General features: G+C 51.3%; 13 protein-coding genes and 1 long non-coding RNA gene across 17 annotated transcripts; 7 read left to right on the forward strand and 7 right to left on the reverse strand.

The window, feature by feature from the left end:
- Nucleotides 1-1,505: 1,505 nt before the first annotated feature.
- TNFSF9 (TNF superfamily member 9) lies at nucleotides 1,506-4,538 on the reverse strand. The gene is made up of 3 exons (XM_081076220.1): nucleotides 3,896-4,538; nucleotides 3,325-3,361; nucleotides 1,506-2,609 (listed from the first exon to the last, which is right to left on the reverse strand). Exons 1-3 carry the CDS (start codon nucleotides 4,142-4,144, stop codon nucleotides 2,149-2,151), a joined length of 747 nt encoding a protein of 248 aa, XP_080932346.1. The 5' UTR covers nucleotides 4,145-4,538; the 3' UTR covers nucleotides 1,506-2,148.
- Nucleotides 4,539-19,291: 14,753 nt separating this feature from the next.
- Nucleotides 19,292-23,182, forward strand: TUBB4A (tubulin beta 4A class IVa). The gene is made up of 4 exons (XM_081076153.1): nucleotides 19,292-19,708; nucleotides 20,244-20,352; nucleotides 20,461-20,571; nucleotides 21,494-23,182. Exons 1-4 carry the CDS (start codon nucleotides 19,337-19,339, stop codon nucleotides 22,549-22,551), a joined length of 1,650 nt encoding a protein of 549 aa, XP_080932279.1. The 5' UTR covers nucleotides 19,292-19,336; the 3' UTR covers nucleotides 22,552-23,182.
- A 625-nt stretch (nucleotides 23,183-23,807) lies between these two features.
- LOC308508868 lies at nucleotides 23,808-30,770 on the reverse strand. The gene is made up of 3 exons (XR_013995090.1): nucleotides 29,568-30,770; nucleotides 27,372-27,450; nucleotides 23,808-24,848 (listed from the first exon to the last, which is right to left on the reverse strand). It is a non-coding gene; the product is annotated as an uncharacterized lncRNA (long non-coding RNA).
- On the forward strand, nucleotides 27,750-36,344 carry DENND1C (DENN domain containing 1C). The gene is made up of 23 exons (XM_081076064.1): nucleotides 27,750-27,864; nucleotides 28,925-28,989; nucleotides 29,071-29,114; nucleotides 29,248-29,297; nucleotides 29,519-29,638; nucleotides 29,716-29,785; nucleotides 29,968-30,042; nucleotides 30,137-30,202; nucleotides 30,291-30,344; nucleotides 30,452-30,562; nucleotides 31,362-31,462; nucleotides 31,568-31,613; nucleotides 31,746-31,847; nucleotides 31,937-32,062; nucleotides 32,863-32,967; nucleotides 33,626-33,716; nucleotides 33,808-33,848; nucleotides 34,063-34,134; nucleotides 34,735-34,779; nucleotides 34,845-34,952; nucleotides 35,147-35,214; nucleotides 35,364-35,571; nucleotides 35,665-36,344. Exons 1-23 carry the CDS (start codon nucleotides 27,848-27,850, stop codon nucleotides 36,286-36,288), a joined length of 2,409 nt encoding a protein of 802 aa, XP_080932190.1. The 5' UTR covers nucleotides 27,750-27,847; the 3' UTR covers nucleotides 36,289-36,344.
- Nucleotides 34,345-40,876, reverse strand: CRB3 (crumbs cell polarity complex component 3). 2 transcript variants are annotated; one of them, XM_081076251.1, is made up of 6 exons: nucleotides 39,918-40,876; nucleotides 39,049-39,705; nucleotides 38,647-38,829; nucleotides 37,840-37,904; nucleotides 37,197-37,340; nucleotides 34,345-36,869 (listed from the first exon to the last, which is right to left on the reverse strand). In XM_081076251.1, the coding sequence occupies exons 3-6, from the start codon at nucleotides 38,726-38,728 to the stop codon at nucleotides 36,798-36,800; spliced, it is 363 nt and encodes a 120-aa protein (XP_080932377.1). In that variant the 5' UTR covers nucleotides 38,729-38,829; nucleotides 39,049-39,705; nucleotides 39,918-40,876; the 3' UTR covers nucleotides 34,345-36,797. The 2 variants fall into 2 exon arrangements, with proteins under 2 accessions (XP_080932377.1, XP_080932376.1); XM_081076250.1 differs by having other exon boundaries at nucleotides 39,049-40,867.
- A 594-nt stretch (nucleotides 40,877-41,470) lies between these two features.
- SLC25A23 (solute carrier family 25 member 23) lies at nucleotides 41,471-53,280 on the forward strand. The gene is made up of 11 exons (XM_081076170.1): nucleotides 41,471-41,779; nucleotides 42,877-43,003; nucleotides 43,561-43,648; nucleotides 43,935-44,046; nucleotides 44,620-44,778; nucleotides 44,864-45,016; nucleotides 45,189-45,296; nucleotides 46,301-46,468; nucleotides 50,157-50,307; nucleotides 51,337-51,517; nucleotides 52,167-53,280. Exons 1-11 carry the CDS (start codon nucleotides 41,624-41,626, stop codon nucleotides 52,333-52,335), a joined length of 1,572 nt encoding a protein of 523 aa, XP_080932296.1. The 5' UTR covers nucleotides 41,471-41,623; the 3' UTR covers nucleotides 52,336-53,280.
- Nucleotides 53,281-58,645: 5,365 nt separating this feature from the next.
- On the forward strand, nucleotides 58,646-63,769 carry SLC25A41 (solute carrier family 25 member 41; the record flags this gene model as incomplete). The annotated part of the gene is made up of 7 exons (XM_081076197.1): nucleotides 58,646-58,837; nucleotides 59,053-59,208; nucleotides 59,745-59,897; nucleotides 60,089-60,196; nucleotides 62,262-62,429; nucleotides 62,513-62,660; nucleotides 63,496-63,769. 7 exons carry the CDS (start codon nucleotides 58,646-58,648, stop codon nucleotides 63,666-63,668), a joined length of 1,098 nt encoding a protein of 365 aa, XP_080932323.1. The 3' UTR covers nucleotides 63,669-63,769.
- A 1,463-nt stretch (nucleotides 63,770-65,232) lies between these two features.
- Nucleotides 65,233-75,900, forward strand: KHSRP (KH-type splicing regulatory protein; the record flags this gene model as incomplete). Of its 2 annotated transcripts, XM_081076067.1 has the most annotated exons (20): nucleotides 65,233-65,493; nucleotides 67,117-67,213; nucleotides 67,865-67,903; nucleotides 68,190-68,229; nucleotides 69,101-69,150; nucleotides 69,411-69,482; nucleotides 70,247-70,304; nucleotides 70,543-70,717; nucleotides 70,887-70,985; nucleotides 71,357-71,455; nucleotides 71,593-71,695; nucleotides 72,373-72,473; nucleotides 72,569-72,713; nucleotides 72,798-72,958; nucleotides 73,041-73,150; nucleotides 73,540-73,628; nucleotides 73,724-73,924; nucleotides 74,007-74,084; nucleotides 74,362-74,522; nucleotides 75,573-75,900. In XM_081076067.1, the coding sequence occupies 20 exons, from the start codon at nucleotides 65,233-65,235 to the stop codon at nucleotides 75,579-75,581; spliced, it is 2,148 nt and encodes a 715-aa protein (XP_080932193.1). In that variant the 3' UTR covers nucleotides 75,582-75,900. The 2 variants fall into 2 exon arrangements, with proteins under 2 accessions (XP_080932193.1, XP_080932192.1); XM_081076066.1 differs by lacking the exon at nucleotides 75,573-75,900 and having other exon boundaries at nucleotides 74,362-74,778.
- A 420-nt stretch (nucleotides 75,901-76,320) lies between these two features.
- LOC308508834 (adenylate kinase isoenzyme 1-like) lies at nucleotides 76,321-89,401 on the reverse strand. Its single transcript, XM_081076227.1, has 5 exons — nucleotides 89,100-89,401; nucleotides 87,788-87,987; nucleotides 87,046-87,159; nucleotides 78,249-78,443; nucleotides 76,321-77,519 (listed from the first exon to the last, which is right to left on the reverse strand). Exons 1-5 carry the CDS (start codon nucleotides 89,269-89,271, stop codon nucleotides 77,451-77,453), a joined length of 750 nt encoding a protein of 249 aa, XP_080932353.1. The 5' UTR covers nucleotides 89,272-89,401; the 3' UTR covers nucleotides 76,321-77,450.
- Nucleotides 89,402-89,473: 72 nt separating this feature from the next.
- GTF2F1 (general transcription factor IIF subunit 1) lies at nucleotides 89,474-95,664 on the forward strand. 2 transcript variants are annotated; one of them, XM_081076171.1, is made up of 12 exons: nucleotides 89,474-89,954; nucleotides 90,036-90,082; nucleotides 90,665-90,737; nucleotides 92,113-92,306; nucleotides 92,704-92,874; nucleotides 93,434-93,618; nucleotides 94,165-94,318; nucleotides 94,395-94,573; nucleotides 94,687-94,760; nucleotides 94,846-94,984; nucleotides 95,197-95,314; nucleotides 95,403-95,664. In XM_081076171.1, the coding sequence occupies exons 1-12, from the start codon at nucleotides 89,943-89,945 to the stop codon at nucleotides 95,605-95,607; spliced, it is 1,551 nt and encodes a 516-aa protein (XP_080932297.1). In that variant the 5' UTR covers nucleotides 89,474-89,942; the 3' UTR covers nucleotides 95,608-95,664. The 2 variants fall into 2 exon arrangements, with proteins under 2 accessions (XP_080932297.1, XP_080932298.1); XM_081076172.1 differs by having other exon boundaries at nucleotides 89,487-89,954; nucleotides 94,398-94,573; nucleotides 95,403-95,656.
- A 2,727-nt stretch (nucleotides 95,665-98,391) lies between these two features.
- On the forward strand, nucleotides 98,392-98,940 carry PSPN (persephin; the record flags this gene model as incomplete). The annotated part of the gene is made up of 2 exons (XM_081076248.1): nucleotides 98,392-98,545; nucleotides 98,633-98,940. The coding sequence occupies 2 exons, from the start codon at nucleotides 98,392-98,394 to the stop codon at nucleotides 98,938-98,940; spliced, it is 462 nt and encodes a 153-aa protein (XP_080932374.1).
- A 40-nt stretch (nucleotides 98,941-98,980) lies between these two features.
- Nucleotides 98,981-100,871, reverse strand: ALKBH7 (alkB homolog 7). The gene is made up of 4 exons (XM_081076226.1): nucleotides 100,550-100,871; nucleotides 99,806-99,979; nucleotides 99,585-99,709; nucleotides 98,981-99,421 (listed from the first exon to the last, which is right to left on the reverse strand). The coding sequence occupies exons 1-4, from the start codon at nucleotides 100,751-100,753 to the stop codon at nucleotides 99,259-99,261; spliced, it is 666 nt and encodes a 221-aa protein (XP_080932352.1). The 5' UTR covers nucleotides 100,754-100,871; the 3' UTR covers nucleotides 98,981-99,258.
- Nucleotides 100,872-103,325: 2,454 nt separating this feature from the next.
- Nucleotides 103,326-107,963, reverse strand: CLPP (caseinolytic mitochondrial matrix peptidase proteolytic subunit). Its single transcript, XM_081076207.1, has 6 exons — nucleotides 107,730-107,963; nucleotides 107,571-107,642; nucleotides 106,947-107,043; nucleotides 105,913-106,100; nucleotides 105,029-105,134; nucleotides 103,326-103,680 (listed from the first exon to the last, which is right to left on the reverse strand). The coding sequence occupies exons 1-6, from the start codon at nucleotides 107,913-107,915 to the stop codon at nucleotides 103,508-103,510; spliced, it is 822 nt and encodes a 273-aa protein (XP_080932333.1). The 5' UTR covers nucleotides 107,916-107,963; the 3' UTR covers nucleotides 103,326-103,507.
- An 11,730-nt stretch (nucleotides 107,964-119,693) lies between these two features.
- Nucleotides 119,694-121,264, reverse strand: LOC308509434 (limb region 1 protein homolog; the record flags this gene model as incomplete). Its single annotated transcript, XM_081077399.1, is given in 4 exon segments — nucleotides 119,694-120,611; nucleotides 120,614-121,088; nucleotides 121,090-121,210; nucleotides 121,213-121,264. Coding segments are annotated over 4 exon segments (1,566 nt in total).
- Between the last annotated feature and the right edge of the window lie 9,570 nt (nucleotides 121,265-130,834).

The following is a 130,834-nucleotide window of genomic DNA, read 5'->3' on the forward strand; positions in this document are numbered from 1 at the left end:
TCCATGCTTCTCTCTCAAGTACAGTTTCTGATTCCTAGCCTGCCCACTTTCTGCAGAGATCTGATTGGCCCAGCTTGAATCACGCATTCACCCAGGCCCAATCGTCTGTGCCAGAGGAGAGGCATCACCTGGTGCCAAGGGTGCTATTCAAAATAGACAACAACCAGTGTAGCCAGATGCTGACTAATCAGATTTGACTCTGGCCCCTGGACCAACAATTCTGGGTGTGCACCAAGTGTTAAGGTTTTGGATGCTGGGTCGCAAAGGCCATCCTAGGGGTCCAGAGGAAACCTCCAGGAATGGGAACTGGGAGTAACAGGCACTTGCCAACCAGTATGGAACTGGTCTAATATAATTTAATGACTGGCATGGTCATATTCATGAGTGTCACCTCAGTGTCAGTTGTGCCCACTCAGGAAGGTCAAATCCTTCGAGAAGGGGTAGAGATGGGTCAGGCAGATGGCATTTACCACCACTTCCATATCTTAGCTGCCATCCCACACCCTCCTGTCTGGCCACTGAAGGCCACTCGCCCACCTCTGCCTCACTCACCCCCATCTCTCCTCTTAAGGCCCATCAAGGTCACCTGCTCCAGGGACTTCTCTGTCCACCCCAATCCCTTTTGTCCCAGGTCTAGTAGGGAGAACCAAAGTTTAGCTGGTTTATATGGTCCAGTGGGCGTAAGACCTACATGGTGGTGAAAATTATGGGGTTGGGGGAACTGGCCAGGTGTGGAGAGAAAGAGGGATGCTGGAAACACGTGTGCTGGCACATGTTTAACAAGCAGCTCTCCAGAGGGGGGACATGACATTGTGTATTTATTATCAATTTTACTGGCATAAGTGATTGTGAAACACACCATTTACAAATAAAACAGGAGGAATACTCTTCATTGAAAATTCTATATAGTCAGTTGATTCTTACAGAATGCCTTACTGTTTCCTGCTCTTGTTCCCATAGCCAACCTATGCATGCAAGTGACAAGTGAATGTAGGTTGATATTTTCCTTTAAAGACTAAGATAAAATGGAATGACAAAGGCCACACTTCACCTGCCTGGCCAAGAGCAACTTCCTTGCTAAATCAGATCATGGTTTGAAAACACTAAACGAAGACTTCGTTGGTTTTTATGTGCGACATTCACAATGTAACAGGCACAAATATGACACACTTTTAAGTCTAATCTACAGGCTTAACCTCCTTTCCCCCAGCACTTTATACGTCTAGATAATTAACAGAAACTAAAGCAAGCCCTAACTTATAGCATTTGCTGATTCCTGTGGCTGATTTTAAGTTTCCCGTGTGAGGTCACTGAACAGAGTTGGCAAGTAATGTCCTGCAGAACTACATTATATAGTATTTCCACCACACGTTTACAACAGATGGAAAAAACCTCAAGAGCATAGATAAACTGGAAATAATAAAATCCTTAAAGCATAGGGTGGTTGTGAGTCTCAAATAACACACTGTCTGGCATCCAGTAAATGCTCAATACACAGTAGAGATGAAGTTTATAAATATTTTATTTTGTGGTACCACATACCATCTCACACTCTTCCCCATGCCCCAGTCACACTGAGTCACAGACAGTCCTAGGTAGTGTCAAGCCTGACTCTTAGATGTCAGCTTAGCAAAGACTGAGGTTTGGGTCTGTCTTGTTCACAGCTGTGTCCCCAACACCTAAAACAGTGCCTGACACATAGTTGATGATCAATAAAAGTTGCGTGAATGAATGATGCTCACACAACAAAGAGTTCCGCAGACCTCCCAATAGCTACTAGCCCTTCAAATCCCATTGGGGGCGGGGCTAGGAGTGAGTCTTTATATCTCACATACTAATATAAATAAGGATTCTTTTTCGGTCTGCTTTGCTTGATGATGTTTTCCTATCCTTACAAAGGATCTGACTCAATAAATATTAGTTCATTTATGAAAAAGTGCACTATCTGAGCTCAGGCTCATAATAAATACCAAGGGTTTGGGCAGAGCAGAAATGGTCGTGGGACCTAGGAATCCTCCAGGAGGGGTTCAGCAGCTGGGAACCCTGCCCAGCCTGGTGAGGTAGAGAAGCTGGGACCCATACCCATAGCTCCCAACTAGGCAAGGCAGGGTTCAGTCTCCCTCCAGGAGGTTGCAACCAGGCTGTGCTTCATGAGGGCTGTGGGGAGGGGAGTGCAGCGGGGACCTTGGTAGCCACTCGATAGAGGCCCAAGACCGTGGCACCTTGTGCAAGCTGCCAGGCCAGGCGTGCCGCTGCCTCCGCGCTCAGGCGAACACCCAGGCGCTGGCCAGCACCCAGATGCATCAGGCCACCCCGGAAACCAGCCACTGAGTCACGGGCTTCTGAGGATAGAGGAGGCAGGTTCAAGGTCAGGGCCAGAGCTTCGGCCCCTGCACCCAGTGGCTGCAGATGCAGGGCAATGGAGACCCAGCCAGAGCCAGCACTGGCCACCACGCGTCGCAGTTCCAAGTGCAAGAAGACATAGTAGATGCCAGCCTCATCTACTACCAGCTCCCGCGTGTGCTCATCATAGCTCACACCGGGTGCCAGGAACACGCCTTTCAGGCCTGGGTTGCTGTACCAGTGCAGGAGCCCTTCGGTCAGCAGTGCTAAGGGAGGAAGAGGGGGATGCTCAGCATGGCTGTGGGCAGGGACACAGCCCTACGAAGTGGGTGGCAGGACTGAGGAAAGGGTAAGGGGCCTCTGAGGGAGGCAAGAGGTTCCCAGAGGGAGGTGGGGCTGGGGGGATGGAAGGGAGGAAGAAACTCGGAGGGAGGGGTGAGGGTAGAGAGTGAAAAATTTTTAGGAACAAACAACAAGCAGGAAGAGAAGGAACTGGGACGCAAAAGAGGATGAGGGAAGGGAACAGCAGACTTTCAGAGATAGAAGGAAGGGGTTTAGAGAGGGAGGCGAAGGAAATGGGGGAGATAGAAGGAAGGAGGGGAGAGGGGATGAAGAAGAGTGGGCGGGGGTTTCAGGAAGGATGAGGAGAAGAAGAGAAGAAAGAAAAGGGGTAGGGAGGAGAGTCTAAGGAAGGAGGGAAGGGAAGTGAACGGGAAGGAGGGTCTGGACCTCCTAGAGCCTAGAGGGAGAGACCAGACCAGGCTGGGATTTGAGGATCCAGTCCCAGCTCTGAGAGGGCAGGTTTTAGTTGGGCACAGGTGGGGGTCAGCTGAGAAGGCACCTAGAGGTCAGAAAGAGGGACAGCTTTCAGAGAAGGGAGGGGAAGAGGGTCAGATTGAGTCAAAGACCCCTCTGGCTCCTCAGACCCCTCCTCCTTATTGTCCTCCTCCCAGGGAGACAGGGAAGGCGCAGGACACTCACCATCTCGGGCCACCAGCTGTGCGAACACGCCCAAGCCCTGCGGAGGAAAGGCAGAAAGTGGGCAGAGGTTCTCCCTCCGCAGCCCTCTGAAAAGGGGAGCTTTGAGCTCTCCTTCCTCCTGCGCCAGAAGAATACACCAAAACACACGCACACCCGAAGTTGGGGTCTCAACCTGACCCAACCCGTGCGGTCTGCAAAAGGACAGCACCCGCAGGGTTCGAGAGAAAGCGGGACACCCCGAGGGTACGGGAAAAAGTCGAGGGTTTCCGGGAGCTGGAAAAGGAAGTGGGGGTCCCCTGAATGGTTTGGCATAAAGAAGTGTCCCTCTGGGTCCGCGATGGTGAAAAGGTCCCGCCCTGGGGCGCTGAATGCAGACAGGCTCATACCGGGGGAGGAGATGCGAAGGGGTACCCCCGAAGTCCTGGATAAAGAAGGGGTGCCTTCAGGAGTCCGAGAGGAACGGACCGTCGGCCTGGGGTGTACAAGGGATCGCCTAGGGGGTGCGGGTGAAGAAGGAGTCCCAGAGCGGGGTCGGGGTCTCCCCCCGGGGCGGAAGCCGGGCGCATCTCACCTGCGGGGAGTCGCCGAGGCCGGCGCGGGCGTCCGGCGGGAGCTCGGGGACCTCTGGGAGTCTGGAGCTGGGCGCGAGGTTGGGGCACTGGACCAAAGCCCAGGCGCGCACCGCGCAGACGGCGCAGACCGAGGCGAGCAGCAGCAGCACGGCGCTCAGCGCCCAGGGCAGCAGGTGGCAGGCGCGGCCCCGGGGCGCGGGCGGCCGTGGGGCCTCGGGGTCCGGGACGGCGTCCGAGGAAGACTGCATGGCCGGCGACGAGCGGCTACAGCGAGGGCGCAGGGCTCCGCGCTTTATACGGAATCCGGAAGCCCCCCCGCTTTCCGGGGCGGAGTGGGTTGGGGACCTTGGCGCCCCACCCCCGTCCCTATGGGGCCAAACTTTCCCTAACTTTCTTTTCTCCGGATTTCTTTTCTCTCCTTCGCCCTTCAGCCTCGGCCCCACCTGATTCTTCTTCCTCTCTCTGCTTCTCTGGGCGCCTGTTTGTATCTCTCCTTTTCTCTGTGTGTCTCTCACTGTTTGTCCATGTCCCTGTTGATTGTCCTGAACTGGACCGCAAGGGATTCTTTGGTCCCTCTTTCTTTCCGTGTCTCTCTCTGTCTCTGACTGTCGCTGTCTGTCTCTAATTTTCTCTGTCTCTGGGGCTCTCACTTTCTGAGTCTCGGTGACGCTTTGGCTCTTTCCCCTCCTTCCTGTCACGCCCACCAAGGCCCCCTCAGGGATCCGCCAAAGCCAGCACTTCTGCAAAGCGTTCAGAGGACAGTCAGGCCTCATCCCCTTTCTCCTCTGGAGCATAAACACCCCCCCCCCCCGTGGAGCCCTGAGTGCCATGCTCAGCCCTTCCCCCACCCTCCCTCACCTTCCCCAGGATCACTGGGCCTTCCCTGGCCTGCCCCCACCCACCCACCTAGACCTGCTTCCTGTCAGGAGCCCCCCCCATGGACCCCACAAACAGAAGGCTGGAGAATCCAGGTAGAGAAATTCCCCTGGTAGGAAAAGGACACTTGACTGAGGCAGAGGAAATTCAAATTTCCCATTCACTCAGGCGGGGGCGGGAGGAGAAGCAGACGAGCAGTTAAACTTGGCCCAAAAGAGGAAGCAACTCCGGATTGAAAGATGGGAACAAAAGCCCTGGGCTGCACTAGAAGCCTTGCTCTGCCCAGACAACCCGGGTAGACACGCCAAGCCCCTGACCCACTCCCAGGCCCGACTTCCCTGTGTAAAGCGGGAGATTGGATGGCGCCGTTAGTTTCAGGCTTCCGCCAGCAGTTGGGGAATTTTAGTATCCGATGCCTGCCATGTGCTTGATCTTGCACTGACCCACTCCCAGGCCTGACCTTCCCTGTGTAAAGCGGGAGATTGGATGGCGCCGTTAGTTTCAGGCTTCCGCCAGCAGTTGGGGAATTTTAGTATCCGATGCCTGCCATGTGCTTGATCTTGCACTGGGCCTGGGTGGGGAATTACGGGTAGAAAACCATAACGAGACTGGCTGGTGTTGCTGCACAGGTGCTAATTGCTTCCGTTACGTGAGTGGTTTATAAAGTGTGATGGCCAAACAAACAACAGCAGTGTCACCTGGGGAGTTGTAACTATGCAAAATTCTAGCACCTCAATCTGCTGATACTGTGGGACAGGACGAAGCCGGCAATCAGCGTCTTGATGAGCCCTCCAGAAAATTCTGATGCTTGCCCAAGCTGGAGAACCCAGGTTGTTCCTCCGCACCTGCAGTACCTCTGCCTGGAATGTTCTTTCCCCAGATCTGCAGCCAGCAGACATCTTCTTGCCATTCAAGCCCCGTTTCCAACTGTCCTGGGTAAAGATGACACATGGAACACCAGCCTCTACTTTCACTCTCCTAAAACCCCAGTGCAATGACCGTTCAGTGACTGTTTTAAACCTGAAACAAAATTGTAAGCCAGCAGGTGGAAAGCTAAATATAATTTCCCTCACAGAATTTCATCATCACCATCCGCCAAGGCTGTTGTTATTGAGGACTCCTGACAACTCTGAAAGAGAGTGTGCACGTAAAATAGAAGTTTCGTGAAAGTAAATTTCCTAGAAGAGACATCCACTTTTCTCCTGTTAAGCTAAAAATAAAAGGCTTTTCAAAGCAAGAAGCAACAAATGTTTATTTAAGATCGATAAGAATAGCTCTTCAGCAAGCTTAACTGATTCAGGCAGAAGCCCAAATAGTGTCTCCAATTCGGAGACAAAGGCAAGGGGTATTTATAAAAAGGGGAAGGGAATAATTATATAAATAGAAGGAAGGTGTTTCTATTGGTGTAGATAACATAACAGTGATGTTAATTCTAAATAATGATTTTAATTTTCAGTTCAGGAGTCCTCATTCTGTAATCATTGTATCTGCTTTCTTGTTATCCTTGCAAACAGTTGTTTGGGACACAATATTGATTTAGGCCCAGTCCAAAGGATATTTTGCCATGTTTTAACACTCCAACGGTTTGAGGCACCAGACGTGCAAGGCAGTTCCTCTGGGACGGAAGCTCCAAAACTCCATTTTAAAATGGCTCCATTTATTTATACGTATATATAATTTTTCTCTTTTTTTTTTTTTTTAACACTACCCATCAGGGTGGAAAAGTAGCTGGGTTTTTTTCCTCCAGAGAACGGAAATGGCAGAGTTTCTAGTCAAAGGAACGCAACGGCAGTCAACTGTAAAAAAAATCACTCTGAACACAGGAATATTAAGCAAACCTGTGAATTTGAATGTGGGAGCTGAAACTTCCCCACCCTCAACCCTCGCCCCTACTCAGCATCCGGGACCCAGAAGATAGGATGGTGAAATACCCATCTCTGAGGAATATGACCAACCAGGAAGAAAGATTTAAAGATGCTGAGGCCAAAGGGCCCTCTTCCATATCATCGCCCTGCCAAGGAGCTCACCGGCCACCGTGGGCCTAGCCCTAGCCCATAGCAGGTAAAAGCCAAAAAGAACAAAAAGAGGAAGTCAGAATACTCCAAAGTTCACCATCTCAAACAACCGAAATGAAAGTTCTCTTTCTCAGGCCTGATTACGTCACCCATCAAATTTCCTTACTAGCCAGTTCAGCCATCTGGAATATTCTTGTTTGTTTGTTTAGTTGCTTACAATTATTTTTCTCCATAAAATTGTTATCTTCTGAAGAGGAGTATCTTCGTCTGCTTTGTTTCCATTCTACCTCCAGTACCTAGAAAACTGCAGGCCTCAATAATATTTATTAAATGAGTGAATGAATGAATGAATTATAGCATAACAATTAATAGCATGGGCTCTCAGAGGTCCACAAACTACAATCTGCAAACTATGAAATTCTTGTTTGATTGTTTTTGTTTTTCAGTGGCTGGAAAAAGTCAAAAGAAGGAGAATACTTCCTAACATGTGCAAATTATATGAATTCAAATTTCAGTATCCACAAATAAAGTTTTTTGGCACTTAGCCATGCTCATTCACATGCATATTGTCTATGGTGGCTTTTGCCAACAGTACAGCAGAGCTGAGTAGTTGTGACAGAGACTGGCCCACAAAACCCAAAATATTTACTCTCTCTGGTCAATTTCAGGAAAAAAATTACTCTGCTCAAGCCTCTGCTCTGGAGTCTTGAATTTCAGCTCTCAAATTTCTTGCTGTGTGATCTTGGGCAAGCAACTTCACCTCTATGAGCCTCATTTTTCACATCTGTGAAAATGGGAATCGTAGATTTCCAAGGGCAGCTGAGAGCTTCTGTGAGCAGTGCAAGGCACATTGTAAAGGCTCAGAAAAAGTGAACTGGCATGATCACTGCATCTTTTCTACAACTCTGGTACACCATCATCCCCAATGCGTGGATACAGAAACCAAGGCTTCACAAGTTGAAATCTTTTAGCCAAGGACTCACAGTGAGTGTTCTGAATTCCTCTCCATGCCGAGGGGCTTGACATAGTTCTGTATACCCACTTCAGGGAGGGCAAACAAAGTCTGGCAGCCTGAGGAAGGCTCAGGCCACAGCCAAGGAGCACCATGACGTGTAGCTGTGGTTGGGACATCTGAGCCAGCAAGCCCCGCCCACCATGGAGCTGTCAGCATTACCCTCCTAGCACCTCTGTGTTCAGCTGTCTCCCTGAGGTGAGCGTGGGCCCATTTTCCTCATCTTTAGAGGAAGGACCTGAATTCTCATGCTCACCATCATAGGGCTCAAGGGAGCAATTGGGCAGGAAGCAGTTGGAGGGGGAAGCACCGCTCTTCCACGTCGGAGGCCCAATGAACAGGCACCTCCTCCAGGAGGTGTGCCTTGATTTTTCCTAGAAAAACTCATCTTTGTTTCTCTGGGTTCTCCGTTGACCCCCATCCCCTGCATATGGCCCTCCCAGTGTCAGCTTTAGCTAGCCTGGATCCTCTGTCTCCCTCAGGGCAGGGCAAAGCCTAACAGAGAATATTAGTGATGTTTGCTGAGTAAGAGCACAAGCAAGTGAGCAAAAGACAAAATGGGGGGGCGGGGAGGTTGTGATGTGAATTGAGGAAAAAACAAAAGGGGGAAGGAAAGCATGGAGTGAAGTCGATGGGAGTGTTAACACGTGTTGAAGGAGGAAAGAGGCACAGAGAGGAGGATTTCGTTGCCCACATTAGCCACGTCTCTGAAAAAGCTGGGTCATGGATGGGTGCAGCATGTGAGTGTGTGCACCTACATAGTATTGGGTAAATGCGCCAAACAAGGTGGTGCAAAGCAAGGGAGCTTTGTGGAGTTAGGGTGCACAGCCGGCTACTCTGGACTTGTATTTCCAATGTGATAATGCATTCTCAGAGACGGGGTGGTGGAGTCTATGCATTTCATGGGTGTGTTCCTAGTTGAGGAACAACAAATAGCACAAGGTCCAAACTGGTTGGCTTCAAATCCCAGCTCTGCGTCTTGCTAGTTGTATAACATTGAGGAAATTCCTTCACCTCTCTGTGCCTCGCTTTCCTACCTGGGAAATGTGGCTAACACCAGTGACCGCCTTGTAGGATCAGTGTCCAGAACAGCACCTGGCATACAGTAGGTGCTCTGTAGGGTTAGCCGTCATGGCTGCGGATGTGGCTGACAGTCTAGCATCTCTGTGTGACTGTACGCAGTTGTTGAACTTGCGAACAAACACCCAGGGTCCAAAGATTAGTGCAGACATCTGTTGCAAAAGTATTCAATGAAAAGAGTAAAACTGGTCATAAAAAGCAAAATGGTCAGATTGTTTGTAGAATTGGTTCTCTAATCACAGGTGTGAAAGTTGAGTCATCTCTGGATTCCATAGAAATCTCTAAGGGTTGAAGAAATAGTTTCAGGGTGCTACATTCAGGGTTGGTTTCAAAGCAGAGACATTAATTACACAATGAATTTCTGGAAGGTACACGAACAGTGGGGGATTTGGGGCTGAGTTAATTTGGGCCTTCCACTATACATGCTTTTGCCCATTTGCATTTTCCACGTGTTACTGTTTTGCTTTGCTTATTCCTTTTTTTTTTTTTTGTGCAAAATCGTGGTCAAGTACACACACACAAAGAAAGAAACCAGTGGCCTGAGCTGTTTGGAAGGGAAAATTTAGTACCGGTGACATCAAAGACAGGAAATCGTGTTTCCCTGCAAAGGACAGTGGAGTAATATAGAGATGGGGAACACCCAAGCAGACCAAGGTAGGGCCCAGGCAGCTCAAAGGGGCCCCGTTTGAGAAGCCAGCTCATTCTGCTGGGAAGCAAGCCAGCCTGCCCCAAGAAGGAAGTCTCAGCGGGGGCTACCACCTGGAAGGGACTCTCCAACTTGCCTGGGAAGCAGCTCTCACACAGACAGGTACAAGACACCCCTACGCAGGCAATACACAATTATACAAAGCAAAGCAGACACACTACACAGACATACACATTCTCTCTCTGTATCTCTCTCTCTCTCTCACACACACACACACACACACACACACACATATTGAGACACATTCTAACAGGCACACACAAGGACACAGAGGGACACAAAAGATATTTCTTTTCATTTCAGGGCATATACCATCAAGCACACGGAGAACAGAACAGTCGCACACACAAAGACACACATACCAAAACAGACTTGGGGATACACAACACAGACATACGCAGTCACACACTGAGACAGACGCCCAGAGACACGATCAGATACAGAAGATCAGTCACCCAAGCTAGCCAACAGCACACAGAAGGACACACCCGTGGCCATGGTCACACACACCCACTAACACACAGCCTCAGAGAGACTCAAATACTCTGGGATAGGCAATCAGGGACACACAGTATCAGACACCCTGAGACAACCAAAGGCACACAAATCACACTCGTATGCAGGCAGACCTGGAGAGACCAGCAAGACACACTTGAAACAAAACACAAGGAACTACAACCAAACGAGCCCAGGCCTCTCCCCCAGTGGAGACCCAGGCTCCATCCTTCAAACCGCTCAAAGCCCACCACCTCCGAGAGGGGACCGAGGCTCTCCTTCTGGGGGCCTGTCCCTCCCTCCAGGAAGCTCTGGGTGTAGGCCGCGGGCGCCACCTGGTGGACCAAACATCTCAGCACAGAGCTACACGGAGTTGGTGGCGAGAGGGTCTGAAAGGAAAAGGTGCTTTAGGTCTTCCACCTCAAAAGCAAAGCCCGCAGAGGAAAGAGCGTGGCGACGAGGGAGTGGGGAGACAGTCGGCAAAAGCCGGATCAGGTAGGGCCTTAGCAGGAGTGGGATGGAAGACCCTCACCAGCCCCCACTCCAAGCAGCTCCGCGCCCTAGCGGAGCCTGGCGGATGCTGCTGGGACCGTGGAAGACGGTGAACCCGGAGACGGATCCCCATTGGTGGGTGCCCGACCAATGAAACGCGGCGAGGGCACCCGGCGGGGCGACCGTTGACAGAGGGAAAGGTTCTCGCCGGCTTATCCATGGCTCTCAGCCAGCAGATGACCACCAGGGAATGGCCCAAGATGTGGACTGCCTATTCAAGGAGACTGTGGGTCCAGCAGGATTATCACGAGACTGTGACCCTCAGAACCTTGAAAAAGGTGGGTCCGCCCCTTCCAGGGCTGACCCGGGTCTTCCAAACCCTGCCCACTCCCCAGCCCCAACCACACCCCTGTCAATCTCCCTAGGCCCCGCCCACTCCCGAGCCATCAGCTTCCCAGGCCCCACCCACTCGAAAGTCACGCCCACTTCCCCGGGACGTTCTCCCTGGGCCCCGCCCAGTTCCCCAGCCATCAGCCACCCAACCTTGCCCACTTCCCTGTCATTCTCCCTAGGCCCCACCCACTTCCCTGCAATTACCTGCCCGGGTCTTCCCCACTCCCCAGCCATCAGCCTCAGGTCTTGCCCACTCTCCTGCCTCACCCACTTTTCTACATTTCTTAGTCCCACACCACCTTCTCCCCAGGCTACGCCCTTCTATCGTCTCCTATCTAAAATCCTCGCTCCTTTCTTGGGTTCCACCTTTCCAGAGCTCTGCGCCCCTTCCTAGTCCAAGCATTCAATCCATCCCCATCTGTAGTCTGACCTCCCTGGGGACTTTGAGGCCTGTGGATCTGACCATTTTGTCTTATTCCTTTAGGCCCCGCCCCTTTTGTGCCGCCCTATCTTCTTCCAGGCCCCACCCACACTGTAAAGACCCTACCTCAACACTGTCAAGTCCCTGGTGGGGGATGGGGACTCTCCGTAAGGAGCAAGAGAAGCCTCAGTTTCCCCGACCCCGCCCTTCCTCGGGAAGCTCTCTCCCGATTGGCCGATTGGCCGTCTAAGGTCGCCCTACAATGGGGGGCCCTGTCCCTGCGCGCTGTGGTCTTCCTCACCCCCCATGGAGTCCGTAAATGTACTACATATGATCATGGCCTTGCCCAAGCTGGTTGCCCCGTACCAGTGCCCGTGGCGCGGGTCCCACGCAGGTCACTCCTGTCCCATCCGCTGCCGCACTCCTGCACCACCAAAATGTTGGTGGCTTTGGACATGTTCTGTCTGCTGCTGGGTGAGCACCCTTCCCACCCGTCTTGAGCCTCACATCCAGACACCCGAGAGGCGGTGGGGCGGGATGTCTGCCTGTCTGCCTTTATCTGAGGGTGCTTAGACTGGGCGCCCTGGTGTGCGTAGTTGGCCCATGTATCTTCACATCCGTCTGTTTATCAGCATATTTCTGGGGTGTCTGGGTCAATATCTGCCTATATGAATGGGGAGAAAGGGACTCTCCGCAAGTGTGACTTGTATATTTACCTGTCTTCCTGAGTCTGGGTGCTGGAGTCAGTATCTGGCTGTGTGCGTTTTTTTTGTTTTGTTTTTCGTGGGGTTTTTTTTAGTCTTTCATGACTTTATCTTCTCCCTTCAACCATTTATTTTTTCAGCCTTTGCTATGATTTTATTTGCTGTATGTCTTTTTGAGTTGTGCGTGTGGGTCTATGTGTGTGTCTGGGAGTGGTCTGTGTTGTGTTTACATCTGTGTGTGCATGTATTTCTATGTGTGTGCCTGTGTGTGTGTGCGCATGCACCTAGGTCTGGCTGTGTCTGTACTGGATTCTGGGTGTAGAGCATATCTGCAACTGTGTATTGTATGTTTGTGTCTCTTGGGTCTCTGTGTTGTGTGTTGTGTTGTGTTGTGTTGGGGAAGGTGTGTTTATTATGAGTGACTTCTATGCATGCGCTTGGGACCTCTGACTGTTCATCTGGGTTGGGGGGTAGATCCAATGGTATTTGTGTAGCCGGGTGTGTGTCTGGGTCCATATGGGCCTATGTATATTGTGAATATATTGTTATATTGTGTGTATATCGGAATCTGTACTCATATGTCTGGGTTAGACTGTGTGGTTGTATTATATATGTCAGACTCTGTGTATGCACATATCTGTGCATATGCCAGCCCCCCAACTCCTCAGTGGGCAAAACCAGTAACTAAAGCCCCCTCATTGGGCCAGGCTGGGACATTAGCTTTGCCCTCCCAGCCCAGGAAGGGAAGTGGGGGCTGTGGGAGGCTGCGTTCCAGCTACCTGGCTCCACCAGACTTCAGTGGGCAACAGAATGACATGGTCAAAAGAAGGGTGGGAGGCCTGGAGGCAGATTCATAGAGTGGGCAGGCCTGACAGAGAGCCTGGCACCTGCTGGAGACAGACCCCCCCCCCGCCCTTCCTGAATTCAGGCAGTGCTAGGTGAGGGGCTCTAGGTCCTGCTCGCACACAACACCCACACCAATATCTCCCAGCTCGGTCGGTTACAGAGCCATAGGCATAGGCATGAAAACACACAGAGACCCCGGATATAGCCACACACACACACACACACACACACCCATGGATACGCATGCATCCTCTCACACACACAGACTAGACAGGAGCACACACACACACACACACACAGGCACCCATATGCACCACAAACACCTATTTACACCTCTTCACACCACACATATATATGATGCATGATATGTGCACATCCCAAGACACACACATCTGCATTCATGTACATCCCCAAGCACACAGGCACACATGCCAAGACATACCACATACACATGCCTCCAAAAACACATAGTCACATACGAGATGTGATCAAACAATACGGTGAATGTTTAAATTTTTTAATGTATTACAGTGAAAACCACATTGCCATTAATCCCCCTCCAAATACTCCCCCGCACTTCAAACACACTTATCCCATCGTTCTTGCCACTTTCTGAAGCGCTTTTGGAAGTCCCTTTTCGTGAGTGTCTTTACTTGCACTGTCATGGCTACTTCGATATCCTGAATCGAAGAGCCGGAAGTCGCACGGTGCCAGATCCAGTGAATAAGGCGGATGAGAACACACCGTAATGTTTTTATTTGACAGAAATTGTCATATAACTGAAACGATGTGTAACATGGAGCATTGTCATGATGGAGGATGATTTATGGCACACTTTAAAACACACCTTCTCTTAAGCATAGCTCACACCCGACTGACTGCACTGAGCAAGTTGAAACTTGTCACACACTGTTCCTAAGGTTCAATGCGCTGCTTCCTGTATTGAAGATCCCTGACTCTCCATTGGATGGCACTCGGCAGCAGCATTCACCATATTTTGTGATAACAATGGAAAGGCTCCGTGTCATACATAACTTCTAGTACGGCAATTTCTGTTCAACAAAAACATTACGGTGTGTCCTCATCCATCTTATTCACTGGATCTGGCACTGTGCGAGTTCTGGCTCTGCCCCAAACTGAAAATGACCATGAAAGGTAAACATTTTGAATTGATTCAAGACTTCGAGGCAGCCATGACAGCACAAGTGAAAACACTCACAAAAGAGGATTTCCAGAACCACTTCCGAAAGTGGTAAGAACCACGGGATAAATGTGTTCGAAGTGAGGGAGAGTATTTTGAGGGAGATTAATGGCAATGTGTATTTCACTATAATAAATTTTTTAAATTTAAACATTCACCATGTTGTTTGATCATGCCTGGTACAGCAAAGACATCGAGACTCATACACACCAAAAGAGACACACGAGAAGATTCACACCAACTCACAGCTACATAGAAATACACCAGGAAACATACATCTACATACATTCATATGTCCACACCAGGAAACGTGCATGCTCAGAGACACACTCATGTAGCAGGTGACATAGATATAGATAGCCATAAGCACGCACACACATTCACAGACGCAAAGACATGCGCAGCCACAATCACCCACACGTATATTCATACATTAGGACACACACATACAGAAAAAGTGAACCCTCACACCTTTGTATATGTCCTCAATATCCTACCACTTTCCCCGCCTCATTCACAGTGCCCCCTCCCATAATGTGTCCCTGGGGCTCTGTCCTCCTCTGGGCTTCTGGCCAGACCATCCTCTTTCCCACCCTCCCACCATATCCACATTGTGGAGACACAGGGAAGATAGACTTCCCAGAAAGCCAAAGGAGAATAAGCCACAGGTGAGCATCCTTGAGTGGGGTCTCCTCCACCCCCTGCAGTCAGCACCCCCACTGTGCTAGGTGAGAATGGGTTGCTAGTGCCCCATAGCTGGAGCTTCTTTTGCAATGACACCATCATCAAATACCCTCGGTGGCTCATTACATCACTGAGGACCGAGCACTCATCACCACGGCCTTCTTCATCTCCATCTTCACAGTAACGGGCGGGTCACTTTCACCCCATACAGTGGTGACCTGCCACAGGCAGGCTTCACCATTTTTTCTGGCAAAGTGGGGTGCCCCCCATTATAGGCCTAAGGCAGGAGAAAGTACCACCTCTTTTCCTAGCAAAATGGGAAATCTCACTACTCGATGGCGTAAAAGAAATTCTTTCCTTGAGGAAAAGGTAAGGCTCACAGTTTGTTGACATTGTATAGAGGAAACATCAGCCTCTTTACCTTAGGCATGGAACAAAAGGAAGTTCATCCCGTTTCCCACGGTGAAGAGGGAAGCCCCATCCCTTATATGCATAAAGCTGGTTGCAGTCCTGCCCCTTTTGGGGGAGTTGGGACATCTCCCCCTTTCAAACACAAAGGAAACACCCTGCCTCATTTTTCTGCTGAAAAGGGAAGTCCCACCATTTTCAGGCATTCGGGAGGAAGTCTCTTTTTTTCCTGGTAGAATGGGAAATCCTGCCCCTTTCAGATATGCAAGGAAATCCTGCCAATGTCTGACATAAACTAGGAAGATGTCCCACCTCTTTTCCTGGTATAACAGGAAATCCTGCCCCTGTCTAACATAAAACAGGTGCTACTCTATCCCTTTGCCTGGTGTAACAAGAAGTCCCACCCCTTTCAGATATGGGACTCTTGCTCGTGTCTGACTACAATAGGGAGATGTCCCACCTTTTTTCTTGGTGAAATGTTAAACCATGCCCCTTGCATGTTAAACCATGCGCAGTGAAATAGGAAATCCTGCCCGTTTCAGGCACAGTTGTGAGACAGGCCCCCATGCACGAGTGTGTGTGTGTGTGTGTGTGTGTGTGTGTGTGTGAGAGAGAGAGAGAGAGATGAAATGAGAAGCCCCACCTTTTTACCTGGTTTAGTGGGAAACCACACCCTCTTTTCCATATGAAATGTTATGTGACCTGTTTGGGAAAAGATGTTGAAGATTTCGTACTCTTATTGCCCCCTGCCCCCAGCAGTAATCCCTGCATGCTCCACTCCCACCCGGCAGATCAACCTGGGAGAGAGGATGTATGGCCAGGTCCTGCAGCTGAGCTCACGGGCCTTCATGAGCAGCACCTACGTGGCCATGGTCTCTAAGCAACTGGGCGCCTTCATGTTTGGCAGCATAGCCAGCTTCTCCCTGACCAGCATGGCCAAGAAGATCACCATTCACCTGAGCCCCCACTTCTTGGCCATGTGCTTGCCCAACCTGGCTTCTTCCTTCAACTGTGAGAGCAGCTACGTCACCAACTACACCTGCACCAGACACCCTGAAGACATTCTCGATGCCAGGCGAGTGAGTGCATCGTGAGGGGAACCCGGGAAGTGTTCTTTCCCTGCTCTAGCCCCAGCTGATGTCAGCCGTACCCCTGCCCATCTCTCATGAAATTCTTCTATCCTGAGCACACCTCTTTTGGAATGTACACCATGGTGTATCTGATGGTGAGTGTTGGCTGGAGGTGGGCCACACACCCGGCAGTCGGAGAACGCTCCATTGTCCCCCATTCCCCATCCCATGCTTGGTGCCAGCAGTGCCAGGCACGACTTCCATTGAGCTTGTGTGTGTGCCCCTGGAGTTGGGAGGACAAGAGTGGGGAGGGCCTGTCTCCTCTTAAGGCTCATTCAGCATCCCTCTCCCAGAATGACAGCTTCCAGAACCCTCTGTCTCCCCCTCCCTGCAGCTGGAGAGGGCCTGTGCCAGGCTGGGTCCATGCCCAGGGCTGGGTTCCACCCGGGGTTGGGGGAAGGGAAATCATACCCAGCTGAGGTGTAGGCCTTAAGTCTGGGCAGTGAAGTGTCAGGAGGAGCTGACGACCAGGGGACCCTCTGGGAAGGAGCCAATGACCCACAGGCCCAATGGACAAGTAGAGCACAGACTCTGGTGGTGAAATTGGCTCACACACGGAAGCCAGCCCAGAGCACCTGGGCACCGGGGTAGACAGACAAAGACACAGAGGCCAAGGCCGTGGAGCACGTGACAGTCACACAGCTGCTTTCACACCAGCAACCCAGCAACACTGTTTCCTGAAAGACAACCCATTTGACTGCCAGCCTTTATTTATTTTAAGAATAAGTAACAAAGTAACTACAGCTTCTGTTGTGATAAAGGAACAGGGTCCTTGAGGCTACAGTGTAATGTCTCTATCCCAGCCTCAACTGTGTGTGACACTGGGTGAGATACTCCTGGGGCCTCCATTTTCTCATCTGTAAAATGGACTATAAACAGCACCTGCCTCCTAGGGTTGTGGTTTTATGAGATAAACAAGCAGATATACTCAAAGCACTTAGCATAGAATGTGGCCTAAATGTGACTATAATATCTTTAATAATAGGCAAAACAGACTCCCTCTGCCCTCTGGGGTGGACTGAGGGTTGAGGTGTATATCTGCACAGGTGGGTGGCAGTATGGCCCCCACACGGCAGACAGATCACACACAAGTAGGAAGCAGGCTCTGCCCTCATTTTGTGGATCTCATAAAGATAAGGCTGTCAATTTCATAACCAGGATTCTGAGTCTCCATGAATTCCCTCACCTCGAGTGTTCCCCAAGTGTTGATGCCTGATTTCTCTCTGAAACACACAACAGCCACTTTCTCATTCTTCCTGCTCGTATCAAGGAAATAAATTTAACCCGCTATTTAATAATGGGTTATTGGTTGCTTTTTTGTTTTGTTTTTTTTGTTTTCTGTTTTCCATTTCAAAATCAGGAGCCCAACCCCTGCTTTTTGAGGCCTGTCTGCTGAGGCCAGCCTGGCCCGATTGAAGATCTGACACTGGCAGGAGGTGGGAGTTCAGGGCCTCATCTGACTGCTTGGGAAATCAGTCAAGGTCTAACAATTCTCCCAAGTCTAAATCAGGGTTTCTCTATCGGGGTGCTGGCATTGACATCCGGGGTCCAGTAATTCTTGGCTGCAGGGGCTCTGCATTCCATAGCCATCTGACTCTGTGGCCCTGGTCCTGCACTCATTTACATACACAGCCTGAGTGGGACAGAGAGAGGAGGTGACTCAGACGCTGAGAGTCACCCTGGCTTATACTACCTGACCCATCAGGAACTTATTCTGGAGTCCAGTGTGAGCTAGGGGTCTAACTCAATTTTTTGTCCCCAAATAATTAACATAGGGCTTATCAGCCCTCAGCACTACTGACATTTGCGGCTAGATAAGTCTTTGTGGTGGGGGGAGGACTGTCCTGAGCACTGTAGAATGTTGAGCACCATCCATCCACAGAATGCCATTAGTGCATACACAACCTCCATCCTGGCATGACACCCAAAAATATCTCCAGATATTGCTAAGTGTCCCCTGGAGGGCAGAATCGCCCCTGGTTGAGACCACTGGTCAAAACTAGAGGCCACTGGCGAATGTGAGGTCCCAGCCATACAGCGGACCCCACTGCTACCCCACAATAGCCAGAAGCCCTGGAGGTGAGAAGGAGTCTTCGGATGGCAGAACTGGAGGCTGCCAGCTGAAGGTGATCCCAAGAGGTCTGGCCTTGACTTGAGGGACAGGACAGGAAGTCTTGTTCAGCCCTTGATAATAATTGTAATACAAATAGCTACAATTTACTGTTTACTCTGTGCAAGGGGAAACTGGGGCCACCTCATTGTTAACTGGGCCACCTTATTGTTACCCTCCCAACCGGACTGGAGGGTGGGCATTCCTGACTGCCTCTTCTTGCCAATGAGTAAATTCAGCCACAGAGACACAAAGCTGCCAGTGCAGTCATATGGCCAATAAGAAATGGGAAGGTAGGGTGATGGCTTGCAATAAATCGTAACATTGGAGCAGAGAGGTGCTGATGTGGGGGGAGCAATGCCGCTCTTGGGTGCTCACTATCCCCCCTAATGTGAAATCTGGCTATAAACCTTAAACCTTGATGTTCCACCCAGGCAAGGCTGGGGTGACCCCACCTGCGACGAACCCAAAGCCCAAGAGAGGTGTGTGTGGGGGGGGAGCGCATGGATCTCCCAAACCTCCATTAGTCCCAAAGCATCGCCCAGTGAAACCTGGAAGGAAAATTGTGGTTTTATTGACTGCACAGCTTCAAGACAAGTCCTCCAGGAACGGACTGCCCCCCCTCAAAGAAACAGATCGCAACTCCAGAGCCCCCAGCTCGACCCCACTAGGAGCCCTCTCGGTAATACAAGGGTTCTGGCGAATGGTACATAGACGGAATGTGGAGGGAGGCTGTGGGCAAATAAACTGAGACAGGGCCGCCCGGACGTGGGGAGGCAGGATCTCCTCGCTGCTAGTTTACCGGGCCTCTCCCTTCCCCCGCCAAATCTCTGAAAAACCCGGGGGAAACGGTGCTGATAGCGCCTAATGGGCCTCCCCGCCACGGTCCGAGGTGGGGGCGCAAGGGACCCTGGCGAACCCCAGCGCTTGTCCCGGGAGGTCCCCAGGCCTCTGGGGAGGGAGCTCCCTCCACCGCGGCCCCCTCCGTGCTGGGGCGGGACCAGGGGGCGGAGCGGACCGGTGACCGCGGTGACGCGGGCCCCGCCCGCTTTTATAGAGGCGCCCCGGGGGCGCAGAGACCTTGCTTCGTCGCTGCCAGCGCCGCTGCGTCCACCTCCTGCCCCGCCACCGCAGCTCCCAGCATCAGAGACACTGCCGCCGCGTCCACGCAGTGCTACTGCCATGCGTGAGATCGTGCACCTGCAGGCGGGCCAGTGCGGCAACCAGATCGGGGCCAAGGTGCGCGGGGGACAGGGCCCCGGGAGGCGGCCGAGAGGAGCGGAGCAGGTTCTAGAGCTCCGCAGTTACCCGATCTTGGGCCTTTTGGGGGACGGGGTCGTCAGGGGCGAGCGCCCCAGGGACGGTGGGGAAGGGGGCGCCGGGGCAGGGCCAGGCTGAGAACAAAGAGGCTGATGGGGGTTGGGGCCCAGTTTTCTGTCCGCTGGCCACAGCTGGCTTCACAACTGGCCCACTGTCCCCTGCCCACGCACAAAGAGACCCAGCCCCTCCCCACCGGCTGCAGCCAGACCGAACTGACACGAGCGGGCTTGCCTGGGGTGATGACTGCTTCACCCCGCCCCCATCTCTCCCTTCTTGCTGTTTCATCCCTGCCTCCCCACCGTGCGTCTAGGTACCCCATTCACCTTGCTGGGGTATAGGTGGCAGCCAGGGAAGTGATTGGGGGTCCTGAGGCCAGAAGATGGAAGCCCAGGGCAGGCCTGGACCCCTGCTCCCCCTCTCTTGGTTCTTACCACTACCACCACCATCCCTCTAGTTCTGGGAGGTGATCAGTGATGAGCATGGCATAGACCCCACGGGAACATACCATGGGGACAGTGACCTGCAGCTGGAGAGAATCAACGTGTACTACAATGAGGCCACAGGTAGGGCATAGGGGTGCCTGCGGGAGTGGGGATGGAGAGGGGCCGGGAGGGGACAGCATGCTGGTTCCTGGCTCTTACCCCAGCTGCCCTCCATCTGCTTCCCTGCAGGAGGAAATTACGTACCCAGAGCTGTGTTGGTTGACCTGGAGCCAGGCACCATGGACTCAGTCCGCTCTGGCCCCTTTGGCCAAATCTTTCGGCCTGACAACTTCGTGTTTGGTGAGTCCTGGGCAGAAAGCACAGTCAGGGAAGGCCCATCATTTCTTTCACTTCCAAACGCTTGGCAAAATTTTTCCACCTATCATCAGAAACTCAATGGGACCATGGGGCCCCACAGCCCAGTGGTGAAGGCCGGCAGGGCAGTCAGCATTGTGATGGGAGATGCATCTGATACAGCGAGGTGGGTGTGGGTAGGGAAGGCTTCCTGAAGGAGGTGGTATTTTAATTTAACAGTATTGACCAAAGCCAGACTGCTTGCATGCAAAGCCTAGTTCTTCCACTTCAGGCATTGGACAAATACTTATTGAGCACGTACTGCATATCAGGCCCTACTGTATCCCCTGGGGATACAGCTGAGAACAAAACAGACAAAGCTTTCTGTACCCCTACCCCCACCAACCTGACATCCCAGTGGAGGGAGGTGGGATGAGAATATAAATAAGTAAAACTCAGGCACTGATCCTCTCAGCTAGGTGACTTTGGGTGGGCTCCTGAGTCTCTCTGTACCTGTGTCCTCATCTTTAAAACAGGGATTATAATAAGGTCTGCTTTGCAGGATTGTGAGGCTTAAAGCCATTAATATGTGTAAAAACTTTAGACCAATCCCTAGCACAGAGGAAAAGGTAAATAAGCATTTGTTGTTGTTTTCATTGTCATTGTCATTGTTAATATCTGCAGCCAAAATAATGAGTAGGACTTAAACTGACCAAAGGGCATTGAAGGGAGTAAAGATGTGCAAAGTGGAGGGAATAGCTGCTGGGTGAAGGAGTCAAAGATGGAAGCAAAGAGAATGATTGATAATAACAAAATTATAATAATTTATATTATATGTAGTGATAATTTTATTATTATTATTCATCTACTTGGATGGCTGGGGATGGGCTCTCCCCACAATTGCCTATGTGTCTCCTTCCTTCTTCAGGCCAGTCCGGAGCCGGCAACAACTGGGCCAAAGGCCACTACACAGAGGGCGCGGAGCTGGTGGACGCTGTCCTGGACGTGGTCCGGAAGGAGGCTGAGAGCTGCGACTGCCTGCAGGGCTTCCAGCTGACCCACTCGCTGGGCGGTGGGACAGGGTCCGGGATGGGCACGCTGCTCATCAGCAAGATCCGAGAGGAGTTCCCCGACAGGATCATGAACACCTTCAGCGTGGTGCCCTCGCCCAAGGTGTCGGACACCGTGGTGGAGCCCTACAACGCCACGCTGTCCGTGCACCAGCTGGTGGAGAACACCGACGAGACCTACTGCATCGACAACGAGGCGCTGTACGACATCTGCTTCCGCACCCTCAAGCTGACCACGCCCACCTACGGCGACCTCAACCACCTGGTGTCGGCCACCATGAGCGGGGTCACCACCTGCCTGCGCTTCCCGGGCCAGCTCAACGCGGACCTGCGCAAGCTGGCCGTGAACATGGTGCCCTTCCCGCGCCTGCACTTCTTCATGCCCGGCTTCGCCCCGCTCACCAGCCGGGGCAGCCAGCAGTACCGCGCCCTGACGGTGCCCGAGCTCACCCAGCAGATGTTCGACGCCAAGAACATGATGGCCGCCTGCGACCCCCGCCATGGCCGCTACCTGACCGTGGCGGCCGTGTTCCGGGGCCGCATGTCCATGAAGGAGGTGGACGAGCAGATGCTGAGCGTGCAGAGCAAGAACAGCAGCTACTTCGTGGAGTGGATCCCCAACAACGTGAAGACGGCCGTGTGCGACATCCCGCCCCGCGGCCTAAAGATGGCCGCCACCTTCATCGGCAACAGCACGGCCATCCAGGAGCTGTTCAAGCGCATCTCGGAGCAGTTCACGGCCATGTTCCGGCGCAAGGCCTTCCTGCACTGGTACACGGGCGAGGGCATGGACGAGATGGAGTTCACCGAGGCCGAGAGCAACATGAACGACCTGGTGTCCGAGTACCAGCAGTACCAGGACGCCACGGCCGAGGAAGGGGAGTTCGAGGAAGAGGCCGAGGAGGAGGTGGCCTAGGGTCACCTCATTCACTTTATGTCTGTCCCCACAAAAGCCCCAGGCTGCTTACTTTGACCCCTTAGAGCCCTCCTTGGGTCCCCAAGAACCCCGCATCACCTCCAAGCCTGACCTACCTCTGGCCTTTTGACCCTACTACCTTCACGTCACACCTGACCTGTCAACCTTTGACCCTTGAGCCCCACTTTGTCCCCTACCCCCTTGAGCTCTTCCAAATTCAACTCCCGCCAAGAGCCCTGCTTCACCTTTGACCCCACAATCCATGAGCTCTCCTTCACCTCGCCTTTGACTTTGCCCACGAACCCAACGCACCCCCAGGCCAATAAGCCCCAGTTTACTTTTGACCCCCTACTTTAGAGCCTCCCTTCACCTCTGACTTTCCCTCACCTTTGCTCCCACAAGCCCACTTGCCCTCTGACCCCACCATCTCTCTGGCTCCTGTAACTCTGTTTTGTCTCTGAACTCACTCCCCTCAGCTCCACCTGACCTTGGCTTTCCATGGTGTGGTAAAGGAGTGCCACATGGGGAGAAGGAAGCCCTGGAGCATGTGGACAACAGAGGCTGTGCCCCCAACCCTCCCCACACTTCTCCCCTCTGCCTGACCCACAATAAATAAATTGTTGTCCTGCCATGTTTCTGCCAAGTGCATTTTTTATCTCTCTGTGGGACTGCCAACAAGCAAGGGCTCCCTCCTACAGGATGGAGGTGGGCGCCAAAGGGACATCTAATCTGGGGGTCAGGGGTAGGGGGTGAGAAGTTTTGGAGTCAGACAGACCAGGCTATGCCACTAATTAACAGCGTGGCATTGAATAAGCCACTTGCTCTCTCTGATCCTCAATTTTCTCATTTGTAGTGGGATCATGTACTTCTCCCTTCCATGATCCCACCCACCCACCCAAGGGATGTTTGTGAGGATTCGAGATCTTGTGAGCACTGTGCCTGGCACAGTGGGTGCTTGCCGATGGAGCTGCTGCCATTTTCTGTGGGGTATCTTGCAAGTATGGAAAGCAGAGGAGGGAATCTCTAGGGAAGGATGCTGAGGAGATGGCAGCCTGGGGCTAGCACCCAAGGGACAGTCCTGCCAGAATAATAGTCACTAACATGGATGGAGCACTTCAATGTCCTGGCACATGTCTCATCTCCTGTAACTCTCACACCAACCCTGTAATGTCTGAGCTTGTATCTTCTTTCAAACAAAGGTTATGACAGACAAGGTGTATCAGCTTTTTCTGTGTAACAAACTATCCCAAAATGTTAGAGGCTTAAAACAGCAGTGATTTATTTTGTTTCCAAATCTGTAACTTGGGCAGGGCTTGGCAAGGCAGCTCATCTCTGCTCCCTGTGGCATCAGCTACAGAAGCTCAGCTGGAGGCGGAGGAACCTACTTTCAAGGTGGCTCACTCACATGGCTGCCAACTTGATGCCAACTGTCAGCTGGGGATTCGGCAGGGGCAGGTAGGAGGGCCTCAGTACTTCTCCACAGTCTGTTTGGGCTTCTTCACAGCATGGTGGCCAAATTCCCCAAGAGCAAGTATCCCAGGAGAGCAAGCAGAATGCATTGCATTTTTCGGACCTAGCTTCAGAAGTCACTGGTCTCCTCTGGACTCCTAATCGAGGCCATCACAAAGATCTGTCCAAGTTCAAGGAGGTGGGATATAGACTCCATCTCTGGAGCGTAGAGAGGCAAAATACCAGAAGAGCATGTGGGATGGGAGTTCTCGCTGTGGCCATCTTTGGAAATTACACTTTGGCCCCGTGACTGTGAAGCAGTGAGCTGGGTTTGAAAGCCTGACAGTTTAAGTCTAGAACTCTAATTTTAGTTTGTCAGCCAGAGTCCAGTGTGGAGACCACTCTAGGCATATTAAGCAGAAAGGGATTTAATATAAGGATTTAGGGGGTTATAACCATTGGAGGGGCTGAGAGAGTGGGCTGTAGGCCAGGGCTTCTTAAACTTCGGTGTGCAAAAATATCACCAGGAACACTGCCAGCTAACACACAGCTTCCTGGGCCTCACCCCAGAGTTTTTGATTCAGCAAGGTGGGGGAGGTGGGACCCAAGATTGCATTTTTAACAAGTTCTCACGTGATGCTCATGATCCAGCCTATGAAACCACATTTTGAGTAGCCCTGAAATAGGCTGAAACTACACAAAGCTGAGCCGCCAAGGGGCTACTTCCTCTGTTCGATGAGAAAGGTGAAGATTCAACAGGCTGCCATCAGAACTATCAAGTTCAAGAACACCTCCCAACACCCACAAAACTGGAGACAGGTCCACTGGAGTGCTGAACACAAAATTAACTAAAATGAATATAAAATAAAATAAATTAAAATGAATATTATACAGCAGGACACACACACACACACACACACACGGGGGTGGGGTGGGGGGGGGGAGTCATCTCACTTCTACCTTCCAAATCTTTCACAAGCATTTTTAATTGGTAGAATCAGTTCTGCAACCAGAGCCAGAGCTGCAAAGAAGTCTGGGAAATGTAGTTTTTTCCCAGCTTCTGCAGTACAAAGGAAGGCAATCCAGGAGGGTGAGGAGGAAGGGACGGATGCTGAGAGCCCATCAACTATTCCCTCCACACTCTATGCTGGACCACTGGACCCTGACTGGGACCCCAGTCTCCTCACTGGGTCCCACTGCAGCCAGGAAGAAGTGTGAGGAAGGCAGCCTGGATACACAGCCAGCAGCAACCCTCATCTGAGCTGGGCCAGCGCAGTGTTGGTTGATGGAGCAGGAAGACAACGGACTAGACCGTGAACTTCACTGTCTAACATCTCAAATCTAATGTGGCCACAAAAGAACTCCCTATTCTACCCCTAAAACATCCCTTTCCCCAATAAGAGGCACCACCTCATTGCTTACCCCAAATCTAGGAGTCAGCCTTGATTCATCGTTTCTCACACCTAGCACTCTTCCTGTCTTTTGCTGAGTCCAGTTGTCTCTGTCTCCGAAATATATTCCAAATCCAACTTCTGTTTTCCACCTGTCTTTACTCTGGTCTAAGCCACCATTATTGTTCCCTCCAGTCACTTCCCTGAGCTCCCTTCTGCCACCCCTGCCCCCTGCAGTGTATCCTTCCACAGAAACCAGAAAGGAACCTTTATATGCAAGTAAGAGCCTGTCCCTCCTCTGCTCAAAACTGTCCTATGACTACCATCTCACGCAGATTGAAACCCAAACTCTTGCCTGGGTCTCTACCCCCTACTGACTACATCCCATCACCCTCACCCTCTCTCATTAAACTGAAACTACAGTGGCCTTCTTTATGTGTTCAATCATATCACACTTGATTCAAACTTAGGGCCTTTGTACATGCTGTTTCTGCTACCTCTTTTCCCAGATGTATGCGTGGCTGGCCCCTTCTCATCTACAGGTTTAAGTTCAAATGGTACCTTCTCTAAGCAGCATTCCCTGGCAACTCTAAATTAGCACCCCGCAGCTATCCATCACTTATCAATTTGTATACTTGTTCTTTTTGTCTCCTACTGTCCCCCACTAGAATGCAAGCTTCATGAGGACAGGAATCTTAGTCTACTTAAAACAGCGTGATACAACACAGGCCCGCAGTAATTATTTGTTAAATGAATGAGCAAGTGAATGAATGACTTCATGCCACACTGGTGTGGAGTGTGGGCTGGCCCTGGTGATGGCTTCTGACCAACAACTTATGGCAAGGTGATGAGTTGTCACTTCTGAGATCGGATTACAAAAGGTTGTGACTTCTGTCTTGATGAACCCTATTGCCTTCTCAGCTTGTTTAAGTTGATAAAGCAAGCAGCATATTAGGAAGGTTTACATGGCAAAGAACTGAGGACAGCCTCTGGCCAACAGCCAACAAGGAACTGAAGCTCTCAGTCCAACACTCCACAATGAACTGAACCCTGCCAGCAGTCACACAGTGAGATTAAAAGCAGATCTTTCTCCAGTCAAGCCTTCAGATAAGGCCACGGCCCAGCAGATATACCTTATTATAGCTGAGATACCCTGCAGTAGAGGACTCAGCTAAGCCAGGACCCAGAGTCCTGGCCCACACAGAAACTGTCAGATCCTAAATGTGTATTCTTTTAAGCCATAAATTATGGCCATTTGAGATACAGCAATAGTAACTAATACAGAGAGTTCAAATGACTTGCCTAAGGTCACACAGACACAACAGAACTGAGTTAGGTCTTGAACCCAGGTCTCTCTGACTCCAAGGTCATTCTCTTAACCACTTACCTGATCTGCCTCTCATAAGAACAGACAGAACCTAGCAGGAACTTGATTCTGGCCTGCAAGTGTGTCTATGTATCCTTGTGTTTCAATATGACATCTGTCTGCCCATGTGTCCATCTCTTTCTTAGTCTGCAATTCTGTGTCCAGCTGTGTCTCTCTCCACGCATGTGACTATGTCTGGATATGAATATGACTTACAGCTGGGCCTTAAGACTTGTGGTCTATCCCTTTGTTACCGCTCTAGCTATGCTTGTGTTCTATGCCTTTCTATCTTTTGTCTGTATAGTTCTCTGTTATCTTGTTTGTATGTCTATCTGTCTGTGTGCCGTCTCTGTGTAAATCTATTTGTAGCTGCACCTGTCTATTATCATCTGTCGGCATCTATCACCTGGCTGGTCAAAGACTGTTCCTTGCGTGTGCCATCCTTCTCTATTTGTCAGTTTGTGTTTATCACTGTATCCTGCCTGTATGACTTAGTGTTTCTCTGTGTCTGTCTGCTATCTATGGCTGTTCTAGCCTATTTGTCTGTCAGTCACTTCCTGGCTCTGTGTGTGTGTGTGTGTGTGTGTGTGTGTGTGTTGTCTGTCGGTCTGTACCTGTGTTCTGACTGCTGTTGGCTGTCCACTTCTCTGGTGATCCAGTGTCCACTCTCTGGTCCAGCTCCCTCTGGTGGCCCTATAAGGAATGGCCAGTACAGATGGACCAAAGGAAAGAGGAAGAGTTGAAGGAAGAGGAAGCATTTTAGGCAAATTGTGAATCCTGGGCTGCACAGAGAGGGAAAGGCTTGGGTGTAATGGTGGGAACCAGACATGACCTGGTCTGGCAGGATGGAACTGGGGGTCTGGTCTCTGAGCCACCAATTGCCCACCGATCCCGGGAAAGGGCTAGAAGAAAAGATGCTTGGGGTTTTCACAGTGGGTGGGGGCAGGGGCCTCCCTCCGTAGACGTCACCCACTAAACTTCCTCTCTCAGCCACACAGGAAGCTGAGCCGGCTCAGGGCCCAGCCCTGCGCAAGCACGGCCCCCAGGACCCCTAGGGAAAGGGCCCCACCAGGCCGGCCCTGCAGGGACCATGGGATCCAGAGCTGAGTAAGAGTGGCCCTTCCCCCATCCTCTGAACCAAGATTCCCAGACTAGGCCTGGGCTGGGGCCAACGGGAGGGGGGCTGGTGCACGCCCGGGAGGGACTAAGAGTCACAGGGGCAGGTGGGAATCAGGGCAGGACTCTCAGCTGGCTTACAATATGGACTCCACTCTCAGACACACTCAGGCCACTCTCGGCCTCTCCCCCTCCTGCATCTCCCCAGCTCTGTGTGGCTAAGTTTGTAATTCAGAGCGTATACCTTTTGGTATATCTGAGTGAAAGGGAGCATGGCTTCTGGTTGTCAGCAGGGTGGGTGGGAGGACTCTGTGTGTCCCTCTGTGTAAGTGCTTGTGTGATATTTGTGTCAGCATGAGGGCGAAGTGGTAGGGCTCCCCATGTCAGGGACAGTGATCTCAGTCAGACCCCATCCTCTTTCTCTGTTGCCGTCCAGGTCTTGCTGTCTCTCTTCCTGAGAGCAAGTCCCAGCGCCCTCTGCGTGGTGGGCAGAAGGGGGGATAAGGGAGGAAGTCAGAGATTGCAGGGTTTACAGAAGTACCAGGGCACACTGCTCTCCTTTCTCTGATGAGAAATTTGGGGTCAGCCCCTGGGGCCCCATAAAGCCTCACATACAGAGATGCACGGGGAGGCCTCTTGCTCTCAAGACCACAGACGCTGGCACATTTACTCAATCATAGTCACAGCCACACAAGAAAACGTGGGCTTATTTACCTTTACACTGGCTTGGTCACGCAGACTCACCGTGCTACCTGACACACGCACTGAGCAGCCTCATTCTTTCAGGCCGACACGAATTTAAGTCATGCACACACACAGAGTCCCACTGTCACTGCTTCATACTCCCAGTCACACACACACAATCAGTACCATCCCATGCACAGCCTCACACAACCTGCACCATCAAATCCTACACCATCAAAACTGTATGTGGGTCATGCACACACAGATGCACCAGTCACACACAATCACACCCATACAAAACCCACGTGGACACAACGACACCCAGAAGCAAGTCCATGGACCCACTACACCCTTTCTTGTCCCACAGAGGGGGTCCCCCTGCCGTGTTTGATTGGTTCTTTGAAGCAGCCTGCCCTGCCTCCCTACAGGAGGGTGAGTTGGGGGCATTGGGTGAAGGGGGAAGATGGAGGGTGGGCCTGGGACCCTGAATTTAGAGGCCTGCTCTTCCTGCAGATCCCCCCATCCTGCGGCAGTTCCCCCCAGACTTCAGGGACCAGGTATGCAGGCTGTCTCCTTGCTCCCCTAGGCCAGGGCCAGTCCCCCTGGGGGAGGGGACTTTGTCTTGGACAGGGAGCTCAGGGATGGGGCCCAACCTGAGTGGCCAAACTGTGTGCTTTTCTCCACCCCCAGGAAGCTATGCAGATGGTGCCTAAATTCTGCTTCCCTTTTGATGTGGAAAGGTACGGAAGGAAACAGACACCAGGGACCCAGAGACCCAAGGATTCAGGGATTCACACATCCAGGGGCTTAAGGACGCAGGGCCTCAGGGACCCTGACAACTAAAGACCTATACACCTAGGGCCCCACACTGGTGGACACAGTACTAGGAGAATTATAAGGGTAGGGTGGGGGCTTGGGGAGTTGTGATTCCCGGGTCTCTGAGAGCCTCTCCCACCTCCAGGGAGCCCCCCAGCCCTGCGGTACAGCATTTCACGTTCGCCCTCACCGACCTGACCGGCACCCGAAGATTCGGTTTCTGTCGCCTCCGGGCTGGTGCTCTCAGTTGTCTCTGCATCCTCAGGTGTGGAATATGGGGGGAGAGGGTGAGGAGGTCTCGACCTAGAGGCGCTTCATGGAACCTGTGTCCTCTCTCCACAGCCACCTTCCCTGGTTTGAGATGTTCTACAAGCTGTTGAACACAGTAGGGGACCTCCTAGCCCAGGACCAAGTGAGACCAGCCCCCCTCTCATTTTCAGGAGTCCCAGCCCTCACCCCACCACACCCCCAGCCCTGCTTAGAACTCCAAGGCCTTACCTGAGCCCCTTGGCTCCTCCCAGACCACCCAGCCTGAGTCAAGGCCTTCAGAATCCCCAATCCACGTTTTGGCTCAGACACCCCAACCCCATACAGGTCTCGGAGGTCGAGGAACTTCTTCTAAATCTGCTGCAGCATCCGCTGCCGAGGACCCAGGCCTCAGTGGAGCTGGTGAGTAGTCCCCAACCCCTGGGCGTCCGACCCCATGTGAACGGGGAGGCTGCGCCCCAGCCTTGAGGACCACACAGCTAAACCTCTCCCCCAGGGCAGCGGAGTAACGATCTCCAGAGCGCACGGCATTCCGCCCCCTGCCCCCGGGAACAGCAGGCCGGTGAGCAGGTCTGGGGACCATGGGAGGGAGGGCACTCAGGTAAGGCCAACCCTTGATTGATCGGTCCCCCCGCCAAATCCTCCACCAGCTTTCCTGCTTCGTGGCCCCCGACCCAGGCCGCCTGCCATCCATTCCTGAGAACGTGAGTGGACATCTGGGAGGGGGCTCTGGGGGAGCGAGGTCCCGAAACCCACAGGGGCCGCCAGATCCTGTGGTCCCTCGCGCCTAGCGCTTCTCTCTGTCCCTCAGAGAAACCTAACGGAGTTGGTGGTGGCAGTGACCGACGAGAACATCTTGGGGCTGTTCGCGGCTCTCCTAGCGGAGCGAAGGGTCCTGCTCACCGCCAGCAAGCTAAGCACGGTGAGGCGAGGCCAGCCGGGCAGGGGAGGGGCCGAGCCCGGGCTTCTCCCCTGGGGGCGGGACGACGGGGCGCATTCCTACTCTAACCCCGTCGGGCAACACCCGAGGGCTCTGCCCTTTTCAAGGTCAGGGTTGAGTTGAACCCTGGCTTCGCCCTTATGGGGGGTTGTCAGAGTGGGCTGCGCTGTAGCTCCTCCTCATTGGAAGCGCCGAGTCCAGACTCCACCTACTTGGGGGCCATAACAAGACTGGCTCCGCCCCTCTGGAGAGTCAGATCAGGAAGCGCTAAATCCTATCTCCGCCCCTAGGGGGGGAAGGACGGGAGAGTAGGGGGTGGAGGTTAAATGCTGGCTCCACCTCTAGGGGCGGGTCCAAATGAGTTGCATTCCAGTTCCGCCTCTTTAAGGGTGGGGGTAAGTGAAGTTGAGTCGTGACTCCATCCCTAGGGGCGGGAATAGGGCGGGCTCAGTACTAGCTCCTCTGCTTTCGGGATGGAGCCAGTAGGCTGAGTCGTACCTCTGCCCCAAAGAAATTGGGATCCCGGAGGTTGCATATTAGCTCCGCCCCCTAGAGGGAGGCTAGTGCTACGTCCTGGCTCCACTTGCTCCAAGCACCGTCATTTACCGAATTCTTGGAGTCCACTTGATCCCTGAGGGGTCTGAGTTTTCACTTTTACCCAGTAGCTGGTGGGAAGGAGGTGGGGTGGGTGGGAAATGGAGCTGGGAGAGCCATCGTTCCAGAAAGGGTTTTTGGAGCCGGGGGTCCAAGTCTGACTCCACCGCCCCCTACCCGTCCCTAGCTGACCTCGTGCGTCCACGCGTCCTGCGCCCTCCTGTACCCCATGAGCTGGGAGCACGTACTGATCCCCACGCTGCCGCCGCACCTGCTAGACTACAGCTGGTGAGGGGCCGAGACTTGGGAGGGCCAGGGCCTGGGGAAGAGGCGTGGGGTTCCGGGGACCCGGGGGTGGTGCCTGCATGACCCTGCCCCCTCGGTCGTCTGCAGCGCCCCCATGCCCTACCTCATCGGAGTCCACGCCAGTCTCGCCGAGGTGAGTGGGAGCGGAACTGGACTTCGAGGGCGGGCGGAATCCCCCTACCCTCTGCATCCCCAGGTACCCTCCCCTGCCAGGGATCCTCGAACTCTGAGCGGCGGTCCCCCCCCCCCCCACTCCTCATTGCAGAGAGTGCGGGAGAAAGGCCTAGAGGACGTAGTGATGATGAATGTGGACTCCAATATCTTAGAGACGCCCTTTGACGACATGCAGGCGCTGCCCCCAGACGTGGTCAGTGTCACCCCTCCCACCCTCCCTGCCGTGTCCAAGAGGCGGAGGCCCCATACCCGCCTGCTAAGCTCTGCTTTCCTGTCCTCTAGGTGTCCCTGCTGAGGCTGCGCCTAAGGAAGGTCGCGCTAGCCCCGGGGGAAGGGGTGTCCCGTCTCTTCCTCAAAGCCCAGGCTCTGCTCTTTGGGGGCTACCGCGATGCTCTCGTCTGCAGCCCGGTGAGCAGTGGGGACACCGAGGGAGAGGCCCCATGGGCCCGGAAGGATTCAGAATAATATTGATACCTAGCAATTATAGAGTGGTTACTCTTTGCCCCCGTTGCTCATCTGTAAAATGGAATCCAGATAGTACCAACCCAATGAGTCAATGAGTGGGCATATCCAAAATGCTTGGATAGTGAGTGCTCCAATGCTAGATTTTACCAGTACTATTATCTCTTTTAATGAGATATATGCCATTATGGGCCCATTTCACATATGAGGAAACCGAGGCGTGGAGAAGTCCCACAATGGGTGAGTGTTGAAACTAGGACTTTGATCTGCTGACTTTCAACTCCCCATACCCTCAGTTTTCAACTACTCTATAAACACTTGAGTAGAGGGTTCTATCGTGAGCATCTGTTGTTCCTGTGAGCTCTACCTTTACAACACATCTGGAATCTGCCCATTTCTCCCTGTCCTCTGTCTCCACCTTCGTCTAGTTCCCATTACCGCTCGCCTGGATCAGCACACTCGCCTCCCAGACATGTCTCTTCCGGGCTCCCACCCTCCCCTCCCATAGTCTGTCCTCTCAGAAGTAGCACCTGAGTGAGGTCCGGTCCCACCTCTTCCCACAGCCCTCGAAGACTCCCACCTCCCTCGGGGTGAAAGCCCAAATCCTCCCCACAAGGCTCTGCACAAGTTCAAGCATACAGCAGTCGCTCAATCAACGTTTGCTACATAGATAATATGCTATAGTGAGTGAGGCAGCTGGAGTCCAGGAGAGCCTGGGGAATTCAGGACCCGTGTCCTTCTTCCAGGGCCAGCCAGTAACTTTCAGTGAAGAAGCCTTCTTGGCCCAGAAGCCGGGGTCTCCCCTGCAGGCCTTCCACCGGCGGGCTGTGCACCTGCAGCTGTTTAAACAGGTGAGCCAGAGCCCTGACGGCGGGGCTGGGGCAGGCGGGGCTCTAGCAGGATCTCCTAACCATGGGTCCCAGGTTAGGGGGGCAGGACTGAACTCGGGTTCCTAAAGATGGGAACCCCTAACCTGAGTTCCTGAGGATTAAGAACTACTCCTAGGTCCCTGGGGAGATATGGATGGGACCAAATTCCAGTTTCCATGTTGTGAGTCCGTGCAGGTTTATGGAAGGGCCGTGTCCCAAGTGTGCACTCGCTTTGGAGGGAGGAGACTCCAGTGCGGGGTGGAGGGCTGTAAGCCGACCAGACTCCTGGCTTCCTGAAGGAAGGTGGGCTGGACTCCAGGGTACTTCAATGAAGGCCTGGGTTCTAGAGTCCCTGATGGTGGGGTTGACCTCTTCCAGGGTCACTGAGAGGAGCTAGGAGATCTGGAGTAGCAGAGTCTGACTTCCAGGTCCCTGAGGACAGGTTCTGACCTGGGGGAGGGTAGACTGTTGGACTTCTGGCTTCCTGAGGTGGGCTCCAGAATTCCTGGGTCCTGGGGGTGTGTCACTAGAGGAGCCAGGGATGGCTTTTACATCTTGAGGGCTACAGGACTCCTAGTCCTCGCATTCATATGTGTTGATGATGGCCCTGTGTCTAACTCTCTGACCCTCCCTCCCCCAGTTCATCGAAGGCCGACTGGAGAAGCTTAACACAGGAGAGGGCTTCTCAGATCTCTTTGAGCAGGAGATCACCTGCATTGGGGACTCCTCAGGTGAGCCCTGCACCTAGCCCGAGTCCCCACCCCACCAGCAGCATCCCAGCCTGAACCTGCTTGCCATGACCACTCTCTCTCCTCGTTCTAGGCACCCTTCGCTCCTACCAGCTCTGGGCCGACAACCTAAAGGTATTAACAACCAAACACTTGTTTACAGTTTATTATTGGATTAATTTAATCCCACCACAATCCCTAGGTAGGGTCATTTTGTTCATTTATACAGGTGAAGACATAGAGGCTCAGAGGAGAGGGACGTGTCTGACATCACACAGCCCTGGGGTGATGTGGGGTCTGGGGTAATCCCTGATGCCCAAACTTCTCTCCCTTGGCGTTCTCTCCCCAGAAAGGTGGTGGTGCCCTCCTGCATTCGGTCAAGGCCAAGACTCAACCAGCCGTCAAAAACATGTACCGCTCGGTAAGGCTGGGCTCAACAGGCCACTGGGGTGACAGGGTATTTTAACGCCACATTTAAAGTGCAAACATTTTTATCAGAACTGAACCAGCAGTTAAACCATTAACGATTCTTCCCACTTTTATTCTCCATTCACCATTCTCATTTTTGTTGGGATAATTTCTTTCCTATTTAAAATTAATGACCAAGATTCATTTTTTTTCTTTTGTCTTTCTCAAACACTGCAAACCCCACTGTTGCCCTTGTGGGTTTTTTTCTCCCAAGCCCAAGTTTCCTGGGACCAACTTTTGCAGCTCTGAATTGTCCATTCAATGTTATTCTTCGCTCGGCTTTTGAACATGAACACATTTTTACGATGTTCTATTTTTGCCACCCTCTGTTTCATTTGGAGGTTATTTCCCCCAGGAATAGTCCTTTTGTATAGTCAAAGGGGCGAGAGCTTGTAATGACTCTTTAGGTGGTGCGTGGGAAACTGAATATATTTGTGAGACACAAACTTGAATAGATGGCAAGGTGCCGTTGTCCTAGGGGACAGAGGGCTGAATTCTCAAATACCTGGGGTCAAGTCACCTTGAGTCTGATTCTCTTTTGGCTCCTCCATAGGCCAAGAGCGGCTTGAAGGGGATGCAGAGCCTTCTGCTGTACAAGGTAAGGCTAATGGCCAAAGGAGGACTGGGGAAACAGGGCTCCTGATTCACCCACCCTCTTCCTAGGATGGGGACTCTGGCCTGCGGAGGGGAGGCTCCCTGAGGGCCCTGTCCCTCACCAGCCGCTCAGATCGCCTGCAGCAGCGCCTGCCTATTACCCAGCACTTTGGACAGGTAAGATGCTCCCACCCCCACCCCAACGCACGCATCTGGAATTATCACCAAGTCCTCCTCCCATCCTCAGTCTCCATCTAGACATCTTGCCTCCTTTCTTGTGGACCCAGTAGCTGGTGTCCACACTCACCCTCCTTCACACAGCCCCGACCCCATAGCTCCTGAGGCCCACCCCCCAAATCTGTCCTTTGCAGAACCGGCCCCTTCGCCCTAACAGGAGACTCCAACTGGAAGAAGGACCTTCTGAGTCCCTGGAGGAGGGGTAAGGCTCTAAGGCAGGGGGAGGGGCAATGTTGGAAGGGGGAGGCCAAGGGTGATGGGGAAGAGTCCCCAAATTCCAAACCTGCCAGAGCCCCTGGACTGAGGCTGGGGGTCTTGGGCAGATATTCGAGGCTATCAATCCTCTCTTAGGACACCCCCTCTGAGCCCTGAGGATGCCCAGGACCCATGGGCAGAGGAAGCTCTGGACAGCAGCTTCCTGGGGTCTGGGGAAGAACTGGATTTGCTGAGTGAGATTCTGGACAGTCTGAGCACAGGAGCCACAAGGACAGGCAGCCTGCGGCCCAGCCAGAGCTTAGACTGCTGCCACAGAGGGGACCTCGACAGCTGTCTCAGCCTGGTGAGCCCCCAGTCCTCCCGCACTTGTCCATTACCCGCCGCCCATCCCCCATCTAAAGTCTAGCAACTTGCTCATCTCCCCACCCCCACCCAGCCCAACATACCAGGAAGACCAAGATGGCAGCCAGATGAGGAGGACCCCCCAGAGCCCCAGCCCCAGTCCCTGCCAGCCAGCATGCCATATCTGCAAACACTCCAGCCTTCGGATACCAAGAGCTTCTCAGAGAACCTCTCTCCCCAGCCACCCTCAGAGGCCAGTCAAGAAATCACTTCTCCATCCCAGTCTTCAACAGCTACAGACCCAAGCTATCAAGGGGCCCCTGAATCCTCTCTCACAGAGCCCTGTCATCGAATCCAACGTCTCTCCCTTCCTCATGAAGCAGCTGGAGATCCCAGAGCCCAGGAGAGCCCCTGCTCCCAGCTCTTGACAGCGCCTACCCAGCCCAGCCCTCCAGAAAGCCAACTTCAGGTCCCCACAGAGACTAACTCGGATATCACCTGGACATCCCAACCCCTTGACTCTTCCTCAGATCCTGGCTCCCCAAAGAACCCCAGAGCCCAGCCTTATGAGGGCCTGCTAGCAGAGCACGCTCACCTCCAGTCCCCCAAGGGGCCGGGAGCTCCCAGATCCCCTGCTTCACCTTCTAGCAACCAGCAGGAGCCCCTGGCCAGAAGCCGGCCCAGAGTTGCTGAACTTAAAAAGTGTTTTGAAGGTTAAGGATCAGGTGTCTGGAGGACACCAATCCCTCAATAAAGCCACAAGAGCCCAAAGCCAGTTTTTCCTGGTGAGTTTACTTGGGGGCCCTCTCTCTGCTCAGAAACCCACCCCATCCATCCACCACCTTCCCTACTGGGATAGCCTCCAGCTGCCTTCTAGGTGCAGCGAAAAGCCCTCCCTTCCAGGAAGCCTTCATAGCCCTAGGATCCTCGCAAGCTTACAATTCATCCCTCCACAGCATAAGAGCTCTTAATTTGTCTCCTCCACCTAATCTAATTCCTGCCCCCACCAGCTCAAAAAAAGTTTTTATTATTTGTCATTACCAATTTTACATATATATATAAAAAGTGAGCAGCCCCACCCTCCCTTGCCCTCAGGGGCAGTCTCTGAAGCACCTTTGTCCCTTCTATTCTTAAATATGAAGCTGGATGGGTTTGAAGGCCCAGAGAGGGATCTGCCTTCCCCCAAAGTCACACAGCAAGTGAGGGATTTGGATAGAGGAAGGGGAACTAGATGGGCAGGCAGCCCCGCACTGTTTCCTTGGAGTCCTGGGGAGCCCGGGCCTCAGCTGCGTGGGAGAACTGAAAGGAAAGGAGAGGGGAGTTGTCGGGCCTGTGTGGAGATTGTGCAGCAAGCAGGGAGGCGGGTCCCCAGCCCCGGCACCCCCAACTGCAGGCAGAGTCAAGCAGAGGTGACATGCTTCGCGGAGCCAGCCCAGCAGGTGCCCTGTGGCCCCCCAAGTCCTTCTGAGCCATCAGAGGCTGGTGTCTTGCTGGCAGCTGCTGTATGGGAGCAAGCGCCAGGCAGTTCTGGACAGTGGAGGTGTCTGTGGCGGACCCCAGCATTCAGATGAGCCTCTCCTCGGGTGGCAGCTTGAGGTTGGGGGGCGGTGGCGCACGGGCACCCACCTGCTCCTCACTGCTGGGCCGGTAGGTGCCTTCTGTTTGACGCTTCTCCCGCAGTTTCCGCACCAGCAGCACCAGCCCCACGGCCAGGAGCAGGGCGGCCAAGAGGGAGAAGACCACAATGATGGCAGTGGTGGCCTCTGTAGACTGCCAGAGAGGGGACAGGTGTGACTTCCCTGAATCTGAGAATCCTGGCCACTCCCATCTTAGAAGTATCCAGGGTTCCTAATACCCCCACTCCACACCTGCCACTTTTGGTGATCTGGTCCCTCCACCCTGATCCCTATCTAGCACATCTGGAGCTCCCAGTACACCTACCACATCTGGGGTCCTCCTCACAAGCACCGGCCACATCTTGGCTCCTAGCTCCATCTCCCTCCTTCTGAGAGGGCTATGGGGCTCCTGACTCCCTAACACTCACCACCACCCACCCCCTTCCTGTGGTTCTGGCTCTCCCTAGTCTGGGGCCCTGGGTCTCCCCAGTTGCCATGTTGGTATTCTGGTCTCTCCCACTTAAGGTGTTCCAGTGCCACCCCTCCCCCACCCTGACCCATCACCTCTGGGAATCTAGGGCCCCTCCACACACTACATATGGACTCCTGAATAACATCCTGCTGCCCTCCTCCCACTTATACCCTCAACTCACCAGGGCCCCATTGGAGCTGGGGCCGGGGGTAATGGTGCTGTTCCCATATGCAGTGGGTGTCGATGCTGTGGGGAGGTGGATAGAGAGGATAAATGAAGTCCCATCTATCTCTTCCATCTTGGCACATCTGCACCTTCCTTGAGCAACTCCCCCACCCCAGAACTTCACTCTTCTGGGTCTTCCATTCTCACAGAGACTGTTGCCTTGCACCAAGGGACCGGCGTAGCTGTATTTGCTCCTCTGGTCGCCCCCAGCCCAGCAGAGCCCAGCAGTGAGTAATCAGCCCACAGTAGTTTGCAGTTTGCACTGAGTTGGGGACTCTGATAATGGATGGTGTCCAGAAGCCCAACCCTCCTTTCCCCTCCCCCACCTCCCTGGCCCTCCCTAGGCCTTTAAGGATCAGGGCAGATCTTGCGTTTCCTTGGAGTATCTGACTCATACCACCCCCCCTCAGGCTCTTGAAACGAAGCGGACTGTCTGTCTTGGTCCGCACCTGTGGCCAGCACGGTGGTCAACCTGCGCTCAGAGCCCCAGGCAGGCCTTGTCCTGGCTCCCAGCCTGCCCCAAACACCTCAGCCATACTGACTCGGATATGCTGGCAGGCTTCCTCTCCCCCCAGCTCATAATTCTGCCCCAGTAAAGAACTCAGGAATGCTAGACCCACTCCGACTAACCAAGGAAGGACTCAGGAATTCTAAATCCCCAGCCCTGACCTTGCAGACGCCTGCCCCCAAGGCACTTCAAGCCCGCTCCCCAGTTCTTGACCTCTCAGTGTCCCAGGTCCCCAGAGCCCCCGCCGGTACCTACTTTCCCCCCAGGCCCGGCCCCAGCGGGTCTGCAGCAGCGGCAGGCCGAGCGCTAGGAGCAGCCCCAGGCTGGGGCTCGCCATGGGTCGGGCGACCGGCTGGTGGCACCAGGTACCGGGCTTCTCGCGCGTGCCGTTCCTACCGCATCTCGGGCCGGGGGTACCTGCGACCTGGCACCTGAGGGCTGGAGGAGAAAGGCCAGGGCGTGGGGGAGGAAGCTGGACCCAGGCGCAGGCCCAGGGGAGGGGCGACCCGCGCCAGGGCACCCCGGAGTCCCGCCCCGCCCCGGCGCCAGAGGTCAGAGATTAAAAATTAACTCGAGGAGGCACGTTCCTGGGCTCGGGAAACCGAAGGAGAAGGGGAAAAAGGTCAGCAGGCCAACCAGCGCGACCAGCCTCCCTACCTGGCCCGCGCGTCTTCGATCTCGCTCAGGTTCCCGGTTCAATTCCCTGGTTCCAACTCTCGGTGTGTCCCTCTGTCTCTCGGTCGGAATCCACCGGCTCCTCCCGCTCACGTGACCCGGAAAGTTTAGTCACTCACCTGGGAGAGGAGCGCACTTCCGGCTTGTGCACCTGAGCCTCGGTGAGAGGGCGGGGCCAGGCGGGAGGCGGGGCCGCGCCCAGGGCGCACCTGTAACGGGAACCCAATCCTATAATGGGGAGGAGTAAAAAGGGGCGGAATCGCGCAGGTGCAAAAGTAAATTTCCACCTGTATTACGGGGACATCTGTAGGATCGCACAGGTGTGGAGACACACGGGTGATAGAGACACCCGGGTATCAGGCACTCCTGTCTGGGGCGGACTCAGATGGGGAGTCCCTAATGAAAAAATATCTGTGTGGCACATACCTGCATGGGAGCAAACCTGTAAAGACATCTGCACGAATATGTAAGAAGCACACCTGTGAAAGTCGTCTGCATTAAATCACACCTATTTGGAGTATAGCCGAATGGAAGCTTACCTGTGTGAAAAATAGCTGTATAGAACACACCTGAGTTATAACAAACACGTGACTGAGGCACTCTGCTGTAGGGTTTTGAAAATGCATTTGCGTCCATCACCTATGAAATGAACAAGACTTGTATGAGGAATTCCTGTGTGAAATGCATTGGCAATACCTGTATGAGACACATCTACATTTATAGTACACCTGTATGGGACCCAGTTATATGGAAACAGACCCACATGAGTGTACACTTAACTGGAACACATCTGTGGCGTGAGGGGATGCTATATAATGCATTCCCGGGTAGATGTCTGTTGAGGAGCATACCTGAGGTGAAGCAGTAGTCTTGTATGAGGACCATCTGCATAGAATTGAGCTCAAATGAGAGAGACCTGAGACCATCTGTATGAACTACATTTACATTGAAGCACATCTGGTGACTGGGCAGCAGGAAAGGAGCTCATGAGTCATAGAGGCCCACTCGTCAGGGAAGTATCTGAGAAAACACCTGTTTGGGGAATCTCCACGGGAAAACATCTGTATCCCCGATGCTGGAGGGCACCTGCAAATGAAAGCGTCTGTGAAGGGGTCCTCTATAAGAGGCACGTTTGTCTGGCACACGTCTGTTTGAGCACACCTGTCTGGGCAGAAGCTGAGTGGGAACCAAATGTGCCCTCGGGACTGTCTGTATCTTTGGATAAAAGACGACGATAATAAGATGACCTCCCTCCTGGTGACTCCAGAGTGAAAGTGATGGTTAAGGAGACATTAATCCCTTTTAGGGTATAGAGTGATGGGTAGGAATCCCAGGTCTCGTTAAATTCCTGCTTTGCCCCTTCTGGGCACGTGGACTGGGGACAGGTCTTAATCTCCTGCTTCCTCTTCCGTGAAGCGGGAAAGCCAGTCCCACCTACCTTACAGGGTTTACGCGAGAGTCCAGTAAAAGGCCTGGCACGTGCAACGCACTGAATCCTTAATAGCTATTGTTATTATTCGCCGTCTAGTGGTCCGGGCGCCCCTCCCCCTAATGGTGAATCGAGAAACTGCGCTCTAAACTAGTGGGAGGGACATTCGGCAGGTGCAACAAGCGCGACAAGCTGAGGCCCCGCCTCCTGCGCTTGGTTACCGAGTCCTTGTCCCCAGTCGCGCCTGTCACACTGAGACACTCCCCCCCCCAGGCCGATGAAGAGAGAGCAGTCATGCCGGGGTCTGGATGCGGCATCAACCCCTTTAAGACTGCCAGGCAAGGCCAGAGCTGCGGGACCCAAGGCTGCCCAGGGTCAGCCGGAGGCCCCACCCAGGTGGGTGGGCGAGGCGGGAGAGGCGGGCACCTCCCAGGCGGCTCTGGCCAATAGGAAACCGACTTTGCAACCGCGCTGCGGGTTGATCTTCCGTTTCCTGGTCTAGGTGGGGGCCGAGAAAAGAGGCGCGCGGGCGGGACGTAGGGACCGAGGGAGAGCTGCGTGGTGCTCTTCTGTTTCTGTGGCAGAGGGGAAAATGTGAAATGACCTGGCGGGCAGATGGCGTTAGGTTGGTTCTTGAATATCTCCGGGAAAAACGAGAATTTTAGTTCCTGAAGATTAGTAGGGGAGGGAGGTCAAGTGGAAAGGGATTAAGAAACCCAATCCCTGACGTCTCCCTATTCGCCTCCTTGGGCAGATGGTAAACTGAGGCACGCAGAGGCGGAACACTGAAACCAGAACTGAGACCATGAATCTTTCTAGGTCCTCATCCCAGAATGAACCTTGGTGCTCCCTACGCAGTGCCGTACTCGAACATCGCTGACGTCCCTCCCCACACCCCAGCTCCGCCCCCAACCCCCTTCCCTCAGAGGATCGGGGGAGGAGACGCAAGTCTGGCGCGGGCGGCAACGGCTAGCAGTCACCGCCTCCTGCAAGTGCCAGAGCTAGTCCGGCAGCGCCGAGGCTGCGGTGGCAGTAGCGGACCTGCGGGACCCCGGGGGGGAGGGGGAGCCGCAAAGCCCCCGCTGAGGCCGCTGCTGCTGGGCCTCCCCTTCCCCCCGGACGGGCGCCATGCGGGGGGGTCCGGGCGAAGCGGAGCGGCAGCAGCGATGGGGTCGCCTCTTCGAGGAGCTGGACAGTAACAAGGATGGCCGCGTGGACGTGCACGAGTTGCGCCAGGGACTGGCCCGGCTGGGAGGGGGCGACCCGGACCGCGGCGCCCAACAGGTACCCACGCCGGGACCCCAGCTTGGCGAGCCGCGCTCGGGCCCTGCGCCCGGTAACCCGAGTCCCTGAATGGAGTGCCGGGAGCCGTCAGGAACTGCCTGTGGCTGGACTCCAGCAACGGTGCCCAGCCTAGGCGGCTCTGTCCCCTTCCCCCTGCCCAACCGTGTCTGAGCCTAACAGGTTCTTTCATGACAGGGCCACGGAGGTCCCCGGGCCTGCAGTTCGACTGCCGTCCTCACCCGCCTCATCCCTCCCCCCGCCCCGGTAGCGGGTGTCTGCCTGAGAATGGAGTCTGGTCCTATCCTGCCCACTGCCCTGGACACACGCTCCTCAGAACTCTTTGTACAGCCCAAGACATACCCTGCTTTCACCTCCCGAAGAAACACCCTTCTCCCCCTTCTCTGGGCACCCCACTGCCCTTCCAGCCAGCTGCCCCAGCCTCTGTGTTTACATTCCTGTCCTTTCCTGGGCTTGGCTCAATGCCCCAGGCTGCCCCAGCCAGGGACCCAATCCTATGTGAGGCCATCCTCAGCTGGGGATGAACCTATCAAAGCAGGAACTTGCCCCTCCCCCCATACACAGATATCCCCACACCTGTAGCCCCAGAGGCCACTGGAGTGTCTCCACAGCATCCTGACACCTCCAGTCCAATGTCCCACTTTCCAGGTGAGAAAACGGAGGCCCCATGGCTGCTCAGCTTGGATCTGTCATTGCCTCAGGTTGCCCAGACTTGTCTCTAAAGGGAGCTCCTGAAACTGCCATAGAACAGGTTTTTATAAGAGATAGCTGGGAGGACAGGCTTTCAGAGACAAGAGCCCAAGGCTACCTCCCACTTACCAGCTCTGTAACCTTGAACGGGTTACTTGACCTTGGAGAGCCTCAGTTTGCTCTCCAGGAAAACTGGACAATCACTATCCACCTCACAGCCCTCCTGTGGCCTTGGACATCTTGCTGGGAAGCGAGCTGTTGGAGGGAGGGGGTGACTTCCCCTGTCCTCTGTGCTCTGGAGCCCTGGGTTCCTGGGGCATCAGCCTGTGTGCCTCCTCCAGATGGGGAGCAGCCTCCTGGAGCTCCCTCTGTCACTTTCCCTTTGCCAGGGCCTCTCCCCGGAGGGTGGTGCTGACCCAGATGGTGGGCTGGACCTGGAAGAGTTTAGCCAGTACTTGAGGGAGCGGGAACAGCGCCTGCTGCTTCTGTTCCACAGTCTGGACCGGAATCAGGACGGTAATGCCCGAGGATGGGGCTGTGGGGGTCCAGGAGACGCCAGTGGGGTTAGAACTGACGATGCCAGAAGGAATGAGGCTGCTTCTCCCTGATGACTCACAGACTATTTTGGGAACTCTCATCACCCCCAGCTAGGTGGTTCGGGGCCCAGCCAGCCCATCCTACTTCCTTTCCCTTTTGGCATGGGACCCTTAGATTTTTTGAAGAGACAAAGATTCCCCTCTATTTCTCCTGGATTCCCTATGGGACAGAAACCCCCGCTCCCCATAGCATCTTCTAGGTCTCTAATGTCACCTTTTGATCCTCTGTGGCATAGGGGACCCCATAATTACCCCTGCATTTACACTTCATTCACGAAACAGAGGAGCCCCAACATTTCCCAGTCCCACTTCTCTGATCACAGTTAGTCAGGGACCACGCCCAAGATTGCTGCAGGCCTCACCCTGGGTTTCTGGACTCCCTGGTCTTACTAGACCACTCCCATTCCAAGCTGTCCTGCTCCTCGGTCCCAGGGTTCCCCACACACACACCGTTCTCTATCTCGGGTCCCCTTCCAGGTCATATCGATGTCTCTGAGATCCAGCAGAGTTTCCGAGCTCTGGGCATTTCCATCTCCCTGGAGCAGGCAGAGAAAATTCTACACAGGTGAGGAGTTGGGGTCTGGAATCTCAAGTAAGTCTGGTCCTTGGGACCCTTCAGCCACCTCGAGCCTCTGGGTCCCAGACCCAGTCTCATGTGGGTGGTACTGAGAAGTTGAGCTTTGGAGTCAGGTCCATTTGGGGCCAGTCATTTCACCTCTCTGAGCCTCAGTTTCCCCCACTGTAAAATGGTGAACTCTAGGTGTAGAGGAGCGTAGTCTACCCCTAAATATGACCAGAACCTCACTCCAATCCACCCCAAGCCTCAGGCACTGATTTTGTCCCACCCCCAGCATGGACCGTGATGGCACCATGACCATCGACTGGCAGGAATGGCGTGACCACTTCCTGTTGCATTCTCTGGAGAATGTGGAAGACGTACTCTATTTCTGGAAGCATTCCACGGTGAGGTGGGAGTGGCTTTCCTAGCCTGGTAGCGAGGTCCTCTTCCCCCTGCACTGGGGGCCTAGATCTGGTCTCCCCAGGGCATGGAGGGGCTGGTCAGGATGCTCTAGAAGGAGAAGCCACTGAGAGCCCTCAAGGGATGAGACCCTGCTCCTTTTTTCCTCCATTTGAAGCGCCGGGAGGGATCTGCTGGGCTCCTTATATGGGATGTCCCTGGTAGAATCTTGTGTGATCCTGGAAGGATCTTTTGGGATCCTTATGTAGAAGACCCTTGAGTGGGATCCTTCATAGGGATCTGATTGGCTCTGGAGGGATCTTTATGTGGCAAATCCTTCAACGGGATTTGGTAGAGGTCCCCAGGGAGGGATGTTAGGATCTTATGTGGGGGACCAATGGCTTGGATATTTTGGTGGGATCGGTAGGGATCCAAGAGGGATCTCCTGGGCTCTCCAAGCAAGATTCACTGGTGGACTGTCTGGGTGTCCTGGGATTCATGGTGACACCCCCATTTAGATCTGAGTTACATCTCTCTGCCCCCACCGTGGCATGACACCCCAGCCCCTTCATCCGCAGGTCCTGGACATTGGCGAGTGCCTGACTGTCCCTGATGAGTTCTCGGAGAAGGAGAAGCTGACCGGCATGTGGTGGAAGCAGCTGGTGGCCGGTGCGGTGGCAGGTGCTGTGTCGAGGACAGGCACAGCCCCCCTGGACCGCCTAAAGGTCTTCATGCAGGTGAGGGGCCCTGGAGAGACCCACGCCCTCCCCCAGACCTGGGCCCCTGGAGGGCACCCCAAAGTCACCTTGTCTCCCCGCCCAGGTCCACGCCTCCAAGACCAACAGGCTGAACATCCTGGGGGGCCTACAAAGCATGATCCGAGAAGGGGGTGTGCGCTCCCTGTGGCGTGGCAACGGGATCAATGTGCTCAAGATTGCACCTGAGTCAGCTATCAAATTCATGGCTTATGAGCAGGTGGGGCAGGGGTGGGGAGGTGTGGGCTAGGATTTGCAGGGTTGGCTTGGGGGTGAGGAATGTCTGCAGGAGTGTGCATCTGCTGTCCTGCATGATGCCCACAGCAGGAGGACAGTAGAGAGGAGGTCCAAGTGCGTGAGATCCTGCCCACCACTCTGTGTCCCATCCTCAGATCAAGCGGGCCATCCGGGGGCAGCAGGAAACACTGCACGTGCAGGAGCGATTTGTGGCTGGATCCTTGGCTGGTGCCACAGCCCAGACCATCATTTACCCGATGGAGGTGAGAAGGAGGGACCCCGGCAGAGGCTCCATTGCAGAATGGGAAGCCTGCAATGACCGTTTCAGTCCACGGTGTGATAAGCATTCGGATTATAACTTTGCTTCTCCCTGATTCAGACTGTAGCTTATTACAGCAATATTGTTTCATGTGTAGTCTGACTGTGTATCACAATTGGAGATGTGACTTCTGGGGACAGTGGTGTTGGTTATAACTGTTTAGACAGCCATTGGGGGGGCCAGCTGTTTATGGATATGCCTCTTCTAAGGATGCTGATTTCCAGGATGTTTGTTCCCAGGGGAATCATTTCTAGGTGAAACTGTTTTCAGAGAAATCACTTCAGGTTGTGTCGTGCATTAGTTAGGATTCTGAGTGATGGAAAACTCAAATCACATAAGTGAAGTCTGGAGGTGAGCAGTTCAGGGCTGGTAAGTGCCTTCAAAGTGATAGAGACCAAGGTCCCTTTCTACTATCCTGTTGTTCTACCACCTCAGCATGTAGCAGCCACCTCGTGGACCAAAATGGCTGCTTGTGCTCTGGTCATCACATCTACATTCCAGCCAAGAAGGAAAAATAGACTAAGGAAAGAACACCTCCTTGCCTTTAAGTATGCTTTTTGAAGGTCATGCATCTCTCTTCTCCTTCTGTTTCATTGGCTAGGACTTAATCACATGGCCCCCATACCTAGGGAAACTGAGAAATGTACTCTTTATTTCTAGAGGCTGTATACTTGCCAAAAATTACAGTTTCCATTGTTAAGGGAGAAGGGACCAAGATATCGGGAGGCAGCAGTGGCTGCCACATGCAACTCTGAGGGGCATAACCATTTCTAAGTATAGAAATTAGGGATAGCAGAACATTCTAGAAAAAGTGTTTTTTATTTTTTGTTTTCAAATTCAGTTACTCTCAGGGCATCTCCTTCCAGGAGTAGCTATTTCTAGGTGTCTTCCTTCCTGGATGTAGTGATTCTGGAGTCAGCTTTTGAGGGATAACCGGGTTCTCTCCAGGTTCTGAAGACGAGATTGACACTTCGCCGGACGGGCCAGTACAAAGGGCTGTTGGACTGCGCATGGCAGATCCTGGAGCGAGAAGGGCCCCGCGCCTTCTACCGCGGCTACCTGCCCAACGTGCTGGGCATCATCCCCTACGCCGGCATCGACCTGGCCGTCTATGAGGTCTGTGGGCAGCCCGTCCTCACTCCTTTCTTCTCTCTGGGGTCTGCTGACAGGCCACCCCCTTCCTGTGGTGCTGACTCAGTTGTCCTTCATGGCGAGGGGAGATAATCCTCTGCTGGAGAAGCACCATGTGCCTAGGGACCCTGGGGAACCCCTTCAGATATTAGACATCCCCACTCTTCCACTTACCACTGCAGTTTGGCCTCCCTGGGTCTCAGGATACAGGAAGTCAGGGCCCACTCCAGCTTACAGAATCACGAGAGCAGGTGAAAATGAGCTTCAAAGATGCCCATTTTGCCCTACAGCGTGTATCACACCCGGCCTATATATCCAGACCAATGTCTTCTTCAGAGCCTGCCCATTTCAGCATCTGTGTCACCATGAAAACCACACCCTTGGGGCCAGCATCTTGGGGCCTCTATCAGAAAAGGGAAGAACAGGGGATTATGGCTGTTTTTCTTCTAGGAACTTCCGCCATTGCTTTTGCCTACTCCTGCTGGGATCACCAGGTTGTCCCAGTTAGCACAGCCCCCCATGTCAGCAGGCATCCCCCTAAATTTTTGTATCTAGGACAGAGCCAGCTTTATGGGCAGATGACCTGTGCACTTGCCAAGGGCCCTGCACTCAGAAGGACCCCTCACTTGGTTGAAAGCCCTGCTGATTCCTAATAATCCTTGAATGAGGGACTGCACATATTTTTATTTTTGCACTGGGCCCCTCAAATTACATAGCTGGTCCTGATCTAAGATCCTCCATACCTGCCATCCCTACCTGCCCTCCCAGCATCTAGCATCTGGCAGCCAACTAAGACATGAGAGCAGGCCATCATTCATTCATTCATTCATTCATTCATTCATTCACCCACCCAATTGCTTAAGCATCTGTATGTACTGGGCGCTGGGCTGGCTGCTGCGGATACAGCATTAAATGAGAGCAACACAGTCCTTGCCCCCTGGGATTCACATCAATGATCAAGGAAGCCAGTCAACCAGTAAATAAGTACTTTCATATCCTGCTATGTTCTCAGAAGGTAATAAAACAGGATATGTAATCGAAAGTAATAGTGGACGGGAGAGTGGATCTAGGAATGACTGTGAGAGGTGACCTTGGAGCAGCCATGAGTTAAACATATATTGGGAAAAAGTGTGAACATGACAGAAGGTACGGTGAATGCTAAGGTCCAGAAGCAGGAAAGAATTTGGCCTGTTGGTGGAGTGGAAGTCTTGAGTGGCTGGAGGGAACTGAAAAGTCAGCAAGGACTCAATGAGAAAGAGTTTGGATTTATTTCTAGTGCAACAGGAAGCCATTGAGGGTCATGAGCAGAAGTAAGACATGGATGAAACTTATTTCATCCATTCTTTACCAGATAAAAGTTTGGAGGTCAAAGTAGTTTGAGAAACTCTTTGCCCTCTAATATGAAGTGTGAGCAAACAATACGGTGAATGTTTAAATTAAAAAAAATATTATTACACTAAAAGACACATTGCCATTAATCCCCTCAAAATACTCCCCCTCGCTTCAAACATACTTATCCCACTGTTCTTGCCACTTTCTGAAGCAGTTCTGTAAGTCTTCTTTCTGGAGTGTCTTCAGTTGTGTTGTTGTGGCTGCCTCAATTTCCTGAATCATTTTGACTTTAGGGAAGAGCCAGAAGTCGCACGGGGCCAGATCCAGTGAATAAGGTCAAGACGGACACACTATAATGTTTTCATTGGACAGAAATCGCTGTACCAGAAGCGATGTGTGACACAGAACCTTTCCATTGTGATAAAAAAAAAATACGTAAATGCTGCTGCTGAGTGCCATCCAATGAAAAAGCAGAGATCTTCATTACAGGTAGCAGTACATCGAACCTTAGTAACAGTGAGTGACAAGTTTCAACTTGTTTGGTGCAGTCAGTGAGGTGTGAGCTACAGTTGAGAGAAGGTGTGTTTTAAAGTGCTCCGCAAATCATCATCATGACAATGCTCCATGTCACACATCTCTTCTGGTACAGCAATTTCTGTCAAATAAAAACATTATAGTGTGTCCTCATCCACCTTATTCACCGGATCTGGAACAGTGCAACTTCTGACTCTTCCCCAAAATCAAAATGATTCATGACATTGAGGCAGCCACGACAGCACAACTGAAGATAGTCACGAAATAGGACTTCCAGAACTGCTTCAGAAAGTGGCAGGATACCAGAGGGTCAGGGGGATGGGGGAGGGAGATGAGGGTAAGGGGGATCAAATATATGGTGATGGAAGGAGAACTGACTCTGGGTAGTGATTAGTTTAACATTGATGCTAAAACCTGACAAAACTGCACAAAACAGAAAATTAACTGGCCTATCTCACTCATGAATATTGGCATTAGAAGTCATTAAATAAAACGTTAGGAAACATAACCTCGCAGTTTATTATAAGACAAATTCTCCAAATCCACCTGGATTTATTTCAGTAGTAATGTACGGGATGTTAGGTTATCCAGTCATCGTATGAATAGTTTTGAAGAGAAAAATCAGATCAAAACCATAGACATTGGCAAGGTATTGGATAACATTTAACAGCCATTCTTGATAATAACACTCAATAACGTAGGAACAAGTGTATACTCATACCTGAACAAAATTTATCTGTCTTGTCACCAAATCCAACATAATTTTTAATGGACCATTCTCATTTAAATGAGGCATAAGAGAGGGACATTCACTGTTACTATTACTGCACTGTATGGGAAGGTATTTACTGTAATACCTACAATTTTTTTTTAAATTTAAGCATTCACTGTATTGTTTGATCACACCTCATAGTTTCAAAATCTATGTTAGTCCATTAAAGACTCTGAGAAGTCCTGTAGAAAAGTAAGAACTTTATTTTAGCCCCATGTTGGCCCCACTTATCCAGGCATCAGAACCTGGTTTTCAATCGAACAGTTTTTAAAAACACATTAAACAGCTATTTGGCAAATATTGCTCCAGACTCAAGAGAAGGCTATTTAAAATCGTGAAGGCAATAATGGTAAAACACTTGCTTCTCCTTTGCCCATTCCATGCCCAGGCCAGATATCACTAATCCATCACAGCACTGAAGTCTGAAATGGGTCTAACTGGGCTAAAATCAAGGTGTTGGCAGGGCTGCGGTCCTTCTGGAGGCTCCAGGGGCAAATCTGTTTCCTTACCTTATCCAGTTCTAATGACCACCCGCATTCCTTGACCCATGGGCCCTTCCGCTGTCTTCAAAGCCAACAGCCTAGCATCTTCCAACTCTTCTTTCCCTCTCTTCCTCTGCTTCTCCCTCTCCCTCTCCCTCTCCCTCTCCCCTCTGCTTCCATCATCACATCTTCTTCTTTGACTCTTATAAGGAGCCTCGTGATGACTTTCATCCAACCTAAGATACTCTAGGATCATTTCTCATCTCCAGGTCTTTAACTTAATCCTATCTGCAAAGTCCCTTTTGCCACATAAGGTTCCCTATTCACAGGTTCCAGGGATTAGGGCATGGACAATGGGCGGGGGTGGGGCGGACATCATTATCACATATCATAGAGAGCTTAGGTAGGGACTGAGTGAGAGGTAAAATGTTTATGTGGCACCTAGTGGTAAAGACTGCTCAGCTAGTACCAGCCATCATGGGATACAGAAGCCAGCCAGGGTCCTGGTGTCAGCCACCTTCAACCCACCCATTCCCCTCTTCATCCCTGCCAGACCCTGAAGAACCGATGGCTCCAGCAATATAGCCACGACTCGGCAGACCCAGGCATCCTCGTGCTCCTGGCCTGCGGCACCATCTCCAGCACCTGTGGCCAGATAGCCAGTTACCCCCTGGCCCTGGTCCGGACCCGTATGCAGGTCCAAGGTGAGGCCTGGGTGGGATGATGGGGCAGGGAAGGTCTCACAACTTGGGTCCCACCTCCCCTTCCCCAGCTCCTCCTCCTGGGTTGGTAGAATCCTAGGCTGGAATCCTCCTGGATTTGGATGGCCTTGACTTATCCCAACCATTCTCTGGGACTCAGTGTACCCATTTGTGACACTGGAATGAGAGCCCTTAACCCTGACTAGGAGAACAGATGCAGCGAGTGGTGGAAGAGCGCCCTGCAATGTTAGCCCGGAGGCCGCTTGGTAGTCTTTAGCATTTCTGGGCTGGTAACTTGATATCTAATTTGTAAGGCTGGGTTATAGTGAGGGGAAGGCAAGGAACCAGGTTAAGGAGGAGGGGGGCCAGGCTGGTTTTGTTTTATTGTGTATCTCTTTTTTTTCTTTTACGGGTTTTTTCCCAGCCTCCCATCTACCATCTCTGAATCTATTTTGGGAATTTCCTCTGGAATTTTAGCATTTGTATTCTGTAAATTTCTCTGGAGGGTTATCAGTACATAAGACAGATATGGTCCCCCACCCTCAAAGAGCTCACAGACTGGAGAGGAAGAAAGATGCTGAATAAATCTTTCCACAATTGAACATGGATTTAGGGCTGAATAAAGGGGAGAAGGAGCCCGTTAGACTGAGGTGCCCAGGAGGGCTTCCCTGAAGATCTGGTTTTGGAATGGAGGTTGCAAGCATGACAAGGACGAGTAAGAGCTAGCTGGGAGAAGAGAGTGGGACTCCAGTTTCAGGAAGAGGACACGTCTGTGCCCTTCCCTACCACACACACACACACCCCTGCTCTGTTTTGAGTCATTCCCCAAACTTGGGTCATCCAGATTGAAGTGAACAGGTGGACAGCCCACTCCAAGGCCAGTAGAAGTCCTGACTCTGAGGAGTGGTAGGTCCTGCTGTTAGCTAACCCTCCTGCCTCCTGCTACAATGGCCACCTGGCCCACCCCTGGGAAGTAGGAGGGGAAAGGGAGAGGGGGACCTTTGCCTGACCTGGCCCTCCGCCCCCTCCCAGCCTCCATCGAGGGCACCCCCCAGCTCTCCATGCTGGGTCTGCTCCGTCACATCCTGTCCCAGGAGGGCGTGCTGGGCCTCTACCGGGGCATAGCCCCCAACTTCATGAAGGTTATCCCGGCTGTGAGCATCTCCTATGTGGTCTACGAGAACATGAAGCAGGCCCTGGGGGTGACATCCAGGTGAGGGACCCAGAGCCACCCCCACTAAGATCCCTCACCTCAGTCATGATGTCCCCCCTACCTCAGCCACTGGAGACTGATGGCCCAGCCAGTGGATCCCAGGGACACCCCCACACTCAAACCACTGGATTCCCATACTTCATGCACTGGGTCCTCCGTCCCACCTCAAGCTATTGGATCTCATGGTTCCCTGTCCCACGCAAACACTAGGACCTGGACCTCAATGTCTTCACCACTGGGTCCCCCACAACCCAGCCCACCGACCCTGGAACGCCAACCACAGGAGCACACATCGCCATATCTAAGCACTCAGACCCCAGTTCCCTCAGGCACCAGGTCTAGTGTCCTCATACCACACGGGATCCCAGATCCCCAACTCCACTGGTGGTTCCCAGACCCCATGGTTTAAGCCCTGGATCTCCAAGCTTGGCCACTGGATTCTTGGTATCAAGAAACCTCAGCCACCACATCCTGACAGTGCACTGCCCCGATCCTGGGGCCCCCACACTGGATCCCAGATCCCCTCGCCCCAGCCACTGGATTCCTGAATTCCTTTACCTCCACCCTGAGTCCCAAATCCCTCCGCTTCGACTACTGGATCCCTACTTTTCTACTACTACACCCTCAACCCTCAACCCACCGGTCTCAGATCCCAAGCCTCGACCCGCTGGAACCTGACTCGTAAAACCACAATCACAAGAGCCCAGCGGCAGAGTGAGTGGGTCCTGGCAACTGCAGCTATTGGATCCCCAATCCCTTCACCGCAGGCCCTGAATACGGAAACCTCACTCATAGGAAATGGACTCTGGCACTTCTAGGCCCGGGATCCCAATCCCTTAGCCCCTGGTTTCTGACCCAATCCTCCCAGGCACTGGCTCCTGAACACTCAGATCCCATGTCTGGATCCCAATAGGCTGATCGCAGCATCCTGGATCTCACGTGTCCCCCGTCCCAGACACACACCAGTGCCCAGAGACCTCTCCCCCCATGACATGAACCCCTGTAGTGTAGGGAGACTGTGGGGATCCCAGGTCCTGGCCTCCTGAAAACCCATGAGACTTGTCCAGTTTCCTGAAATGGCTCACACCGACACTGGGTCCACCCCCCCCTCGCATGGACACACGTTTGGGCCCTATGGGCACACTGCTCCCTCCAATGGTTCCCCCCAACCCTCTGCAGTGTCTTGCACTCCCTTCCGAACTTGTAGGCTGATAACCCTCAGAGCCTGGGTCCCTCTGGAAGAGCCAGCTGCTCTTTCCTGGAGACTGGCAAGGAGGTAATCTGAGGTAGGGGACACATTAAAGGGACCTCCCCCTAGCCCCAGCACTGCCAGCCTCTTCTCAGTCTTCAAAGGTGGAAGCCAGGGGCAAATGGACACAGACCACCCTTCCCCAAGCATCCAATTATGCAAAACGGACCAAATCCCCAGAACTCATTCCAGGTCTATTTTTCTATGGAGAGGAGCAGACATCTTCCAAACCCCCACTCTCACAACTAACCCAAATGCCCAAGACTCCCTCAAACATTCTGCACTTTATAGTTGGATCCTGAGTTTAGGATAACTGGGGGACCCCTCCCTCCACTCCTCGCAAGTATTTGGGAAACCCATTAAAGGACTGCAGAAGAGGAACCAGGATGTTTGTAGGGGGTGGAGGACAACCCCAAGGCTTCCACCTCCCCCCACCTACACCATACCCCACCTCCCTGCCTGTGTGTGTTATTTCAAAGGAAAAGAACAAAAGGAATACATTTTCTAAGCTCTTTTCATTGTGGTTTTTACTGAAAGGGGATGGGTAGCTGTGGGACCCCTTCAAACTACCCATGGGGAAGGGACATGGACCACCTTCCATCACTCACAGTTGAGGAGACCAAGAAATGACTCCCTCTTTGAGCCTCAGTTTTCACATCTGTAAAGTGGGGGCAGGGAGAAGTCCATATTCAACAGCTCTTCTAATTTTCCTGTATTGTTTCTAATTGAACAAGTGTATTCATTTCCTGGTGCTGTTATAATAAGTTCACACAAATGGGGCTTAAAACAACAAATTTTAGATTGATATATTTTTTTATTGTGGCAAAATACACATGACATAAAATGTACCATATTAACCATTTTAAGTACACAGCTCAGTGGCATTAAGTGCATTCAAACTGTTGTACAACATTCCCCACCATCCATCTCCAGAACTTTCTCATCTTCCCAAATGGACACTCTGTCCCCATTAAACACTCACTGCCCTCCCCTCCCCCAGCCCCTGGCCCCACCATCTACTTCCTGTCTCTATGAATCTGACTCCTCTGGGGACCTCCTGTGAGTGGAATCTCACAGTGTTTGTCCTTGTGTGTCTGGCTTATTTCCCTGAGCATCATGTCCTCAAAGTCCATCCACATTGTAGCAGGTGTCAGAATGTTCTTCCTTTTTAAGGCTGAGTGATCTTTCATTGTCTGGATGGACCACTGTGTTTATCCATTCGTCCATCAGTGGATACTTGGGTTGTTCCCACCTTTTGGCTATCATGAATAAAAAACAACAGAAGTGTATTTTCTCACAGTTTTGGAGGGCAGGAGTCTGAAATCAAAGCGTCAGCACAATCGTGTTCCCTCTGAAGGCTCCAGGAGAGGGTCCTTTCTGCCTCTTCCAGCTTCTGGTGGCTGCCAGCAATCCTTGGTACTCTTTGGCTGGTAGACACATCACTCCAATTTCTGCATGTCTTTATATGTCCAAACATTCTGTGTGGACCATGATGGTCACTCTTCAAGATGTCCCCTAGTGACTTCTGCCTTTTAGTATTCACATTCTTATGTAATCCCCTGTCTCAAGGGGATTATAAGGTGGGTCTGTATGACCAAGAGAATACAGCAGAAGTGATGGACAAGATTAGGTTATAAGAGACATTGCAGATACCATGTTTGTGTTTTAAGCTGCTGTGGTGTATATGGGGAATAATTTGTTATGCAGCAATAACTAACTGATACACATACACATCCATAGATATGATTTTTCACACAAATAAGGGATCAAGCTTTGTTAACTATTTTGTATTTTTACTTCATTTGAATTTTGTCCTTAGCATCAATTCCCAGGAGGAGTTTGCTGAGTCAAAGGATATGGCTATCTCAGAATCGTGCCACCAGGAAAATTGTATGTACCGTGTTTCCCTGAAAATAAGACTTTAATTCGTCTTATTTTAGCTCTAATTCGTCTTTTGGAGCAAAAATTAGTATAAAACCCAGTCTTATTTTACTATCAGATCGTATATCATATCATATCATATCATATATCATACCAGGTCTTAAATTAATTTTTGCTCCAAAAGATGCATTAGAGCTGATTGTCTGGCTAGGTCCTATTTTTGGGGAAACACGGTAATATACACAACTACCAACAAGGAATTAGCATTACCAATTTCACTGCCGCCACACTGGCATCAAGCATTAGCATTTTAGTTTTATTTAATTGGACCAGCTAACGTCCATTTTCTTGTCTGCATTCTTATAACCCATGACATTATGGCTAGGATTTAGAAGGTTCTGCTAACTGACGTGTAGTGTGACACCAGACAGGCTGCTTTTCTCTTTCTAAGCCTCAGTTTCCTCACCTAAAAAACACAACTTGCATTTATTGAGCAAGTACTATGTACCCTGGCTCTATGCTAAGCCCTTCAATGTATTATCTCATTCATTTACTCATCATATATTTATTGAACAATTACTTTGGGTCAGATCCAATTCTGGACAAGGGATATGGAAGTGATTAAAGAGACATTGACCCTACATTCCAGTCGGGAGAGACAAACAATACATAGCATAATTGAGTGAATACATAGTAGTGTAGAAAGCAAAGGTGCTATAGAGAAAAATAAAGGAGGGAAGAGGGATAAGGAATACCACAGGGTGGAGTTTAAATGTTAAACAGGGTGGTCAGGGAAGGCCTTGAGAAGATGACATCTGAATACAGATTTAAAGATGGTGAAGGAGGGATGCATGGGAATGTGTAGGGAAACCGTATCCCAGGCAAAGGGAACAGCCAGTGCAAAGGTTCTGGGGCAGGACTGGGCCTGCCATTTTGGAGGAACAGGGAGGAGGCCTATGTGGCTGGAGCAGAGTGAGCGAGGGGAAGAAAGGGATGGGATGGGGCAGGTCGTGCAGGGCCTTGTGGGCAACAGGGAGGACTTGAGCTTTTACACTGAGGGAGGTAGGAGCCCTGGCGGGCTGTGGGCAGAGGAGGGGAGGGACCCAACTCAGATGCTCACAGGTGTCTTCTGATGGCTACAATGGGGAGGACAGACTAGGGGGAAGCAATTCAGGAGCAGTGACAGGTGTGACTAGGGTGGAGGTGACTGCACTGATCCAGGTGAGCAATGATGGGGCTGGACCAGATTGGCGGCCCTGAACATGGTAAGAAGCAGCCAGATTCTGGATATATGAGGTCTGGCAATTAAGTTCACGAACTCATCCTAGAAAAAGTGCTACAGACCTCATTTCTGAATATCACTACGGTCACCTTTGAAGTACTCCCCTTGGGAAGCTATGCACCAATGCCAGCGCCTAGTCCACCCTTCAAAGCAATTTTGGAACTCTTTTTCTGGAATGGCCATCAGAGCTGTTGTCATATTATTACCCTTCATGTCCTGAATGTCATCAAAATGTCTTCCTTTCAATATTTCCTTTCTCTTCGGATAAAGAAAGAAGTCATTGAGGGCCAGATCAGGTGAGTAGGGAGGGTGCTCCAATACAATTGTTGTTTATTTACTGGCTAAAAACTCCCTCACAGACAGTGCCATGTGAGCTGGTGCATTGTTGTGATGCAAGAGCCGTGAATTGTTGGCGAAAAGTTCAGGTCGTTTTAATCTAACTTTTTTTTTAAGGGGAACAGGATTTTATTGGGGAAGAGTGTGCACTTCCGGGACTTTTCCAAGTCAAGTTGTTGTCCTTTCAATCTTAGTTGTGGAGGGCGCAACTCAGCTCCAGGTCCACTTGCCGTTGTTAGTTGCAGGGGGCGCAGCCCACCATCCCTTCTGGGAGTCGAACCATCAACCTTGTGATTGAGAGGACGCACTCCAACCAACTGAACCATCTGGCCACCTGGGAGCTGAGCAACAGCTCATTGACTTCATTCTAGTTGCAGAAGGCGTAGCTCGCTGGCCCATGTGGGAATCGAACCAGCAGTCCCATTGCCCAGAGCCCGAGATCTAACCAACTGAGCCACCCGTCCGCCCCGTCACCTAACTTTCTCACGCAGCCTTTTCAGCACTTCCAAATAGCAAACTTGGTTAATTGTTTGTCCAGTTGGTACAAATTCATAATGAATAATCCCTCTGACATCAAAAAAGTTTAGCAACATTGTTTTGACTCTTGATTTGGACTGAACGGAACTTTTTTTGGTCGTGGAGAATTGGCTGACTTCCATTGTGCACTTTGACGCTTTGTTTCGGGGTCGTATTGGTACACCCATGTTTCATCACCAGTGATGACATGGCCCAAAAGGTCTTGGCAAACTTCGACTCTCCTTTGCTTTTGTTCATCGTTGAGTTCCTTTGGGACCATTTTTGCTAACATCTTTCTCATGCCAAGATTTTCAGTTAAGATTTTCCTGTTTTTCTATCGATGTTTACTTGGTCTGCTATGCTTCTCACAGTCAGCCAATGATTTTGACACACAATTTGACAAATTTTCACAGTGTTTTTGTCAGTTCTGCTCATTACTGGCCACTCTGACTTCTTCATCGATGACGCGTTCTCTCCCTTCAGAAAAACGTTTAATCCATTTGTACACTGCAGTTTTCTTTATGGTATTATCCCCATAAACTTGGACTAACATGTCCCCAATTTCATTTCCACTCTTGACAAGTTTAACAAGAAATTTAATGTTTGTTCATTGCTCTAATTCAAGCTCAGACATTCTCGCAATGGCATACAAAAACACACAACAATAATAATGAATGCCACTCAGCAAGACATGGCCACATGTTGACACAAACACAGCTGTGAGACACTGATATACCAAGGTTGTGAAACCTTATCGAGCTGTTTGTACAGTGCTGCCAACGTAAGTGCAAATCTTGGCAAGTTTGAGAACTTAATTGTCAGACCTCATTTTTTGAAGCTTAAACCCACAGGATTTGATGACAGAGTGTGGACATGACAGAAAGGGAGGAATCAGGGATGACATCAAGGTTTTTGATCCAAAGAACTTGGAGAATGGAGGTGCCCTCAATGAACTATTGTTGGATCCTATTGACAGCACTATGTGGTAGAGCTTTGTATTACTTCCAATGTCCAGAAGGGAAAACTGAAGCTTAAAGAAGTAAGGCAGGTACCCCACCATCACACACAGCAAGAAGTGCCTGAGATAAGATTCCAACCCAGGTCTTTCTGACTCCAAACCTATGCCTGTCTTCTTTGGGAACCAATTTTCTCTTTCCCCCAACGCTCCAGAGCCTTTCCATTCTCACTTCCGTCTCTTATTACCGTGACAATGAAACACAGTGTATTAGTTTCCTATGGCTGCTGTAACAAATGACCCCAAAACTGGTTACTGAAAACAACACAGATGTTTTATTCTAAAGGGCAGAAGCCTGATATGGGTCTCACTGGACCAAAATCAAGCTGTCAGCAGAGCTGCCTCCTTCTGGAGGCTCAGGGGGAGAATCTGTTTCCTGGCCTTTTCCACCTTCTAAAGGCTGCCTGCATTCTGTGGCTGGTGGCCCCTTCCTCCACCCGCGAAGCCAGAAATGGCCTTAAAGTCTTTCTTACATCATCTCACTCCAATGCCAACTGTTCTGGCTCCCTTTTCCCTGTCTAATGATTCATAAGATTACATTGGGCCCATTTGGTTAATCCAGAATAATCTCTCCATGTCCTCATCAACTGGTTAGTAACCTAAATTCCATCCGCAAACTTAATCCCCCCTTTCTCATATAACACCTTCACAGGTTTAGAGGAATTAGGATGTGGAGATTTTAGGGGGAGGCCCTCACTTTGCCCATCATATCCAGCTAGGTCACAAGCGCCTCTGTGACCTCGTCATCCCCTGGGACTCAAATTTGCAAGGTGCCCCTCCCACATGGTTGCTGGTAGGCAAACCTCTCATCAGGCATTTGAACCTCAGTGTGCTGACTCTCTAGCTGCCATGGGAGTCAAACCTGAGGAAGCTCAGAAGCCTTGCTCAAGGGTCCAGACCCTGTTTAAGAGGGTCAAGGCCTTATTCACCAAAGCTCCACCCCCACCCCCACCCCCCCCACCCATCTCTCAGAACCTGGGCTGTACACATGTGTTTGGGCATGTGCATGAAAATGACCTGCAGCACCTCTCATCACAGCAGGTAAGTTGGGAACTACGGGTCATGCAGTATCTCTAGCCAAGACTGCAAGAGGAGAAAACCATAGCCCCTCTGCATGGCCCACTCCTCTCCTAGAATTTCATCTTGAAGCAGTGAAGACCGGGGTAGACCTTGCAGCAGGAGGGGGCTTGGAGATGTGTCTGGGGAAGCCACTCCAGCCTGGCTGAACAGGGGCAAGAGCTGGGTCTGCCCTGCAGGTGCTTGACACTGGAGAGCAGCTGATGGTCCCCATGGACGTTCTGGAAGAGGGAAACGAGGGAGCCTGGTGGAAGTTCCTGCTCTCAGGAGCTATGGCTGGGGCAGTGTCTCGCACTGGCACAGCCCCTCTGGACCGTGCCAAGGTGTACATGCAGGTGTGTGGGGGGAGGGGCACAGTGCTGGGGCCACTGGTGTGCAGCTGGACAGAAGTAGAGCAGATAGAGTTCAGGATGGGAGTGGTGGGTTTGATTGGAAACAGGAAGGAGGGTGGGGCTGGGACATGGGCTGAATGGAGACGGAGTGGGGGTTTGAGTTGGAGATGACGATGGAGCTGATGTGGGTGGGGCATGGAGAAGAGTTGTGGAAGGAGTCGAAAGAATGGTACCAGGGACAGGGTTGGGTGAGGATCAAGGAATTGGCCTAGGGGTCTTTGGATGGCTTTGAAGACAAAGTAGGACTGGAGAGTAGAAGAAGATGAGGGAGAGATAGGAATGTGGCTTGGTGTTGGGTTTAGGTCTGCATTGGGTTAGGTCATTCTAGGACTAGCCAGGGAAGGAGCTGGAGAAGGAATGGGGATTGGAGGGGTTGGGGTTGGGTGGCTGGGGACAGGATGGGCTTGAGCTCCAGGATGGGAAGCAGGTGGAGATAGGGTGGAGGGCTCTCACAGGGCCAGGGGCCTCCCTACCCCCAGGTCTACTCCTCCAAGTCGAACTTCATGAACCTGCTGGGGGGGCTACGGAGCATGGTCCAAGAGGGGGGCTTCCGCTCCCTATGGCGGGGCAATGGTATCAATGTACTCAAAATCGCCCCCGAGTATGCCATCAAGTTCTCCGTCTTCGAACAGGTAAGCAATGGTCTGCTTTCCCCAGCCCCACCCTCAAACCCTCACCTCTCCCATAACCCCCTTCCCCCCCCAAAAAAAGCCCTGATCATTCTCCAAGACACACGTTCACCCTCCAGGTCTCAGACCTCTCCCCTTGGATGGGTTTCAGGTGGGAAGATGGTTATTCTCTCAGGCTCCTCTTCCTGTCCTAGTGTAAGAATTCCTTCGGTGGAGGGCATGGGTCCCCACCCCTTCAAGAACGGCTCATTGCTGGCTCCCTGGCTGTGGCCACCTCCCAGACGCTCATCAACCCCATGGAGGTAAGATAATACCTCATAGAAGATGAAACAAGATGAAAATTAGTTGTGGGCTGGGCTGCGACTGCTTCCTTCTCCCCCTTCTCCCTCCTCCTTCATGTAAGGTATATATCCAACTTTTATTTCAGATGGCTATCCAGCCACCTCAACACTATTTACTGAGTGGGTGCCATTCTTTCTTCCCCAATGATCCAAGAAGCCACCTTTGTAATTTAGAACATTCCTGTATATATTTGGGTTTATATCTGGCCTTTCTCCTCTTGTCTCTCTGGTGTCTGTTCTTGCACTACTATCTTTTATTTTATTTTTTTTAAAGAATAGACTATGTTGTAGAGCATTTCTAGGTTCACAGAAAATTTGGGCAGAAAGTACAGAAAGTTCTCATATAATTCTCCCCCCATATACAAAGTGTCCACTGTTATTCACATCTTGCATTGGGTTGGACATTTGCTACAATTGACGAGCCAATATGGATGCATTATTATTAACGAAAACCCACAGTTGACATTAAGTAGGGTTGTACATTCCATACGTTTTAACAAACGTGTAATGATGTGTGCCCCCCATTGCAGTATCATTCAGAATAGTTCCACTGCCCTACAAAGCCACTCTACCTTTTCACCCTCCCTCCTTCCCCTGGAATCCCTGGCAAGCACTGATCATTTTACTGTCTACAGAATTCTGCCTCTGTCTTTAATTTTTGAGGCTTGGTATTATGTTTTATCATTCTCCATCCCTCTTTCCTTTACCAGTTTTCCAGGCTATTATCCTCTGTTGCTTTTTCCATATAAACTTTAGAAGCAACTTGTCTAGTTCAGAAAACAAATTCACCTATTGGTATTTGTTTTTCACTGGGAAGGTGTTCAGTTCATAAATAAGTTAGAAACAATTGCCATCCATATGATGCTGAATCCATGTATCCAGGAACGTATTCATTCGTTCAAGTCTCCTGTTATGTTCTTGAATGGTCTTTTAAAGTTTTCTTCATGTAATTCTTGCCCTGGTCTGGTTAAGTTTCTTCCAAAGTGTATTTGTTTTCCTCAGCTGCGTAACAAATCACCACAAACTCAAGTAGCTTAAAATGATACTTTTTTATCTCATTGTCTGTGGGTCATGTCTGGGCACTGGCTAGTCCGGTTGTCTGCTCAGGGTTTCATCAGGCAGAAATCAAGGTGTCAGCTGGACTACCAACGAATCCACCTGAGGCTTGGATCATCTGCCAAGCTTCCTGGTCATTGGCAGGATTCAGTTGTTTATGGTTGTAGGACTGGTGGCCTCAGTTTCGAGAGGCCATCCACTGTTCCTGCCACCTGGTTTTCTCCACAAGAGTATGCTTGTTTCAGCACAACTGGAGATTGTCTCTTATGTTTCCAATCTCATTACTTCTGTCTCCGGCAATAGACCTCTTCTAAATGGCCCTCCTGATTAGGTCAGGCCCACCCAGGACAATTTCTCTTAAAGTCAACTGCTTATGGGGCCTTTATTACATCTGCAAAATCCTGTCGACTTTGTCATTATCATGTAATCTGATCAGGGGAGTGACATCCCATCATGTTCACAGGTCTAGCCCATGCTCAGGGTACGGGGGCACTATACAGAGTATGCATATCAGAGGGGCAGAAATCTTGGGGACCACCTTAGAATCTTGCCTACCACACTTGCTGTTCTGTCTTTTGCACAATTGTAGAGTTGCCAATATTTTTATATTGAGGCATTTCGATAAAAATTCTGATTTCTGGCTCTTTCAGAAAATTGACGTATCTGGCCGCCTGGGGCTTACACTCTCAGGGTGCTACATTTGGCTCAAGTTAGGTGGAAGCTTCCACAGACCCCACTCGGCTCACGTCACTTCCCTTCCCCTCTTGGCCTCTGTCAGCACTTGAGCTTGTGAACCCTGGGTTGAGAGCACACACAGGCCAAGAGATGGCACACAGGGGGTTCTGGGTTTGACACCAGCTCTGAACATTCCTGAGTGGTTTCCTCATTTGTAGATGGGGACAATGACCACTCCTGAGGGTCGTTGAGAGGATTAAATCTAACGAGCTGCCTCACTCCTCACCTTCCCCAGGTGCTGAAGACACGGCTGACCCTGCGCCGGACGGGCCAGTACAAGGGGCTGTTGGACTGTGCCAAGCAGATCCTGGAACGGGAGGGCACCCGCGCCCTTTACCGTGGCTACCTGCCCAATATGCTTGGCATCATCCCTTACGCCTGCACCGACCTGGCCGTTTATGAGGTGCGGGGCTTGCCGAGGGAGTGGCAGGAGTGGTGGGAACCTAGGCCCTAGCGAACTTCCTCCTCTCCCCCTTTCTCTTGCAGATGCTCCAGTGCTTCTGGCTGAAGTCAGGCAGGGACATGGAGGACCCGAGTGGCCTGGTCAGTCTGTCGTCTGTGACGCTGTCCACGACCTGTGGCCAGATGGCCAGTTACCCTCTGACTTTGGTGCGCACCAGGATGCAGGCTGAAGGTCAGCCTGGCCCTAGAGGCCACCGTGTATGCCCTTCCCCCTTCACGCCCCCTCTCTGACCTTTCTCATATCCCCAAACTCTCCACATCTGATTCTGGCCTCCTTTGCCGACCCTTGAACTCACCAAGACTTATATTCACCCCCAAATCTGATCCCAGCCTTCAAATGAACTCTGCAAATTACTAAAATGCACATCCATCTCCCAAATGACTCCCCCCAAAATGTGATCCAGGCCCCCATACTGACCTCAAGACATCCCAAATGACCTCCCAACTTCTCCAAATCAAACCCAACCCTCAGTTGGCTCCAAAAATCGAAATGGCCCCTAAATTCACCAAATCTGACCCTTAGATATCCAAAACTCATATATTTCCCCCGCAACCTACACGTGGTCACCTGGGCCTGTAGGTTGGAAATTCCCCAAATGTGACTCCCTCGAATGGACTCTCAGCCCCTAAACAAATCTTCAAACATCCAAATGGGTCCTTAGCCAACCACCTTGATCTAGAAAATGTCCCCCAAATACTCAACACACTCCCCAAAATCTCTAATAGATCTTAGAAATTCCCTCCCAAATAAGCTCGAATGTTTTCTAAGATTCTAAAAATGTTTTCTAAGTTTGTTCCCGAAAACAAACCCTGAAAATTCCTGCCAGAATTGATCTCCTTACTCTCCCCAAACTGACCAATTTCCTCTAAAAGTCTCCCAAACTCCTTTCCAACCAACCCCCCAGACCCCCGCGCCTGGCTTCACCCCACGACCTCCCAACATTCCAGCCCTCCAGGAGGCGGGGTCATCTCTGACTGAAGCCCTGAGCTTGCCCCTGTCCCCACAGACACCGTGGAGTGTTCGAACCCCACCATGTGTGGAGTCTTCCGGGGGATCCTGGCTCAGCAGGGCTGGAGGGGGCTATACCGAGGCATGACCCCCACCTTACTGAAGGTGTTGCCAGCTGGAGGCATCAGCTACATGGTATACGAAGCCATGAAGAAGACCCTGGGAATATAGGCAGTGACCTAAGCGACACACCTGGGCAGAAATGGACAGAAGCCCCCCAGGTTCTGGCACCAGGGCAGTTTTTGTCACTACCATCAGGCTGGGGGCCTGGGTCAGAAGATACCTGGGGCCCCTTCCCCAGGATGCAGCCTGGGACAAGTTTGAACTCCTAGTGGTCTGTCCTGGCTCCAGAGTGAAATGGTGAACGTGGAATAAACAAACCAGGAATAAAGGCATGATTTCTGCTACTTGGGTCCAGGAGGGGAAATGGGGACCTGGATACTTGGGTCCAAGGAGGAGCTGTATATCTGGGCTCCCTGGATCCTGGAGAAGGGCTGGGTACCTTGGGCGCTCGGTCCTGAATGGGAAGCCTCGATGATGCCTGGATCTAGGAGAGAGGTTGAGGACCTAGGATCGGAGCTTGAAGTTCAGATTCTACAGCCTTAAGTGAAGCAGGTGTGGGGGATGGAATTAAGGTTTGGGATCCCTCAGTCCTGGGAGGGAGCCAACGGCCTAAGACCCTTGAGTTCAGGAGGGGAGCTGGATCCATGAATCATGGAAGAGAAGATCCCTGGGTGGAGAGAAGAGAGGGGATACAGGGGATCCCTGGGCTTCCGCCTGCTCTCGGATCACTTCACCCCCGCAAGCACCCTAACTGCAAGGCCTCAAGCAGGCCACGTGCATGGCCTACCCAGCCAGGCTCCAGGGGCGCTAACCCTGACGTCAGTCCTGAATTCCGGCAGTCGGTAGCCACTGCCTACGTCGGCTGCCACTCACTCCCCGCTCCAGCTAATCCCCTATAGCCGGCTAGTGGCCGATTCCGCCCCAATGCAGCGGCGCTTCCACTGGCTCCCACCAAACCTGGGCACTTTAATTCATTGCTACTGGTCCGGAGCGGTGTCACTCATTTAACACCCGCCCCCGTCGCTCAGCCATTGGCTTAGAAGTCAAGGCTAGAAAACGATTCGGGTTAACATGGAAAGTAATCCCGTCCAAACCCAAGCACGTCAACCAGAACTCGTCAGGGATTGGATTAAATCGACTGTCCATCCTTACAAGCACCGCCTTCCGCTTGTACTCATTGGCTTGCGTACACGACTATCTCACCGGGTGCCCGCCCAGCCCGTTCAAAGGGGCCTTTCGCTAGGACCCTCCTTCCTGTCCATTTCTGAAGCCGCCCCGCGATTCTGTAAATCCAGCTTTATTGGGCCTTCAGCCTTCTCGGATCGCCTTGATTTGCCCGCCCAGCGCCTGCAGCCCGCAGCCCATTGCCTCCGAGAGCTTTCAGTCACACGGCGCCTCCCGCCCATTGCCTCTCGCGGCACTCCGATTGGCCGCTCGCCTGCAGAGCCCGCAATTGGTGTCCGGGGAGCGGCGGCGGCTTCCCATTGGCCCGGCGGCTCCGTGAGGCGGCGGGAGGGGGCGTCCCTCTCCCCCCTCGTAGTCTTCCCAGCCGCTGGGTTCCCAGAGTGCTCCGCGGCCGTGTGGAGCGAGGCCTTGTTCCCGCGTTGAGCCGCCGCCACCGCCTCCTCCTCCTCAGCTTCAGCCTCCGCGCCAGGCCCGGCCCCGCCGCGCCATGTCGGACTACAGCACGGGAGGACCCCCGCCCGGGCCGCCGCCGCCCGCAGGCGGGGGCGGGGGGTCCGGGGGAGCCGGTGGCGCCGGGGGAGGCCCTCCACCGGGCCCGCCGGGCGCGGGGGACCGCGGCGGCGGCGGTGGCCCAGGCGGCGGCGGCCCGGGCGGGGGGTCGGCTGGTGGTCCGTCTCAGCCCCCAGGCGGGGGCGGCCCGGGGATCCGCAAGGACGCCTTCGCCGACGCCGTGCAGCGGGCCCGCCAGGTGAGGAGGCCGCCGGCCTGAGGGGGGCGCGCGCGCGGGCGGGGGAGGGGGCGGGGTCACGTGCGCGCGCGCAGGGTCGCGGGGGGGGCGCCGGGGCCGCCGCGGGGTCACGTGGGCCTGTAGGTTGGGGCCTGGGCAGCCCCTGGCGCCTCGAGTGGGGTCCCTCACGGGGGGCCCCCTGCCGGGGGGAGGGCCGTCTGGGGGTCCCCAGGGGCGGCCCCGGGCTGTGTGGGGGCCCTGGAGCGCGGCCTGTCACTTTGGGGACCCCCCGCCTTAAAACACACGGAGGCGTGCTCCAGTCCCCTGGCAGGGGAGGGGGCACCTTTCCCGGGGAAGGTCCTGCTGTGCCCCGCGCTCTCCATCAGGGGAAAGCCCTGTGTGCCGCAAACCCGGTCCCGTTTAAGCCCGCCCCTCGGGAGCAGGCACTTTGGGGGGAATGTCCTTCTTGAGCGTGGAAAGGGGACCCGTTTGCTGCCCGAGCGGCCGGCGCCACGGCGCACGGGGGAGGGTGGGGGTAGCGGCCGGCTCCTTTCGGTGCTTCCGGCGGCTTCGGAGCGCGTGGTGTTGCTTTTGGGAAAGAGGGGAAGGTCCCACCGGAGCGTTAGGGGTCTCGGTGACCGCGCGGAGGTGTCACAGGCCGGTGGGCCTGAGCCGCCCAGCCCCGTTTGCGTCCTCCCTGGGGGCCCGGAGGGCAGGAGGCCGACCGCGCGCGAGCACTTGGCCGCCCTTTGGGAAGCGGACCCCCGTGCGCCGTTTCTGTCCCGGTGCCTCCAGGCCGTGGGGGGACGTCCCGTTAGGGGCACGCCCTGTCCCTGCCCGCTGCGGTCCGTGGCGTCCCACCTGTGGCGCGGGCCGGTGTCCGCTGGGCGTTTCATTGGCCCCCGAACTGTCTTCACTGCGACGCGGCCGTGACGGGGGACTGGTGGGTCTGTGGGGCGGGGTCGGGTTCCCGCAAGTGGGTTAGAAACATTGGGAGAGGTGAAAAGGTAGAGCCCTAGATCCCCGTCTGTGTTTCTTTGGAAAACTTGTAGTAATTCCACAGACGGGCCCTATAGTGTTAGCTTGGTCGTGTTGGGTTTATTGGAAGTTGCTGTTCCTGTGGCTAAATTGTAACACGTGTTCCAAAGGGGTCTTTTGTTTTTGTTCAAATGTAGATTTCAGATGCCCCGAAGCAAACACTTCCTGAGATTTGTTCCACAAATGCAAAGATTCTGAGGGTGAGGGAGATAAAGGAAAGTTGTTGTGCCTTTCAGTATCCCGGAAGGACGGTCTAGTGCTCTGCAGCCCTTTCTCGTGGAGACCTGAGGACCCTCCGCGGCACCGAGCGTCTGCTCTTTTCACCCTCAGAACAAGTTGGTGTGGGTCACAGGCTGGCCACAAACAATTTAGGCCCAAATCCCATTGAGAAGGGGAGTTTTGAAATTCCTAGATAACTCTTGTACTCTGAGGCCTTCGGTGAAAACTCCTTCTAGAATGTCTTAACAGGCTCTTTCCTAAATTAGGAAGTAACCACTCCCAGGCCAGACAGCAAGACAGGACGACTGGAGAGGCTGAGAAGTTGACCTGAGCGCCATGGAGGGCTCTTTGGTGGTAATTCTTCTGTGCTTACCATTTCATTTCTAGATTGCAGCCAAAATTGGAGGTGACGCTGCTACAACAGTGAATAACAGCACTCCTGATTTTGGTTTTGGGGGCCAAAAGCGGCAGTTGGAAGATGGAGGTAACTACCTGCTGGAAGGAAGGGCTGGGGGTAGAGAGTGAGGTGCCTTTGTTTGAATGTGGTTCAGAGTGGGGGGGAAGCCCGCTGCCGTTCGGTCTTTGAAAACCTCAGCAATTCCAGCTTTGTTCATTCTTTTTGTTGGGCCGCCATCCTGAGGTATCAGGTGGCTGAGAGGAGGGTAGATTGACTGTGGCTAGGTCCAAGTTGTAAGTTCTCAAGATCGTTCCTCCCCTTCTGGTAGGCACGGGAAATGCTTGCACTTTTATTGAGGCCCCGTGTAAGTAACAGTTGGCTGGCCCTGGGGCATGTGGCATTACCCACAGTAGTCAAAATGCTCAACTGGGTGGCCAACTGACTTTTTTCAACTAGGACCCCACTGCTCAGGTTTCGTCCTAAGCTGGAAGGACTTGAGTGCAGCCATCATTGTTCCCCCATTATAAAAGGCTTTTTTACCCTGAGTGCTGGTGGTGGGATTGGTGGAGTCTGCCTCCTTTTGGGGTTGGTCTCTGCTACTCCTTTCTCAGCTCTGATGTTGGGGGCGGGGGGCGTAGAGGAAGGGGGATCGTTTGCCCGGACATGTGGCACCAGCATCAGATTTGAGGCAGCTGTGGGTGGGTGGGTGCTGCATCTGACATCCTCTCTCTTTCACAGACCAACCGGAGAGCAAGAAACTGGCTTCTCAGGGAGACTGTAAGTCCATCGGGTGACACAGGCAGAGGGCTGCTTCAGGGTCTTAAGAGGTTGTTAGGAGTCAGGAGCTAGGTGAACTGAGCCCCTGTCCTTTGTGGAGGCTACGGGTATTCGTCATCTGGGATCCATGAGCTTCAGGGTGCCTGGTGCCTGTGCTCCTAGGAGGAGGGCTCAGCCTGTAGGAATGCTAGTCGGCCCCCTGCGGACAGGAGCCCCGGGAGCCAGTGGTGTTTGGGGTCCCAGAGAGGAGCCAGGCCAATCATTCTTTGGATTTTTTTCTCTGCAGCCATCAGTTCTCAACTTGGACCCATCCATCCTCCTCCCAGGTAAGTTGTGATTTGGCAAACGTCCTTTCCTTGTCTCTCAGCTGTCTCTGGCCTTTCTTACTGCCCTGGGGGAGAGCTCTGGCTGGGGGCAGAAGGCACTGCCTTCATCCCTGTACTTACCTGTCTGCAGGGCTGGAGGGAGGAAAGGGTTGTGCAGTCAGCTGTAATGATGGAAGGGTGGTCTCTGCACCCTGGTGCTTTCTGGGTTGGGGTGGGGATGCCCACACAAACATCTGTCTTCCTAGAAAAGGCTGGTTTTTTGGTTTTTGGTTTTTTTAATCTGTTTTCTACAAATACTTGTTCCCCTGAGAGCTGGTGGAGACGGGGGGACCAGGAGGTAGTCTTTCCTGCCTTTTTGCCCACTAGAATGACCTCAGTGGATCTGACGTAGAATCCTTTGCAAAGGGCCACATTGTTTTGGTTTTTGTTTTTTTCTTAATGGACCAGAAGTTTTATAAAATACAATAAAAATGATTGTGAGGAAAATGAAATGAAAAAGATACAAAATTTGTTTTTTAAAAAGTCAACAGATATAAAATGACTCCATCAGATTGCTATGAAAGTGTCCCGTGTCCCTCCCGGAATCAGTGGGGCAGCACTGGCTCAGGGACCATGCTCTCCCAGAACAAGCCTCTCGTGGCCCAGGTGGGGAAACTAAGGCCTCGAGAGGTAAAGTAACCCACTGTGGAGAGAGGGAGCCCTGGCTCCCATGCTGTTAGATTTGGCTTAGGGGTCTTGGTTCCATCATAGGAAGCAGGGTCAGAGGCCAGAAACATCAGGGGACCTCTTCTCCAGAGAGACTCCCTGGGTCTTTATCCCTCCTCTGCGTCTTTTCCTGTTTGAGACTGATCATCCTTGTTTCTCTTTGCAGGACTTCAATGACAGAGGAGTACAGGGTTCCAGATGGCATGGTGGGACTAAGTGAGTGTGGGTCACTGTGGTCAAGAGTGCCCATTGTCCCCCACTCTGGGACAGTGTCCTGGGACCTGCCCAGGAGCTTTGGTCTAAAAGGGCCTCCTGTGTCCTGCTCACCCCTGTCCTCTCCGGGCAGGGAGGACAGTGGAGCTCTCGATATGACTACTGCCCCCAGAGCATTGGCGGGGCCGTGGACCCCACCACCCAGTCTTCTCAGTGCCTCCTCCTCTGTCGGTCTCTGATTCTTTCCTCTCTTCCCCACCTAGTCATTGGCAGAGGAGGCGAGCAGATTAACAAAATTCAGCAGGATTCAGGCTGCAAAGTCCAGATCTCGCCAGGTATGAGTGAGCTTGATTCGTACCTGAACACGCGCGGGGCTGGGGCTGGGGCTGGCTCTTTGCACTTCAATAATCCCCTACCTTTTGCCTTGGCTGGATAGACGTGACATGAGCTGGCGTTTGTTTACTGTGGTGTTGGTTTATTGAGTACCTTCTATGTGTCAGGCTCAGTGCAGTATCCACTAGTACAGCACCTCGAGGCATAGCTGCAAGTTTCGTTTTCTTCCATTTTACAGTTGGGGGGAGGGCTTAGGGGAGATCTCGACTTGATCACAAGGAGCCTTGTTCCAGACCTGCTCTGAACCATTACATTAAGTTGCCACCTAAACTAAACAAGAGGTTGGGAGGTGCATTAAAAAGAATAGCTTTGAGGTGGGGCCTGGGTTTGAATCCCAACTCTGCCTGCTCGTCTGCAGGTGGCTGCCTTGCTGGGTTTTTTGAAGACTTGCTCTAGCAGAGGAGTTTATTGACTAGAGGATGTGCATGTAATTGTCAGTGGTGGCGGGAGTGGCCCTGGGATTGGAGAATCTGCCTCCTCTTCCACCTTATTCCCTACAAGCTTTGCTTCCGTTGTTGGACTTTAAGCTTCCTGACTGGCCTTTATAGAGCAGCGTCTCAGGTGTTTGGGGAGGTAAATTGTTGGGCTGCTGAATGGTGGCAGAAGTGGCCGTTGATTGTTCTGGAAGTTTCCTCATCTCCACCGAAGGCCTTTCCAGGGTCTGCAGACACGGGAAGGCAATGAGCCTATCTCCTCTTCTCTCCAGACAGTGGTGGCCTCCCTGAGCGCAGTGTGTCCTTAACAGGAGCCCCAGAATCTGTCCAGTAAGTGCCTGGCTGGGCCAGTCATTGTGATGGGAGTGGGCAGAAGCCCTGTCTATCCCTTTGAAAGTTGGAGAAGACTCCCACACTGTGTCCTTGCACCCCATCCCCAGGGACCGTACTTTCTTCCTCATCATCTGTCAGATGCAGATGTTGGAGTCACCTTCCCTTTTAGCTGGGGGGGAGGGGCGCCAGGCCAATGCCCTTTCAAGTGACAGCACCCCTTTCTTCCCCTTCCCAGGAAAGCGAAGATGATGCTGGATGACATCGTTTCTCGGGGTCGTGGGGGCCCCCCGGGACAGTTCCATGACAATGCCAATGGGGGCCAGAACGGCACGGTGCAGGAGATCATGATCCCTGCAGGAAAGGCCGGCCTGGTCATCGGCAAGGGCGGAGAGACCATTAAGCAGCTGCAGGTGAGGGCTGGCTGGCTGGGGCTGACCGAGGGCCCACATAGCCCACTAGCTGATCTGCCACCATTTTTACCCTTTTTGATCATGGAAACCCTCCCCGCCGCCCTGAGCACACTAGTCGCCAGAAAGTCCTTTGAAAGCCCTGCACTGACAGTCAGCATTGGTTTTAAAGGAACGAGCTGGAGTGAAGATGATTTTAATTCAAGATGGTTCCCAGAACACGAATGTGGACAAACCTCTTCGGATCATTGGGGATCCTTATAAAGTGCAGGTGAGTGCACCCTGCGGGTGGTGGGGGTTCTGGAGAAGTGAGGCTGCAGGCAGGTTGAGGATTTGAATGAAAGGAGACGTTTTCAAGAGCACTGGCTTTGAAGTCAGCTCAGGACTCAGTGTTCTTATGTCAAACCCTCCCTCCCAGTGGTCTGTATGTAAGTAAGTGGCCTAAACTCTGATCCTGTTTTCCTGTCTGGAAAATGGGGGTGCTGGCCGGGCCTGCCTCTCAGGGTGGCAGTAAAGAGCTCTCAGTACCTCGTGTTGGTCCTTCCGTAGCTTAGTTAGGCCTGAGATCCTCGGTTTGTGGGAGGCTGTGGATTGCACTGGGCCGCAGGGCTGCCATGTGTATACTGTGCCCTGTGTTTGCAGCAAGCTTGCGAGATGGTGATGGACATCCTCCGAGAGCGTGACCAGGGCGGATTTGGGGACCGGAACGAGTATGGGTCCCGGATTGGTGGGGGCATTGATGTGAGTGTGGGCCTCCCGGGGGATGGAGGGCCGTGGGGTGTGGGCTACTCGTGGCCAGTGGGCAGCAGAGGGCAGCTGAGCTGTGGGGGCAGAACCTGGCTGACATTTCTGCTGCCCCCGCCTCGCTCCCCCGTCAGGTGCCAGTGCCCAGGCATTCTGTTGGCGTGGTCATCGGCCGGAGCGGAGAGATGATCAAAAAGATCCAGAATGATGCTGGTGTACGGATCCAGTTTAAACAAGGTCAGGGTCAAGCCACGTGATGTGCCAGCTGGTCCTGTTCTCTTAAGCTCACCCTGAGGTCCACTTCGGGCAGCTCGGCACCATAGTTAGCCTGCTGAGCTTCTCGGGGCCTCGTTTCTTCTAGGCCTTGGGACAGACTGTGAGAGGGGGTCATGGCACACTTTCCAGGGCCAAAGGGAGCGTGTTTCTTTCTCCTGTCCCCCACCAGTGGCCCGTTCTGACGGGGCATCTTGGGTAACCTGGGTATCCTGGGCCGGATCAGATCACTGCCCTGACTCTGGGCTCCTACCGAGCCTGGGAGTCCCTGAGGGCAGGTCTGGGGAGGAGCAACTCCTCTGTTACTTTTCAGAGGTGCTTAGCTCTGTGAAATGGATCCTTAGGCTCGGGGGGTTCCAATTGCAGACAGAAGCCACCGCCCCACCTAGCTGGTGGGTTTCCTTCTCTGAGGATGTGGGCCCGTCCGCCTGCCTCCTGCCTCACTCCTGAATACACGGAGCGTGGCGAGTGGCACTGCGTCTCGGATGTCTGAGACACCTGTCTGTTTTTTTTTTTCTCTCAATTTATTGGGGTGACAATGAGACACCTGTCTTGGCACAGTGTCTGTCCTGAGGAGGCATTGGTTTGGAGTTGTGCTTCTCTTTTGAATTTTATGTCTGCTCTCTGGGTGCTGGCCGTAGATGATGGGACAGGTCCTGAGAAGATAGCACACATAATGGGGCCCCCAGACCGATGCGAGCACGCAGCCCGGATTATCAATGATCTCCTCCAGAGCCTCCGGGTAAGTGGCGCGTGGTGGGTGAGAAGGGCTGGTCGGGGCAGAGGGGACTGGCCTGGTTTCCTGCCTTCATTTTCCATCTCCTTCCTGTCTTGTAGAGTGGTCCCCCAGGCCCACCAGGGGGTCCTGGCATGCCCCCTGGGGGCAGGGGCCGAGGAAGGGGCCAAGGCAACTGGGGCCCTCCTGGCGGGGAGATGACCTTCTCCATCCCCACTCACAAGTGTGGGCTGGTCATCGGACGGGGTAAGTAGGTGCCGCCCTGCCCTCCATCCCTCCCCTACTCTTCTGCTCCTCCTGCCCTCTCTTCACTGCCTGTGTCCCCTGCAGGTGGTGAGAATGTGAAAGCCATAAACCAGCAGACGGGCGCCTTTGTAGAGATCTCCCGGCAGCTGCCGCCCAATGGAGACCCCAACTTCAAACTGTTCATCATCCGGGGCTCACCCCAGCAGATTGACCATGCCAAACAGCTCATTGAGGAGAAGATTGAGGTGGGCTTGGGGAGGGTTCTGGGAGGCTGGACCTGGTTCCTATATCCTGCCCACTGACGTCGTCCCATTCTCCTTCCTCCAGGGTCCCCTCTGCCCAGTCGGACCAGGCCCAGGGGGACCAGGCCCTGCTGGACCCATGGGGCCCTTCAATCCCGGGCCCTTCAATCAGGGGCCACCAGGAGCTCCCCCTCAGTGAGTATTTCTGTCAGCTGCCTGGGATTTGGGACATGGGAGTCATGCTGGCAAGAAGAGTGACAGGCCCCATTTCCGTTTTGATTCACCGCCAAGAGGTCTATCCCTGCCTTTCAGAAATGCTGAGTTTTCAGGCCCCAAACAGGATCCAATCCAGCCCTCTGTTTTGCAGATACCATTTTGTACAGAATGCTATAGGGGTCTCTCTTGGTCTCCAGCCCATATGTAAATCCGTGCATGTTGAATTGGGGGGCGTGGTTTCGTAGCCTGCGTCTTCTGCCTTGTTAGTTGTCTCACACCTTTCTCTGGGCCCTCTTCCTACCATCCTTCCCTGCCCCTTTAGAAGAGCAGCCCTGGCTCACGTGTTCCCTTTCTTTTTCATCCTGCAGTGCTGGGGGCCCCCCTCCTCACCAGTACCCACCCCAGGGCTGGGGCAATACCTACCCCCAGTGGCAACCACCTGCTCCTCATGACCCGAGTAAGTAAGGCCGCCTGCTTGGGGGCAGCTCGGGGCCTGGGCACATGGCCGGCTTCCTGTGCCTCCTGTCAGCCCACCTTGCTCTCCTCCTGCAGGTAAAGCTGCCGCAGCCGCCGCAGACCCCAATGCAGCCTGGGCTGCCTACTATTCACACTACTACCAGCAGCCCCCAGGCCCCGTGCCTGGCCCCGCACCGGCCCCCGCAGCCCCACCCTCGCAGGGCGAGCCCCCACAGCCCCCACCCGCCGGCCAGTCGGACTATACTAAGGCCTGGGAAGAGTATTACAAAAAGATTGGTGAGTGTAAGCGCCGCGTCGGGGGGCGAGCGGGCAGCTGCACCCCTGCTGGCCTCTGACCTCTCAGTGCCGCCTCCTGCAGGCCAGCAGCCCCAGCAGCCTGGAGCTCCCCCGCAGCAGGACTACACGAAAGCCTGGGAGGAGTACTACAAGAAGCAGGGTGAGCTCCACACAGAAATAAGTCGTGGCATGTAGTGTGCAGCACGCAGTGTGTCTGGTGGCGTCGTCGTAACTGCAGACGCGCACTTACGGACTCAGTGCTCACGTGCTGAGGAACTCAGTTGGCGAGTGCTGGATGTACGCCGGAAACTAGCAATATTGGATGTCAACTGTACTTAATGTAACTTTTTTATAAAACAGGCTGAGCCGGTGGGGCCTGGGGGGGACAGGGCCAGGCCCGCTCTTGCGCCCAGCCACCCTCACCCTCTCTTCCACAGCTCAAGTGGCCACGGGTGGGGGTCCAGGAGCACCCCCAGGCTCCCAGCCAGACTACAGCGCCGCTTGGGCTGAATATTACAGACAGCAAGCCGCTTACTACGGACAGACTCCAGGTCCTGGCGGCCCCCAGCCTCCACCCACACAGCAGGGACAGCAGCAGGCAAGTGGGAATTGCCACCCTCCTCCTCCTCCTTTTTCTTTCCAACCCCCGGCCACCGTCCATCCTGCCTTAGTGGGTAGCGCCGGAAATCCCTTCCCCTGCGGGGTGTGTCCTTGATGCCTGCAGCGGGGGCCATGTGGCCGGAGGTCTCCGGGAGTCCCCAGGAGCCGGGGGAAGTGTGCGCTGGGTCCAGAGGTTAAAGAAGAGGCCTCCCTCCGCCGGCCCGCTTGTTCCTGTGTAACGCTGTCTGTCGTGATGCTGGGGGAGAGCGCGAGACAGATAAAAGGTGGAACTGTTGAACTGGTGGGTAGTCCTGGGGGTGGGGCAGGCCGGCCAGCCGCTGAAACGTTGGGCACCATCCTGACTGCTAACTCAGAATCTGGCCACTTGGGAAGAAAACGGATCATTTTCCCCTCTCTGCATTACTTTTTTGGTTTTTGTTCTTTTCTTTTTACTTTTAAACCCACAATCTTTCACCATCCCGGTGTCCAAGTGACTGTGTAGACGGCCCCAGCACGGGGCAGCCCTGGCTCCGGTGGGGACTCGGGGAGCCTGCCAAGGGGACGGCCCTGGGGCCCCCCACCCACTCCGCCTGGGCTGGGCCTCTGCTCTGGCGCCCGTCTCTGTGTCCCAGTCTTGTCTGTGAAGTGGGCATGACGATCGCTGCCACCTTCCAACCTACCTCACAGGGGTGTTGTGGGGACACCGTGATCTCTGAGATTGTTCATGTTGTGATGCGCCGGGAGCCGCCTAACTTCCCCTCCAAACCCCGAATTGGCTTCTCTCTCTCCCTCTCTCTGTCTCTGTCTCTGCGGCCCCTGCTTCTCTCCTCCTTGCTTTTGTGTCCCTCTTTCTCCTCTTCCATCAAGGAGCCAGTCTGACTTCAGCCGAGTCCCTGGAGCACTTGACTAGACAGTTACAGACACGTCCTGCTGGCCACCCACCGGCTCGGGAGCGGGGCTTCCTGGCCCCCTCCTTGCCAGCTCCCCGTCTCCCGCCCCTGCCTCCCCTCCTCGTAGTGACCAATTCCTATCTCTTCCCTCTCCGCAGGCTCAATGAATCGAATGAATGTGAACTTCTTCATCTGTGAAAATTCTATTATTTTTTTTTTCATTTTGTTTTGTTTGGGGGCTTTGTTTTGTTTTGGTTTTTTTCTGTTTGTTTGGTGAGAAAGCGATGGCTACCATGGGGGGGTGCAGGGGAGCCCTCTCTGTGAGTGGCTCGGAGGTCAGTGCCCGGCTCTTGCTCTTTCACTTATTGTGTGTGTCTCACATGCTCTTTTTTTTTTTCCTTTCAAAATTGGGATCCTTCATGTTGAGCCAGCCATAGAAGATAGTGAGAACTAAATCTCTGCCAAAAAATAAAATTTTTTTAAGATAAACACAAAAAGCAAAACAAAACCTATAAAATTATATATATATATATATAAAAATCTCTATACCACCTCCCCTCAGCCTTCCTGAAACTGCCTCTTTAAGGGGAAAGCAATTCATTTTCTCCCTACCACCCTTGGCCCTCTTCATGTTTTTAAAATAAACGTTTAAAAAGGAAAAAAAGTCACTCTTGCTATCTCTTTTTTTTAGTTAGAGTTGGAACATTCCTTGGACCAGGTGTTGATATTGCGGGACCCCCCCCCCCCATCAGTCCAGCCCCTCAGCCTCTGCTCCTCCTCTCGCTCCTTCCGTCCTAGCTTGGCTTCCCTCTGCCCCTCCCGTGCCCCCACTCCCAGGACTGGTCTGTCGTGTTTCATCTGTTCAAGAGGACATTGAAACTGAAAACAAATTGAGAACAAAACAAAAAAATTGTATGGCAGTTTTTACTTTTTATCGCTCGTTTTTAACTTCACAAATAAATGATAACAAAACCTCCCCATGTCTGCTGGGTGCCGTCTCTATTTCTCTCTGTCTCTCCACCCCGTAGAGTTTTGAAGCAGATGTTTGTTCTTTATAGATGTTGTAAAAGCCTGATAACAGTGATTGGAAGTTACAAGCTTTGTGTTGTGTTTTTTCTTTGTTTTTAAGAAAACAGAATTATAAGAGAAAATAGTTTTCTGCAGGCGCGTTGTGCTTTCCTATAACTTCCCCCTCCCCCCATTTTTTTTGTTTTTGTTTTTGTTAAATAAAGTGCTTTTTGTCTAAAACTGCGTGCTGGCCGCAGTGTGTTTATAGAAGAACAAGACTTGGCCAAAGAGAATGGGGTACAGGCCTCCAGAGAGACTGCCCTGGGGTTTTGCCTTGCAGGAAAGGAGAAGCAGGCCGCCTCCCCACCTAGGATGGTCCTCGGGGGGCAGGCGTTCCCATGGAAGCAGTTTGCCACCACAGCCAACCTGGGCCCTGCCTCCCGGGAGCCGGCCCAGCCTTACGTGCCTAGCTGTGGCCTGGGTCATTAGTGAGCGCTGACGTGGAAACCGGGCCTGATAAGGAAATGGTGGCGGTCCCAGTGCTTGCTGCCAGGCCGTGGCCTCCCAAGGATGAGATGGGAGGGTGAACTGAGGGGCCACTTGAACTGTCTGGCCCAGGGATGGTCACCTTGGGGCACACTGTGGCAACACTATTCCTTTTGGATTTACGGTTGAATACCAACACTTAAAAATCACGTTGCACATTCAGAGTCAGTGCCTGGGCTCAGGGACTTCAATGGCAGCACCAAGCAGGAGCCAGCAACAGTGCCGCCTCGAGGTGGGGCTCTTCACAGCTCGAGACCTTCCACGCTTCGAGGAAGCTGCCCCTGTGGGAGTGTGTGGGTGGCCCTCAGCCCCCCTGTGACACTGTGGGCCAGGAAGGGGGGTGCTGTTGCTCTGGGGTCATGTGGTTAGCGGAGAACCCCAGGCTCCCCTCAGATGCCATACCTTTTAGGCACTGTGCCCCCTTCTGAGCCCTGTGTGGGTTTGGGGGTTACGGGAGCATCAGCCCCCGACCCCCTGCAGTCTCACTGCAGGCTTTCAATGACAGAGCAGCACTTAGCGAAAATGTTTTCTGGAGCTTCTTCTGCCGAGATCTAGAGGGGAACGAAAGGGTTGGTTCCCAGTCACGGGGTTATTGCCGTCTACCCCGACAACTAGGGCAAAATGGGTTCACAGGCCTCCATTAATTGCCAGTGAAGAGTCCCAGGGCCATACAGGTGAGGGAGGAGGGAGATGGGACCAGGTCACGTGTTGCGGCTGGCCACTTGGCAACAGCCTGTACAGAAATGCTGTCCGTCCAAACAGGCCCCAGGAGGGGCCAAGGGGGGGGAATCGCCCACTAGCCCTCCCATCCAGTCCTTGGTCAGAGCTAGTTCCACAGGCGTTGCTGTCCCTTTAGCTTCATCTCACGTTCCCACCTTCGGTCAGTGGGAGGGAACATCACCAACGTTCCCTATGTTCATAACAATGAAAAGGACAGGAATTGTGTGGGTCACTTGGAGAATGAGGTTATCCCTACTTTCTATCTGGGAAATCTATCTGGCTGCATTTGTGTTGAACTGTGGTTGGCCAGTTGTCATAATCTTACGTTTTGTAGCTAGGATCTTAAATGTATTGAATTTTTCAGTTTGGGAGCCATTCTGTTTAGACCTTAAACATTGTCATAGCTGAGAGGCCACAGACTGCACCAGTACTGCCTAACAGAGGGACTGGAATTCCCCGGTGGATACGGTAGAGCAAGGGAGGCCTGGAGAGACCTGGGGTCCTGCTGGATCTGTTCCCCTGGGAACCACGGGGGTGGGTGGTGAGCAGGGAGTACCTACGTTTCGGAGCAGGTTCTTCTGCTGGTAGAAGGTGAAGACAGGCTCGCACAGGGTGTAGTGCGTCTCCAGGCGCTGGCGGATGGCCGGCTCACAGTCATCCGCGCGGTGCTCCACCTGGCCTCGGCGCAGCGCTCTGCGGACCATCGTCTCCATGGAGCAGTCAAACACCATGACGACGTCGGGGGCCCGGCCCACCTACGCAACCGGGAGAGAGGCTGGGTGAGGAAGAAGCCGGGCTCGATGGCCCCTTACTCCCCCAGAGATCAGGAGTGTAGGATTGTGGGCTCAATAAAGAACAATCAGGCCCCTTGGGTCCTTTTTTTAGTTCCAAGTTTTTGTCTTGCCTACTTAGTTTTTGGATGAGTAAGACATGGGCAGAGCATTGTTAAGTCAAACAACACTGTCAGGAAAGAGTGAAGAGTGCCTCAATATCCTCAGCCACCCAGTTTCACCCTCCTTGGAGGCAACCAACTATTGTTTTCTTGTGTCTCCTCCTGGAGCTGTTTTAGGCATATAATGTGCAAGCCAATCCAATCTGATACACTTTTTTCTTTTTTATACAAGTGGTGAAGACACTGATTTGCCCTTGACTTCTATTCGCTCTGTATAACTGGAGGTGACTCCATATTGGCACATGAGGTTCCTGATTCTTTTTAACCACTATGTAACCACTATGTAACCACTAAATAACCACTGTTAACCACTAAATTGTGGTATGGGTGTACCACGATTTTCTTAACTAGTCCTTGTTCCATAATTTACTTAACTAGTCCTTGTTAATGGGTATTTACATTGAAATATGCCTTTTAAGATAGGATTTAAGTAGTCTTCACTTGCCTTCCTCTTGCCCAGAAAATTTCACAGGGGAAGGTACCAGCTCCCCGCTGCCCACACCACTAGTCTGCCCTCTGACTGGCCTCACCTCAGGGACACCCTCCTGGATCACAATGGCTTCCCACTGGAAGTTCACCTCCTAGTTCCTCCAGAATTTACTTGTAAAATAGAATCCAACAGAACATTTTTAAAATTCACAACCAAGTGGGATTCAGTCCAGGAAAGCAAGGATGGTTTGATACAACTTACTGTATTAACATCTTAAGAAAAAATCATGATCATCCTTATAAACACGGAAAGGGCAGTGACAAAATTCAGCACACATTCTCGATTTAAAAAAAAAGAATTGATCAAAGTATCCTCAGCCAGCATCTTCATGGAAACTTGCTTTCCCACTGAAGTCAGAAACAAGGCAAAATGGCCCCATCTTGCCACTGTGATTTGGTAAGGTATGAGAGGATTAGCTAAAGCAATGAGGTAAAGCAATTTGAGAACTCTGAATTGGAAAGTAGATAAAACCATGTCTGTTTGCAGATGATGTGATTATATTTCTGGAAAACTCAAGAGAATCAATAGATAAACTAGTACAGACTTAAGAGAATGTGATAAAGTAAGGGGATGTAACAACATACAGAAGTCAAATCGAACATGTATTCAAAAATCAGAAAAGAAGGCCCCTTTTAAAACAGCAACAAAAATGCAATATAACAAGCTGAACTCTTCCAAACATGTGCAAAGTCTTAAAGAAAATCTTCAAGGAAAACTTGAATAAAACATTCCTAAGTGACTCAAAGGAGACTTGGAACAAAAGGAAGACAGAAATGTTCTTGGATAGGAAGACTCAATGTTACAAAGCATCTGAGAGTTCTTAAATTAGTTTATAATTTTAATGTGATCCCTATATTATAAGACATATTTTTTTAGTTGAGTTGGGTTGCTTCTAACATTCATCCACAAAATCAAGCAGGAATGGCCAGGAGAAGCTGACCAAAGAAAAAGCAACAGGTGTTTGGGGCGAGGCTGGAGGCACCCTACCCTACCAGATATTAAAACCTAATAAAGCCACATAATTAAAACAGCAGTGCACAAGGGGACAAACACCCCTGGAACAGAATAGAAAGTCCAGAAATAGACCTAAGTGAAAGTTGGTATATGGCTAGACTGGCATCTCAAATCAAGGGGAAAAAAGACAGACTTTTAACTAAAGGATGCTGGAACAATTGGATCGCAATTTGGTAAAAGATCAAATCGAATCCTTACCTCATTCCAAAAATTAGGATAAGTTCCAAATGGATCAGAGATACAAATGTAAGAAATAAGCTCACACAAGTACTAAGTAAACCATGGAAGAATTCCCTTATAAACCTAGGATTGGAGAAAAAAAGAAAAAAAGCAAACAACCAATAAGTATAATATGACTCAAAATTCAGAAGAAATAACAAAATATTAATAAATTTGACCAAAAAAAGGTAAAATAACTTATACATGGCAAAAGAATAAAGAAAGCGAAGTCAAAAGATAATTGACAAATTGGGGGTGGGGAAATATTTGCAACCATATCATCACAAGGGGCTAGTAACCCCACTATAGAGCGAGTTCCTGGAAATCAAGAAGACCAACATTGTGTAAGGGAAAAAAAAAGCAAAGGAGACGAGTGCATAGAAGAAATGAAATTTCAAATTTTGGAAAAGATGGGCAACCTCACTCATAGTAAGGGTGAGTAATGCCCATTTAAAACCACCGAAATACCATTTCACACCAAAGCAGGCTGACAAACATACAGAAGTTTGGCAGCAGCCTCTGTTGGTGTGGCTGGGAGGAAATGGGCACTTTTGCCTGCTGCTGGTGGCAGTGCAGAATGAGGAGTGAGGTGATGTGTAATAAAATGGTCTATGCATTTCTTTTTAATCCAGCAATGCCACTCCTAAAAACCCATCCTAAAGATACTAGCAAAAAAACCAAAATGACACACAAAGATTATTTAGTGCAGAATTGGCTGTAGTGACAAAAGATTGCAAACAACTTATTGTCTATCATTAAGTTGTGCAACAACTTATTGCCCTTGGGAGACCAGGAGAATAAAAATGGCACTGCCACACAATGGAATACTAGTATATTGTAAAGTATTTAAAAACTGAAGACTAGTATATATACAATGTTGGTTTTTGTGTGAGACAGAGGGACACATACACACACACATAAAAAAAAACAACAACCTTCTTTGTATTTGCAAAAAGAAACACCAGAAGGACAAACCAAAAACTCGTGAGGAAGGGAGGGCACAGTTTGGGGTGGGGAGTGGACAGGGATGAATGGAAACAAACTCTGGATATACCTTTTTATGTGGCTTTTAACCTTGGAATCATTCAATAATTTACAAATTCAAAATTTTCAAAAAGCAATCCCTAAATATCAAAAACCAAATGAATGAATGTACCCAACTGGGTGTCAATTTTTTCAAGCGACCCAATATTTTATAGTACGTCCATAGTAAGATTCAAGAAAACCAGTGCAGCAAGGAAATCTTACACTTCCTTCGGGAGTTTTATTCTTAGTTGTTAATATTGCTATGTTATTTGGAAACTATTTTGCGTTTAGTGGGATTATGCAAGTGAGTACATTAATGGTATTAGGAACCAATATTTTTAGGGAAAAAGAGAAGTAAAAACACTGATGTTAATTGTGAGCTGGAAATATCATTATCAACTTCCGATTTTTTTTTCCTTTCAAAAGTGTGTGTTTCCTAGCTCTGTCCACTGGAAAAGCCTGGAAACAATGTAGCAGTGAGTACCTCTGGCACCCAGATTGGACACCACTAGAAAAGATCTCATTGGAGAAATGTCTAGTTCCAAAACTGGGCAGGAAATGTGAAAGGGGGGGGGGCGAGAAGTCTTGTGTCAGAAAGCAATTTTAAAAATAACTTTTGTCCTTTTGTTGAAAAGGACACAAGTGACAGTGTGAAAGGGCTCCAGTTGGCCAAAGATGTGACAGCTTGAGCACCTCCAACAAAAAAAGACTGCAGTTGATTGACACACGTTAAACATATGAAAACCAATGAGTTCATAATGAGGAGAGAGAGAACAAAACAAAGAAAAACAAAATAATGCACCTCATTGTCACCACTGGAGGTAACTAGGACACAAACTCCTTGGTCCAAAAATTGGCCATTAAAGGGAAAGGGAAGCATTTATCCCCCCTGTCTGGTAGGAACTGTATGTCAGGATAACCAAATAGCCCTTGTTGAGGAAGGACGTTTCTTCCTTAGGAAAGAGTTCCAGCTAATCAACGTGGGGAAAATGACCAGAAAAGATAGTTGCCACGAGACATGAAATGGATGGGGGTATATAGCTGACACTGTGGAATGTTTAGGGTACCACAACAAAACAGCACAGGCTGCTTAGTGACTCAACAGAAATGCTGTTTTCTCCCAGTCCTGCAGACTGGAAGGCCAAAATCAAGGTTTCTCCTGAGGCCTCTCTCCTTGGCCTGCAGGAGCCACCTTCTCCCTGTGTCCTCACATCGTCTTCCCTCTGTGCACGTCTCTGTCCTAATCTCTTAGAAGGACATCAGTCCGATTACATCAGTGATCATCTTAATAACCCCTTTTAACTTAATCACCTCTTTCAAGACCCTGTCTCCCAATAGTCACATTCTGCGGTCATGGGGGTTAGGACCTCAACATATGAAATTGGGGGGACAAAAGTCTGCCCCTAACAGGCCCCCTGCTAAGAGTGTGGCAACCAGGCATGTAGGAGCCTCCGGAAATAATACAGTACAAACAAGATTCAAATTCAATGCTCTACACCGAACTTGCAACTGATTCAGGTCCCACCAAGCAGGGGAAGAAGCTGACCACTGAGGAATAGACACAATCACAACCCTGCCAGCATCAGCACTGGACAGAAAAAGAACTCTGCAAGCACAACGCATCCTCTGTTTTTCCCGCTTTCTCAAGGCTGCCCCCTGGGTCCTGGTGAACACTCAGGGACCTGACTCATCTGAACACACGTGAACACCTTTAAACAAGAAACCAGCCGTGGCAGAGACAACTGAGCATCGCATGCCACCCGATGGAAATTCACATGCACGCTTATGATGTGCGCTGAAAAAACCAATCTGACTCCTGCACCAGACTCCAGACACACTACCAACTTCCAGGAAAAATAGAGGAGAGAGGAACATGGTCAAAACAAAACGAACTCTGCAGTCAGCAAAACCCACACTATGAGAAATTAGAACCAGAGACTCGACTTCTTCAATAAAATTGCAAGAAATCAAAAGCAACAGAGATGGCAGGAGTACCTATAGATGAAAAGGGACCTCAGAGACATAGCAATCATTGCAGTGGGTCAACTTTACTTAAATCCTGATTAAAACAAGATGTGAAAAGAAAAAGCTTTTGAGCTGTTCATGGAAATGTGACTATTGATCAGTTATCTGATGACATTAAGGTGGGATGACAGACATGTTGTGATTTTACAAAAGTCTTCATCGGTTAGAAAATATAAACTGACATATTTATGAATTTAAAAATGCACAAAACATATCGAACCTGAATCTAAGTACACCTGTTGTTACCTTTCAGTGTACAGGGCAAACGAGGGATGGAAGGAAACAAGTTAAACAGTGCCATAAAGAAGGAAGCACAGGGACAAATCCAAACGTGAGACATTGTACAGGACCACTAACTGCCCCAGATTTTCAGCGGGTCAAGGGCAGCCAGCAGGGAGGATAGCGTGCCCTGGATTAGGGGAGACCTAGCAAGTGTGGACCTGGTTTTACTCCTAAATCTAACCAGCTGGAAATCAAAGAGACATTTTTCAGATATTGAGGAAATTTGAATGTGGACTGGGCATCAAATGGTCCCAAGGGATTCACATTAATCGTCTTGGCATCGGTTGGGTGAGGAAGTGCCCATAACGGGATCTGGGATATGCTTCAAAATGCATAAATCGGCAAACATGACCAGACGTTTTGGCACAGATAAAACAAGGGTGGCTTTGGGGCGGCCGGCTACCCTGTTTCTCCGAAATAAGGCCTAGCCGGACAATCAGCTCTAATGCGTCTTTTGGAGCAAAAATTAATATAAGACCCAGTATTATATTATATTATATTATATTATATTATATTATATTATATTATATTATATTATATTATCATATAAGACAGGGGCTAATATTATAGTAAAATAAGACTGGGTCTTGTATTAATTTTTGTTCCAAAAGACGCATTAGAGCTGATTGTCCGGCTAGGTCTTATTTTCCGGGAAACACAGTAGCTCAGTTGGTTACAGCACGGTGCTCTTAACAAGGTTGCTGGTTCAATCCCCACATGGGCCACTGTGAGCTGTGCCCTCCACAACTGATTGAAACAATTACTTGACTTGGAGCTGATGGGTCCTGGAAAAACACACTTAAAATAAATAAAAGTTTTTCTAAAAAAAAAAAGCAAGGGTGGCCAAACCTCCATAATGATCTTGGTACGTGGGGTTATTAGATCATTCCCATTCTGTGTGTTTGAAATCTGGCATCACAAAAATACCAAAGATTTCCTTGCTGGCTTTTCCACTCAAGGGAGCGTGAGTACCCACAAATGCCACAAACCCTTCTCTCTCCGGGTGAGGACAGCGGCTGTGACATGGGTGCCTCTCCCCCACGCTTCTGCGTTTGCCTGAGGCTGTGCGGGATAAACGTTCATTGGTGGTTCACTGCCAACACTGTTATTTTAAACTCTGAATTCCATAAACTTCCTTTTTCTACTCAACTTTTTTGTTTTAAGGCAATGATAGCACTAAAGCAAAAGAAGACTGAATGTTACTTACTGTGGAAGTAACTGTAAAACAAACACATACGAATACTAATAGCCTGGTTTTGATATGGAATGATGGTCAAATAAGATGGCGCCCTTGGGGGGAGCTGGGTGAAGGATACAACAGGACCTTTCTACCATTCGGGCAATGTCCTGTAAGGCTAAAAAAAGTTTTAAAAATAATAAATGTTCTTCCGTGAGGCCCCTCAAATCATTTTTTGCAGGTGACACTGTGGGAGAAATATTGGCCCAGATAAATGGGCCTCCTAACCCTGGGCGTTCATTTTAGTCCAACCTGATTACAATGATCGGAGCTCCACAGGCTTTGCCTGGCTCTGCCCACTGCCCCTTGAGCAGATGGCTTCCTGGGGGGCTTCCTGTGTATTCATTTGACATATGCTGCCTACTAAGGGCAGGCCAGAGTCTGAACAAACAGTCCTGCCCCCCACTACCTATAATGTGTGACCCAAGGCAAGTTCCCCAATCCCTCTGTGAGAAAGTAGATGCCAACAGTGTGAGAACCGTTCGTCTAGAATGTTCTGGAAGATCACAGTTAACCTATGCAGAGTGTGGAGAACAGTGTGGAGAACAGTGCTGGGCTCAGTAAGAAGCTCAGGATGAGTTCATGTTGCTGTTACCATGGGGACATGCAGGCCCTGTGTTGCCAAGTCAGGCAATTTTTAATTTTTTTTTTATTGGGGAATATTCGGGAACAGTGTTTCTCCACGGTCTATCAGCTCCAAGTCACGGTCCCTCAATCTAGTCTTCGTCTTTCAATCCAGTTGTGGAGGGCGTAGCTCAGCTCCAAGTCCAGTCTCCATTTTCAGTCTTTAGTTGCAGGGGGCGCAGCCCACCATCCCATGTGGGAGTTGAACCGGCAACCTTGTTGTTGAGAGCTCACGCTCTAACCAACTGAGTCATCCGGCCGCCCCAAGCAATTTTCAAGAGAAAATTTTGGGAGTTTTGATGTGGCATCTCCCGAGTTTTGAAAGTGGGCCATTCATTTAAAATAAAAAAAGGTTCAAACACTTTAGAGAAAAAGACTGAACACATTGGTGGATCAAATAGGGCCCGAGCACTGGGAGTTTGTAGCCTCCGTTGTGAGACTGTGGCCATTTGTGGGGTCCATTCAGCCAGCAGTTATGACTGGGTGCTTACTTTAGGGCAGGCACTGGCCCAGGGCTGGCGAGAGCAGAGGAGTCTATTAGTCCAGCCTTTGCCCTCAGAGCTCCCAGGCCGGGAGATGGAGCCCATCACTTACCCTTTAACTTCATCACAATGAGCCCCACAGAAATGCTTCAATGGAGGTGCGACCAAAGGGCAGGGCCCCACCCAACAGGGGACAGCTGTCCCAGGCTGGGCGACCTTTGTTTGATTCCCACCTGGACTTCTTTACTAGATTCTTCTTCTGGAATCTAGCAAGTTCAAGAAAAGCCTGGAGGCCTACAGCCTGCCTCAGTTTCTCCTGCTCAGCCATTTCCAAATGCTCCAGTCCTTGCTGTTCAGGTGCCCGGATTCCCCTTTTCATAAAGTCAGCGTGGCCGACGTGTAAAAATAACCTAAAGAAATTCATTCCAACTTGTCCAGCACCGGCTGCCTCCTGCCTCATCTCTCAGCTAGCTCTTCTGGGAATAAATACTAGCTAATTTTATTGAGTGCTTCATAAGTACCAGGAACTCTCCTGCACTTTCTCCTGCACTTACCGCTAGGAGAAATTTCTGTTTAGTTTTACACATGATGTATCTCTCTTGTTTCTTGGCATCCTAAGAGCAAGGACCAAGCCTACCTCACGAATGCCCGAGTTCAGAGTCTGTCTTCAAGGACTATTTGGGGAATAAATAGATGTTTGAAGAATTACATTCCATTTTATGGCCCAGAGATGCCGCTAAACACCGTGAGACTCAGTGGGCAGGAACTGTGCAGGGAGACACTAAAATGACTTTGTCTTTGCCCTCAGAGAAATCTCTAGCTCTTCACCTGGGTTCTAGAAGCTTCCAACAACCTGACTCTTCCTTGATAATACAAAACTCCATTTCCCTCTGTTCATCTCCTCTCCCCTGAGTTTCACCCCTTCTGATCTCCACCACAGGTAGGGAGGGAGGAATGGCTCCACGCCTTACACCCTAACACCCTGACACACTTTTGGGTCACTCACAATGCGCTCGAACTCCTTAGCTTGAATCAGCTCCCGAGGGAAGCCATCGATGAGGAAGCCCCGGCTCTCTGGGCAGGACAGCATGTTGTCATTGATCATATCTAGGATGATACCCTGGGAAGGAAAAGGGTGATGGGTCATTGTCCGTAGGCCGTCACCTATGAGGTCACCTTGGCAAGTTGTCTTTCTTAGTCTGGACCTCTGATGAATTTGGGAAACACCTGCTCCACCCACCACCCAAGATTCCGAGTCTGCCCAATGCCCTGGGGCCTCCACAAGCACTTCCAAGAAGTAGGTACAGCAACTGTCTACTGGGCAGGCATCTACTGTGCCAGGCTGGCTGGGCCTCATTTGCTCATCACAGCCACCTTACAGGTAGGTACTGGAGTGACCTTGATTCTGTGGGTGAGGAAATAGGTACAGAAGGAGCCAATGATATACGTGCCCAGGGTCACAAAGGGAATAAATACTAGCTGATTTTATTGAGTGCTTCATAAGTACGAGGAACTCTGCCAAGTGTTTTATAGGAATGATGTCATCCAAAGCTCACCACAGACTCTTGCTGTGGGTCTAGCTGCTCTCCCATTTTACAGATGGGGACACAGAGGCTCAGGGCAGCCAAACAGTGGCAAGGAGGGGAGCCACAGCCTTCCAGGCCCATCAGCTTCCACAGGGCCTTTCTGGGAAGTTTGTCCCTACATAGCCCCTTCTTCCCTCCGCCCCTGCACCCATGAGCTCTCACCATGGGCACCAGAAGCCCCTGTAGCATGATTTCACGAATCTTCTGGCCCCGCCGGGTACCACGTTGGGCCTCCTGCCGCAGCAACTGGCCCAGCCCCACATGGCAGAAGCCATACTTTGTCGCCATGTTCTTGCACTGTGTGCCTTTGCCACAGCCTGGCCCGCCTATCACAAAGATGATCAGGCGGGATTTGAGCATGTCTGCGGTGACCAGGGAAGAAAGAGGGAGAGGGGTTGGTGCCAGAAGGGGTCAGTGGGCACTGATGCGATTGTGTCCACAGCTTAGTGCATGTCCTGCTGGCATACCCACTTTTGCCTGAGGGTGTGTCCTGGCCCATTGGTGTATCCAGGCATGCATTAGTTGCTGCTGTGGGTTCTGTAAACCTGAGCAGGCTAGGCCCTTTGTACACAGCATCTCCTGGAAGTGTCACAATGACTCTAACAACCCAATTTACAGTTCAAGAAACTGAGGCTCAGACAGGGGCAGGCCCATCTCCCAGACTCATCCCATACCAGCCTTCCCTTCCTTCACTCCGCTCCAGCCTCCAGTGGTGGCCTGGACTCCTTTCTGTCCCCTAAACTTGCCAAGCTCATTCCCCCCTCAACTTTTCCCTCCTTCTAGGAAATCCCTGCCCCAGTGCCTTCAGGTTGCAGCTCACCCACCATCATTCCCTGTGTCGGAACCCAACTTCCTCCACAGCAAAGGCCACAAGCAGTAACGACTTTGTGTACTTTTTCTTCTTTGTCTCCCTGCCAGACTGTACTCCATGGGGCAAGGACTATTTCTGTCTCACTTGTGCCTATATTTCTAGTAATTTACAGTTCCGGACATACACTAGAGGATGAGGACTGCGTGAGTGTCCACGGCTCCTGGACACGTCTACGGGGTGCTGTAGTTTACGGTGGAATTTTGGTGTCTTGCTTCCCTCCACCTTTGCTTAGCCAACTTGTATGCATCCTGCTGGGCCCAGCTTAAATTTCCCCTCTTCCTGGAGTCCTTAGAGCCAGCTGTGCTTTTCCTGTAGTATTTCCTGGATGGTAGACACCGTTTTCTGAGACATTCTCCTGCACTATACCGTAATCTCCAAGGGGACGGGGAGCTGGTTTGGCACAGGCCCCGTGGAGTGCCCAGAAGCCAGCACAGCAAGCGCTCAAGTCGATTAATGAATGGCTGATCTGCGAGCATGCGCAGTTGTATTACTACTCTGGGGGGGCCGCACCTGGACAAGTGGGATGGGGTACTTGGACCTTCCTCTAGCCCTCCACAGCCTCTCTCCCTTTCCCCCAGTAAGCCAGCCATCCCGCGATATTACCCTTCTCCTTGGGCCTCAGGGACCTGCCCATTTTGGGCAGCTTGGACTTGAACAGACCCATCCTGCCAATGGCCCGTGGGGTGGTCGCGCCCCATCCCCGCTCAGGCCCTGATCCCTCCTGGCTCGGCTCAACGTCACAAGGGCATCTGTCCCCACCATTCAGCAAGATCATGGGGTGTCCGCGGAGCAGGGGGAGCAAATGAACCCCACAAAGGTTCAGATGGAGTCGCGGCGTCTCGACGCGTCAGAGAAGGCCTCGGTTGCTATGGCGACGCGGCCTCCTAGGACTCACTTCCGGAGTGGAGCAGCGCAAGCGCAAGGCGCCGAGCGCCCGCGCGGGTGGGTAGGTTTCCTCCCCTCCCAGGATGCCCCGCGGCCCTTGCGGGAGGCTCTCACGGGGAGGGCGTGCCCACATGTCCCCATTAGGGTAGCCGTGCTGCGTAAAGCGGTCGTCTGGTGGGCGGGCGCCGGGGGGCACTTCACTCAGACGCGGACTGCCTCGCCGCTCTGAAAGGGACCGGGACACTAGGTGAAGCGCGTTGAAGGGCCCGGGGCAGAGGGGAAGTTGCCACCGTGACGCGGCCTGCGGGACAGTGTCGCTCTGAGGGTAGTCGGCGGCGCAGGCGCAGACGTGTCCGCAGCGGCCGCTGCGGCGGAAAGCTGAGTGCGCGCCGCTGTCGGGGAGCTTTTCCCCGGATCGGTGGCACCACGGACTTGGGGTCCTCGGTGCTGGCCAGGGACCGGACACCACGAGGGCAGCTTCCCCCGGACAGAGGGTCGCGGACCCTAGGAGCCACGAAAAGGACCCGGGTCGGATCAGGCCCTGACCGCTGACCCTTGCCCATGGCGGCCTTCGTAAGTATGAGGCGGGGTTCCGGAGACCCGGCGGCGGCGTCTGCAGCCCCTCACTCGGCATCTCGCTTTCTCTGCCCGCAGGGCCCCGGCAGCCATAATATCACTGAGTATGTCGTTCGCGTTCCCAAGTAAGTCCCAAACCCCACCTCCCTCCCCCCACTAAGGGATTAAAACCTCCCCAAGCCTCTACAGAGGCGGTCCCGGCGCTGCCTGTGACTCCGCCTCCTGAGTGGCGGCGACCTGAGGGCGGGGCTGGGTTTGAGCTGAGGCCGATCTATGGCATCACTGTTTTCTGAGCGGAATGATGGAAGGAAGGAAGGAATTCTCGGTGCGTTGATACGCAGTGGGATGCAGCCCCTGGCCTCCTATTTCCTCCGCCAGGAATACCTTTTCCCCAGCTGACAGGGCTGCTGGATTCTTGGTGATCCCCGAAATCCAGTTCCAGTATTTTCCTCCTCCAGGAAGCATTCCCTGCTTGCCCTCCCTTCTCTCCAGGGCTGAGTTCCAAATTATCCCCACATCTTGGGTTCCCCTAAATCGTTGTCCCTTCTTCCATATGGGATTTTGGGAGTCTGGATCTGGCTCCTCTGCCTGACTGGGAACCTCGGGGGTGTAGTAACGGCTCCCATCATGGCCTGGGACGAAGGGCTGAACTGGGGAGAGTTTGTTGGATTGCTTGACTGAGCACTGCCTCTTTTCGCCCATTCCAGAAATACAACCAAAAAATACAACATCATGGCCTTCAATGCAGCCGATAAAGTCAACTTCGCTACTTGGAACCAAGTAAGTCCCTGTTCCAAAAGGGGTTAGAACTTGATCCTGGACTCGGTGGTGATAATAGTTGCTTAGTTGTAATAGTATCTAAGGCTTAGTTTTCTCAGCACTCCCCCAGTGCAGATAAATGATGAATAGGGCCCGGGCTGAGCCGCTGGGCATCCCTTTGAATAAGATTTGTTAGGCCCTGCAGGAGGCCTTCTGAAAGGAGAATATTTAGGGTTTGTGCCCCCTGATGGGCATTTTGGGCCTAGATTTATCTGGGCAAGGGAGGGGGAGACAACCTGTCGATGAGCTCAGAGCCCCCATTGTCAGAGGCTCTGGAAAGGGCTTTGGAAACTGTCTCAGCCCATTGGGGCTGCTCTGACAGAACACCATAGACTGGGTGGCTTGTAAATAATAATAGACATTTATTACTCACAGTTCTGGAGACTGGAAGTCCAAGATCAAGGCCCCAGCAGATTCGGTGTCTGGTGAGACCCACTTTCGGGTTGATAGACAGCAGTCTTCTCGCTCACCGCACTCTCAGAAGGGGCAAGAGAACTCTGGGGTCTTTTTTTTTTTTTTTTTTTAAGGACACTCATCTAATTTACCAGGTCTCCACCCTCATGTCCTAGTCACCTCCCAAAGGCCCCACCTTCAGATACCATCCCACTTGAGAATTAGGTTTCAACATATGCATTTTGTGGCGGAGGCACACAAACATTCAGTCTGCAGCAAAAACCATTAAGGGTTTTAAACAGGGTGTTGTAAAGTGATCCCCGGGGGGTTGAGGCAGATGAAGCGGGGTTGAGGCGACAGCTCTGGTCATGGTGAGCGATGATGGTCTTGAGGCAAACAAGATGAGAAGTGATTGAATGATGTTGTGTTTTGGAAGTGGAGCCAACAGGGGTTGTTGATGGGTTGGATGTGGAGGGGTGAGGGCCAGGGAAGAATTACAGACGTGCATTTCAAAATAATTTCTACTGCTGAATTGCCCAGAGATCGAAATTTGGAAAACCTCAACCTTTAATGGCATCTGAATTCACGGGGTGGTCCAGAATCGAATGCAGAGAGAGAAGAGGGCCATTTCCAAGCAGGTTATTTTTCCTGATCACCACAATGGTCTTACTGTGTTTTTTTTTTTAACTTATTTGGAAATAATTTCAATCTTTCAAAAGCTGCAAAAATAGATGTAGTATAAGGAAGACTTGCCTGAATCCCTTCACTCACATTCACTGAGTGCCAACTTTCTACCCGTTTGCCAAGCAGGAAGTTGGCTTGGAGTATCTGCAGCTCAGTCTGGGGGAGTATAGGGTGTTCTTGGAGGTGCAGACACATCTCAAGCAAAGGCAGACACCCTGATGAGAGGTTTTGCTTCCTGCTCCCTGCCCTGTCCCTCCAGGCCCGGCTGGAGCGTGACCTGAGCAACAAGAAGATTTACCAAGAGGAGGAGATGCCCGAGTCAGGCGCGGGCAGCGAGTTCAATCGCAAGCTGCGGGAGGAGGCTCGGAGGAAGAAGTATGGCATCATCCTCAAGGAGTTCCGGCCGGAGGACCAGCCCTGGCTGCTCCGTGTCAATGGCAAATCAGGGAGGAAGTAAGTGGTGATGGCAGCAGGTGCCTGCCTTCTGCTAGGGGCTCTCTGTGAACTTCTGTGTCCCACATGCACAGCTGGGGTGACAGCATGCCCTCTCACGTGGGGTTTTATTTTTGAAGATGAACTGACTTTGTGCTGGTGCAGGAGCTCTAAGGGCCAGGATGCAGGAAGCCCGGGCACCTGCCTTGGTCCTTATAGGCAGAGTAGGGACACTCTGTAAAATCGTCTGGACTTTTGAGGGGAAGAGTATGAGGGTGGAGGACAGGAGGTTGCCATGGTTCAGGCCTTCCAGCCTCTGAGTTTGCTTGGAGAACCCAGGTGGCTCTGGAGAGGGGGAAATGGGTGGGCCGGGGCTGGTCCCTCTGGCCAGGCCGTGACCATGTATGTCCCTCTGCAGGTTCAAGGGCATAAAGAAGGGAGGCGTGACAGAGAACACGTCCTACTACATCTTCACTCAGTGCCCTGACGGGGCCTTTGAGGCTTTCCCCGTGCACAACTGGTACAACTTCACGCCGCTGGCCCGGCACCGCACACTCACCGCTGAGGAGGCCGAAGAGGAGTGGGAGAGGTGCGTGAGCCTGGGCAGGGCTGGGACGGAGGCAGGATGCAGAAACGTCATTCCCAGCTTCACCAGCAGGGGCCCACAATGACTGTAAATGGGGTCCATCACCATAGCTGTGTGCCTGGCTGGGAGCTGGGGACTCATGGTGACCAAGTCAGACCCCAGCATCCCTCAGGGAGCTCCCAGTCCAGTAGGACACCACACCATCAGGACACAGGGTCCTGTGAGAGCTAAGAAGGTGGTGGCTGCGCTGAGCCCTGGAGCACAAATTGGCAGAGCAAGGCAGGGTGTCCCTGGGGGCCTTGCGTTCTCCCAGGCTGGTGTCTATTGCCTGAGATTGGTCTTGAGCCCGAGAAGTGCTGGGATGCCATCACCACACCCAGAGCGTTTCCTGGAGGGTCCTGGGGCAGAGGGAACTGAAGGGCCGGCTCCCGCTGTGCGCTGTTAGGATGTGAGTCCCTGGAGTCAGATCATCCCTCACGTCACCTTGGTCATGTCTGTGGGTCCCCTCTGGGGATACCCAGTGAGGTATCAGATCTCACCGTACCCCCACCCCTGCCCACAGGAGGAACAAGGTCCTGAACCACTTCAGCATCATGCAGCAGCGACGCCTCAAGGACCAGGACCAGGACGAGGAGGATGAGGAGAAGGAGAAGCGTGGTCGCAAAAAGGCCAGTGAGCTGCGCATCCACGACCTGGAGGACGACCTGGAGATGTCCTCTGATGACAGCGAGGCGAGCGGCGAGGAGGGTGAGCCCCCTGGTGGCTGGGGTGGTCAGGAGAGCCGCCTGAGTCCTACCTGGGGCTTAATTTATAAAGGTGGCCCAGTACGGCATGGAGAGGTTAAGGCCATTGAAAGAAAAGTTGAGTCACCGTCCTCTGGCAAATGAGAGGCAGGCACAGCACACCACAGGGCCACTTGGGTGAAGCACCAGAGTTGGCAGGAGGCAGAAAGGAGTGATGAGAAGGACTCGGCCACAGCCTTGACCGGGGCTTCTGAGGGAAAGACAAGGCAGGGCAGGATGAACAGTTAGGATTGGCCAGTTGGAATAATTCCAGTGGGCTCTGGGTTCCAGGCGTGATTTAGGGCAGGGAATCCCTGAGTGTGAGATTAGAGAAGGGGGCTGCCTGGAGGTATAGACCTGGGAGTGGTTGGTTTGTGTGTAAGAGATGCACCTCTCAGCAAGCTCTTTCCTTTCTCTACGAAGTGGCTACTTCTGGGCATCTCTCCCCCATTGGCAAGGTCCTCAAAATGTCCCAACATGCCGAGTGCTTAGCCCTCCTCCACTTCCCCAGGTGCCAAAGCCCCCAAGGCCAAGAAGAAGGCGCCGATGACCAAGGTGGGCCGGAAGAAGAAGAAGAAGAAGGGTTCGGACGATGAGGCATTTGAGGACAGTGACGATGGGGACTTCGAGGGCCAGGAAGTGGACTACATGTCTGACGGGTCCAGGTGAGGCATGGCGGAGGTGGCTGTGAGAGCCCGGGCCAGCCTGGCGGATGCACTCACCTTCTGCCCGCTCTTACAGCAGTTCTGAGGACGAGCTGGAGGGCAAGCCCAAGGTCATCCAGCAGGAGGAGGGACCCAAGGGTGTGGATGAGCAGAGTGAGAGCAGTGAGAGTGAGGAGGAGAAGCCACCTGAGGAGGACAAAGAGGAGGAGGAGGAGAAGAAGGCCCCTACGCCACAGGAGAAGAAGCGGAGGAGAGGTGGGCTCGGCAATCAGTCCCTGCCCCCTGCCTCTCAGACTCCTTCTCTGAGACACAGCTGAGGGTGGGCGCAGGGGTTTCTGGGCCTGACACCCCTCCTCTGGTCTTTACAGACAGCAGTGAGGAGTCAGACAGCTCGGAGGAGAGTGACATCGACAGCGAGGCCTCCTCGGCCCTCTTCATGGCAGTAAGGCCCAGCCCTGGGTAGTGGGGTGGTGGGGGACACGAGGTGCCTATTTTCCAGTTCACATCTCCAATCCCAAAATTCACAGAAAAAGAAGACGCCCCCCAAGAGGGAGCGGAAGCCATCGGGGGGCAGCTCTAGGGGCAACAGCCGGCCAGGCACACCCAGCACAGATGGTGGCAACACTTCCTCCACCCTGCGGGCAGCTGCCAGCAAGCTGGAGCAGGGTGAGTGGCCTTCCAGCCCCAACCCACCTACTGTGATCTTTTGACCTCAGTTCTCCCCACTGAGCGGCAGGATCTGAGCCCAGATCCAGGGCAGACGCCTATCTACCCCTGAACCTCGTGGGCCCGTAGTCCTGGCGCCACCTCGCCTGGGGTTTTCCCCTCAGGTCCAGCCCTCCCAGTTCTAATACTCAGCCCTTCCTCTGCTCCCCCAGGGAAGCGGACCAACGAGACCACAACAGCCAAGCGGTTACGCCTTGACACAGGGCCCCAGAGCCTGTCCGGGAAGTCGACTCCTCAGCCCCAGTCCGGGAAGTCAACGCCCAGCAGCGGGTAAGTGGCCGAGGATGGCCGGGGCAGGGCGGGGGCCGCAGGGAGGGGGGCTTCCCACTGACTTCCCCACTTTCCACTGGCTCCTCAGCGATGTGCAGGTGACCGAGGACGCCGTGCGCCGCTACCTGACGCGGAAGCCCATGACCACCAAGGACCTGCTGAAAAAGTTCCAGACCAAGAAGACGGGGCTGAGCAGCGAGCAGACAGTGAACGTGCTCGCGCAGATCCTCAAGCGCCTCAACCCCGAGCGCAAGATGATCAACGACAAGATGCACTTCTCCCTCAAGGAGTGAGGGGCGGGCCCCCTCCCCGTCTGCCCCATAAATAAACTCTAGTCTCCAGAACTTCAGGGGCTCTTTTTTTTTCTTTAAAAATTTTTTTATTTGCTAGAGGAATATTGGGGAACAGTGTGTTTCTCCAGGGCCCATCAGCTCCAAGTCATTGTCCTTCAAGCTAGTTGTGGAGGGCGCAGTTCAGCTCCAAGTCCAGTTGCCATGGTTTTCAATCTTTAGTTGTTGAGAGCTCGCACTCTAACCAACTGAGCCATCCTGCTGCCCCACATCAGGGGCTCTTGAATTCCACACACTCACTGTCATGGGTCCCCCTCCTCATCTGTCACCTGCTTCCTGATTCTCAGGACCTGGCATTGATAAATCTGGAAAAACCTCAATTTACTTCGCCCATTGTCTCCGGCACCTCCTTCCGGAACCTTTAGGTGCCTCTTAGAACCTATTTCAAATTCTGGGTAATTTATTCAGGTCTGTCTTCCACTTTTTACCAGTTCTGTCTTCAGCTGTGGCTTACCCACCACTAACCCATTAAGTTCTTAGTTCCTCTTTCAGACGAGCTGGTCTGTTTTGAGTGTTTTGCCCCTAGTGTTTTTGATTCCTTCTTTCATATTTTTATTTTATGCACCCTTGTCTTATAGTCTCCGTCAGACAGGTCAGTACCTGAAGCTCGTGGCTGTCCTCTTCTATCTTCTGACTTTGTGATTAACTCTTGTGTTTTGCAATCTCAGAAGGGGGGCTGGTCGCCAGCTTGGAGCTCGGTCTGTGGGACTCCTGAGTGGTCTACTTTGCAGGGAAGTCCTTCCAGATGGTTTTTGCCTTTGCTCCTGCCAGGAGTTCCAGCCTGAGCCCATTTTGGATAGTTCTTAGCTCCGGGGCTCTCCTCATGTGTTGGCAAAAACCCAAACCCCTTTAATTGCTGATGTTGGCATCTGGCCCTATTTTTCAGTTTTCCAGTGATATTTCTGGGGCTTTCCTTATTTTCTTACAAGGTGGTTATGCATTTGTTTTTTGTAGCATCGCTATTCTTTGTAGCATCGGTGTTCTATAGTGGGAGGACTTTTCAAGTTCACAGACAGTAATGCTGCTGGAAATGGAATTTTGAACCTTCGTCCTGAGTGATGCAGCTGGGGCAGGACATCAGGCTTGCATCTCGCCTGAGACTGGAAACCGCAGGTGGAAAATTCTTTCCACAGGCTTTTAGCTGCCAATCGCGAATGCCTGAGATGTCAGGCTAACTCCTAGGAATGTCCCAGGTCGGTCCAACCTCCTTCCCCGTGCTTCCGCTAGGCCTTTTTTGGGGCAGCAGGAAAGAAGCCCTCACCCCCCGCCCTGGCAGTTTCACCCTGAACTCTCTGCCACGTGGATTGCAGTCTAAGGCCTCCCTACCAGGCCAGGCCATGTGCCCCAGTGGTGGGAAGCAGGGGCCTGGCATTCACCAGGACCTGGTTTCAAGTCCTATCTGTGTTTCTAAATTCTGGGTGACTTTGGACGAGTTTCCCCCCAACCCTCTTATTGAGTCTGAAAGTCTCAAAAAGCACTGCAGTAAGAACAACCACACCAAAATGATTGAAGCAATCCACTCTAGCTGGAATTGCAGGCGTTTCCAATCTTTTGCTGATACAAGCAAGGCAACAAATAGCTCTGAGCTTTTGTCTTCACTCATCTATGGAGGACGAGTTCTGGAAGTGGGTTTCTAGGGTCAAAGGGATGGGATTTACAGTTTCAGTAGCAAATGCTCAACTGCTACCAACTTACACTCCTCACAGCGCAGGGGTTTGCCTGGGTCACGCATGCCAGCCGTGCGGAAGCAAACTTTGATTTTTGCCAATGTTGCATGCAGTGTGAGGTCGAGCACCTTTCAAACATGCACAAGCTATTTGAATATCCTTTGCCTCAAAAGCTCTTACAAGCTCCTCAGTGCCAGGCACTGTATTAAACCCTAAATGTGCCATCTATCCTCAGAACCCCACGTGGGAGGCCCCCTTTCACTAGTGAGAGACAAAAGCTCACTTCCCAGGCGTCACTCTGGGCTGGGTATGGAAGTCATTGTGACCTGCAGCTGCCGCTGAAACCCAGTGGGAGTCAACCTGCGCTCTGGTGCCCTGGACACTGGGATGGCAATGAGGCCCCAGAGTCCTCAGGTGGGCCTTCTAGGAGTCCCTTCAGGGTGAACTTCCTGGCCCTTGTGTCCCAGCTCTTGGCTGTCCCCACGCCTCTCCCTTTTCCTGTTTTGACGCTGGCTCAGCCAGGCCCGGAGACAGGGGCATGATGTCTTAATCCTCCAGGCAGGAGTCGTGATGGAGGAGTCCCCATTAGCTAATCCACCTGCCAACCCACCTCTTCAACAGACACCCATTCCACATGGTGCCTAACACAGGGGCTCCTCAGCCTCAGCTCCCTGCCTGAGTGGGAAGGGGACCCACGGAGCTCCCCCCACCTCTCCCTCCACCTCTCCCTCCAAACAGCAGGTTGGTGTGGACCCCGGTTGCTAGCCCTGGGCTGGGCCCTGGCAGTCTTCACAACTCTCGTAAATCGTCAATCGGGGTGGAGAGGGTGTCGGACATGGGTCTGTGGAATGTCTGGATGGGGGGCGAGCCCTTAACGCTTAGAAGGACAGGATGTGGGGCAGAGGGAGCCTGCCTGCCTGGGTCTGAGGATGTGGAGGGAGAGCTGGTGGGGGTGGTTTTCGTGCCTGTGCAGCTGCTGGCAGTGAAGAGGTTATTACCCAGCCGAGATGGGGATAAATTGAGGGCGCAGGGCATCCCCCCCTCAGGACCCGCCTTCACAATGGCCACAGGAAGAGTCCTGCTCAGCTCTCTGCTGCTCCTGTCACTGCAGCTGGGCTTTGGCGGGGGCCCTGGTGCTCCAGGGGCTCCGGTGGTGGAGGGAGCGCTCTCACCTGAGCCAGCAGCAGACAGAGGAACCTGGAGGCCACAGCTGGGTAAGGACCCCCAGGTCCCCGTCTGATTGCCCAGCTCCTTCCTGGCCAGCCCATGCCCACTATCAGTTGTCCCTTGTTTCCCCCCAGGTGCCCGTCTGCGCCGAGCCCCGCCTGGTCCGTGCCAGCTGTGGAGCCTGCCCTTGCCGGTGGCGGAGCTGGGCCTGGGCTATGCTTCGGAGGAAACAGTCATCTTCCGCTACTGCGCTGGCAGCTGTCCCCGAGGTGCCCGCACCCAGCACGGCTTGACCCTGGCCCGGCTGCGGGGCCAGGGCCGAGCACACGGTGGCCCCTGCTGCCGGCCCACCCGCTATGCTGATGTGGCTTTCCTCGATGACCACCACCACTGGCAGCGGCTGCCCCAGCTCTCAGCGGCTGCCTGCGGCTGTGGCGGCTGAGGGTGCCCAACCTGGGGACCTGCAACCACACCAGGAGTTTGCTGACTTATTTATTGGCGATGGGGATGACAAGAAGAGAACGGGATGGGCTGGGGCCACCAGCAAGCAACACAATAAAGGAAACTGCTCCTGGAGCCTTGCGACTCTGTGTTCAGTGGGGTATACCCTGACCCTGCCACCTTAGCTCCCAGTGGGTGGGCAAGTGGGGCCCTTGGCTTCCCATAAAGATCCCAGCCCCAGCGAAGAGCCAGTGCAAGGAATGCCGGCTTGTCCACTCTCCAATTTTATTCACAAACAGTGTCTCTGAGAAGCTGGGGGTCAGCAGGCTGGAGGTGGCTGCCCAGGCTCCCCTGGGCCCACCCCCTCAGGGAGGGAGCGGCAGATCACCGAGATGCGTCGGCCCCGGGGAACCCGACGCTCCCCAAAAAAGGACTCTTCGTCTCGAAGGATCTCATGGGAGAAGTCATAACGGGCTGAATCTCTGTAAGAGAAAACAGGCTGTGGCTGAGTAGGGTGAGGGCACCCCTATTTCAGGCCGAGAGTCAGCTGTGTGGGGGATGGTAGTGTTTGCTGTGAGGGCTGAATGAAGTGCTGGGTGGGTGTCTGACGAGTGGTGGGATGGGGACTCCTTGGCTGGACAGTACCTGAGGATGTACAAGGAGCGTGGCTCCAGCAAGAGTTCTAGCCACTCTCCCGGCTCCTGGGTGTGCACCAGGCGCATGACACTGGGAGACAGCAGGGACAGCCCGGCGATGGTGGCTCCGCAGAACTGGAAGAGGCAGCATGGTGGTGGGTCTGGCTCTGGCCTGGCCACCCCCCACCTGGCCCTCCCCAGGGGAGCTGGAAGTTTCTGGCCTCTGCCCACCTTGATGCTGTCCACATGTGGCTTGATGTAGCCCCGGGGTTCCAGGTCTAGCACATGCACTGAAGACAGCAGGGTCTGGCTAGGGCCAAAGGCAGCCGCCTTCACACGCTGCAGGATGGCCCGGCTTGCCTCTGACCAGCGCGACTTTTCTGTCTCTCGGAAGCCATGGATGGCCTGCACAGAGAGCTCAGGTCAAGCATGGCAACTCGCGGGGGGAACTGGGAAGCTGAGGTGTGGAGGGACAGAGTGCAGAGCAAGGGGCTGGTTTTCCCAGAATGACCCTTGACCTCGCCCTCAACTCACAAACGTGGTCCTGTCTAAGCTATGATCCTGGGTCTCAAACTCCTGCCCCATCTAGTCTGTCCTCAGTACTTGGTACCCACCCTGAGCCTGGATGCAGTACCAAATCCCTCCCCAGCGCTGACTTCGCCCCAATATTCAGTTCGGTGTCAGTCTCAGCCCCAACCCGCGACCCTTCCTCATCTCGCTCCACACCCGTTTCTGCCCCTAACCCTGCTCCTGTCTCTCAAACACCCCTCAGTTTCAGGTCCTGCCTCCAGTGATGGCCCGGCTCTTGTCTCCTAAGTGTTCTCCCTGCCCCCAATGACTCCAATGCTTCAAGACTCCGCCCCCATCCCAAGGTCCTGCCCCCCGCCGTAGCGCCATCCCATCCCAGAGCTCCACGCCCCTGTCCCCGCCCCCAGCGCCCCGACGGGGCCACGCCTCCAGCATTGCCCGCCACACCGCGTCCCAGTGGTCGTATTCGTAGCGGCGGCGCCGTAGGTCGGGCTCCAGCTCGCGGCTCAGCGTCTCCTCCTCGGCCGCGGTCAGGAAGCCGGGCCGCACCACAGCTGCGTCTCGCAGGCGGGTCAGCACGGCGGGGCCCGAGCTTCGCACCCAACTCGGCCCCGACAACGTCCGCCGCGCCAGCTGCCCGCTGCCGGCCATAGCCCCGGAGCCGGGCAGTGGAACCAACGGGGGCCAGGGCAACGCCCTCACCCCAGAACCATTGGCTGCGGCTGCACCGTGCCCCTCCACGGATTGGCTTCCCTTAGCGTCCCGCCTCTCGCTCAAGGCGACAGCTTGCCCTCTCAAGCTATTGGCTCCTGCCAGAACCCGCCTCCTCTCCCGCGCTATTGGGCGCCATCACTTCAGTAGTTTAGACTATTGGCTGTCCGGTAAGTCCATCCTCCAGGGCGCAAAGGCAGGATGTGATCTGGGGTCCCGGGTCTGGGGTCATAGAATTTGGGCCTTAGGACTGGAGGTTAAAGGTCGAGTACATTCAGTCTGAGATTAAGCGGTCAGAGGCACAGGGCTCAGGGGAGTGATGTTAAGGCAGGATTATGGGGTTGGGCCAAGTTTTCAGAGTTAGGGGATGTGGCCAAAGGTCACAGCGAAGCATCATCCACTTTCTCTATGGGATTATTTCCACTAGCATACAAACAGGCTGGTTTGCATCTTATAAACAAACAATAAACAAACAAACCCAATTCTTGTCTTCTTGGTAAAATTGGCATATCACCATTTTGCAGCCCTTGCTGGAATATATAGTGGATGTAGACAAAAGATTCTCATCGGCTCCCAAACACGAAAAGTGGGACAGCGGAACTTTCTGTGCCTCCTGATGGCAGTACACACCCAAACTAAGAGGTTATTTGCCAAAAAGTGGAACCTGAGTCCAATCAGATTTCTCTAGACTTATACACCAAGTTATGGGAAATTCCAAGGACGGATGTCACCACCATTCCTAACCCAGTCATCAAAATCCAGACTGAAAGTCTACAAGACAACGACCCTGTTTCACCAACGAGTAAATTTCAAGGAAAGAGACTGAAGAAAAAGGGGGCGATTGGGAGACTTGGAGATCTATCAACTAGTTGCAATGTATGCGCTTTATTTGGATCCTGATTTGAGCAAACTAAAAAAAAAAACAAAAACAAAAAAACTGGGAAAGTCTGGACACTGGTTGGTTATTTGACCATAGTAAGTACTGTAAACTTTTTAGGTTTGAAAATGGTATTGTGGTCGTCTTTTTAAAGATTACTTGTCCTTTTAGAAATACCTACTGAAATATTTACAGATGTGAGGAGAACTGAGGTTTACTTCAAAGTAATCCAGGACCTTGGGGGACAGGGAGGGACTTACCACAATTGGCCGTGAACTGGTAATTGTTGGTGTGATAGGTACATGAGGCCTCATCCTGTATTTTCTATTTGTGTATATAAAATTGTCCATAATGAAAATTCAGCCAAATGTAACCAATGAAGATAGTCAAATTAAAAAGTCCTTTGACTTAAAAAAATTTAAAAATTCACTCCAGTTGTCCCTCCAGCCCCAGCCCCATGTTCTCTGCTTTCCTTTAGTCATTCCTTCAACGACTTGTTTAGCTCCGGTATTTTCTGGCCCATTCTTCCTGGGTTTACTCCAAACTGGCATTTGGCACCCCCAGCATCAAAAAGTGCTCTTATTTGCCACTAGTGACTTCCGTCATGCCAAATCTAGTTGCCAGTTCTCAGCCTGACTGTTAATTCATTGACATGCATGTCTCCTACATTTTTATTTCCAACCCTGATCCCAGACTTACCCATCCCTTGAGATGTCTGAGGCACATATGACATTGAAAATGTCCCAAATCATCTTCTGATCCTGGCCCATGAACCTGCTCAACCCCCCAGCCTTCCTGTCTGTTAATGGCTCCATTTTCCTAACTTTTGAGTCAATCCCTTGGAATTTATGATTACTTTCTCTCTCAACTCTCACATCCCATCTGCCCTGCCTTTAAAACCTGGCAGGGATTTGACCTCTTCTCACTACCGGCTGCACTGTCAGCCTTCATCTGGATCATTCCAACAGTCTCCTAACTGGTTTCCCAGTTTCTGAGCTTGCTGTACTCATCCCACCTCCGCATAGGAGCCATAGTTATCCTTTCTGTTCCTCTTCTCAAAATCCTGTGGCTCACCCCCTTCTTGCTAATGCCTACCAGTCTTTGGAGATCTGTAATCCTCCACTTTGTGCCCCATTCTTCCCCACTCTCCCCATCACTCACTCCACTCCAGTCTCGTGGCTCCTCCCAGGTGCCAGGCCCTTCCTGCCTCAGAGCCTTTGCACTCGCTATGCCCTCTGCCGGGACTGCTGTCCCAGGATAGCAAATGCCTCCCTCCCTCACCTCCTTCAGGTCTTTGCTCAAGTGTCACCTTCCTAGCAAGGCCTTCACTGCCCACCCCATCTAAAACTGGTACACACACACACAGTCTCTCTACATACTTTTTTCCCTGATTTTGTTTTTCAAACTATCTACCCCCACAAGAGTACGTTCTTTGAGGACAGGCAGGGACTTTTGTGTTTTCTTCACAATGTGTGGCAGCCTCTAGAACAGTGCCTGGAATAGCGTACGCGCTCAGTTGAGGTTGCTGAGGTTAGGGAGATGGAGGTCAGAGCCTCCAGGTCAGGATGAAAGCAGAAGGGACCTTGTGGAGCGCATGCATGGTTGTGGAGCAGGGAGGCCAGGTGCCACAGGAAGGGAGCAAGGACTACAAAGATTTAATTTAAAATCACAGTGTCGCAGCCAGGGTACCTGCCCTTAGGGGCACCCCCAAATCCAGAGGTCCTCAAGGGGCCCATCCAGGCTTGGCAGTGAGGGGCAGGCAGGGCTACAGCCCCAGCACATGGCCCCTCAACTTCCCTCCAGAGGGTGAGGTCCACTCAGATGCTCGCGGGGGCAGGTTCTGCTGCTGTCGCCGCCACCACAGGCTCCTTCTGCACCAGCTCAGGCTCGTCCTCACCATCCTGGGGTGGGTGCACCAGAACCTTGTCTAAGATGCCAAACTCCTGGGCCTCCATGGGGCTCATGTAGCGGTCTCTCTCCATGGCTGACTCTGCGGAGGGCGGGGAGAGGGAGGCAGGACGAGTGGTTAGGAGCAGACCTGGGGCTCGGATTGGATCCCTTTTTGCCACTTCTTCCCTGTGTGACCCTGACTTCCCCCTTTGTGCCTCAATTTCCCCATTGCTAAAATACCTATTGAAATTTTTATTTTTTTTACTTGTTATTGACGGATAATGCACATCTGGGAGAGGGCATGGATCGGAAGTGGATAATGTGATGAATTTCAGACTGAACATAAAGCACATAGCCAGCATCCAGATCAAGAAATGGGATGTTGCCAGACCCCCCGAAACCTCGCTCAGGCACACTTCCTGTCACGAACTCTTGCCCAAGAGTAACCAGTATCCTAACAGTGGTCTATCAGCATAGGTTAATTATGCCTGTTTTTGTTCTTTACATACATGGAATCACAGTGTTACTCTTTTCCACTCAGCTCTAGGTTTCCGAGGGTCATGCAGCCTGCCATGTGTCATCGTGGACCATTCTCTCATTGCTGTATAGCATTCTGCTGGGTGAATAACCCTCCATTAATGCACTCACTCACTCCATTGCTATGGGCGTCAGGGTATTTTCCCATTTGCTGTTTGTATGAACAGGACTGCTGTCAGCCTCTTTGGTGGACACAGCACTCAGTTCTCTCAATTACATGCTGAGCAGAGGAACCCCGCATCTTTTCGCCTATTTAGCCTTAGCCAGTAGTGCCAAACAGCTGAAGTCAGGGAGCTGCAGGTCAGTGCCTCAGTGGCTGTACCATTTTCACTCTGGCCACCAGTGAATCAGCATTCCAGTTGCTCCGTGTTCTCAGTATTTTCTATTTCCATCCTTCTAGTGGATTGAAATGGCATCTCTTTGTGGCCTAAACGTGCCTTTCCCTCAGAACTCACGATGTCATGATGAAACATCATCACTAAAGATGGTGAGCATCTCGTCTTATGTTTCTTGGCCACTCGGAATATTCTTTGTTGAAGATCCTGCTCAAGCCTTTGACCTATCTCAAGGAAGTTTCTGTGAGGATTCTGTAAATTGGTCTTTTTAAAGTGGTTACAACGGGTTCTCAACTGAGGGTGATTATATCCCCCAGGGGACACTGGGCAATGTCTAGAGACAGTTTTGGTTGTCAAAATTGCAGGGTGCTCCTGGCACCAAGTGGGTGGTAGCTAGGGATGCTGCTCAACATCTGACAATGCCCGTGACAGCCCCCACCAGAGAATGATCCAGCCCCAAGTGTCAATAGTACTGAGGTCGAGAGGCCCTAGCCTAGCGCAAGGTCTGTCACTTGCCTCTGTGTTGGTTCACATATAGGGAAGCAGTGGGGGAGCTGCCTGGGGAGGGGCACTCACCAATCACCTGCAGGCTCTGTTTGGTGTGCTTGGCGTAGATATTGTACAGCTGCTTCTTGAGCTTTATGATCTCCTCTGCCTGAATGGCGATGTCTGTAGCTTGGCCCTGGGGGAACATCCCAAGAGGGAGAAGGCTGCAACCAGTGTCAGCCACTCACGGGGAGGCTGTAGATGGGTCTTGGGAGCCCCCCTGAACTGCAGACTACCAGTGCTCAGGCAGGTGGGGCAGGGCTTTGTGAGTCCCTCCACATCCTACTTCCTCCTGACCACCATCAGGAAGGCTCCCTGGATTAAATATAGCTTCTTATTTTCTGTGTCTGGGCCTCATTGACCCAGAGGAATGGTCCATCCCAGGGCTAACTAATTCTTAAAGACAGCAAACAGCTCTCCCACAAGCATACCTTTCATGTGCAAATCAGCAAACCCATATTCCTATCACCTCCTCTGGGGACTCTGGGCCACTGTCCCCTTGCCTCAATCACCCCAGGACCAGGTGCCAGACAACTAGGGACAGCTCCTACATCCCAGAGCTTGTTGCAGTTATTCAAATGAGCCAGTCGTAAGTCTGTTTATCTTGACTTGCCAATTTTTCCCCATAGAAACTACAATAAAGGTTCTTGCCAAGTTTTCCTCCTGCTCCCTCTGCCTCCCGACCGACCCTGGTGATTCCTTGTGTGGCCCTGCCATCGTCTGTGTGCCCCCTCCTCCTGGAAACTGTAACAGTCTTTTCAATGTCAATCGTCTTCAGTTGACCTCACCATACCTGCACAATAACAAACCCTACATTTTAAAACACTGACACCCCCACATGACTTCCACCCTCATTGCTCTGTCTAGACCCCTGTCCCCCATCCCCGAAGCAGATCACAGGGCCTGGCACTCACCCGGGCGCCCCCAGAGGGCTGGTGAATCATGATGCGAGAGTTGGGGAGCGAGTGGCGCATGCCTGGGGTGCCGGCGGCCAGAAGCAGGGAGCCCATACTGGCAGCCTGGCCCACGCACCACGTGCAGATGGGGTTCAGGATGTACTGCATCGTGTCATAGATGGCCAGGCCCGAGGTCACCATGCCACCTGCGGGCAGGGGTGCGAGTGAGTGACTGTGCCGGCTCCTTCCATCATCCTTTCCGTATTGCAGCCCTTGTTCCAGGGAGGGCTGATGTGGAGGGTAGCCCTTTAAAGCAGGGATCTGCAAATACCTCTGGGGGTTGGGAGGTGACAAAACAGGTAACATGGGCCAGGTAGGAGCAAAATGAGAGTGCTCCCGAGTGACCTGATTGTTGCCACATGTGGACATGGGCCCAGGGGGACCAGATCTGCCAAACTTTTAAGAGATACTAGAAATTGGGAGATGTGGTTGCTAAGAGTGAAGCTCTAGAGGCAGCCTGCCTGGGTATGAACCCTGGCTGGGCAACTTCTTATCTGTGTGGCTTTGGGCAAATTACTCAGCCTCTTGGAGCCACAGTGTCTTCTCGTGGATTGTGGTAACTAAATAGTACCTAGCACTTGAGGTTGCCATGAAGACCAAACAAGTTGAATGTGTATATGATACATTGCTTAGAAAAGCGCTTGACACAGTAAGTGCTCAATCAAGATTCGCTATTCTTTTTATTTCGGTGGTGGTGGTGGTGGAATCTACCAATTTTAAAATGTTGACAACTAGGTCAGGTTGGTAAATTGTTACGTGTATGATCAGAGTCAAGTTCAGCTGAAGTTTTGTGAACCTAGACTTAAAAGCAAAGAACAAGCAGCTTTTGGAGGTTTCATACTCGTTTGGGATTCTGAAGGAAGATCCGAACCCTTTCTGTCTCCAGAGAGAGAACATCCCTGATGGGGTGGGTTGGGGGTGGGAGTCTTGGTCCCTTGAATCACCCAGTGTGTCCAAGGAGCACTCCCGGCACCCCGGGGGGCTTCGCTCACCTGGGCTGTTGATGTACATGTGGATGGGCTTCTTGTTGCTCTCAGACTGCAGGAACAGCAGCTGCGCAATAACCAGGCTGGCGAGGCTGTCGTCGATCTGCAAGTGGGGATGGTGGGGGTGTCCTCAGATGGGGGTGGGGAGAAGGCTAAGGGAGGCGGGGATGGGGTGGCTGGGGATGAGTCAGGAAACCAGGATGGGGGTCAGAGCCCGAGTAAGACGGGTCGGGAAGAATTCAGGATCCAGGAGATGTGGGGGGTGGTTGGGATCCAAGGAGTTTGGCTCACGGGAAGGGGGGAGTCAGTGGGCTCAGAGCACAGGAAGGGAAGTGGTCAGGAGGGTTGGAACCAGGAATGGGGAGGAGATCACAGGTGAGGGAGGGAGTCAGAAATCAGGAAGGACTAGACTCTAGTCACTAGAGGGAATGGCGGGAGTGGGGGGTAGTGGGGGCCAGGAGCAGGGTCAGAAGGCCTCTGTGACCAGAAAGTGGACGGTCAGATTGGGACCGGAGCGGAACCTGGGGAGGAAAGTCAAGGGGCAGAGATCAGGGGGCCTAGAGGGTTCCACAAGGAGGTTCGCACGGGGTCCGGGTAGGCGCAGGGGGGATCCGGGCGCGGGGCGCTCACCGGACCCATGACGCACACAATGCGCTCCCGTAGCAGCCTCGAGTAGATGTCATAGGCGCGCTCGCCACGACCCTGGGGGAGAAAGATGGGTGAGGGTCCGGAGTTGGCCGTGCCCCCAGCCCCGAGCCCTCCGGCCGTGTCCCGGGTCGGCGGCAGTACCGTCTGCTCCACCACGATGGGAATGAGCGGGAGAGCCCGGGCCCCGGTCACGTGCAGGCTCCGCTGCAGGGCTAAGCTGGTGTTGGGCGTCCGCTGCGGGGGGAAGGGGACAGCGAGGCTAGGCCCCAACGCGGGGAACCTGCCAGCCGCCACCCGGGCCCCCCCCACCAATATTCTGGGCCACATCCCGCCGCTTGTCCGTTCCGGCTTCCGTCCGATGGCCGAACTACAACTCCCGGTGAGCTTTGCGCTCACGGCGCTTGCTCATTAGGTTACCCATTCCGGAAACAGGGCGCGGAACGTTTAGGGGCGGGGCGGAGCCTGGAGGGGGCGGGGCTAGGAAGGAAGTGTAACTCAGGCGGAGCTGGAGAAGTTTCAGAACCTCTAGTTCAAATCCCATTCCCGACAAATCCGTCATGATTTTCTGCTCTTCATTACTTATCTTAAAAATCAATTTCATTGTGCTCACTGGGACCTGGTCTCGGAGAGCTTCTAGTCTGATAGGGCCAACTCCTACCGAGACCTTCCTATTCATCTATGGTCACGTGTGGGATGGAGGGAGGGATCCCAGGCTGTGGGAGCCCAAGTGTGGGCTCAAGCACAGACTTACTGTGCGATCTTGGGTGCATTACGTAACCCCTCTGGGCCTGAAGTTTTTCATCTAGGAGATGGCAATGATCAAAGCAGTCTCACAGGGAAGGACTTAAGGGTACCTGTTGCTGAGGCAGCATATTGAAGTAATTTCAGTTCAAATCTTGGTTCCATTACTTAACTAGTTGTGTGTCCTTGAGCCTCAGTTTCCCATCTGTGAAACGGGGATTATGATAATAACCTAGTTCTAGGGTTGTTGTGCCTAAGATCCTCAGAATGGGGCCTGGAATGCAGTACGTGCTCAGTTTGTATTAGCTACTCATATTGATGTGTATTTGTTACTGATGCTTTAGATCAGGAACCACAGGATTCCAAGAAGTCCTCCCAAATAAGGGTCCATTTAGAGTGGGTTTTGATGCATATGTAGGAGTTCACAGGCAGCCTGCCAAAGGGCTGGACTCTAAACTCAATGCTGAGTGCCCTAGATAAGGATAGTTTTGTAACCCTCCATGCCCATAGGGGATCCTAGTCTGATGGGGAGATAGAGCAGGGCACACACATTTTCCACTCTATGGACTCTGGGGCAAGACAGAAGGAAGGACATGGAAGTGGAAGAGTTTGGTGATACCCCTGGCAGAAGGCCCAGATCTAGGCCTCCTTGGCAGGGGTTGGGGGTTGAGCTGGCATTTGGGCACTGGGAGTGGTGTTTCCCCAGCGAAGACTGAGGAAGTAGGTGGGCAGCTAGGGCTGTCCTAGTTTCTACTGTGAGTCAGGTGGGTGGCCCTGCCCAGCCGGTTCCCTCAGGGCCTGAGCTTCCGCCCTACCCTAGGGAGAAGGGCCATCAGCTGTCACCACCCCTGCATCCCTCCCTTAGACATTTTTCCACAATTCTTGCCCACTCTGCCTCCTAGATACCTGCTCTATCCAAAATTCAACTACTTTTCACCTCTGCCTTGTCACTACCCGCAGTAACACCCTCATCCGTCTTCCAGCTTTACCTTATCCCTTACCTCGCTGCTATTTCTTCTTTCAGTAGCCTGAGTGATCCTCATAAAAACTAATTGAACGATGTCCCTTCTTTGCCTAAAACCCTCTCCTTGGCTTCCTGTCACCCTGCTGACTTCTAACCTCATCCTCTCCCACCTCCTTTCCCTGCTCTGCTCCAGCAGTGACACTGGCCAACTTTCTGTTCCTCAAAGATGCCAAGCTCCATCCAGTCACCTAGCTTTGCTGTGTCCTCTTCCTGAATCTAGCTCCTGTCTCCACTCAAATGTCACCTCCTTAGAGAAGCGTTCCCTGATCTCCCTTGCTATCCCAGGTATGCTCTGGAACATTTGCCTTGTTTAATTGGTTATCCAAAACAATTCCATCAATTCATTTGTTTCTTCTTTATTGTCTGTAGACGTGACCTCTGTGAGGTCAGAGGTTCTGTGGTCTTATTAAACTCTGTGCCCCTTGAAACACTGTTTATCAAAACTTTTTGATGAGGATTCACAAGGAGAAATACATCTCATATGGTGTCCAAGTACACAAAACTACAAAAGTTTGATGAAATGATGTTTATATGCTTACTTTGAGCAATGTCTTCTGATATTTTCTATTCTATTTTATCCTGTTTTATTCCATTTCATTCGTGTTTGGGTTTCTCAACCTTAGCACTGTTGACATTCTGCACGGAATAATTCCTTGTTGGGGCGGGGAGGCTCTCCTGTGTGTCGTCCGATGTGGGCAGCATCCCTGGCTGCCACCCACTAGATGCCAGCAGCATTCCTCCCTCCATCATAATAACCAGAAATGCCTCAGACTTTGCCAAATGTCCCCCCCAGAGGGCAAAATGGCTCCCAGTTGAAAATCACTCACTTAAAGTGGGCAATGACCTGAAATGGAAAAAAGCAATATTTGAACAGTGCCTGACACATTGTAAGTACTCCATTAATATTTGATGTTTGTTTATTCCTCCAAACTTTGCTCAGTAAATTCTCAATGAATGAATGACTGTTTTGGCTCTTGGCTGCAAATCCCACTGGTTTTAGGTTATCACTCCGTGATCAGAGAGGAGCTCTGATCACTGTTACCTTTTCTAAGATGAATGTAAAACAGGCCTATTGAATTGATAGAAACTGAAAGTTAAAAATAAAGAAATGGAAACACTGAGGATTGAAGAGGCTGTGGGTAAATGGATAATCCCGTAAATGGCTCATGACATTGCTACAATTTCTCTGGAAACTAACGTGACACCAAATTTTAAATTCGCACAGTCCACTTCTAGTTACTCATTTTTAGGAAATGATCAAAGATGAGCACCAATATTTGGTCACAAGGCTGTTAATGGCAGAATTGTTTATATACCTGTTGTTTTGGTTAGCTATTGCTGCGTTACAAAGCACCCTATGCTTAGAGGTTTAAAACAACCACAACTTAAAAAAAACAAACAAACAAAAAAACCCCCACAACTTATTACCTCCCAGAATTCGGGAATCTGGACTGGGCTCAACAAAGTGATTGTTTTCCATGTGGGGTGCTAGGGCTGGAATATCTGTGATAAACATTCTTCAGTCACACATCTGGAACCTCAGCTGGGTGGGCTGGGCCTCTCTCTCTCCACGTGGCTGCTTGGGCTTCCTCACAGTATGGTGGTCTTTACTTCTCACATATGAACTGGCTTCCCAAAGGGAGGAAATGGAAGCTACCTGTCTTTTTAAAAGCTTGCCCTGCAAGTCACAGGGCCAAACCCAGATGTAAGGGGAGGGAAAAGGGGGATAGACTCTTGGTGGGGGCATACTAGAAGGAAAGAATTGATGGTGGCTGTCTTTGGAGACCGTGTCCCACACTCACATTAGGAAATATTTTAAATAATTGTCCAGTAAAAGGGAACTGATGGAATCATTTAAATTTTAAAATGAAAAAAAATTACCAAGTATCTATATAACTGATATTTATTGAGTGCCTACTCTGGTCCAAGGTTTATTAGTTAGGCATGACTCTGAGAGAGGGAAGTCTAAGCACCCGAGTCTTCGACAAGGTACTAGGGTCTTTCTCTCCAAGTAACGGTCTGGAGGTTGGTATCCAGCGTGGGTAGAGTGGCTGTGTACCAGGAAGTCTCTGGGGACCTTCTCCTTCCAGCTTACCCTCAGCCATCCCTAGGGTAGAGCCCTTCTTGTCTTCAAGATCCAAAGTGGAGTTTCAGGTGGTGTGTTCCCATTCCAAAAAGCAGATGAAGGAAGGTAGGAAAGAAGGCAAAGGGTGCATCCTGGCCAATCTTGAAGGCGGAAGGCTGCTGCCCACCCCTCTGCGTACATCCCATTGGCCAGAGCTTAGTCACATGGCCACACCTTGCTGCAACGGAGGCTGGTAAATTTGTTCACAGAAGTGATATTTACTGAGCACCTACTATGTGCACAGCCCCGGGAGACAGCAGAACTAAAACAAAACAAACAAGCAAATACAAAGGAAAAAAGACAAAATGCCGTGCCTTTGCAGAGCTTACCTTACTCTCTTCAAGGAAGGATTTGCCACCCAGATAAGGGACGTATGGTCAACAGGAATCTCCAGCTTCCATATTTCGGGTCCGTCTCAGTTTAGTGAGCCACCGTGCTCAAGGTCGCAGGCAGCCCACACCCAGTGACTGCGCTGGGCAGAGGAATAGTGCCCGGTCATTCTGACTTGACATGTGACACTTGGATGGTCATTATTCACTCTGGAGTCCCTCACCAGTTGACCAGGCTTTGTCCAGCCTGAATCACAGTTCAACTTCACAGTTCCCTTTGCCCGTTCCTTCTTCCTCTCATAGCTGGTAATCCTTAACAAATATCATGGACCCTAAATTCCGTCTGACCATCTGTTTCTGGAGCACCCAGCCTATGATCAACGTCATCATTCTTTTTTATGGCTGCATAGCATCCATTATATAGAAACCCCATAATTTTTTAAGCAGTCCCTTTTGGTGGATGTCTTCGTTGTGATGAAAGATGTTTTTCTCTTATCAAATTTGTCTTTTAAAAGGACCCCTCTGCCTTGAAGAGTCCTTGGTCTTCTTTACGCACACCCCCTTAGTAATCTCATCTGGTCTGCTGGCTTGAAATACCTGTGTACCCAGATGCCTCCCAGGTTCATCTCCCCACCCAGATATCTCTCCTGAACTCCAGACCTCCCTTCCTCATGTCTCCCCTTGGATGTCTAATTAGGCACCTAAATGTGAATATGTTAGAAATGAATTAGTGATCTTATCTCCTAGCCTGTGGATCCCTCCTTCATTCTCTCGCTTGCTCATACTGAAAAACATGGGAGTCATCCTTGATTTCTCTCTTTTCATAACACTTCAAATCCAATCTGTTGGATAATCCAGTTGGCTCAACTTTCCACGTTTAGCCAGAATTCAGCCCCTTTTCACCACACTGCCTCTCTGACTCAAGCCACCATCATCTCTTGTCTGGACAATTGCAGTCACCTCTTCCCATTTGTCCCAGTGTCCACTCCTGCTCCCCTGTTCTCCTCGCAGTGGCCAAAGGAACACTTTTAAAACTTAACTGAGTTCATGTCATTCTTCTTAGAAGCCTCCTGTAGCTCCCTACCACACTTAACTCAAAGTCCTAATAGTAGTCTGCAGTGCTCTACACAATCTGATAAGATGTCTCTTCTTGCTCCAGGATGATCTGACTTCACCTCCTCTGACTCTCTCGTACAATACACTTACTGTTTATTTTGTTTACTGTCTCCCCTACTGAAGTGTAAGCTCCCCAGAGTAAGAGTTCTCTATTCTTTTCACTGCTATACTTCAGCACCTAGAATGGTATTCGGCACAGTGTAGGCCCTCAATAAACACTTATTCAATCAATGAAGGAATGGCTAATGGGTGGAGAATGGGTTATGTGAGGCAATGGTGGAGTCAGAGTGTGACAATCAGGGTTGTTGGTTCAAAGCAACAGAAATTTTCTTAAGCAGAAAGAGAATCTTGTAGACACTAGAGGCTCCCCAGCTTGGGTGCGAGTCTGGAAGACCTGCCTTGGAAAAAATAGGCAGAAAGCTCCAGAGACTGAGCATTAGGGACAATTTGGCTTGGTGGTCACACCGGGACAGCACCACCATGATGGATGCTGGTACAGGCAATGAAGTCCACACCCTGAAAAGAAATATGTTGAGTATTGGAAAGCCAACAACAAAATATGGCCAATATCTCCTACAAAGGGAGACCAGTGATGGGGCAGGTGTAGCCATTCAGAAGAGAAATGTGGAGGCAGCTTGTGTGAGGGGGAATCTAGAGGAGGAGATGGATTTGTGAAATGGTTAGAAGGTAGAACAGATAGAGTTTGCAGATTGCAGGACAAATTCTTCTCTAAAAGTCGTTTTCCCTTTGTAGCAGCTATCTGTTGCTGCATAACAAATTACCCCATAATTTAGTGGCTTAAAACAATAACTTTAAACATCAATAACAATATATGTCACATAGTTTCTGTGGGTCTGGAATCCAGGGGCAGCTTAGTGAGGCGTTCTGACTTGGGGTCTTTCATAAAGTTGGAGCCAAAATGTCAGCCAGGGCTATAGTCCTATCTAAAGGCTTAACTAGAGTTGAAGGATCCACTTCCAGGATGGCTCACTCACATGGCTAGCAAGTTGGAGGTGGGACAAGTTGGATGGCTTGCTATTGTCAGGAGGCTTCAGTTCTTCCCCATGTGCAACTCTTGATTAATTATCCTCACTACATGGCATCTGATTTCCCCTTAGAGCAGGAGTGTCCAAACTGCGGCCCGCGGGCCAACTGCGGCCCACAATCCATTTTTAATTGGCCCGCAGCAAATTCCAAAAATATATTTAGTTTATTTAAATAAACCAGGTGAGGCAATACGTACTTCACCTCGAGTGAGTGGCCCAGCTGTTTGTGTATTTTACCGCATATGGCCCTTGGTGAAAAACGTTGAAAAAAGCTTGGACACCCCTGCCTTAGAGCAAGTGAGGTGGCTGGCTGCCTTCCCTCTAGAGGAAGTGATTCAAGGCAATAGAGTGGAAGCTGTAATGTCTTATATGACCCAGCTTTAGAAGTCACACACTGTCACTTCCCCACTATTCTAGTGGTCACACAGGCTAACTGTGATTCGCTGTGGGGCAGGGGACTATACAAGGGGGTGAGTACCAAGAGGGATGCATCATTGGAGACCATCTTGGAGGGTGGTCACCACACCCTTCCATCCAGGGACTACATTTCCCAGCATCCCTTGAATGTGGGGAACCCTGTGAAGAGCCAATTAGGAACACTCATTTTGGATTTTAGATGACTGAGCAACAAACTTCCATCATACTTGAGTCATCAAACATTTTGGGGTTTGTTCATTGTGGCATCTAGTATTATCTAATTCAGGAATGGATTGAATATGGGGGGGTGATGGAAAGGGGAGGTTCAAAGTTTTCTGACTGGAGCCATTGGGAGCGTGGAGATGTCTTACTGTGATGGGGATGTAGGTTTGGGGTGAAGATGATGACTTAATTTAGGGCAGGGTTTCTCAACCTTGGCAGTATTGACATTGGGGTCAATACCCCAATTTGTTGTGGGGCTGCCCTGTGCATTGTAGGATGCTGAGCAGCATCTGGCCTCTGCCCATTAGATGCCAGCAGCATCCCCCAATTGTGTCAACAAAGAATGTCTCTAGACACTGCCTAGTGTTTCCCGTTGAGAACCACTGGATTAGGATCTGGTAGGTTTGGGCAGCCTGTGGATATCCAAGTGGAGATTTCTGGGAATGGATTGGAGTGAGAGGAGATCAAGAAGGGCCTGTCAGAGAAGCAGGAGGGGAACCAGAAGTGTGTGGGGGTGTCATAGGTCAAAGGAAGAGAGTGGATCAGGCAGAAGAGTGAGTCTGGCAGAGGCACAAGGCGTTGAGATCGCTTGTCAGTTTCAGAAGCATCAAATGCTTTGAGGAGCCATTTGAGTGGGGAGGAGGAGGGGCATATAAGTGGGGTGTCAGCAATAAAATTGATGTTGTCCATTTTTATTGGCATGGGAAGAGTCCCATGATGTAATTAAAAAATATATTGGAATATAACATACGCTCAGTAAAGTGGACATGGCTTAACTGTACAGTTCGATGAATTTTTTTATGTGGGTGTACACCTGTGTAGCTGTCTCCCTGTCCAAGATCTAGAAAGTTCCTTCATGCCCCTTCTCAGTCAGTACACCCTGAGCACCCCAAGATACTTCCGTTTTGATTCTCTTGATGTATTTTCTAAGGGAAAAAACAAGCAGGTAGTAAGATAATGTTCACACCACAGTGTCATTATTGCAAATATATATGTGGGTTGGGAGCATACGCTGCTAGATGCTAAGAGTCTGAATGGTTAGATGTGGGTAATTTTTATTTTCGCCGTGTGTGTGTGTGTGTGTGTGTGTGTGTGTGTGTGTGACATCTTAAGTATATCTTGTTTATTTTAAAATTGAAGTAAAACTCACAGAACATAAAATTAACCATTTTGAAGTACACAATTCAGTGACATTTGGTGCATTCCCAATGGTGTATGACCTCCACCTCTATCTAGCTCCAAAACGTTTTTTCTTCCCCCCAAAAGGAAACGCTGTGTCCTTTCGTAATCACTCCCCCCAGGCCCTGCAACCACTAATCCAGTTTCTGTCTCTATGGATTTACATTTCCTGGGTATTTCCTATAAGTGCAATCATATCATATGTGACTTTTTGTGTCTGGCTTCTCACTGTGCGTGGTTTGAAGGTCTATCCCTATTGTAGCGTGTGTCAGTGCTTCACTCCTTTTATGGCTGAATAATATTCCAGTGTATGTCTGTGTCACATTTTGTTTATCCATTCATTTGTTGATGGACACTGAGCATGTCTTGTGTTTATCATAGGAATAAAGATGGTTTCAGTCTTTTACATTGGACAGTATTAAATTATTATTTAGTGGTGATCGTGAAGAGTTAAGGGATAGTGGAGAAGGGGAGAGAGTCCTGGATTCAATCTCAACCCCACCTCTTAGTTCCTGGGACCTTGCATGACAATCTGAACTTCCCATACCCACAGTCTCCTCACTTGTTGAACGGGGAGAATCCCCTTCTAGGCAAGTGATTAGGTGCTTCATAAAAATCTCTGTCACTCCCCCACCTCTCCCCCCACACGCATGCTGTGTGCATGCTCAAAAAATGCAGTCCATCTAGTAGACCAAGCCTCTTAAAATTCAGTGTTTATGGAAAGAACACAATAAAAAGTGTTGCAAAACCATGAGGTTTTCTAAGCTTTAGTCATTCAAGTGTGTGTACCAGTCACAAATATTTTACTTTAAATCATTTTAGTTAAAACATTTAAATATAGTATTTATTTTAAATGTTTCCCATACCTGTAAAAATGGTATCACATATTAGAAATTGAATAAATAAATACAATGAAAGCACAGCACTGTTTTTAAGTGCAGGGCGAGGAACCCCACTTTTCCACATACTCCTGGGAAGATTCCCTAGACACTCAATCTGACTGCCTCAAACTGTCTATGGAATCATCAGCTAAGCCTGTGGGATGCCTGACCCATTTCTGCCAGTTTCTCAAGGACCCCAGGTCACCAAAAAACTACAACTCTGCACACCCTTATTTTTTGCTTCTCTCTCCCCTGTCCAACTTGTTTTAAAGTCAACTCTATCAAAGTCTAGCATTCAGATAATAAAATGTATCCATTTTAAATGTACAGTTTGATGAATTTCAACAAATCCATGTAACCACGACCCCAATCAAGATAAAGAACATTTTCATCACCCCAAAAGATCCCTTGGGTTCCTCTGCAGTGAACCCCTACCCAGCCTCCTCCCCAAGCAACCTAGATTCCCTTTACTAGAATTTCATATAAATGGAATCATGTAGTATGTAATTTTTTGTGACTGGCTTCTTTCATTCAGCATAATATTTTTGAGATTCACCCGTGTTGTGTGCGTATTCTTTGATTTGTTCCTTTTCATTGCTGAATAATATTCCAGTGCATGGATGTACCAGGGTTTCTCTATTCATCAGCTGATGGCTATTTGGGTTGTTTCCCTTTGGGGTTATTACAAATAAAGCAGCTCTGAAGGTGTGTGTACAAGCCTTGGTGAGAGCATACATTGTTGCTTCTGTCGGGTAAATACCAAATGTTGCCTGGCTGGATCCTATGGAAGATGTGTATTTCCCGCAGTGGCCGCACCACCTTACACGCCCACCAGCAGCCGAGGACGGTTCTAGTTGCTCCGCATTCTCAACATCACTTTGTACAGACAAGTTGTTGTTTTAAAATCTCAGTTCTCCCGGTGGGTGTGTAGTGGTGTCTCTGTGGTTTTAATGTTCCTTTCCCTGATGACTAATGATTTTAAGCATCTTTTCATGGGCCTTTTGGCCATCTCTGTATTTTCTTTTGCAAAATGTCTGTTCTAAACCCTCTGTCATTTTGTTTGACTTCTTATTGACTTGTACGTGTTCTTTATATACTCTGGCAATAAGCCTCTTGTCAGACATGTATTGTGGGTATCTTCTTCTAGTTAATGACATGTCTTTTCATTTCTTTCTTCTTTTTTTTTAATTGGGGAATATTAGGGAAGAGTGTGTTTTTCCAGGATGTCAAGTCATTGTTTTTTCAATCTAGTTGTGGAGGGTGTGGTTCACTAGCCCAGTGGGACTGGAACCAGCGACCTTGGTGTTATGAGCACTGCGTTCCAACCACTGAGCTAACTGGCCGTCTGTTGGTAGCTCAGCTCCAAGCTCAAGCTGTTATCTTTCACTGGCCCATGTGGGAATTGAACTGGCGACCTTTAGCTCCAGCCACTGAGCCAACCGGTTGCCTACCAACGGCCTAGCTCCAAGCTCAAGCCTTTGTTTTCAATCTAGTTGTGGAGGGTGTAGCTCACTGGCCCATGTGGGAACCGAACCGGCAACCTTGTTGCTAAGAGCTGGTGCTCTAAACAACTGAGCCATCCGGCCTCCCGGTCTTTTCATTTCTTTCTTTCTTTTTGTTTTTTTGACATTGAAAAGTTTAATACTTTACTCAAAAAGGTTCAGACATCTTACAAATACCCAGGAACACTTCCTCTGGACGTGCCCTGAAATCAGTGTAACTTAAAAGTGATATTGTTGTATTTGAAGAAGTCTCTTCCACTTCCTCCCTGACCTGGTCTGCTCACAGCATGGATGGCAGGCAAGTCTCAGTGAGACACAGAGCCTGCAGCTAATGCTTAGAGAGGGGCAAGTGCCCATGAAACCAGAAAACAGCCAGCTTTGCTTAGGTTCTCAGTGTGCGGACCCGATGCTGGGACAGTCCCCAACACGAGGACTAGTGGTATTTACCGCGTGCTATGTACAATCATAAAATGTTCCTTTTTAAAAACAAAGCTGCATTTTAATAAGAGAAGCTCAGCAGGAAAGGCAGAGGCATAAACAAAGGACACACATGCTCAATGGAGCTTACAAATATACGATTCATTTTTCTGATTATTTTGGCTCTAAGTGGAAATTTTGGACATCAAGTAATGCAGCCCATTTTTCATAAATATCTTTCTCCCAAAAAGGCTTTAAATTCAACAACTTGAGAAAAATGTTTCACTCTTGTCTGAACACAGACTATCAATTGCCACACACGTGGATCATATGACACATGGTGCATGTAACACAGTGCATGTGACATGTATTTACAGAGATGGAATGACTACAGATGTGCAAACAGCCCATCTCATGTTCCATGTGCACAATTTTTGGTACTCTGCCACAGGATGGTCATTTTATAGTTTTTATTCAGTGGCCTTAAAGTCCAGAAACCACCCCAGGATTATTTACAACTTGATAGGTGAATGATCACTGCAAAACGATTCTTGCCCCAGGAATGCTGGTGCTGTGTGTCTGGGTATTAAACTGGTGACCTTCATGGGTCTGCGGGTTAAACTGGCGTATATAAAAGTGACCCCGCTGCAGAATGTGGTGGGATAAGGAGTGTGTGTGGTCTCAGGGGACGCAGAGGCAGAAGGAATCAAAGGATTCTGAGAAAAGGCTGAGAACTGCGAGTGCCTGTCCCTGGGCACAGTCTAGGTCCCAACTCAGCAGTACGGCTGGGAGAGGAGACGCGGCTCCTACTCGGACTGCGTTCCGTGGACTCTACCCAGGCCCGGGTTTCAAAGGCGTTTCCTGTCTTCCCAAGACTCAAAGTCCACTCAGCATCGCTCCGCAACACAAATCAGAACTATGCCTTGTGCGTTTTCTTTAAGGAAGTGAAAACGTGATTTGTGACCCTCACAGTTCGAAGGCGCCTGCAGTGAGGACCTCAGTAAGCCTCATGCTCTGCAGCGCCTTCCCTCGCACCCCAGCACCAAGGACGCCTCGCGCTCAGGCTTCTAGGTTCTGAATAACAGGCTGTGGCTTCCAGTGAATCCTTAGAAAGTCTGACGCTGGCCTTTCTGGCGTCCTCCTGGGGGTGGCCACCGGTGGGTGGGAGCAAACATGCACAGAGGAGCGTGCCACTGAAGGCGCCTGCATGCAGCTGGACAGCACAGGGCCTGCGCCAGCACAGGGTGAGCCCTCGGGAAACTCTGGGAAGAGGACAGCAACAGGTCTGTCCGACTGTGGCCTGGCTGCCGCATGCCAGGGGCGCGGGTGCCCAGCTGCAGGGTGCTGTCTCCCAGCGCTTTCTGATGCCCATTTGCAGAAGGCTTGCATGTTCCTGCCTCCCCTGAAGCATGTGATAAGTGGAGCTTATGAAGCCCTAGGGCCTTGAACAGCTCTTCTCGGATGGCAGACGTGAATTTTCTGACCAGACACAGTGTTGTCCCAACGGTGAAAAGCAAATTGTAGGACAAGACAACATAGAAATTTCCCAGCCAGTTAAACCTTCCAAAGTCTCCAAGGAGATCACATCTAGTGATTTCCAGTGTTCTTGACAACACAGGCAGAGCGGGGCTCAGGACCAAGATTGACACACAGTTCCCAATGATCTTTATCATGGTTGTGTCATCCTTCTTGGGAATAAAGTCTGCAAAAACTCGGAGGCTATAGAAACCGACCACGGAGGACGCCATGAGATAGAAAATCAAAATGATTTCAAGAGCAGCTCCCACAAATCCAAAAGCAGAAAGGGAAACGTTTCCAATTCCAGGGCCCCTTGTTCCCTTTGGCATTGCTGTTTCATCGACGAACAGGCAGAGACTATTACAAGCCACCAAGAGGACCGAGATGGATGTCTCAGTACGAAGGAGAACGATAACAGCAGGAGACACCAAATTTCTTTCCCGTGCTGATGCCTTTTTTCGCCTCTCTAATTTTGTCTTAAGAATCTTTACATTTTCAAGTTCTTTTTTTCCAACTCCATCACGTTGTATTCCACTGATGAAGACACTCCAATGAGTCGTCTCTGAAGGGCTTCTTCCTGTAGGGTAATAATATAAATTTGTTCATGCAGGTCTTCAAGAATCGTGGGCTTCACCAGCGTGTTCACCGTGAACATGCGCGAAAGGCCGACTGGAGTGCACAAGAGAAGTGACAAACATCCCATCGGTGAGATACAGGAATATAAGTAGGGTAGGCGGAACTCCCCGAGATCGTACAAGGACTCCGTGCTCGCAGTGTCATTGTCGATGAGTGTGGAGGCCCCCCACCACACTATCGACAAAATCAGTAATGCGAGAAGGAGAAGCACGACCAGGGTCTGTAAAATCTGAGCTCGGATTCCCTTCTTCAAGCCAGCGAAGCCTTCGGACTCCAGGAAGAAGGACGCAAAGGGCATCAACACGAACAGGTACTGGTTGGAGAAGAGGGGAGCGAGGTTCCACAGACGAAATCCTGTTGACTACGGCACCTTCGTCTTCTTGTTCATCGGATTTTCTCTTGCATCTTGTGATGAAGTAGGAAACCATGTAGGCAATGGCAAGAAGAAGGAAACATATTGTGGACTCTGCACTTGGCTGTGGAAGTGCTGCTCCCACGCCGACTCCTCGTCCTGCCCTTCCATCCTCCTTCATGCCCGCCGGTCCAGGGGCTGCACGGCCACTCCGCCAGCCCAGGATGAGAGCTGGCAGACAGCAGGGACCGCCACCAGGACCGCCACCGCCTCAGCCGCTGCCTCAGGCGTAGACGCTCCGGCTGCACAGCCGTCTTTTCATTCCTTAATGGTCCTCCTCAAATCTTGAAATGCTTCAGTTGTGCCCTCAGGGAGTGATGGTCCTTCCTAAGCAAAATTTCCCACATTCTCAGCCTCTTCTAAGAATGTCCTCTTTACCTTCTTTCCCCAACAGAAGCCTGGCTCTCCCCTAGGCCCTTAAGCTCTTACGTCGTGGCTATTGTTCCCTCTAAGTCCCCACACTCTGGGCCCCTTGGGGTGAGGTGGGTGTCTTTCCTTCTTCCTCTTCCTTAAAACTCTGCAGCTTTGCACCTGACTTCTCAGACTCTGCTGCCCTCTCTGCTTCTTCGATCAACCCTCAGGTCACGTCCCCTCATTCCGTCACTATTTTACCTCCTGGTTCATTCTTCCTTTCTTGAAAACTTCTCTGGTCGTTATTCTTAGTGACATCACTATCCACCTAGAACAGGGTTTACCAGTCCCAGCACTGTTGACATTGGGGAAGATCATTCTTGCTCCTGGGGGACTGTCCTGTGCATTATAGGGTGTTGAGCAGCACCTGAGCCCTGTACCCTCTCAATGACAGTATCACTCCCACCCCCGTGTTGTGACAACCGAAAATGTCCCCAGATATCACCAATTGTCCCTGGGGGGCAAAACTGCCCTTGGCTGAGAACCACTGAGTTTGATGACCTTCCAGAAATGGGGCTCTCAGTCCCTTGAACTCTTCTCTCCTAGTGAGCTTGCCCTCCAGTGTCCCTAAGTTCCCAGCTTTCACAATCTCACCTCAGACCTTGTCATTTCCAAAAACCATATCCCTTTCCATATTCTCAAACACCCTACTCCCTGAACTACACTTCTTTTCTTTCCAGCTTACTCCGTTGGGTATTCCTATTCAGACAGCTCTGCCAGCACTTGTAATCCATGGATCCTTCCTCGTTTTCTCTGTCCCCTCACCCAGTTTAGAGCCACGGTATGTCATGACAATCACTCCTTGACAGATATCCTCTCCCCCCTCATCTGCCTCTTCCGTAGTCACATTTACCTGGCCAAACCTAGCATGGTTAAAGCCAACCTCCATCCCTCGTCCCCTACCCTTGGGCATCCTCACACACAGCCATGGTGACTGGTTTCCCTTGCAATTCTTGCCCAGCCATCTATTGCCCCTCCTACTACAGCCCCAGGGGATCCCTTTACTCACCCACTCTCACATGGGAATGTCCTACTGCTCCTTCTCCCCTCAGGCCTCCCCTTTTCTTCTAACTCTCAGCTCTCCACCTTGCCTCCTGTCTTCTGAGGAAACACAGCCACAGAAGACAATGTCTACGGCGTCCCACCATGTCTACCCATCTCCCTGCATTTGAGCCGTCAACGTTGCCTTCTTTCTTGTTATCATGACAGAGCTATCAGGCTGCCAGCCAAGGCCAACTGTCTCTGTCCAGCTCGCCCTGGATTCTATTCCACTCAAGGTCATCACTCTATCAAGTCTCTGCTTTCTCTTACAACGTCATATGTTCCCTCTCTTCTCCATTATTCTCATTAGCATATAAATGTGTGATAACTTCTCCCTCCTAAAAAAAAGCTTAGACATTTGATTTCACACTGTCCTCCAGCTACTGCCCATTTCTTTATTCTCCTTTACAGAAAAAAAAGTCCTTTTAAGAGTTGGCTCTCCTCTTGGTTTCCACTCTGTCCCTTTTCATTGTCTCTTCAACCCGCTCTAATCAGGCTTTCCCCCCACAGCTCCACTGGGACACCTGTCAAGATCCCCAGTGACTTTGAGATGGGCAAATCCAGTGGTCACGTGAAGGAAACTGGAATATACTTTGAGATGAGTGAAAATGAAGATGTAACATCAACACGTGTGGGATGTAGCTAAAGTGGTTCTTTGAGGGAAATTAATAGCCGTAAATGCATATGTTAAAACAGAAGGAAGATCTCAAATAAATGACCTGAAATTACAACAAATTCAGTGGGCAACTGTCAATTCCTTATGTAGTTAGTCCTGTGAGCAGCTTTGACACAGTTTATCACTTCCTCTTTTTTAATTGCAGTAAAATATACGTAGCATGAATTTTATCATTTTTACCAGTTTTAAATATACAGCTCAGTGGCATCAAGTACATTTACACGGTCGTGCAACCATCCCCGCCCTCCACCTCCAGGATGTTCTCACCTTCCCACACTGACTCTCTGTCCCCATTAAACACTAACTCCCCATTTTCTCCCCCAACCACCATCTACTTCCTGTCTCTATGAATCTGACTTCTAGGGAACTCATATAATTGGAATCACACAGTATTTGTCCTTCTGTGTCTGGCTTATGTCACTGAGCATCACGTCCTCAGGGTTCATCCATGTTGTAGCAGGTGTCAGAACGTCCTCCCTTTTTAAGGCTGAATAACCTTCTATTGTCTGGATGGACCACTGTGTTTATCCATTCATTCATCCATGGACACTTGGGTTGCTTCCACCTTTTAGATATTGTGCTGCTGTGAACATGGGTGTATGAGTATCTGTTTGAGTTTCTGCATTCAGTTCTTTCAGGAGTGAAATGACTGCATCACATGGTCATTCTATTTTTAGCTTTTTGAGGAACCACCATAGTTTTCCCTGCCCTAGCCTTGAACCCTTACTTTGTTAGAAGGGAAATTAGGAAGTGTTAGTGAGATGTGAAAGACAGGCTTCACCAGACTGAGCCTTTTTTGTCAGAAGAATTGAACAACTGAAAAGGGAAGAACTTTCTCCCGAGGCGAGTGAAGGTTATTTGAGGCTGTGTCCAGATGCCGCCTCACATCATTTCAGGAACTAGGATGAGCAACCCTCCTGGCTTTCCTGGGACTTTTCTCAGCACGTGGGATTTTCGGTGCTCAAACCAGGAAACTCCTGGGCAAACTGGTATGAATTAATTGGTCACCCTACCAGCAGCTCTTACTTGGTCCTGTTCCACACTCTGGGCAACTCCAGCTCAATCCACCAAGTCAGTTTCCAGATGGAGAAACTAAATCTCTATGCGTGTCCTACAGCTGCTGTGACAAAGGAGCTCAGCCCTGGGGGCTTAAGCAACAGAAGTTCCTTGTCTCCCAGTTCTGGAGGCTGGACGTCCAACATCAAGGTGTCAGTGGGGCTGCGCTCCCTCTGGAACCTGTAGGGGAGAATTTCTCCTGCCTCTCCCAGCTTCTGGTGGTTTCCTGGCAATCTTTGGTGTTGCTAGGCTTGTAGATGCGCCACTGCTATGCTGTGTCCACGTCATCTTTCCTCTGTGCGTGTTGGTGTCCAAATTTCCTATTTCTCTAAGGACACTAGTCATGTGGAGTAGGGCCCATCCTAATGACCTCATCTTTCCTTGATGACCTCTGCAAAGACCCTATTTCCAAATAAGGTCACATTCACATGTCCTGGTGGTTAGAACTTCAACATTTCTGTTTTTGGTGGGAGGGGGAAACAATTTAACCCATAACCCAGCCTTTGAGAAGGGGGCTAGGAAGGGACAGGCAGAGTCTTTCCCTTTGGATCACAGTGATCTCAGCTGTAACATGGAAGAGAAACATTGGACTTTGGGGTTAGATTTATATGCCTAAATGCTGTGAACTTTAAAATCTGGCAGAAATCCCAGCTGGTTATATGTCTCCCAAATTGTCACCATTCCCCTACAGATTAATAATAGAAAGAGGGCAACAAAGATGACCCTCAGAATAACCATTGGGAGTTATTCGATTTCAGAAGAGGAGGCAATGAAAGATACATATTATGGAACTCTTCTTGGAGGGAGGAATGGGAGAGGAGTTCGGTTAAAGAGATGCTTCCAAACAAGGATTGCCAGATTCAGCAAACAAAAATACAGGATGCCCATTGAAATTTGAATTTCAGATACACGAGCAATTATTTTTTAGTGTAAGTTGATCCCATGCAATATTGAGGATACGCTCATGCTAAAAATGATTCATTGCTTGTCTGACTTGAAATTCAAATTTCACTGGGTATCCCGTATTTTGTCTGGCACCGCTTCTCCCAATGAGTAATGGAGTCAAGCCACGTGAGAAGGCGACTGTGATGTACTTCTCAAAACCCTGAAGCCACTGGTGGAGGGGCTGAAGCAGAGGCAGTTCCCACGGCTCTGAGGATGGCTCCAAATGGATATTTAACGATACATTCCCTCTGCTTGCCTGGCAGATCAGGAGGTAAATGGGAAGGGAGCATACTTAGTCCAGTGAAAACACATACGTGACTCTTCCAGCTGCATCCTTCCTCCTGATCCTCTCACCAAAGATGACGACTCTTCTGGATTTGGTGTTTACCACTCCTTTGCTTTTTTGTTGTTGTTGTTTTTAAGCATTTTATCACTTCTGTATGTCTCTCTAAACCTAAGGCAATACGAAAATGTTTTACCAGATCTTAACCCTTTAACCGATGGGTTGTGAAGTCCCAAGGACAAGGCAGGGTGGGCGGGGATCACCCTGGAGTGAGAGAGGCTTGGAGCAGCAGCTAGTTACCAACCACCATTGCCATGTTTTAAGAAACTGATACATTCATACAGGTGTGTTACTGCTGAGTAGCAGCCCTGACCTAAATGTTATTTGTTAAATGTAGCCAGATTTTTTTATCATTCTATAAACAGATGTACTGTTCTGTGACATGTAGAAATTGTTTTTGTCCAGCGTTATCTTGTTGAGAGTCATTCACACGAATGTACGACCCTGCTGTTCATTTATTTACATGTATTCCATTGAATGAATACACCACCATTTATTTATCAAATCCACAATTCAGGAATATTCAGGGTAATGCCAGGGTTTTGCTATGGCTAGCAGGGCTGCTCTGAGTAATTTTGTACATGAATCCTGAGTCCACCTGTGAGAGTTTCTCAGTCGGGTGTAAATCTGGGAGGAGAGTTCTTGACTGCAGGATATAGTCATTTGCAACTTTACTGTATGTGGCAGGGGCAGCTCAGTCTGTCATAAAGATTCTCGTTCCCTTTCTGTAGGGAATAGCTGAGGAGCAGCTACTCTGCCAGAGACTACATTTCCCAGCTCCCCTTGTATCTAGTTGAGGTCAGGTAACTCATTTTGACCAATAGAAAGTATGCCAAAGTGAGGCACGGCCTTCTGCACTGAGGAGGTTAAGGATCCAGTGTGCCTTCCATTTGCCTTTGTTTCCTATGAGGGCCGTCTGAAAGCTTCATGTTGGGGTAGAAGCTACAATTTGGGGGAGGAGGTCATGTGTTGAAAATAGAGGCATCACAGGTAGGTGGAGCCTGGACCACTTGACAGACAGCCTTTTACTCTTTTACTCTTAAGACACTGAGATTTGCTGTGTTTTCCCATTATAGCAATTGACCTACCTTGCCCAGGAATACACTAGATACTGTCAGCTTGTTTTCCCAAATCCTCTCCCTTTACAATTTCATATTTCCACCAGTCAGGGATGAAAGTTTCCTCGCCAATACTTCTTATTAGCCAACTTTGTTTTTTTTTGTTGTTTTTTGTTTTTCTTCTCATTTTGAAATACTTCAATTACAACAGAAAAGTTTCAAGAAGAGTACAACGAACTGCCATTACCTTTCACTCAAATTTACCAGTCACTAACATTTTGCCATTCTCTCCCTCTCTTTCTCAAAGCAAGTTGCATACATCATGTCCCTTCACCCTTAAATATCTAGGCATGTATCTCCTAAGAACTAGGATTCTCTCTTACATAATGCAATTCATTTATCAAATTAAAAAATCTTATGTACACTGATATGATACCATTATCGATTATAAAGTCCATGTTCCATTCTCACCAGTTGCCCAATCATGTCTTTCCTAGCCTCTTCCCAAACGCTTCTCCTCCCCAACTCTACCTTCCTTTCCATTCCCACATCCCACCCCAAACCCCGTTCCCACTCTGTCTCCAGGCTCACCTCCATCCTTATCCCCTGCCTCACTCCCAATTCCTCCTTTAAGTCTATCTCAACCCCAATTTATTTCATCCCCATTTTCAGCCCCCAGCCCAACTGCCGCATGCCCACCTTTTTCCCCCTGCAGGAAGGAGATCCATGGTTCCCCACAAATGCCCATGTTCTCAGTCCTGAAACTTGGGAATAGGTTATTACCCTCCAGGGCAAAAGAGACTTTGCAGCTGTGATTGAATTAACGATCTCTAGAGGAAGAGACTATCCTGGATTATCTGGGCCCAACATCATCCCAAGAGTCTTTTGAAGAGGGTCAACATCAGGAAAAACGGAGGTGTGATGCTGGAATTAGAAGGGGGAATGATGCACTTTGAAAGTGGAGGAAGGGGCGGTGTGCTAAGGAATGCAGACAAGCTCCGGAAGTGGGAAAAAGCGAGAGCAGATTTTCTAGAGCCTCCAGCGGGACCGGCCCTGCTGACACCTTGATTTTAGCTCTAAGAAACGGACTCCCGGCCCCCAGAACTGTAAGGTGATGAATGTGTGTTGATTTAAGCGCTGTTTGTGCTAATTGGTTTCGGCAGCCATGGAAGCTCATAAACCCTCCCAGGCTCTGGCCCTCCACACCTGCCCTCTAGCCTCCTTTCTCTCTCCAGCAGCGGGAGAGCGGCCTCAGCACCTACACACCTGTCTGGCTGTCCTAGTTCCCTAGTCAGCTCTATGCAGGGCGATTTCCCAAGCTCTCCCGGGCTGGGCTGGGCGTGTGTACCTGTGACTACCTTGTTTCCTGCTGCTTAACCCTTCTCAGAGGCCCAGGAGAGCCAGATCCTAGCAATTGTGCCCTGCCCTGGATTTGAGCAGGGAAGGACCTCAGAGGCCATCTGGTTCCCTCATGGCCCCTCCAGGGGGAAGGAGTCAGGCCCCCTGCTTTCAGCTGGGCTGGAAGAGGCTGGTCTGTGTGTGCAGTATACGTTTGCTCTCTGGGCCCACCTGGGCAGGGGGTTGGGAGGCCAGAGCTATAGCTAAATGGTGAGGCAGTTGTTGCTCTGGGGGAATGGAGAGGCAGTCCAAGCTTTTAATTCAGGCTCTGGGAACTTCTCTCCAAACCTGACGTTTTCTCATCTCTCTAGAGAGGATCTCCAGGGTGGTTCTCTAGGCACCTGGCAGAGTGTGGACATGGAATCATTTGACACTTCGTAGATAATAATAACAATAACAACAGCATTAGAGTATTTTCATTCAGCGCCAATGCAGTGTGCACACCCTCAACAGCCCCCAAGTTTTGGACCTTCACAGACCACCATCAGGATTTTCCTATGTCCACCTCCCACCTGAACTTCAATAACTTCAGATATTTTGTCACATAAAACTCCCTTTAAGAACATAAACCAATTACTTTGTGAAATTGTGGTAAAATATACATAAAGTGAAATATACCATTTTCACTATTTGTAAGTGCACAGCTCATGGGCATTAAGTGCGCTCACATTGTTGTGCGACCATCCCCACTGTCCATCTCCAGAACTCTCTTATCTTTCCAAACTGAAATGTCCTCATTAAACCCTCCCCCAGCCCCTGGCACCACCATCTACTTCCAGTCTCTATGAATCTGACTCCTTTAGAGACTTCCCATGTGTGGAATCACACAGTATTTGTCCTTCTGTGTCTGACTTATTTCACTGAGCATCATGCCTTCAGGGTTCATCTGTATTGTACCACATGTATCAAAATTTCCTTCCTTTTGAATGCTGATTAATATTTCAGTGTATGTATGGATCACACTTTGTTGATATATTCATCTGCCAATTAAAAACCTAAATCCATTTCTTCAAAAATTATTTATTTTGGAATAATTGTACACTCACAATAAGTTGCCAAAATTGTACAGAGAGATCTTGTGTATATTTTACTGTTTTCTCCCATGATATATCTTATGTAACTATGCAATTTCAAAATCAGCAAATTTACATTGATATGATCTACAGACCTTATTCAGATTTCAACACTTTTTACATTGGTTCGTGTGTGTCTGTAGTTTCTTCACATGTGTAGATTTATGTAACCACCTCTAGAATTATAAAGCTTAAATCCATTTATTTTTAAAAAGAAACTTTGTAGCCCTGCCATGAATGACAAGTGCATATGGCCAGCCTTAAGACAAGCTTATTAAAAAACAAATACAATGTAAACAATGTCATAACATTCAGCTGGATACTGTTGCAGAGCCTTTTATCAAGGACAGGGGTTAAGTGTTAAGAGGCATAAACAGATGTTAGCATTAACTGACCTGCTCTCCTCCAACTATTGAGAATAGGAATCAGAGTGAATTACTTGCCACACAGTTCAGTGATTCCTAATGCAGGTCCACGAATCAACCAAAATTATCTTTCTAGGGAAACACTGCATCAACCCATTAAATCTTCACAGAAGCCCTAAGAAGGAAGTACTATTATTATTCCCATGTTACAGGTGAAGAAACCGAAGCTTGGAGTGGCAAAGTGACTTGCCCCATTCTCACTTTCCAGCTCTGTGACCTTGGGTAAATTGCTTAACTTCTCTGGGCTTCAGTTTCCTCCTAGTGACCTGGAGATAAGTGTAGCTCTTTTCCCTTAGGGTCGTGAAGAACATTAAATGAGATAATATTGTATGTTGAGCACTTAGAAAAGAGCCTGGCACTGGTAGGTAGTTGGTAAAAGTTTGCCATTATTTTTATTATTCCTATAATGTTGTCTTAAAATTTAAAGTCAGAACACCTATTACCATTTGTCACAGAGCCCACTCTGAGTCAGGCAGTGAGCTAAGCCCTTATCTCGTTTTATCTCTGTGTGCTTTTATAACAGTGAGGTTTATCACATTACTCTCCATATTACAGATGAACAAACTGAGGCAGAGAAAGGTGGATTCACTTGCTCAAGGTCATAGAACTTAGGAAGGGGAGGAACTCAGATTTCAAACTCAAGTCTTGTCTGACTAAAACCAGAGTTTTACACTGTCCTTAGAAGCCAGAACCAGGGACCTCAGACCTGGAACTCTGCAGATTCATCTCCTCATGGAGGCTTTGAAAGTGGCCTCTGGTGGAATTTGGGACACTGAAAGTATATGAGGTCTTGACTGTCCAAGAAAATGGCTTCAATCTAGTCCAACCTCCCATAGCACAGACAGGAAGACTGAGGCTCCCAGAAGAACTGACTGGGCAAGGTTACATATTGGAGGACTCTAAGGGAGCTGAGCTGAGCCCAGTGGTGTTGGTGTGCAGCTGTTTGTCCCTGATATGGGAAGCAGCAGCATGGCGCTTTCATGGTATGGAGGTAGTAAAACCTCCGAATGGTAGTAAAACCTCCGAATGGTTAAGAGCGAAGACTGTGGATTCAGCCAGCCTGTTTTCACATCTTGGCATTGCCACCTTGCATGCCCTCAGCAAGTGACTTTGCTCTCTCTGCCTCAGTTTGCTCATTTGTACAGTGGGGATAGCAAGAACACTCATCTCAGTGAGCTCATTATTATTATTATTATTATTAAGTTACACTGTGTTCTAACACAGTACCTCTGACTCCCACTCCTAGTGGGCAGGG

This window comes from Rhinolophus hipposideros (assembly GCF_964194185.1).
Source record: "Rhinolophus hipposideros genome assembly, chromosome: 16".
Classification (NCBI taxonomy): domain Eukaryota; kingdom Metazoa; phylum Chordata; class Mammalia; order Chiroptera; family Rhinolophidae; genus Rhinolophus; species Rhinolophus hipposideros.

Coding starts and splice junctions, on each gene's coding strand:
- TNFSF9 (XM_081076220.1), bottom strand. CDS start 4,144: ATGCAGTCTTCCTCGGACGCCGTCCCGGACCCCGAGGCCCCACGGCCG. Junction 3,362..3,895: donor GCCTCGGCGACTCCCCGCAG/GTGAGATGCGCC, acceptor TTTCCTCCGCAG/GGCTTGGGCGTGTTCGCACA. Junction 2,610..3,324: donor ACAGCTGGTGGCCCGAGATG/GTGAGTGTCCTG, acceptor TTCCTCCCTTAG/CACTGCTGACCGAAGGGCTC.
- TUBB4A (XM_081076153.1), top strand. CDS start 19,337: ATGGGCCTCCCCGCCACGGTCCGAGGTGGGGGCGCAAGGGACCCTGGC. Junction 19,709..20,243: donor GCAACCAGATCGGGGCCAAG/GTGCGCGGGGGA, acceptor CCATCCCTCTAG/TTCTGGGAGGTGATCAGTGA. Junction 20,353..20,460: donor GTACTACAATGAGGCCACAG/GTAGGGCATAGG, acceptor GCTTCCCTGCAG/GAGGAAATTACGTACCCAGA.
- DENND1C (XM_081076064.1), top strand. Junction 29,298..29,518: donor TTCCCTTTTGATGTGGAAAG/GTACGGAAGGAA, acceptor TCCCACCTCCAG/GGAGCCCCCCAGCCCTGCGG. Junction 34,135..34,734: donor TCAAAAACATGTACCGCTCG/GTAAGGCTGGGC, acceptor GCTCCTCCATAG/GCCAAGAGCGGCTTGAAGGG.
- CRB3 (XM_081076251.1), bottom strand. CDS start 38,728: ATGGCGAGCCCCAGCCTGGGGCTGCTCCTAGCGCTCGGCCTGCCGCTG. Junction 37,905..38,646: donor GGGCCGGGCCTGGGGGGAAA/GTAGGTACCGGC, acceptor ACCTCCCCACAG/CATCGACACCCACTGCATAT. Junction 37,341..37,839: donor CCAGCTCCAATGGGGCCCTG/GTGAGTTGAGGG, acceptor CCTCTCTGGCAG/TCTACAGAGGCCACCACTGC.
- SLC25A23 (XM_081076170.1), top strand. CDS start 41,624: ATGCGGGGGGGTCCGGGCGAAGCGGAGCGGCAGCAGCGATGGGGTCGC. Junction 44,047..44,619: donor ATTTCTGGAAGCATTCCACG/GTGAGGTGGGAG, acceptor CTTCATCCGCAG/GTCCTGGACATTGGCGAGTG. Junction 44,779..44,863: donor GCCTAAAGGTCTTCATGCAG/GTGAGGGGCCCT, acceptor CTCCCCGCCCAG/GTCCACGCCTCCAAGACCAA.
- LOC308508834 (XM_081076227.1), bottom strand. CDS start 89,271: ATGATCTTGCTGAATGGTGGGGACAGATGCCCTTGTGACGTTGAGCCG. Junction 87,160..87,787: donor AGGGGCTTCTGGTGCCCATG/GTGAGAGCTCAT, acceptor TTTCCTTCCCAG/GGTATCATCCTAGATATGAT. Junction 78,444..87,045: donor CTAAGGAGTTCGAGCGCATT/GTGAGTGACCCA, acceptor CCGGTTGCGTAG/GTGGGCCGGGCCCCCGACGT.
- GTF2F1 (XM_081076171.1), top strand. Junction 94,319..94,394: donor TACATGTCTGACGGGTCCAG/GTGAGGCATGGC, acceptor CCGCTCTTACAG/CAGTTCTGAGGACGAGCTGG. Junction 94,574..94,686: donor GGAGAAGAAGCGGAGGAGAG/GTGGGCTCGGCA, acceptor TGGTCTTTACAG/ACAGCAGTGAGGAGTCAGAC.
- ALKBH7 (XM_081076226.1), bottom strand. CDS start 100,753: ATGGCCGGCAGCGGGCAGCTGGCGCGGCGGACGTTGTCGGGGCCGAGT. Junction 99,980..100,549: donor AATACGACCACTGGGACGCG/GTGTGGCGGGCA, acceptor CTCTCTGTGCAG/GCCATCCATGGCTTCCGAGA. Junction 99,710..99,805: donor CACATGTGGACAGCATCAAG/GTGGGCAGAGGC, acceptor TGCCTCTTCCAG/TTCTGCGGAGCCACCATCGC.
- CLPP (XM_081076207.1), bottom strand. CDS start 107,915: ATGTGGCCCAGAATATTGGTGGGGGGGGCCCGGGTGGCGGCTGGCAGG. Junction 106,101..106,946: donor CATGTACATCAACAGCCCAG/GTGAGCGAAGCC, acceptor CCCTGCCCGCAG/GTGGCATGGTGACCTCGGGC. Junction 103,681..105,028: donor ACAGAGCCTGCAGGTGATTG/GTGAGTGCCCCT, acceptor CGCCCTCCGCAG/AGTCAGCCATGGAGAGAGAC.